This window comes from Bubalus kerabau, chromosome 14, assembly GCF_029407905.1.
Source record: "Bubalus kerabau isolate K-KA32 ecotype Philippines breed swamp buffalo chromosome 14, PCC_UOA_SB_1v2, whole genome shotgun sequence".
NCBI lineage: Eukaryota > Metazoa > Chordata > Mammalia > Artiodactyla > Bovidae > Bubalus > Bubalus kerabau.
In genome coordinates this window covers 71859682-71970997 of record NC_073637.1, presented here as the reverse complement: position 1 = coordinate 71970997, position 111316 = coordinate 71859682, and the positions used below count along the sequence as shown (strand labels likewise).

The 111316-nt window shown below is 41.1% G+C and overlaps 1 protein-coding gene and 1 long non-coding RNA gene across 6 annotated transcripts; one reads left to right on the top strand and one right to left on the bottom strand.

Moving 5' to 3' along the window:
• Positions 1–32835: 32835 nt before the first annotated feature.
• On the bottom strand, positions 32836–38781 carry LOC129627061 (uncharacterized). The gene is made up of 3 exons (XR_008702403.1): positions 38680–38781; positions 36549–36693; positions 32836–34179 (listed from the first exon to the last, which is right to left on the bottom strand). It is a non-coding gene; the product is annotated as an uncharacterized LOC129627061 (long non-coding RNA).
• Positions 38782–39227: 446 nt separating this feature from the next.
• ESRP1 (epithelial splicing regulatory protein 1) lies at positions 39228–97447 on the top strand. 5 transcript variants are annotated; one of them, XM_055546640.1, is made up of 16 exons: positions 39228–39441; positions 39981–40109; positions 41737–41850; positions 44665–44779; positions 58157–58255; positions 58417–58471; positions 59722–59832; positions 59957–60089; positions 60198–60240; positions 62268–62569; positions 65847–66065; positions 68484–68670; positions 71757–71925; positions 83404–83554; positions 86688–86797; positions 95939–97447. In XM_055546640.1, the coding sequence occupies exons 1-15, from the start codon at positions 39310–39312 to the stop codon at positions 86760–86762; spliced, it is 2034 nt and encodes a 677-aa protein (XP_055402615.1). In that variant the 5' UTR covers positions 39228–39309; the 3' UTR covers positions 86763–86797; positions 95939–97447. The 5 variants fall into 5 exon arrangements, with proteins under 5 accessions (XP_055402615.1, XP_055402620.1, XP_055402619.1 ...); XM_055546645.1 differs by having other exon boundaries at positions 68484–68682; XM_055546642.1 differs by lacking the exon at positions 83404–83554 and having other exon boundaries at positions 39230–39441; positions 68484–68682.
• Positions 97448–111316: the final 13869 nt, after the last annotated feature.

Sequence of the window (111316 nt, the reverse complement as noted above, 5' to 3'; positions counted from 1 at the left end):
ACAAGGAGAGCTGAGGGTGAGGTAGGACGGTCTAAGATAAAGGATAAATCACTGGGTAACTGGTAACAACAAGTTACCAGTAAGATAAAGTGCACAGGGGAGGAGCAGGGGCAGAGGTGATGAGGTACCTTCGCCAGGCTAAGTCGGCATGTCAGGTCTAGAGTTCAGGATGCATGAATGTGGGAATCATCACAAACCAGTAATTAAAGATATGGAAATAGACGAAACTGCCTGGGAGAGCACATGGAGTGAGAAGGGCAGAGGAGCACCCCCAACAGAAGTCTGATGTAGAGTAAGTCTCCAAAGATGGCTGCAGTGAGCGATGCCTCCCATCATCCCTGCCCTTGTATAGTCCCTGCTCTCAGCGAGTCTGCATTGGCAACGTTCTGTACCTTGACTGTTGCCATAGCTACACAGCTACACACATCTGTCAAAACACATCAGACTGTACACCTAAAATGGATGAATCTTACTATTTGCTGTTGTTCAGTCGCTCAGTCGTGTCCAACTCTGTGCGACCTCATAGACTGCAGCACACCAGGCTTCCCTGTCCTTCACCATCTCCCGGAGCTCGCTCAAACTCATGTCCGTTGAGTGGGTGATGCCATCCAACCGTCTTATCCTCTGCCATCCCCTTCTCCTTTTGCATCCAATCTTTCCCAGCATGAGTCTTTCCTAGTAAGTTGGCTTTTCTCATCAAGTGGCCAAAGTATTGGAGTTTCAGCTTCAGCATCAGTCCTTCCAATGAATATTCAGGACTGATTTCCTTTAGGAATGACTGGTTGGATCTCCTTGCAGTCCAAGAGACTCTCAAGAGTCTTCTCCAATGCCATAGTTCAAAAGGATCAATTCTATACCACAAGGTAGCCAAATTACTGATAAAGAATTGCTCCTTACAGAAGCATTTCAAAGGTACATGTGGAATGGATACTCAAATCGGGATGTCATCATTTTGCAACCCATGATGAACTGAGCTGCAGTGGCTGCTAGTAACACAAAAAGAGCCACCTGGACACCAAGTGCTTCTTGAGGAAGAAGACAACATCATTGGCAAAGCAGTCTCCCCACCGTCAACCAGTCAAACCTGAATCTGATAAAGCCTCTAGATTCAACCATCAATTTGCAGGAAGTACAGAGGACAGGGCATAATGATAAACTATGTTATAAGGTTGCAGTCAACAAAATTGTGACTCTGGGAAACCTATATGACAAATGATCCAGTTTCTTCAACAAATAAGTTGCAAGGAGGGAAAAGATAAAAAGGGAATCAGTCGAGACTTAAAAGACAAACATTTTACAAAAAAAAAAACCTACCATACACACTACAGTGTTTAGGCACACAGAGTTGGATAATAAAGCTGCAAATAAGAGAAAGTAACAGTGAACATGAAAGTCAGAAGGCGGTGGTCATTCCTTGTGGAGCCGGGGGGATTTGTGTGCGGTTTGCGCGTAGGAATGGCTTCTGGAGTGACTGGCCAGGTGTCTTCTCTGATGGAGGGTGTTTACAGGGCATTTGCCTCACAACAATTTATTAAAATACATATACTTTTTTGCTTTTTAAAATGTTCACTATAACTAGATTTTAAAGATTTTAGGTTTTAGATGGTGCAGTAAAGATGTTCCATTTGCTTCTCCTAAAATAATAATAATAATAACGGAAAGATACCCATATGCCCTGAATTTTCCAAGCAGTGATTTGTAAGGAGCACAAAACACATTTATTCACTAGTGTAAATCTGCAATACTATCAGTTAACTTGGTTTTTCCACATGAATCCTTACAGAACTGATAACAGATAAACAGTACTTTTTAAGAGAACCAAAAAGTCAAGCCTTGTTAGAACTGACGAATCTTTTGGTTTTTTTTTTTTTTTTTTCAATTTACTTGACTAATCTTGGGTGGTTAATCTTTTGACCTGAATGCATGATTTGTTTGATGCAACTGAAAGAGGAGCCTCCAGTCCCAAGACGTTCCAGAGGACAGTCTCCTGGAGTCTAGCAGTCACAACTGACAAAATTCTTATACTGAACAAAGCACATTGTAGGGATAGTCACTGAGAACAAGTCATTTTATTATCTAAAGTTTAAATGGTTTCATATAACTCCCAAAATGTTAACATGACACAACTACTTTGGAAAACTGGCAGTTTCTAATAAACTTACATATATGCCCTGCTGCTGCTGCTGCTGCTAAGTCGCTTCAGTCGTGTCCGACTCTGTGCGACCCCATAGACGGCAGCCCACCAGGCTCCCCCGTCCCTGGGATTCTCCAGGCAAGAACACTGGAGTGGGTTGCCATTTCCTTCTCCAATGCATGAAAGTGAAAAGTGAAAGTGAAGTTGCTCAGTCATGTCCGACTCTTCGCGACCCCATGGACTGCAGCCCACCAGGCTCCTCCACCCATGGGATTTTCCAGGCAAGAGTACTGGAGTGGGGTGCCATTGCCTTCCGCGCATATATGCCCTATGACCCAGCAATTCTGCTTCTTAGTAACATCCCAGAAGAAATTAAAACATACTTCCATGAAGAGCTGTATACAAATGTTTAGAGTAGCTTCCTTCATAATAGCCTGAAGAGATCTGGAAACAGTCTAAATGTCCATCAATAGGGAATGGAGGAATTCCCTGGTGGTCCAGTGGTTAGAACTCCATGCTTCCATCCCTGTGAGGGAACTGAGATCCTGTTAGCCATGTCGCGTGGCCAAAAAAAAGAGCGGGGTTGCGGGGAGATAAACAAATGTGGTATATCCATACAATGAAATACCATTCAACAATAAAGAGAACTACTTCATGCTACAGCATGGATAAATCTCAAAAACATGCTGCGTGAAAGAAGCCAGACCCTCCCCCCTCCCCAAAATAAAGCACACATTGTCTGATTCCATTTATAATGAAGTTCAACAACAGTCAAATCTAATGTATGATAATAGAAGTCAGAAGAGTGGTGATATCAGAAGGGCAAAGAACTCTTCTTCCCCGGAAATTTGGAAAATTATGCATATTATAAATTCTTGAGTTTGAGTCATTCTTATTAATAGAAAACTAGTTTCTCTCCACCCTCGTTAAATAAAGGTTGAACATTTGCAAAATATATGTTATCTGAAAGCATACCAAATTCTCAGCCCAGCTCTGGGGTAACTGCCCTCTGTATCATGAATAAGGAACATGGAGGGGAAAAAGGCCACGTGCCCACAAAGCAGTGAGGGGAGAGTGGAACTGAACAAAGAAACACCTTGGCTTCACCACCCCATAGAGAAAGCCAGGTCCCCTGAACCCGGCTCCAGGGAGAGTCTCCAGGGCGTGGGTCTCTCTGGGTGAAGCCGAAGAGGAAGGGAGATTTCCAGTGTTGTCGCTGCCATCAGAGATACGTGTTTGCAAGTTTCAGCTACTAGGGGGCAGAGTCACAGCAGCAGCAATGGCAGAACGTTTCCAGAAATGGAGAGGCTGGAGGACGAACTAGGCATCTAGCCAGCTTAAAAGTGAGAGAAATGAGAGGCCAGAAAAGACCCAGGAAACATGGGTTCAGCAGAGCTGGTAGGTGGATACGAGGGTGTGGACGGACCGGGAGCATAATGCTGAGGTGGCAGCGGGCTGCTGAGCACTGCTGAGAAGCAGGGTGAGAAGGGCCCAACCCACCTCCAGAGCCTGGCAGTGCCTCTGATAAGGGGACCCAAGGTGTAGCTGCTGCAAACGAGAATCCCTAAGCCTGGATACTTAAACATATATTAAGTGGGGTTGGGGGCGGCGGGTCCAACTAGAGAGGAACAGTCTTCAGAGGGAACCTCCCAGGACAGTTGGAAAGAATCCAGAAACAAGTACAGACAGAAAAAGGGTGGCCTCTGTGAAAATCGAGGGAGGATTTTTTTAGGACAGCAGTGAAGAAATTCTCCTCTGTCAGTAAACTGATGACTGAAATCTCACTAGCTTGCTTCTCTTTGATCTTAAGCTTCTATCCCAGTTAAAATTCAATGCCCTGTGCCGCTCCCCCCCACCCAAAAAAATGGAATACTAAGTTAGTGAGTAATTTATTAAGCAAATGTTAATTGAGCATCTGCTTTGTGGAAAGAAGAGCTTGCATTCTAGTAGGGCTGTAGCAGTAATAAACAAGTAAATATGTAAATAAAAATTTCACACCATAAAAGGGTGAAGGAGAAAATGAATCAGATATGGAGAAAGAGGACAACTAGGTAATCTTCAGCTAAGATGCTCAGAAAAGTCTCAAGGGTGGTGTCCGAGTCAAGACCTAGGTGCTCAGCTCAGTTCAGTTCAGTTCAGTCGCTCAGTCATGTCTGACTCTTTGTGACCCCATGAACCACAGCACTCCAGGCCTCCCTGTCCATCACCAACTCCCGGAGTCCACCCAAACCCATGTCCATTGAGTCAGTGATGCCATCCAACCATCTCATCCTCTGTTGTCCCCTTCTCCTGCCCTCAATCTTTCCCAGCATCAGGGTCTTTTCAAATGAGTCAGCTCTTCGCATCAGATGGCCAAAGTATTGGAGTTTTAGCTTCAGCATCAGTCCTTCCAATGAACACCCAGGACTGATCTCCTTTAGGATGGACTGGCTGGATCTCCTTGCAGTCCAAGGGACTCAAGAGTCTTCTCCACCACCACAGTTCAAAAGCATCAATTCTTCTGCGCTCAGCTTTCTTTATAGTCCAACTCTCACATCCATACATGACCACTGGAAAAACCATAGCCTTGACTAGACAGACCTTTGTTGACAAAGTAATGTTTCTGCTTTAATATGCTGTCTAGGTTGGTCATATCTTTCCTTCCAAGGAGTAAGCGTCTTTTAATTTCATGGCTGCAATCACCATCTGGGGTTCGCAATGCAAAGATCTGTGGGAAGAACCTTCTAGGCAAGAAGGGGCAGCAGTTCAAGTGATCAGACTTTTGTTAGCTCCAAAATAAGGGGTTGGATTTTATTCTACTTGCAATGAAGTTATTGGAGAGTTATAAACGGAAGAGTGGTCGGATCTCATTTACATTTTTAATAGCGCTCAGTGAGGCCTCAACTCTAAGGAGGCCAGAACGGAGGCAGAGAGACCAATCAGGGACCAAGTGCAGTAGTTTCAACAAGAGATGATGGTGGCCGGACTAGAAACGAAGCGGAGGGCTGGAAAGGGCTGGAGGGGTTTTGACTGTTTTGTAAGTGGATGAGGGAAGCCAGAAGAAGCACAGAAGACAGCTAGATATTTAGCTTGAACAAGTGCATGGGTGATGGTGTTGTTAAATGAAAGGAGGAAGGTGGCAGAACCAGTTGGTGGTGTTGGCTGGGGCGATCAAGGGTTCTATTCTGGACACATTGGGTTTGAGATGCTTAACAGATATCTAATGGAGGTGTCAAGTAGGGACCTCTGGAGGAAGGTCAGGGGTCAGAACAGTAAATGTCATTAGCATATGGATAGTAGAGGTGCTAGTATTTGGATAGCATTTAAAGCCATCTGCTTAAGTGGGATCACCTAGCAACAGAGTGCAGACCAGTCAGAAAAGGGAACGCAGCCAGAGCTCCAGGAAGGGACCCTGGAGTGAGGACAGGGAGGTGGAGCCTGAAAAGGAGCTGAGAAGGAAGAACCTGAGAGTCGGACAGCCCACGTGTGGTAATCAAGAGTTGGACATATTTCAAGTCAAAGGGTGTGCCAGGTAGCACCTGGCCAATGCTGCCGAGCTGTTGAGCAGGATTAGAAAAAAGTGATGATGACCTTGGCAAGGGTAGTTACAGGGAGGGAAGAGATTGAAAACCCACTGGAAACCAGGTTGTGATTAAAAAAAAAAAAAGAAAAATTTTGAGGACAGAGGAATACCCAGAACTGTCAGGAAAAAAATTTATTGAGGGAGCTGAAGGCAAATCCCAAATAGAAGAGATTCCAATCCTGGCTAAATGTCAGAATCATCCAAGGAGCTTAAGAATATATACGTTTCCTGGTCCCCTCCAAGATCTACTGAATTAGGAGGGGTGGAAATTGGAATTTATACATTATTATTTTTATCATCATTAGTTTTGAACTTGGTTTTTCCTGGGGCTGGTTCAGTCGCTAAGTCGTGCCTGACTCTTTGTGACCCCATGGACTGTAGCCAGCAAGGCTCCTCTGTCCATGGGATTTTCCAGGCAAGAAAACTGAAGTGGGTTGCCATTTCCTTCTCCAGGGGATCTTCCTGACCCAGGGATGGAACCTGGGTCTCCTGCATGGCAGGCGGATTCTTTACCAACTGAATTACCAGGGAAGCCATTGGTTTTTCCTAATTGAATCTAGATTGGCTTTTTAAAAATCTGTTTATTTCTTTTTGCTTGCCCTGGGTCTTTGTTGCTGCGTGGGGGCTTTTTCCAGTTGCAGCGCACTGGCTTCTGGTGCAGTCTTCTCACTGAGGTGACTTTTCTTTTGCAGAGCACGGGCTCTAGGTGCATGGGCTTCAGTAGTTGCAGCACGCAGGTTCAGTAGTTGTGGCGCTCAGGTTCAGTTGCTCCACAGCATGTGGAATCATCCTGTGCCAGGGATCGAACCCGTGTCCCCTGCATTGGCAGGGAGTCTCCACTTAGACTCGAATCCAAACTGTTTTAAAAGCTCCTTGGGTAATTCTGGTAGAGCCGATTAGAGCAGAAGGTGAGCAAGGCAGGAATGTTTCTCTTGGTTTGAAAAAAAAAAGTAAAAAAAAAAAGTTTATTAACCTATACACTTTTTGGTAGAACTTTCAAATTGTATCTCCCCTAAATTTTTCTTTTACCTTCAGAGCTTGCTGTCACGTGTCTTTTGATGAACTTTGTCAGAACACAAAATGAATATTCACAGAAAAACTCAGAAGCAGGTAACCCTGCTTGGGCATCCTGCTCTTTTTCATGGATATGTCTTCTCCTGATTTTATACTGCATACAATTGTATTTTTTTCTGCCATTGAAATTGTTTTTTGTACTTAATAGTGGCGGGCTTTTTTTAGCAGTTTTGACAGCGTTATGCAAATTGCCATCAGAAGGGGTTTGAGAATTGTTAAAAAGAGGCCTGAAATCTTTCTCTCTCTCCTGTTTCCTCTCTCTCCCCCTTTCTCTCTCCTCTCTCCTCCACTTTTTTTTTTTCTCTCTCTCTGCTCAGGTAATCAATTTCCTCAAGGGAGGAAGTCCTGAAAGTTAAATTCCTGTCCCCCTTGAATTCAGTTGACTGGAAGAAAATCCCCAAACAGGAGTAATTTGATATGTCTGGAAGAAGCAGGAAAAACAACGTTTAAACTAGGAGCTTCCCTCAAAGAAGCCTTTATTAACGTCCATGTGCATCCCCTCACAGCTCTCAGTGCGCCCCCATGTCTGTTACTTCGTTTGATGTGATATCAATCCTGGGAGAAACAATGCTCTTATCAACTTCCCCCCATTAAAAAAAAAAAAGCAGATGAATAAATGGAGGCGTAAAAGGGCCCTGGTAGCTCAGAGGGTAAAGCGTCTGCCTCTAATGCAGGAGACCTGGGTTCGATCCCTGGGTCGGGAAGATCCCCTGTAGAAGGAAATGGCAACTCACTCCAGTATTCTTGCTTGGAAAATTCCATGGACGGAGGAGCCTGTAAGCTACAGTCCACGGGGTCGCAAAGAGTCGGACACGACTGAGCGACTTCACTTTCACTTTCTTAAAAGGGTTAATACAGTTCCCAGGGTCCTTCAGATAGAAAAGTAGAAACTTCCAAGTGACTTGTTCAGAATCACAGAGTGCAAAAGTGAGTGAACGTAGCAAAGAGAGGGAGCAAACTATTGATACATCCAACAGTTTGGGTGACTCTCCAGGGAAAGACTGAGTGAAAAAAGCCAACCCCAGAAGGTTGCGAACTCTGTGATTCCATTTACAAAAAATGTTTGAAATGATGGAAGTTTAGCAACACACTAGTGGTTGCCAGGGTTTGGGTATGGTCTAAGGAGGCGGGGCAGGAGGAAAAGGGTGTGGTTGTAACAAAGCAACACAAGGGATCTTTGTGGGGATGGAACTGTTCAGTATCTAAACTGAGATGGTGGATACCTGAACCTACACGTGTGATACAAGTGCATAGGTCCAAATTCACACACACACACACACACACCTGAGTACAAGCAAAACTGGAGAAATCTGAATAATAGATTACTTCAATGTCAACCTCCTGGTTATGATACTGTACTTTGGTTTTGCAAAATATTACCACTGGGAGAAACTAGTTAAAGGGCACACTAGATCCCTACTTAATTTCTTACAACCACATATGAATCTCTAATTATCTCAATAAAAACTTCAATTAAGAAACAACGAAATGAGTCAGGGTGTCTCCCTGGCTGCTGGCTCTCTAGCCTGCATGTTCTTTACCTTCCCCAAGTGTAGTGAAGGGAGATATGGCCTTACTTTTGGAATCCCCAGCCGTTTGAATCAATGCCCTTTGAGCGGCTGAGTTAGAGATGGGGTATATCCAACTGGAAACTATTGTTAAATCAAGCAAGGGAATGGTTTCCCTAAATAGTTAAACTTAGTAACAAGGATTTACTGTATAGCATGGGGAACTATATTCAGGAGTTTGTAATAAACTATAATGGAAAAGGATTTTTTAAACAATATAGCTATATACATACATACACATGTGTAGCAAAATCTGCTGTACACTTGAAACAAGCACAAAGTTGTAAATCAACCGTGCTTCAATTAAAAATAACAATTTAATAGAAAAAAAATTAACTCCCAAGGTGTTTCCTACACGGAAAACCAGGAGTTAGATTTTATACTCAGCATTACGACATTTAAATTTTCCTGAGTTAGCTATTCCAACACATGCACCCTGAGTTCTCCCTGACTTTGGGGGCCCAGCTACATATAGTTGACAGAGTTAAGCGTAGAAAGGGGAGAACAGGATGGAGCCCTAGCTCTTGGGGGGGTGGGTGGGGTGGGGACAACTGGTGGGAACAGTGACGCTCTCTAACTGATTATTTGTGTGACAAGCAGAAGCGGAGGGTTGGTCTCTGGCCAAAAGGGCTGAAACAGGTTGATCACCGTTTCCATGTGTCAGACTTTACTTGCCCTTTTCCTTCTCTCATTACATGAATTTAACTTCTTTTCTCTCTCCTCTCCCCACCCCACCTTCTTGCCTCTTTCTCTTGATTTTTGATTTTCTTTCTTTTTTTTTTTTGCTACATTTTTCTACTATGGTCACATTTTAATTAACACACAATTTAAAAATATTAACCCTCCCCCCCCCCCCCCAAAAAAAAGTCACAGGAGAGTCGCTGAAGCCTAGTACCGTTCTTACTCTGAGGTCAGGAATGCAGCTCTAGTCCAGAGTGGTCCCCATGTGAAACAGCTTCCTGACAAAAGTGTGCTTGGTCATGGGGAAGAACACCTGAGTTAGTCTGGGCCACAGCACGGAACTGGCCACTTGCCCTGGAGCAGTTTGTTTTCTCACCTACTAAACAAAAGGCATGCACTCAAAACTTCCTCTCTGAAGTCCCTTTCAGTTTTGTCTGAGTCTGAAGAAACAAGCCTTGCTGACTAGGAGTGGTGGAATGCTGAGAAAAGACAGTCAAACGTAGGTGGAGGATAGGGTGGTAGACGTTCACTTCATGTGGAGTCTTTCCCAGAGGCTGAGTGTTCCTATGGGCCAGGAAGTTATGACCAAACCACGTGCCATCCACCCAGGGCTGAGCAGACCAACGCTGTCATTACACCTAGGCCTTAATGGTGGGGAAGACCGGTAGGCTTTGGACCACTAATGGGCCACTGTAGGCGGGAAAGACCTGGAGGCATTGGACCACTAATCGAGAGAGGAGGAGGGATCTGACCTGTGCAGAATGACTCTCAAGCTAGGAAAGAGAGGTGATTCATTTTATGCATCTAAGCATAAGTTTGGGTGGGGCGGTGCAAACAATGGCAGGGCAATGGAAGAACTGACTCTCCTTAGGGACCGAGGGAAGAACAGAAAACAGAAAGTCAACTAGTGGGAAATGCTGAGTAAGGAGGAACAGCTCTTCCCGAGGCTGATTCCCATGGCAACAGCAACCTCCAAGCCCCGGCCCTCACAGCTTAGGAGCAAAGTGGAGGGGAAACTGGTCGTTGGGGCGGGATACACAAACATTTACTGTGCTGTTCGTCTGTGCCAGGCGCTCTCATGGGTGTTACCTCATTTAATCTTCACAGCAGTTCCACAAAGTCATAGTGTCTCCATTTTACACCGGAAGAAACTAACACTCGGGAAGGTTAGGTCACAAACTAGGACCTTGCGCAGGGCCAGCGCTGACGTTGGGTCTGTCTGAGTCCCAGGTCTGAGTTCTTCCCCAGGGAAGAGCCTACTTCTTTTCAGGTTCTTTTCAGCCCCTCCAGAGCCACCATCTGCTCTGAAGTTGCTCTTCTCACCCTGCCACTGACCATACTTCAGTTCAGTTGCTCAGTTGTGTCCAACTCTCTGCGACCCCATGAACTGCAGCACATCAGGCCTCCCTGTCCATCACCAACTCCTGGAGTTTACTCAAATTCATGTCCATTGAGTCGGTGATGCCATCCAACCATCTCATCCTCTGTCATCCCCTTCTCCTCCCACCTTCAATCTTTTCCAGCATCGGGGTCTTTTCAAATGAGTCAGCTCTTTGCATGAGGTGGCCAAAGTATTGGGGTTTCAGCTTCAACATCAGTCCTTCCAATGAACACCTAGCACTGATCTCCTTTAGGATGGACTGGTTGGATCTCCCTGCAGTCCAAGGGACTCTCAAGAGCCTTCTCCAACACCACAGTTCAAAAGCATCAATTCTTCAGCACTCAGCTTTCTTTATAGTCCAACTCTCACATCCATACATGACTACTGGAAAACTATAGCCTTGACTAGATGGACCTTTGTTGGCAAAATAATGTCTCTGTGTTTTAATATGCGATCTAGGTTGGCCATAACTTTTCTTCCAAAGAGTAAACATCTTTTAATTTCCTGACTGCAATCATCTGCAGTGATTTTGGAGCCCCAAAAAATAAAGTCAGCCACTTAATATCAGAAGATATTAAGAAGAGGTGGCAAGAATACACAGAAGAACTGTAGAAAAAAGATCTTCATGACCCAGTTAATCACCATGATGTGATCACTCACCTAGAACTAGACATCCTGGAATGTGAAGTCAAGTGGGCCTTAGGAAGCATCACTATGAACAAAGCTAGTGGAGGTGATGGAATTCCAGTTGAGATATTTCAAATCCTGAAAGAAGACGCTGTGAAAGTGCTGCACTCAATATGTCGGCAAAGGAAAACTCAGCAGTGGCCACAGGACTGGAAAAGGTCAGTTTTCATTCCAATCCCAAAGAAAGGCAATGCCAAAGAATGCTCAAACTACCACACAATTGCACTCATCTCACACACTAGTAAAGTAATGCTCAAAATTCTCCAAGCCAGGCTTTAGCAATACGTGAACCGTGAAATTCCAGATGTTCAAGCTGGTTTTAGAAAAGGCAGAGGAACCAGAGATCAAATTGCCAACATCCGCTGGATCATCGACAAAGCAAGAGAGTTCCAGAAAAACATCTATTTCTGCTTTATTGACTGTGCCACAGCCTTTGACTGACCATACTTGCTCATACAGTAATGATAGCTCTAAGAACGCCGTGTTATCTGGCAGTGGGCAGGGAGCTGGGGCCCAGATTTTGAGTCAGAAAACCCTGAATTTGAATCCTGACTCTGCTAACTTGGTGCCCTGTGGGCTAAACTTTATTAAGCTTCAACTTTCATTTCTGTAAAGTGGGAATAATGATACTAAAGTCCTAGAGTTGTTTTGAGAATTCTATGTAAATGCAATGAGAAGCTCAATGCTTGGCACCCTGTCAATGCTTAATAAATGATGGCTATTAAATTACATTAGCATGAGCCTAAACTGTGGTTCTCAGGCTTGGCTACACATCAGAATCACCTGGGGAGCTCTGGAAACACGGAGGCCTGGGCTGGCTCCACCCCTAGAGATTCTGGTTTCATAGGTCCAAGATGCAGTCTGGGGTTGGGAGTTTTACAGACTCACCAGATGATTTTCCTGTGGTTCTCAAGACTTCGGAGCATGCTTTAAGATCACCTGGAGGACGTGTTGAACCACAGTTGATTGGGCCCCATCCCCAGCTTCTATGTCTGAAATCTTAAATCTTTTAGACAACCTCCAAGCTTTCCAGCTTCCTTAATGAAAATAACATTTTTATTGACTTGCTATTTTGTGTGGTTTTATTGATTAAGTATTTTGTGCAGACTTTATACAACAGGTAGTGTATCTTATTTAATCCTCACAACAATCCTATAAGTATTTTTCACTTTACAAATGAGGAATGTGAGGGACTTTCCCTGGTGGTCCGGTGGTTAAGACTCTGCGCTTCCACTGTGGAGGCAGGGGTTCCATCCTGGTCAGGGAAATAAGATACCACATGGCACCAAGCAGCCAAGAAAGGCCCACGAAACAGACAAAAGCAAATGAGGAACCGGAGTCTCTGAGTCTTCGAGAGGGTTGGGTGCTTTGTTCAAGACCCCAAGCTGCTAGGTGGACAGAGCAAGTTTGGACTCTCAACAGCATCCTCTTTTTTAAAAAATAATTCTATTTATTTACTCGGCTGCATTATTTTAGTTGCAGCACATGGGATCCTTGTTTCGCCACGTGGGATCTTTCACTGTGGCTGCAGGCTCTCTAGAGTTGTGGTTCATGGGCTTAGTTGTCCTGTGGCATGTGGGATCTTGGTTCCCTGACCAAGGATCAAACTGACACCTCCCTGCATTGCAGGTTCTTTTTTTTTTTTTTTTTTCTTAATATTTTTAAACAATTTATTTATTTTTGGCTGCTCTGGATCTTTGTTACTGTGCATGGACTTTCTCTAGTTGTGGAATCTTCTGAGACCTGGAATCGAGGCTGTGTCCCCTGAAATAGCAGGTGGATTCCTGTCCACTGCACCACCAGAGAAGACCCTCATCTGTGATTTTTTTGATGTTGTTGCTCAGTATATGGGTTTATTTTTCATTACATTTTTACTTGTTTCCACATTATCCAACCCACTATAGCAATCAGGCGGCAGGACAGGGACAAAGAGGATCCTAGAGCTGAACAAAGAAAGGAAGGGTGGCGTTCCCTGGTGGTCTAGTGGCTAGGATTCGCTGCTGTCACTGCTATGGCCTGAGTTCAATCCCTGGTCAGGAAACTGTCCCACAAGCTGTATGGCCAAAATTAAAAAAAAAAAAAAAGAATAAGAAGGGGCTTAGTTGTTAAGTAAGGCTCTGCCCTCTGTCTCTGCCCTTCACAATTGATGGTATCACTAAGGAATATGATCTGGGAGTGGATTCGTCTTGGATGCAAAGGGGAATCAGGCCACACCTGCAAAGACGGCCACACAGTAGCAGGGTGGATTCTTCACCCCCGGACCACCAGGAGGTCCCTGCATCCTCTTAATCAAGACCCCATAGGCCCCCTTTTCCTCCTAATGCAACTCTTCTTCAATCTTACTGAGAACCACAAGCCTTGGCCTCCTGTCTCTCCCAGTCTCTCGGGCATCATCCTTCCATTCTCCAACCAAGGATGGAGCCTCAGGATCTGCATTTCTAACACATTCCCAAGCAGATGGTGACGCTGCTGGTCTGCGGGACCACACGCTGAGAACCACCAGACTAGAAGAAGTGGAGAGGAGACTGAAAGGTGGGAAAGCACTTGTTTTAAAATCCTGCACCCAGGAATCGTGGTCGAGTCTCCACAGATTCACAAACCATTTGCTTCCGAGAGCAGCAACAGGTCCGGTCTGGGGTTCCTCACCTGCTGAAGGAGACTGTTCAGAGTTGTTGGGAGATGTGGTTAAAAGTGCCGAGGCAGGCTCCCCTGGGGGTACAGAGGTGAAGAATCCAGCTACCAAAGCACGGGTTTTGGGTTCGGTCCCGGGTCCAGGAAGATCCCACGTGCAGTGGGGCAGCTATGCCCATGCCCCACGGTCACTGAGCCCATGAACCCAGAGCCTGTGCTCCACAACCAGAGAAGCTGCTGCGATGCAAAGGCCGAGGGCTGCAACTAAGGAGGAGCCCCCACTCATGGCAACTAGAGAAAGCCCGCGCGAAGCATCGAAGATCCAGAGCAGTTGAAAACTAATTAATTTTCAAGTTTTCATTTAAAAAAGTGCCACTGAGTGGCCAGCCAACGTCTAATCTTACACTTAGCAGAAGAGCTACCTTTGCCTTAAGACTTAAGAGAACAGGTAGTCCCATTAGGAAAGGAAACATTCTCACAAATTCTTTACACCTTGCTAGACAAAACTTCCTGCCGTCTGCACAGCTGTTCCTCCATGGCCCCACTCAGGGAGTCAAGTACCACGGCTTTCTCGCTCTCAGACTCTGCACAACAATGCATTATCCCTCTCTGGAATATCTGCAATTTTAAAGAAGCTGATCTGTAGGATAGAACTAATAAAAATGCCTTTCAGTGGGGAGAAAGACCCTGAGTTAGAAGCTATGGAGCTACCACCTTCCAGGTCCTTCTCCCTGTTCAGTTTCCTTATTAATTTAACAGCACTCTACGGTCTAGACTCGAGCTGATCCGGTCTGAGTAGAGTTTTAGCGTGGTCACCGGAGGGGTTGGAGGATGGATTTAAGAGGGCAACCCTGGAGCCAGTGAGACCTGCTCAGAGGGTTTGAACAGGGCAAAAAGAGGCAGCCAGGGAGCAGAGGCGCTGGGCGTGTGACTTTAAGGAACAAGAATCTGCTGGCCTTGTGATACATTGAGTATGGAGGCTGATGGGGAAGAAGTCTAACACGATGCAGGATTCTGACTCCCGGATGGGAGTTTAGAAAGAGGAGTGGGTTTACAGGTAGAGAAAAGAATACTTGGTTTGGGAGACGTGCAATTGTTTTCATGTGTTTGGAACAGCTGAGTTGAAGTATCAAGTAGTTAACAGTTATTGATCAAAACAGATACTGGGGGAACTTCCCTGGCAGTCCAGTGGATAAGAATCTGCCTTGCAATGCAGGGGACATGGGTTCAATCCCTGGTTCGGGAACTAAGATCCCACGTGGCTCAGAGCAGTTAAGCCCATGCACAGTAACTAGAGAGGCTGGGTGCCACAATGAAAGATCTGGCATGAAGCAACTAAGACTGGATGCAGCCAAATAAATTAAATAAATGAGCATTTTAAAAATAGATACTGTAATCAGTGCTTCACAAGCCTTATTTCTCGAGTCTTTCGGAGACAGGCTTCCCTTTCAGAGAGGCAAAGAATTCATTGATAAGTTAAATAGTTTAAGGTGGGTGATAGAATTGAGGATATTAGCACTAGAAGAAGAGGGCTGCCCTGAGGGCCTGGGACTTGGGAATGGAGCAGGAGAGAAAGAGGGTGGGAGATGCGCATTCAGAGACGAGAAATCTGCCAAGGCCACCAAGAAGCCCAGAGAGGTAGGAGGAAGACCGGGAGAGATGGCTGTCTGAAAAGCCACACAAAAGGAAGTGACGCAGCCAGTGAAGGACAAAGTGCCAGATAGGAGAAAAGACAGAGCCGAGGTGGTGGGACTTACCAGCTTCCTGTGGGTGATAGTCACCCAGGTAAGTTTCATCAACCTGTGGGGACCTAAAGCCAGAGGATTATTGCGGCGTTGCAAGGACACAGAAGAAAGGAAGAGGAGAAAGATACTCATTTCTTTTTTGAGGCAGGGTGACTAAAGAGGAAAGAGCAAAGGCTCTATCCAGATGAGAGTCCAAGAAAAGTTTTTGTTAATGAGAGGGCAAACTGTATTATCAAACAGTTTTAAAATATGTATCTTTGTAACCACCTAAACTTTTAAATTATGAAGTCGTTCAAACACACAGAAAAGTGTAATGATATAATGAACCTCCTCGCCCAGACAGATTTTATTTTCTTGGGCTCCAAAATCACTGTGGATGGCGCCTGCAGCCATGAAATTGAAAGTCGCTTGCTCCTTGGAAAAGCTGTGATGAGAACAGTGTGGAGATTCCTTAAAAAACTGGAAATAGAACTGCCTTACAACCCAGCAATCCCACTGCTGGGCAGACACCCTGAGGAAACCAGAATTGAAAGAGACGCATGTATCCCAAAGTTCATCGCAACACTATTTACAATAGTTAAGACATGGCGGTGACCTGATGTCCATTGGCAGATTAATGCGTAAGGAAGTTATGATACATATATACAATGGATTATCACTCGGCTATAAAAAGGAACGCATTTGAGTCAGTTCTAATGAGGTGAATGAACCCAGAGCCTATTATACAGAGTGAAGTAAGTCAGAAAGAGAAAGACAAATACTGTATATTAAAGCATATATATGGAATTTAGAGAGACGATACCGACAATCCTACATGTAGGGCATTAAAGGAGACACAGATGTAAAGAACAGATTTTTGGACTCAGTAGAAGGCGAGGGTGTAATGACTTGAGAGAATAGCATTGAAACATGTACATTACTGCATATAAAACAGATGGCAGTGCAACTTCCATGCATAAAGCAGGGCACCCAAAGCCAGTGCTCTGGGACAACCCAGAGGCATGGGGTGGGGAGGGAGGTGGGAGGGAGGTTCAGGATGGGGGGACACACGTATACCTGTGCCTGATTCACGTTGATGTCTGGCAAAAACCATCACAATATTATAATTATCCCCCAATTAATATAAATTAATTTGAAAAAAGAAAAGCTATGACAAATCTAGACAGCATATTAAAAAGCAGAGACATTATTTTGCCAACAAAGGTCCATCTAGTCAAAGCTATGGTTTTTCCGGTAGTTATGTATGAATGTGAGAGTTTGAGAGTTGGACCATACAGAAAACTGAGAGCCGAAGAATTGATGCTTTTGAACTGTGGTGTTGAAGACTCTTGAGAGTCCCTTGGACTGCAAGGAGATCCAACCAGTCCATCCTAAAGGAGATCAGTCCTGAATATTCATTGGAAGGACTGATGCTGAAGCTGAAACTCAAATACTTTGGCCACTTGATGTGAAGGGCCGACTCGTTAGAAAAGACCCTGATACTTAGAAAGATTGAAGGCAGGAGACAAAGGGGATGACAGATGATGAGATGGTTGAATGGCATCACCGACTCAATGGATGTGAGTTTGAGCAAGGTCCAGGAGCTGGTGATGAACAGGGAGGCCTGGCATGCTGCAGTCCATGGGGTCACAAAGAGTCAGACACGACTGAGCAACTGAACTGAACTGAACTGAATCAGAGGGTACAAATCTTCAGTTATAAAATATGTAAATTCTCGAAACCTAATTTATAGCATGGTGACTATACTGAGCAATTTATACTTGAAATTTACTAAGACAGTAGATCTCAAATTGTCTTACCACCCCACCTCCCTCCATGCACACCCAAGCTCGCGTGATAACCACGTGAAGTGATGGCTATGTTAATTTGCTTGTGGTATCATTTCACAATGTACAGGCATACTTCGCTCATTTTATTGTAATTGGCAGATACTCTATGTTAATATGTTACAGACTGAAAGTTTGTGGAAACTGCACCAAACAAGTCTATTGGCACCATTTTTCCAACAGCATTTCCTCACTTCTTGTCTCTGCGTCACATTCTGTTAATCACCACATTTCAAACTTTTTCTTGTTTATTGCTCCATGGCTGCGCGTGAGTGTCTCACGGTGGTGGCTCCTCTTGTTGCGGAGCACAGGCTCTAGGTGCGTGGGCTCAGGAGTTGTGGTGCGAAGGCTTCATTGCCCTGCAGCATGTGGGGTCTTCCCAGACCGGGGATTGGACAGTGCCCCTGCATTGGCAGGCGGATTCCTAACCACTGCACCACCAGGGAGGTCCCAAACTTTTTCGTCATTATTATTTTTGTTATGGTGATCTTTTATGCTACTACTATGACTTACTGAAGGCTTAGATGATAGCATTTTTAGCAGTAAAGGCTTTTTGTTCTTGTGTTGTTTGCAGGATCATAGTTTCCTGATCAGGGATCAAACCTGGGCCCTTGGCAGTAAAAACACTGAGTCCTAACCACTAGACTGCCAGGGAATTCCCCAGCAATGAAGTATTTTTTAATTAAGGTATGCATCTTGTTTTTTTAGACATAATGCTATTGCATACATAATGAAAACCACAGTAGAATATAAACATAATTTTTACACTGGGAAATGAAAAAAATTCTTATTTATATTGATTATGGTTTTCACATTAATAATTACTTACTTGGAAAATAGTTATTAGGTGCTGGTATTAAAAATGATTGATGACTCATTGGTTTATATGTTGCAATGTCTTCATTTACCATTAATTGTACTGATTTTTACCTCATTTTGGATTACTGTTTAACAGAGATACTGGGTTATCTGTTTGTTTGAATGAGATATTTATGGTTGTGGAAATGTTTGCCCCAATAAAAGTCTCCTGGAATGCTGCAATATTCACTTTATTGTGCTGATCTGGAATTGAACCCACAATGTCTTTGAGGTCTGCCTGGTGCATTTGTATTTCAAGACATCATGTTGTACACCTTAAATACATACAGTTCTATTTATTACTCATACTTCAATAAATCTGGAAAAACAAAAATAACACATTAATTGCATAAAATAGGTAAAATATGCCATCTTTTATTTTTGGCTTGCAGGATCTCAGTTCCCCGACCAGGGATTGAACCCAGGTCATGGCAGTGAACTCCTAGCATCCTAACCACTAGGCCACCAGTGAACTCCCAGCCTCCATCTTTTCTTAAATTATAATGTAATGTAACATATGTAACAGAATATGGAGTTTGTCCAGTTTTTTTTATTATTTAGTTTTTTTGTCTGCGCTGGTTCTCCATTGCTGTGTGGACTTTTCTCCGGTTGCAGCAAGTAGGGGCTACTGTCCAGTTACGGTGTGCTGGCTTCTCACTGCAGCGGTTTCTCTTTGGTGGAATACCGGCGCTAGAGCTCAGGCTCGGTAGCTGTGGTTACATAGGCTTAGTTGCTCTGAGGTATGTGCGATCTTCCAGAATCAGGGATCAAACCAGTGTCCCCTGCATTGGCAGGTGGAGTCTTTAACACTGAGCCAACCGGGAAGCCCTGTACAGTTTTTAAATGCTTAGAAAAGTCTTCTTAGAGTCTTTTGAGTCAAGTGACCATTTTTTCCCCAATCTTCATTGATTTTTACCAATTTTAGTCACTGTAAGTCAAAGTCGTGTCCGACTCTTTGTGACCCATGGACTAGTCCATGGAATTCTCCAGGCCAGAAAACTGGAGTGGGTAGCTATTCCCTTCTCCAGGGGATCTTCCCAACCCAGGGACTGAACCTAGATCTCCCACATTGCCGGTGGATTCTTTACCAGCTGAGCCACCAGGGAAGCCCAAGAATCCTGGAGTGGGTGGCCTATCCCTTCTCCAGCGGGTCTTCCCCACTCAGGAATCTAGCCCAGGTCTCCTGCATTGCAGGCCAATTCTTTACCAGCTGAGCTATGAGGGAAGCATCTGAGGGCTTCCCTGCTGACTCAGATGATAAAGCGTCTGCCTGCGAATGTGGGAGACCTGGGTTCAATCCCTGGGTCAGGAAGATCCCCTGGAGAGGGAAATGGCAACCCACTCCAGTATTCTTGCCTGGAAAATTCCATAGACAGAGGAGCCTGGTGGGCTACACTCCATGGGGTCTCAAAGAGAGACTGAGCGACTTCACTTTTAGTCACTGTAAGAAAAAAATCAATCAGAAATATTTTAAGTAAAAGAGAAATCTTCAAATCTTAGAAATTAGAGATAAACACTATTACTAGTTTCACATACTTTATCCTCCTAATCTTTAGAAAATTTTTAAAATTATATTATACACATATACCTTTTGTAACCTGTCTTCTTTTTCTTTTATCAATAGATTTTGCCTTATGTCAATACATAGAAAATTATCCTATTTCTATAGCATATCAAATTTCTAAAATTTTATTATTAAAACAATCTATGATAATATTGTAAATTAACTATACTTCAATTTTTAAAATCTTTTAAATTATCATTAAAAATATTTGTGATGAACAATCTTTCTCTCCTTGTAACATTCATATTTAAACATTTAGTAAATAAAGTATTATTATTAATCAATTATTATTGATTAAAGAATAATCAAATATTCACCACCCCCCCCAAAAAAACTCAGTATTTCAAAATGTTACTCCAGAAAAGCTCTACTACTTACACTCACAGGAACAGCATGTGGAACGGTGGCTTGTCTGTTTTCTGCGAATCATTTCATAAGTACCTACTGCTTTCTCTGCTGTGTAGATCTGCATGGGTTCTCCTTGGCCACCTTGAGTTTGGTAACCTTACACTATTATAGGCAGTTATCCTCTTCTACTTCTTTTGTAGCTGGTGTTGTTCAGTCGCTAAATCATGTCTCTTTGCAACCCCAAGAACTGCTGCATGCCAAACTTCCCTTTCCTCCACTATCTCCCAGAGTTTGCTCAAATTCATGTCCCCTGAGTCAGTGATGCTATCCAGCCATCTCATCCTCTGTCGTCCCCTTCTCTTCCTGCCCTCAATCTTTCCCAGCATCAGGGTCTTTTCCAATGAGTCAGCTCTTGCCATCAGGTGGCCAATGTATTGGAACTTTAGCTTCTGCATCAGTCCTTCCAATGAATATTCAGGGTTGATTTTCTTTAGGATGGACTGGTTTGATCTCCTTGCAGTCCAAGGGACTCTCAAGAGTCTTTTCCAGCACCACAATTAGAAAGCATCAATTCTTTAGCACATAACCCTATTTATAGTCCAACTCTCACATCCATACATGACCACTGGAAAAACTACTCGTTCTTTAGCACACTTTATAAACTTCTAGCTTAAAATAATATTTCTGCCATTGAAACATATGTTTGAGTTTGAAACATATATCACTTTTTTTTGTCCATGATTTTGTTAATTTGAATTTTCTTTTTATTAACTGAGCTAGTAGTTTCAAAATTTTTTCCAAGGCATACTGTTCGCCATCACTCATACAAAGGCAAAATAATAGAATTGATAGGCAAACCAATATAGTTCTTTAAAAATTAAAATTCACTTTTCAAATCCCTAATTTTATATAAAATATGGCAAAATGTTAAGGTATGGCTGAAATGGAGTGTAAGTGAAACAGATACTTTGTTTTTATCATTTTTAGCAGATTAATTCATCATTAATTTCTTAAACTTTTTTAATGAATGTTTTATTTATTTATTTTTGGCTGCCCTAGGTCTTGATTGCTGCACTCGGGCTTTCTCTCGTTGAGGTAAGCAGGGGCTGCCGTCCTGCTCCGGTGCATGGGTTTCTCACTGTGGTAGCTTCTCTTGTTGTGGAGCACAGGCTTTGAGCTTGGCCTCAGCCATCTTGGTGCACAGGCTTAGTTGCCCCGAAGCATCTGGCATTGGCCAGGAATCAAACTCAAGTCCCCTGCATTGGCAGGTGGACTCTTTAACCGCTGGACAACCAGGGACGCCCCTATGAATATTTTAAGAAATTATTAAAGATCAAAGAGGTTTTCTTCTAAATATTTAGTATCGGATAAGTACCTTATATTTTGTTGTGTTCTTGTTTAGGAAGCTGGTATTTTCATGGCTTTATGACTTGGGTTTTATTTAAGAGACTATATGTCTACATACCCATGCACACACATTACACATACATAAATGAATGTATTTATTTCAAAAGACACTGCACTAAAAACATATTTAAATTTTTGTTTTGTCACCGTCTAGAATATCAAATGGGGCTTCCCCAGTGACTCAGCGGTAACGAATCTGCCTGCAATGCAGGAGCCGTTGGTTCGATGCCTGAGTTGGGACTATTTGCTGGAAGAGGACACGGCAACCCACTACAGTATTCTTGCCTGGAGAATCCCATGGACAGAGGAGCCTGGCGGGCTACAGTCCCTAGGGTCGCACAGAATTGGACACAACTGAAGTGACTTAACACACAAGAATATCATATATAGAAATAAAATCTTGAGATATTAACTGTATCTTTGTTCTGTAATACAAGATCACATTCCATGAATCTCACAACTACACTCACACTACACAACTACACAACTCACTATTCTACCAATAAGATCTTTTCACATGGAAGTCTACCGTGAGTTTTCCAGTTCTGTAATTTCTTTAGCTTTTTCAGTATGAGGAGAGTGACAAGCTAACTTTTCACTTATACTGTCCTATCATGATTCCTTTTTATCTTTCACTCTGCCAGATTTCAAGTGGGCTGGCTGGCCCTGTGATCTGGCCCATCCAGGCAGTGGAAACAAAGTGTGCTAAGGAAAGGAGGTGCCAGCCACACACTGGGGGCAACTAAGCAGTTTGGAGGGGCTAGAGGATAAAGCGTAAAGGAAGGAGGGGAGATGGCCAAGAGAATGAGGAGAAAAAGGAGGCCAAGGCCTCAGGAAGATCAAAGAACAGTTGACTCACGAGGAAAAGAGGCCTTGTGAAGTCTTGATTTAAGAGGATGCGCTTGGGAACCTAAACTGCCTCTATTCACATAGCAGCTGTGGGACCTTGAACAAGTCATCCAACCTCTCTGAGCCTCAGATTCCTCATCTACGCATGCGTGCTAAGTCATTTCAGTCGTGTCCGACTCTTTGCGACACTATGGACTGTAGCCTGCCAGGCTCCTCTGTCCATGGGATTCTCCAGGCAAGGATACTGGAGTGGATTGCCATGCCCTCCTCCAGGGGGATCTTCTCAACTTAGGGACTGAACCGTGTCTCTTATGTCTCCTGCATTGGCAGGTGGGTTCTTTACCACTAGTGCCACCTGGCAAATTCTCACTTGTAAGGTGAAAAACAATCATAGAGTGGTCATGAGGATTAAATGAAATGTACTCCCTATAAAGCAGTTAGCATAATGTCCATAGTAGCTGATCAATAAAAATGTTATTTTCATTAAGGAAGTTGGAAAGCTTGGAGGTTGTCTAAGGTTTAAGATTTCAGATGCAGAATTATTCTTTTTTTTTTTTTTGACCACACTTCGTGGCATGTGGGATCTTCGTTCTCTGACCAGGGATCAAACCCATGCCCTGTGCAGTGGAAGCAAAGAGTCTTAACCACTGGACTGCCAGGGAAGTCCCCAGAATTATTCTTAAGTATAAGTAATTGTTTCCTACACATAAGTGTTTCCTAATTTTATTTCTTAAGGAAATTTCCATATTATTACATCACTTGCCCATTATACATGTTTTCACACTGTATTTTAATTATTTGCTTCCCTAATGTAAACCAGGGACTCTGAAAGCTGGGGTGGGCCTCATTTTGGTTATGTTCTCAGTGCACCAGCCCATAGCATTTGTTGAATTGACTTTGGAAATCATTCCCACAGAGGCAGATGACTGAGGTAAAAGAGAAAGATCTCCAGGAGGGAACTTTGGGTCAGGAACTACACACTTTGCTAGAGACTAGCAGTCTACAGATTGGATTTCTCATTAACTGTGCACTTACAAGTCACACAGAAACATATTTTCACAATGCTGCCATCTGCTATGTTCATTACTTGGCTTCTTGCTGCCTATTTATAAAATTGATAATAAGCACAGTGGTGATTTATTAAAAATTTAAAAAGAGCAAACCTCTGCTGCCTTATTGTTTACACAGGCAGAGATAGCTGCCCCCTATGAAGTCAGACCTTCCTGACTGGGGAAGGGGTAATAGAAAAAGCAACCGATTAGAAGTAACAGCTGGGTTCCCGAGCTGTCTTTGCTGCTTACTACCTGTGTGAATTGAAGAAATCGGTGAACCTACCCAAATCTCACTTGTCTCAACTGCAAAATGAAAATAATACTTGTCCTACCCTTTTTCTTTTTAACAGATTTGGAAAGATTGAGAACAGGAGGAAAAAGGGACAACAGAGGATGAGATGGTTGGATGGCATCACCGACTCAATGGACATGGGTTTGGCTAAACTCTGGGAGTTAATGAAGGACAGGGAAGCCTGGCGTGCTGCAGTCCATGGACAGAGTCACAGAGTTGGACACGACTGAGCAACTGAACAACAAAAAACATGGAGTATTGCATGTGAAATCCTTGAATACTGCGTACGTGCACAGTCAATCAGTCGTGTCTGACTTTGCGACCCCAAGGCCCACCAGGCTCCGCTGTCCATCTGATTTTCCAGGCAAGAATGCTGGAGTGGATTGGCATTTTCTTCTCCAGGGGTTCTTCCCCACGCAGGGATCGGAAGCATCTCTCCTGCAATCTCCTGCCTCTCAGGCAGATTCTTCTACTGCTGAGCCACTGGGAAGCTCCTGAAAACTGCATAGTTCTTTCTCTTTCATTTAAATGCAAGACAGTGTTGTCTCACATTCACTACAGCCTGGTTTTTTAAGCTCTTTCTCAAATGGTGCTACTAATAATGCTGTGAAAATGCTTCAGCTCAACACTGGACGCTGCGACATACATTGAGAGCAGTTTACTAACCGGCTGCCATATCCAGTGCGGCATGATATTCAGCAAAAAGTAAGTGTTTGATAAATACTTACTGAATGAAAGACAGAAAGAGTGAAGCTGGGCAAGTAGGTACGGAGAGTAGGTTTCTGGCTTTAAACTGCATGAAAGCAGGCAGAGTAGCTGTGTGAAGGAAGCAGACCGATCCCCTTAGGGTTTTGTGTTTTTTTTTTTGTTTTTTTTTTTGCTGCATTGCTCTGCTTGGGTGATCTTTGCTCCCCAACCAGGGATTGAACCACACCCTCAGCAAAGAAAGTGCAGAGTCCTAACCACTGGACCACCAGGGAATTCCTACCTTAGGCTTTGTAGGCAGGATTTCCAGAATGAGCTCGTTGTGTTTCCAGAGCTCGTTGTGGCAGACAACAGTGAATCTATTTCCTTTCGCTGTTTTGTTCCCATTGAAGCCATCTCCTCTGTGCCTTTGACTAATCTAAGGAGGTAGGAACAGACATAAAGGAGAGGGGCTGAATCAGCATTTTTTTTTTTCCTGAAAATATTGTTGGTGAAACACCAGCAGTTAACAATATTTAACAACAATTAAGACTGGAACAGCGCCGCCCTTGCCACGCATATCTAGACTGCTACCTCTCTTGTGTCTCCCAGCCTAGGGAAGTCCTACCTGCTCCAACCTTGGGCTCTCCCTTCCTCATATCTCTGCTCTGACACCAATAATCTTTCCTCCCAACTGCCTGCTCGAGTCTTAACACTTCTTTCAAAGATTTCAAAGAATTACTTACTGGATCAACAAGTATTTACTGTGTTCACTGACTATATACAACACGTAAGGATGAAGGGAGTCCATAGTCTAATTCTAGTAGAGGAAGAAATACATATGGACACACTGTTTTAATGCTATATGATAAGAACTTCTTATACAACAGCTTTATTGACATACAAATCACATACCATAAAATTCTTGCTTTCACAGGGTACACTCCAGTGGTTTTCAGTATAGCACAGAGTTGTGAAGTGCACATCACACTCTAAAGTTAGAACATTTCATTACCCTCAAAAGAAACTCCATGTCTATTAGCAGAAATCCCCGATCCCCTCTCCCTCCCAGCTCCTGGCAACCACTAAACCACCACTTTCTGTGTCTATGGATTTGTCTGTTCTGGCCATTTCTTGCAAATGGAAATATATACTATATGGCCTTTTGTGACTGGCTTCTTTTATTTACTGTAATGTTTTCAAGTTTCACCCAGGTTTACAAGCATGTATCAGTACTTCATTCTTTTTTATAGCTGAATAATATTCCATAGCAGAAATATACCATATTTCTTACAGTTAGGTCTATGATCCATTTTGAGTTAGCTTTGGGTACAAAATAATGCAAGAGTCTAACTTCATTCTTTTGCATATGGCCATCCCATTGTCTTAGAACCACTTTTGAAAAGACTATCTTTTCCCTTTTAAGTGGTCTTGACACGCTTGTAGAAGATCAATTAACTGTAAGTTTAAGAGGTTTTTAAAAAGTTTATTGAGGTATAGTTCATTTACAATGTGTTAAATTCTACTGTACAGTTTTTTTCAGCAAAGTGATTTAGTTATACATATTTATACATTCTTTTTCATATTCTTTTCCATTATGGTTTATCACAGGATATTGAATATAGTTGGATCTTATTGTTTATCCATTCTGTATATAACACTTGCATCTGCTAATCCCAAACTCTCAATCCTTTCCTCCCGCACACCCCTCCCCCTCGTCCACCACAAATCTGTTCTCTATGTAAGTCTGTTTCTGTTTTATAAATAAAAAGTTCATTTGTGTCATATTTTAGATTCCACATATAAGTGTTATTATATATCTGTCTTTTTCTGTCTGGCTTATTTCACTTAGTATGATAATCTCTAGGTCATTTGCTATTGCAAATGGCATTATATCATTCTTTTTTGTGGCTGAGTAGTATTCCATTGTGTACATGCACCATGTCTTCTTTATCCATTCATCTGTAGATGGACATCTAGGTTGTTTCCATGTCTTGGCTATTGTAAACAATGCTGCCATAAACATAGGGGTGCATGAATCTTTTCAAATTATCATTTTCTCCAGCTATCTGCCCAAGTAGTGGGATTGCAGAATCATATGGCACCTAAGAGTTTCTTTTTTGATTCTCAATTGTATTCTATTGATCTATATGTCTATCCATTTACTACATTGTCTTGGTTACTATAGCTTAGTAGTAAGTTTTGAAATTAGGAAGTGAGAGTATCAAACTATTTTCTTCTTTTTCAAAATTCTTTTAACTATTCTAGTTCCTTCGGCCTTTAATATAAATTATAGGATCAGCCTGTGATTTTCTGCAAAAAAAAAGGCCACTGGGATTTTGATTGGGATTTAATCCATATATCAATTTGAGAAGTTCTATCATCTTAACAACATTAAGTCTTCCAGTCTATAAACATGGGATGACTTACCGTTTAGGTCTTCTTTAGTTTCTTCCAACAATGCTTTGTAGTTTCCAGTGTACTCATCTTATGCTTTTGTTAAGATCATTTCTAATGATTTTATTCCTTGTGATGAGACTGAATAAAATTGCTTCTTAATATCATTTTTGGGCCATTCATAGCTACTGTGTAAAAACACAATCGATTATTTTAGTATATGTGCTGCTGAAGTGGTTACTACAATTGATTTTTGTATATTAATCTTATATCCTGTAACCTTGACAGTTTTTTAATTCAATATTTTTGCATATGGATTACTTTTGATTTTCTATTACAATATCATGCCATCTGTGAATTGTTTTATTTCTTCTTTTCCTATCTGGATGCCTTTTCCTTTTCTAATTACTTGGACTAGAACTTTCCAGTATAATGTTGAATAGAAATGGCAAGAGCAGACATTCCAGTTTTGTTCCTAATCTTAGGGAGAAAGCATCCTGTTTTTCACCATTAAGTGTGAGGTTAGCTGTGGCTTTTTCATAGACGCTCTTTAAGAAGTTGAGGAAGTTTCCTTCTGTTCTTAGTTTGTTGAGTGTTTTTATCATAAAAGGAGCTTCCCTGGTGGCTCAGACAGTAAAGAATCTGCCTGTGATGTGTGAGACCCAGGTTTGATCCCTGAGTCAGGAAGATCCCTTTAAGAAGGAAATGGCTACCCACTCCAGTATTCTTGCCTGGAGAATTCCACGGACAGAGGAGCCTGGTGGTCATAAAAGGGTGTTGGTGGTGATTTAGTTGCTAAGTCGTGTCCGACTCTTGCGACCCTATGGAGTAGCCTGCCAGGCTCCTCTGTCCATGGGATTCTTCAGGCAAGAATACTGGAGTGGGTTGCCATTTCCTTCTCCAGGGGATCTTCCTGACCTAGGAATCAAACCTAGGTCTCCTGCATTGCAGACAGATTCTTTACCAACTGAGCTATGAGGGAAACCCTAGTAAAGTGAGTCACTCCGTTGTGTCTGATTCTTTGCGACCCCATGGACTATACAGTCTATGGAATTCTCCAGGCCAGAATACTGGAGTGGGTAGCCTTTTCTTTCTCCAAGGGGTTTCCCTGGAAGCTCAGCTGGTAAAGAACTGGCCTGCAATGCAGGAGACCTGGGTTTGATCCCTGGGTTGGGAAGACCCCCTGGAGAAGGGAAAAGGGTGTTGGATTCTTTCAAATGCTTTTCCTGTGTTAATTGTGATGATCATATGGTTCTCACCCTTTATTCTATTAATATGGTAACTTACACTGACTTTTATATATTGAGGCAAACTTACATTCCTGGAGTAAATTCCACTTGATCATAGCGTATAGTTGCTTAACATGTTGCTGGATTCAGTTTGCTTTATTTTCTATATTCATAAGAGATACTGGTCTGTAGCTTTGTTTTCTTGTGATATCTTTGTCTGATTTTGGTATTAGGGTAATACTGCTATTACCAGTCAGAAAGTATTCCCTTTTTTCCATCTTTGGGAGAGTTTGTGAAGGATTAGTGTCTTCTTTAAATGTTTGGTAGAACCACCTGTGAACCATCTGGCTGGATAAGTTCTTAAATACTATATGATAGGAAGTTTGGAGAGTTTCGGGGGGCTGGAGGAGCAAGTGACCAACTCTGACTAGAAGAATGGAAGCTGGAAAAAGAGGGAATAATAAGAGTTTTATTTATATAGCTGATATGTTAGGGGTAAGGAGAATGAGAGGAAAGGGGCTGGAAAGACAAGCTGGAGATCAGGAAGCAGGACATGAACGTGTGCGTGATCCAGACCCTGACCAGATGTAATCTACTACTTCTATCTGGTTGATGTTGCCATTGTTTTGAGGGCAGGGGATGTAGGGAGGTTAGCTGAGGGCTTTTTATCAAAGAATAGAGCCACTGAGCAAACGATGGTGGAAATTTAGCAAGCAGACTCTCTGTCGGTAAAGATCACACTTCAAGGGGAAGAAAGAAGTTGAAGGCTGAGTGCTCAGTAAGCTCAGTAAGTGCTGTAAGTAAGGAAGTGCTCAGTAAGGAAGATGGAGAGCAGATAGAACAGGGACCCCAAGTTGGAGGATGGAGCAAGGTGAGGATAGAAAACAGGTGAGCCACGCCAGTGACCGAGGGGTTCAGAGGAGCGTTCCTGTTCACAACATCTGCCCCAACATCCTAGGGCTTTCTCTGGGTCAGGGCCATGTTCTCATGGAGTCCACACCTCACCAAGCTCTTTGAACTTTGCCTCTTTTATCAGATTTCAATCTCCTTAATAGCAGAGATCATGTCCTATGTATCCATCATCTACACAGAGATTCATGAAACTCAGAAGAATGCACCCAGCAACTTCCCTGGCAGTCCAGTGGTTAAGACTCCACACTTCCAATGCAAGGAGCACAGATTCGACCCTGTTCGGGGAACTAAGATTCCATGTGTTGTATAGTACGGTTAAAAAAAGAATTCATCCATTAAAATTTCTTTGGATACATTTTTTTTTTTTAAGGCTCACCAAAGGTCCATCTCCTATTCTTACTCATTTCTCTTCAAAATGAACCTTTTCAAGTCCACCTCCCACCTTCTGCCCCACCACCAAAAGTGAAAGTGAAGTCGCTCAGTCGTCTCCGACTCTTTGCGACCCCATGGACTGTAGCCCACCAGGTTCCTCCATCCACGGAATTTTTCCAGGCAAGAATACTGGAGTGGGTTGCCATTTCCTTCTCCAGGAAATCTTCCTGACCCAGGGATTGAACCCAGGTCTCCCACATTGTAGGCAGATGCTTTACCAGCTGAGACACCAGGGAAGTCCCACCACCAAAACCCTTCTAAATTCCCAGTGTGTGAGGCACTAGTTCCCGACTCAGGCTCCAGGGAAGTAAGAAGCCGTGTGTCAGCCTCAGAGGTGGACTCCCAAGTGATGGTTCCAATCCCTAAGCTGCAGTGAAGAGCTCTCCACCAAAAATGTCTTTTCCCTACCAAAAGGGATAACCTTAACCCAAACCAGCTACACAGACATCTCCAAGTCCCATCTAGAAGCCCTATCATAGTCTCAGAGGGAGCTCGCTGTCTGTGTAGTCATGGACACAACAGGGAAAGAGCACTGGGTTGGGAGCCAGGAGACCTGAGCTCCGACTACAGTCCCTGCGGCTAATTAGCTGTGTCACCCAGGTTGGGCAGGACACTTAACTTCTTGGCTGCTTGTGAAGCAAGGAAGTTGGAATATAATTTACAAAAGTCTCTTTCAAGTATGAAAGCAGTAAGCTTTGATTACACACTTGGTATTTTCACTATCATGCTACTGATAACTGTTCTAGAATGTTACTTCTAATAATTCTCAAGTATAATTTATAATCCATGGTTCTCTTGTAAACAAGCAGAGGTATCAAATGCAGATTATTTTGTAAAATTTAAGGTGTGATACTGGGCTTCCCTGGTGGCTCAGCTGGTAAAGAATCCGCTTACCATGCAGAAGACCCCCTGGAGAAGGGAAAGGCTACCTACTCCAGTATTCTGGCCTGGAGAATTCCATGGACTCTACAGTCCATGGGGCCACAGAGCTGGACACAACCGAGCGGCTTTCACAAGGTGTGATATTACCAAACTGTTAAGTCAATTTACTGTAGCTTTGCTTTGGGGGCTTGTTACTGGTCGTGTACGTGGTGAACCAGCTCTTGTAGGGAGATAGGTTTGCCTTTGTGATGGTTTGCCTTTTATTTTTGAGAAAAGATTTCTATAGTACAAAAGTGGCTTGTGTTCAGTATAGTACAGCGGCTAAACACACAGTTTCTGGAGTCAGAATCCTCAGGTATAATTTCCAACTCCGTCAGTACCACCTGTCATTTTCATCAAGTTATTCTTTACCTCTGTTGTAAAGTAGGGGTAAAAGTAGGGGTTTCCTCAGTTGTAAAGTAGGGGTAAAAAAAACCAAAACAGTAGTTTTAACTACCTGTGAGAAAAAATGAGATTATGCTCCTAATGGTAATTGGTACATAACGTTGATTCAATAAATAAAAGCTATTTTATTGTTGTTATTTATATATGTAGGAAAAAGATCTTTCTGCTCTCTCCATCAACTTACAGGGAGTAGATCCAATGATTTTTTCTGTTGCCTTCCAGAATGATGAGCTGATTAATATGCTGTTTGCAGAAATGAATTCCAATTAAAATCAGATATTTTCCCTCCAGCTAAAGCAGGGACACCAGTCTGGACAATAAAGGGAGGTCCTCTTATTGGCAGCAGTTCTATTTCAGAAGCATTTATTCTTCCCTCTCAGGCCAGCAAAACTGATAGGTACCCTCACCAGATTTCTTTCCCAAGTTTTAAGCATGAACAAGTTCTACTGGTTGTTATATGCATACAAAGAGAATTTAACTATGGGAATGAAACCAGCCCTGAGGAAGTGATCAATAATTGAGTCTAGAATTTAAATAAAAGAAAGCTGTTGTCTACTTAAAGTAGATGATACAGGACAGCATTTTAAGTGTACAGTCTATCGTAGTAACCACTAAGAGCTGTATCTGAGAAGCAGAAGCATCATAGATGGATTTGAGACTTTATATTAAGAGTATATACTTTATTTCATAGCTCCAGTTCAATTTGAGAAGGGGAGCAATACAAAGTTGGCTTTTAGACTTTAAAAAATTATGTTTAGAATTACATATTTACAAATGAGATGGTAACTACAAAAACAGAAAAAGGTTGAAAGTGGACAGTAGCTGCGTCTTGGAAGCAGTAATCAGAGTTCAGGGGTATTATGTTCTTTATTACAAGCCATGTACAACTACTAGATTTACAAAGTGATATATATTACTTTGATTTAAATAAATAAATGTTAATGTTTAAAACAAGTGAGTTTTAGGAAAATCAATTTGTTGGTAATTTTCAGAAGGGGTCAAGGTAGTGGCTCCAAAACCGTAGCATGTGATTTTTTTCCAATGTGAAGTTGAATGAGACAGAAAAGGACAATGTGATAAATTTTTCACAAAGCTGATTCATACAACTAATATGAAGATGGTCCTTTATTCTGAGATTAGTCTTTATTTTTGGTGTTAAAATAGCCTTTCTTTTATGAAATAAAGGAGACAGTAAATGATAATTGGTTTCGTTTTAAAATACCCTTCTTGGGAATTCCCTGGAGATCCATTTGTGCTTTAACTGCTGTGGGCCAGGTTCAATCGGGAACTAAGATCTCACAAATCCTTAGCAAAATTAAAAACTGAAATGTTTTCTATGGCAGTCATTCTTCCCTCCGTTTTGACTTAATCGGTCTGCAAAATTCAGTATTTCTGGAAACCACTGAATGTGTGGGAAAGGTTAGCGCACACAGTGGACAAGTTGCAGCCGTTAGAAAGATTCCAGTTTGGACCCAGAAAGGTCACCTGAGTAATGCAGAGGGCGTGACCAAGCAGACTTCAAGGGACTTGATGAAAATGTGGACGGGGCTGGGGCGTGGCCGGGAGGGTGATGCCCAGTCTTGCCTTCTGCTCCAGCACCTTCAGTCTTCATTTCCATTGCCAGTACCTCCCATCACAGGCTCTGCACACCATGCTGCTGAGACATCTTGTTCCCTCTTCCTTATCCACCCCTACCTCTGCCAATTTCACTTCTCTTTCTGGATTTTAATTCAGGCTGCTCACTGGCCTCTTTCTGGTCTCCCTGATAGTATTTATGTCCTCTTGTGCAATCCGAGAGCACTGCGTACCTTTAGGATTGCAAATCCCTGCTGCAGTGGTGCTTTTGCTTTTGTGACTATTTGCATCCCACACTTCATAGGGTAAGGACCTTATTTGCATTTGTTTCCTATATATTGTATGTTTTCAGTGCCTAATACCTGTCTTGCCTGGTACACAGTCTGCTGTCAGTACATACTTTTTAAATAAATGACTGAACATGTCCACCAGGACTGACACTTTGTATAGACTGTTACACTCATTTAGGAATCTCTAAGTGAGAATGCACTGACATGCAAATGAAAAGATATAGTCCTGTCGTAAAACTATCACCATTGTCTCCATGGCAGTGTCCAGCAAATAAACTATCTCAACACCACTTTGAATAATTCAAAAAGACACAAAACAGGGCAATAATGATTTTGGGGTCTTTGGGTTATATTTTATTAGAGTAACAAGACTGGCTTTTTATCAACCAAATAGATGAGTAGGGGAAGTACCAGGAAAGCAGAGGAACTTAGGAAATAAGAGTAACAAAACTTTTTTCCCTTCCCAAAAATCTTTAAACACGCACTCCCATCAACCGACCATGACTTAAAACATAAGGTCTGCTGCTGTTCTTTCCTCTCGGAGTGGCCTTTTGGGAGATGCAGGGTTGTACAGTCATCCCTTGGGGTCTGTGGGTAACTGGTTCCACCCCCCACTCCACATACCCAAATCTGAAGGTGCTCAAGTCCCTTATATAAAATGATGATAGTATTTGTATATAATCTACAGCACATCCTCCCATTTAAACCATCTTTGTTGTTTTAGTCACTAAGTCAGAAATTATAGAATGCGTTAAGTAGGGCAGAAATCAGTCTGTTCCTTGTTGGTTGTTGTTCAGTCACTAAGTTGTGTCCAATTCTTTTTGACCCCAGGGACTCCAGCATGCTAGGTTCCCCTGTCCTTCACTATCTCCTGGAGTTTGCTCCAATTCATGTCCACTGAGTCAGTGATGCTTTCTAACCATCTTATCCTCTGATGCCCCTTTCTCCTCCTGCCCTCAGTCTTTCCCAGCATCAGGGTCTTTTCCAGCAAGCTGGCTCTTCACACCAGGTGGCCAAAGTACTGAAGCTTCAGCATCAGTCCTTCTAATGAACATTCAGGGTTGATTTCCTTTAGAATTGACTGGTTTGATCTCCTTGCTGTCCAAAGGAATCAAGTCTTCTCCAGCACCACAGTTTGAAACCATCTTTAGACTACTTATAATACTTAATATAAGGTAAATGATATGTAAATTGTTGTACTTTTTGAATTTTTTCCCCTAAAATTTTCAGTCCTCAGTTGATTGAATCTGCCTGCAGGTGCAGAATCACAGATATGGAGGTCTGACTGTACTCCTGAGCAAAGGACATTGAGGCCTGGAGGGAGGAATTTCCTAACTGGCATCTTCTCCCTGGATGCCCAGTTTAAATGGATCAGTTCTGTGGTCCCCAGTGAGTGATAGCTGCTCAGTCGTGTCCAACTCTTTTCGACCCCATGGACTGTAGCCTGCCAGGCTTCTCTGTCCATGGAATTCTCCAGGCAAGATTACTGGAGTGGGTTGCCATTCCTTGGTCCCCAAAGAGAAGTCATATCTTGCCCAGATTCATGACACATTTCCCCAGGTAAAGTTTTTCTGTACGTTTTCCTTCCACAGATAGTAAAATCTTATTTAACGTTTCACCCTGCCTTGATGGTGTCTTTAATCTAATCTATGGTGCGAGCCTTTGTGGTTGTTGCCTAGAGAAAAAAGTAAAAGTGTCAGTCACTCAGTTGTGTCCGACTCTTGCAACCCCATGAACCGCAGCCCACCGGGCTCCTCTGTCCATGGAATTCTCCAGGCAAGAATACCAGAGTGGGTAGCCATTCCCTTCTCCAGGGGATCTTCCCAATGCAGGGTCTGAACCTGGGTCTCCTGAGTTGCAGGCAGATTCTTTACTGTCTGAGCCACCAGGAAAGCCCCCTCCCCAAGGGAAGGTTCCAATTTTGTAGTAAACTTCTTGGTTCTCAAGTTTTTCTTCTTTAAAGAAGACACTTCTTTACGTATTTCCTCTCCCCTGAAGATCTATGAAATACACATTATCATCATGCCCAATTATATAGGTGAGAAACTGAGTCCTGGTAAGGTTAAGGAACACACCCACAGCCATGAAGGTAACACAAGACAGGGCCAATTATTAAACCCATACTTTTTACACACAGATCATCTGTAATAATTGCCATAATAAAGGTTCAGACCAGTAATTTGTTTAAATGTGCAATGCACAGAGTAATTCATAGAAAATTATAATGTATTTCGTTATCCTGACCATCCTGACTATCCCCCTACCTTTTCACTTCAGAGAGATTGGATTTGTCCAGGGAGTATAAAATGTGATATCTTTTACAACTTTATCTGGTACAGATAAAGAAATATCAGTGGTTTGTGGTAGCCTCAGAACACAAGGTTTTTATAATATTTTTGATTTGCTCTTTTAAAAATGGAAATATAATTCATATACCATAATATAAACTTTTTAAACTGTACAATTCAGTAGTTTTTAGTCTATTTACATGTTTGTGCAATTATCACCACTATCTAATTCGAGAACACTTTGATTTCACTTTTAAAGGCTCTTTTCTTACAGGTACAAGCGAACCACTGAATATGTGCAAGCGAAAACGCCAAGAAAGATCTGGAGACCTCAGAGCAAGACTGGAGCCTGCAAATGCAATGCTACTATGTAGTCTTAAAAGGGAAGCTGCACTGTAAGTAATAAGAAGATGAATCCTGGGTTAGGATTCTGAGCTTTCACTGTCAGGCCTGGGTTCAATTCCTGGTCAGGGAACTGAGATCCCACAGCCGCAGGGAAAAAAAAAAGACTATGACGTCTAGGTACTACTGTGTCAGTGGTCAGGCCACAGAGGACACATTTGTTTTCTGTCTAGTCCAAGAGCTGCTCTCTAAAAGTGGTAAGAGGAGAAGGGTCCAAGGAGTGTGATGAAGATAAAGAGCAGGCAAGTAGGATTCATGATGAAACCTTTAAAGAGCTTGTAGTAATTTAGCCTAGTAACGTTATTTAAGAAAACTTTAAAAGATATGAAAGGATTTTTATACAGAAAATGTGACCTTTTCTTCCTCTTTTCACTAGGGAAAAGACAAAATGGATTCATTCTATAGTATGGAGGATTAGGTTAACACAGCAGTCAGGAGACAGACCCTTGTTAAACACCAAATGACGGTGGCAGCAAACACTCCTCTGACACTAAAAAACAATGTTTTTATTTATTTAAAAAAACCTTTTTTCAGGTTGCAAAGAATAGTATAATTTGTTCACTCAGATTCTACATTAACATTTTACACTTTTTCTGTATCATTCTCTTTCTCTTCATATATGTGTATATACACATGTGTGTATATATGTATTTTTTGGTCAGAATCCTTTGAGAATAAATTATAGACAACGACTTCCCTTTATCACTAATTACTGGGTAGTTCCTAAAGCAAAGGCCATTTTCCTGTTGAATCACTGTAAGATTACAAAAGTTTGTAAATTAACAGTGATACAACACTACTATCTAATTTTCAGACCTTATTCAAATTTTTCCTTTTGTCCCAATAATGTCCTTTAGAGGGAAAAAAAAGTTTTTTTCTGGTGCAGGATCCATATTCCATTGAGTTGTCATATCTTCTTAATTCTGGAACAGTTCTTCAGAAAATAATTTTAAGGTCTTTAAAAATTTTAAGAATACAGGCCAGTTACTTTGCTGCCTGTCCCTCAGCTTGGGTCTCTGCTGCTTTTAACAAAGGTTCTCTTCTGTTTGGGGAGTTTTAGGCATGTCCTTAATTTAAAACTATAGGTAGAGGGTTCATCTCTCACAAGGACTATTCCTATTATATATTCGAACCATTTGTAAATGGTGGGATGGACAATAAAACGTCTTTGTATTCAGAACTCATCGTTTTTGTATTACACAGTTTGCTCAGCATTCCTGCTTTCACGAGTTTAATATTTTTTATTTACAATATCTTGATTTCAACAGATTTGTTTGTGAATAATTAGCACCTACTCTTTTAAAAAACCCTTGAGACGTGAATTACCTATAAACTCCCCTTTTCATAATCTCACCGTTGCAGTCGTGGACTGTGTCGAGGCTCAGGAGACAAACAGCTGCAAAAACGGGTGGGTGTTGTTACTCGCTAACATCTTTCAAAAAATATTTGTGGAGTACTTCGTGGATGTCAAGCTCTGCTCCAAGCCCCGGGAATCAATTCTAGAACAAAGCAAGACAAAAAAACTCCTATCTGTGTAGTTGGACGAATTAAAATTCAGATTAAAGAGTCGGACACTAAGAAATCGACTTCCTTCAAGAGGAAGCAGGCAAGGCTCTGAGAAAAGGGGTTAGTTCTGAGGTTCGATCCTCATGCGCCCAACGCCGCCGATCCCCGGCGAACGCGCAGGTAATCAAGTTCTGCGTTTACTCAAAACGCACTCCTCAGATCCCGACACCAAAGGCCTGAAAGGGCGGGCGGGGCAGGACTGCCAGAGCAGTTGTAACACTTTTTCAGCAACAGTCTCCCGCCCGGTGTGTGTGGGGGGGGGTGGGGAGGAAGACTGGTTGTTCCCCCAGCACCAGCCGCCGCCGCGTCCGTTCCGGGCCGCCGCGCGGGGGTCCCGCGCCCCGCAGGGCCGAGCGCCTGGGAACCGCGCGCGGAGAACGCCCCGCGGGCAGGCGGCTCGGCGGAACCGGCTCCTCCAGCGGCCTCGCCCACTGCAATGCAATCTGGGTGGTTTTACCAGGTCCCTCCCTGCCGCCTTCCGCGCCCAGTCCCTGCCCCCGCGGCGCCTGCGGGCCTGGGAGAGCGCGCGGGGACGCGCGGCCCGGGCGGGGCGAGGCTGATGCCGCGGACCCCGCGGAGGGGGCTGTAGGCGCCCTTCCGGATCCCGCACCTGAAAGCGCGGGACGCTGGGGCTCTGGCTGCCGACAAGGCTGGTACTCAGCCCCCTCGGAGGCCCCCAGAGAGCCCAGCATTCATTCTCCCGCTGTCCCGGGGCGCGCTCTGCGGTTACCTGCGCGGCGACTCTCCACGCGGCCTCGGGCTCCTGAAACCCTCCCGCCACCTGCCCTCTCGGCCCGCGCTTCCTCCCGGGCGGCAAAGCCCTACCTCCAGCGTCCCCGGAGCATCCTGAAAGGGGCTCAGATTTGAACCTGGCGCGGGTTACTGTAGTGATTGGGGTACGGTTACCGGTTCTCCCATTATGAATCAAGGGCTGGATACTTGAAGCCGAATGAGTAATACTTCAGACGGCGTTGTGTTCCCAATAAGAGATCGATTTCAAACATAAAACCCAACTTCATCCCCAGCTCTTTATCTGGAAAACGGCACAGAACCCATCACACGGCCCTCCGACGACGGGGCAGGGCGATGGAGCGGGGGCGCCGCTAAGGTGGGCGCTCAAGCTCCTGGCAGGTTTAGCTGAACGAGGGTAGGGAGATCGGTCGGGGAACTTGGCCAAATCGACACAGAAGTACAAAGGCAATGATACGAGGTGGAGGGCGGGAGATCTGAGCCACGAACTGTGCAAAGAGCTCTGCTTTGGCTTGATTTAACAAAACATCAGGTACGGTATTCGATACATTTTATTTAGGGCCCAGGGCAAAGCAAAGGAAGTGGGCCCCTGGACCGGAGGAGGCTGCAGTCTCCAGCGAGCAGCCAGCACCGAACAAGAAGGAGCAGTTAAAGGGAACAGTTGAGAGGAAAGGGCGTGGGGGTCCACGGTGCCCGAAAGTTTGTTTGGTGGCCGAGAGTCCAGACCCCGAGACCCGCGCAACCGCGCGCGGAGGTTTCACTCCCCAAGGTGGGCAGTGAGTGACTCGGCAACGGAGGAGCGTGCGCCCCGAGAGGGGGAGGGCCGGAAAGCTTTCGCTGGCTGTTTGCACTTCAAGGTGTGTTGCGCTCGGGAGCGGCTTTTCCGGGGCTTGGCCAGCGCGCCCGCCACCTCCCGGCCGCCGTTGGCCGGTCCCTCCCTCCGCGGTTCGCCCTCTCGGGGCGCCGCGCCTCGGGCAGCTCCGCACCTGGGCCTCACCTCTGTCCTGCTTTCGCCTCCCCACGCCAGGCCTTTGAGCTTGACCCTTTAGAACCTGCGGCTTCGTTCCCCACAGCCGGCATTTCTCCAAGCACACCCCCCTCGCCCCCCCACCCCCACCCCGGGTCCTTCCACACGGGCGACCCGTCCCTCCGCGCCCTCGACGCCTCACCCTTTCCCGGTCCGGCCTCGTTCCCCCTCTGGGTGGCCGCCGCCTCTTCTCCGCCTCTAGCGTCTCCCCCTCCCCTCAGCAATCAGCCAGCCATTGTCTCCCGCCCCCTCCTCCCCTTCCACCCCACCCCACCCCCCGGCCCCGGGCGGCCTCCTCCCCCACCTCCTCTGCCACGTCGTGGTTTGAAGGAGCCAATGGGCCGGCCCCGCCAGGTGTCTCTTACCTGCACCACGTGGGGGAGGGGGAAGGGGCGGGCAGGTAGGGCCACATCCCAAAACAGAAAAGCTTTTCAGCCATTGCGCGCCTCCCGGGGGTGCAGCCTCAGCTCCCAGCTTTTTGCATAGACGCACGGGGCCATTGAATACAAAAAGGGCAGGCCTCCTTCGCCCTGCTTCCCACCCCCCTTCCTGCCCAGGGCGTGGAGCTCGGGCCAGGTGAGGGCTGGGGTGGTTGGTTACCGCCTTTTGCACCGGCGGCGGCGAGGAGGAGGAGGAGGGGGGGGGTGGGTGGGCGCTCTTTCTTTTTTTTTTTTCCTTCGGAGAGGTTTTAGCACAGGTTTTCCCCTCGTTCTCACGGCCGCCCCACCTCGCCGCCTCCCGACCCCCCTTCTCCCCCTCCCTACCCATCGTCATGACGGCGTCTCCGGATTACTTGGTGGTGCTCTTCGGAATCACGGCTGGGGCCACCGGGGCCAAGCTGGGCTCGGACGAGAAGGAGCTGATCCTGCTCTTATGGAAAGTCGTGGATCTGGCCAACAAGAAGGTATTTCTGCACGGTTTCTGTCCAGGGGATAGGCGTGGAGGCAGAAGCTGGTCCGAGTTGAGAGGGAAGTGGGTAAACAACTGCTCTCGTTTGCCCACTTGTGAGGCTGGACCCGAATTCTGGAGAATCCAAGGAGAAAACCAGACTTCTCTTCCAGCCGCTTTTGAACCAACCCTTTCAGCTCTCCAAAATCTGGCCCAGGTGGGGAGGCCGGGCGCCGCCAAGCTCTGTTCTCCTCCCGTCGGGGGCCGCCCGGCGGAGGCGGGGTGGGGTCCCTGCGGGGCCCGAGTGCGGACTTCTAGGACTTTTTCGGACCTGATCCGGGTGGGGGGTGGGGCTGGGGGCAGGGCTGCACCGGCCTCTCGGCTACCCGAGCCGCAGACGACGCGCGAGCCTGGATTCTGAAGCCGGACCCGCCGAGAGGAGTGGGCCTTCCCCGCAGGGGAAAGGAGGGAGGAGGGTGAGGATGGAGGTCCCCGCGTTCAGGGAGAGGAAACTGACCCCCTGCTTCTTGTTTGTTTTCTTTCTTTTTCCCGGAGGTGGGACAGTTGCACGAAGTACTAGTGAGACCGGATCACTTGGAGCTGACGGAGGACTGCAAAGAAGAAACGAAGCTCGACGCCGAGAGCCTGTCCTCGGCGCCGCAGCTGGACCAAGCGCTCCGACAGGTGACAGCGCGGGGTCGCGCCGTCCACCCCATCCGCGGCGTCCGGGCGGCGCGCGCTGGTCCCCGGGGCGGGGTGTCGAGACCCGGGCTGGGAGTCCTCGGTGGACTCTGGGCGGCGAAGTCGCTGTTCCTTGAAGCCTCCCAGCCCCCAGGGTGGTGGTGGTGGTAGTCTAGTTGCTCAGTCGTGTCCGACTCTTGCGACCCCATGGACAGTAGCCTGGCAAAGTTCCTCCGTGCATGGGATTCTCCAGGCAAGAATACTGGAATGGGTAGCCATTCCCTTCTCCAGGAGATCTACCCGGCCCAGGCATCGAACCTGAGTCTCCTGCATTGCAGGCGGATTCTTTACCTTCTTAGACTGGGAAGCCCAGCCCCCGGGGTCTTTGGGCCAAAACTTGTTAGTTTTTTTTTTTCGGCTGTTCCCTGAATCGCATCCGCCGGGTTATTCACCAGTCGTGTGTCTAGCGGAGCTGGAATCCGAGCGCCCCCAACCCCAAGCCGAGACCCCGCTGTGGTCTGCGGCTCTGCCCCCGGGGCAAGGGGCGCTGCGGTGCCGGCGGGCGGGCGGGCCTCGCGCCGAGAGCTAGAGGGGGGCCCCTGCTGGGTGGGAACCGCGGGGGTCGGGGGTTGCTGCTTGGGTTTCAGGCTCCTGAATTCCCCTAAGGGCCCGGTTCCGGTTCCGTTTACCTCTTCAGTGACCTTGGGCCCAGCGCCGGGAGGGTTTGTGGGCCTGACCAGGTGGGGCTGCCCCTTGGGTGGCCGCGAAAGTAGTGGAATCCCCTTAGCTGGGGTTGAGGTGACCTGAAAACCAGGATGCTGACGGGTACTGGACCGCGGCTAGGGCGGGGCGCTGAACACCTGTGCGCAGGTGAGTGTCCGGCTTGCTCCCGGCTTCTGCCCTAGAACAAGAGTTGCTAATTACAGGGGAAAGTTGCCATTGCTGGGGTGTGTTACAGGAAACGTGATACTACGTTTAACAGAGTTCTGTGTACCCATTGTTGTTGTCTGGTCTCTAAGTCGTGTCCGACTCTTTTGCGACCCCATGGACTGTAGCCCACCAGGCTCCTTTGTCCATGGGATTTCCCGGGCAAGACTACTGGAGAGGGTTGTCATTTCCTTCCTGACCCAGGAATCCAATCTGCGTCGCCTGTATTAGCAGGCGAAATCTTTACCACCGAGACACCAGGGAAGCCTTCTATATACCTATTAGCCACATTTACTTCAGAAACTGGCATCTTTCTTTAAGTCTAGAGCATCTTAACAGGGAAAAAAAAAAAAAAAAAAGTAACACCAGAGAATGATGTAATCAGAAGGCAATTTGCTGATGAAATGAGACCTCTGAGTTAAAAGTCTTGAATGGATTTATTACAAAAATGCAAGGAGGAGGGATGTTGAAGGATGCATTTACTAAATTCTTCTGTGGGTTAACTGAGGATTGATTGGAAAACTCACCTGTCTAAAGGAGGCTGGACTGTTTGGAGGGACTGGGTCCTTCTAATGTTGCCTCAAGTAGTGGTGTTCTTTGCAGCTGTTAGCCGGGTTTTTTCTGGTTTTAAACAAGAGGGGTCACTTTTCAGAGTTTGAATCCTGCATCCTTTGCATCCCTGGGTGTGTTTTGTTCTTTTCAGTTTAACCAGTCAGTGAGCAATGAACTGAATATTGGGGTAGGAACCTCCTTCTGTCTCTGTACGGACGGGCAGCTTCATGTCAGGCAAATTCTGCATCCTGAGGCTTCTAAGAAGGTAAGAGTGCCCGTTTCCAGAAAAAGATGATTAGACCTTAGGGGTGACTGGAGGCTTAAACAACAGTTTATCCAGGTTTCTCTATTTAAAAAATATGCATATGAGGAGTTAGTATGTCATGGGTACACAATTTCAGTTTGAGATGATGACAAGGGAGTGGTGGTGATGGTTCCACATAATGTGGGTGTATTTAATGCCTCTAAATTATACACTTGAAATCGTCAAAATGGTAAATATTGTATTATGTATATTTTACCACAATAAAAAATTTGCAGCACTTTTATAGAAATATTTGAGGTAATAGTAATTTTATAGATACCCTTTGGTGACTTAAAAGTTTGTTTTTGTGTATGTTAAGTTTTAGAGAGGCTTTAAACGCTCTCTTTTCCAAAGCATATTAGCTGAATTTTTGACATTTGAAATGGGTAAAACTGTAGTTAATACGTCATGATAGTCCCATCTGTGTAATAAATGCCTTATCCTAGAAAGGAGGGAGCAAAGAAAAATCTTTCAAATTAGAGTCACCCCTTAGGTCTAATCATCTTTTTCTGGAAAAAGATGATTCTAATGATTTCATTAAAAAGCTTTGTACTCTTAACTAGTTAAATGTTAATTATAGCATACTGCATTTTGTCTGACTTTAAATAAATGTGGAACTGATTGAATTTTGTATCAAAGTGATGGGGTCAGCCTCATCTTTTACCTTTACTCATCTTTCTGGTATGGAAAAAAATATGCAATGAGAAAGATAACTATCTTCCGTAGATGTGATTTCCCTTCTGGGGAAGAATACTGAGGGATTGAGAAAAAATGGTACCCATAGACAGCAGACCCAGTGTGACCAATTATTGTTAATGTAGTTGATCTTATCAATTTAATTAGTTAGAGCTGTAACTTTTTATTGTGATGGGCAGATACTGAACTTAAAAAGATGGAAGTAAAATATTTTCATGAGGAAAGGTATGTGAGGTAAAGCTTGCAATAAAAAGTGTAGACTGGCAATTGATGTCCCAAGTGAGCAGTCAGTGCAGACTTCTTTTTACTCCAGCAGGGAAAGGAAAGAAATGAATTAAATGTATAACGACAACTTTAAAAGTTTAAGGGAGAAACTCAAGTTCCTGTATCATGAGAGTTGGATAAAAACTCCTCTTTTTACAGCAAACTTAGTAATTGATGAAAAGAGGAGGGTTGTTTGTTCGTTAACTGCTAAACAAATTGCTATACCCTCAATCCAGAAAAGATACATATATGGAATTTTTTTTCCCTTCAAACTCATATGAAGGATAAAATTTAATCTTTCTCTATTGGGCTGGAGTAAAGCAGCAGTTTTTGTTATTTTAGACACACTGCTTTGGATGTGAGACAACCTCCAGAGAAAAATTTTCCTGAGTAACTTCTGTTAAGATTTTGATAAAACTAAAACAATTAATTTAGCATCATAATGAAAATAATTCTATGCATTATAGAAAAATAAAGAAATGGCAAAACAAAATAATCCTTCTACTCAGAAAACAAAGTGGTTTTTTGAATGTGAACATAATTGAATGTGTTCTTTCAGATTTTTGAAAAAAAGCCTTACTTTTACAAGGAGCATTCATACTACATAAATCTTTTAGCCTATTTTAAGTTTAATATAACATCAGTATTTTGTGTAAGCAGTAAAAAAAAAAATTCACTGTCTTAAATGGATATACCTATTTAAACCAAACTTTAATTGTTGGACTTTTGAGTTATTGTCATTGTAAACAGCTTTTAAATAAGCATTTTTGTAGGTAATCTTAAAAGATTCACAATTCAAGATTGCCTATTTTGAAAATGTCACCATGATATACTGATACCTATTTCAAATACAGCATAAGCAAACCACATCTAATAGAATCCAATAAGGAAATTTAGAGACATTATTGCATAAACATTACAGGTCACAAACATTAAAAAGTTTTTATATCCTTGACTTTATAATGTACAAGTTCCCAGTAAGTGAACACAGACTGTCTTGAAGTTTTAAGACAAATCTAAAGTCACTGTAACAAAACTAAACTTTGAAAATTATTCAGTGAGGATGTTTTTTCTTTTAGAAAAGTGACACAATAGTGTGATATTTGCTCTGACAGCTGAGCTTTGTTTAATTACAAGAGTGATGCTAGTCAATAGGAACCATGTCTTCTTGGCCACTGAGATTTGCGAGATATTCTTTTAAGTCTAATTTGAGTTCTCAGGGTTTAGCCAGAATAATAATGGCCTGGAAAACTAATGTGGGACTGTAATTTGGCAGAAAAATAATCCTCTTCAGGTAATCAGGAATTTGCTATCTTATTGTAATTTTAGTGTGTGGAGTATGCTTTATCAGAACCCAGTATTTTAAGCTATGTTTTAATAGAAAACTAAATTTTGATAAAGACTTACGGTCCTAGGTCTAGACATATGTTGTAAACATATGCATCTGAGAGGACTAATATCGTTTCCTAAAAGTACAGATGGTCTAACATAATTGTGGTTAGACAAAGAACACTGTATTATCATACAGGAAATATAAAATATAGTAGCCTAAATGTTTTATAGCTTCAGAACTGTTTTAGAGGAATACATAGTGGAGCACAAATGTATAATCCATTGCCTTAAAATGAATTATTTTTTCATGACACTTTTATGTAGGATGTAATGCTTTAACAGAAAATGAAGATACTGTTTAATTAAAAAAAAATTTTAAATTGTAGTAAAATATAATTACATTCAGTTCTTAGGTTCCTAATTGTTAGGGAATTATTGAACTAAATGTGTCTAGTTAACAGTATCTACCTTGTCCTTCCTCAGAATGTATTATTGCCTGAATGCTTCTATTCCTTTTTTGATCTTCGAAAAGAATTCAAGAAGTGTTGCCCTGGTTCACCTGATATTGATAAACTGGATGTTGCAGCAATGACAGAGTGTATCCTTTAAGTGATGACTCAGGAATCATTTGAGAAGACAGCTCTAGGAAAACATGACAGTTCAAGAAACTTTAAAACAGTGTATGAAAATTCACTTGTCCAATATTTGTCTATTGTGCTAGGGGAAAACAGTACAATCAAAATAGTTATAATTGACTGAATTTGAATGGTGATCTACCTGGCTTTAGACGTTGATTTTTGTGAGGTGAACACATAAAATAGAATTCAGTTTTGAATTATGGGAATGGCTTGGTTTTGTTTATTTTGTTTTTTTTCAGTTGATGAATTGTTGAATGTGAAGACCAGAATTTTTTTGCCAATTCTAAGGCCACTTATTCTTGATTATCTTGGTTTTGGTGTTTATTTCTGCTTCTTTTGAATGGATAAGAGTGTTTTGGTTTTTTAATTGTGGATGTGTACTCTTTACAAACAGCTGTTCATCATTGGCACCCCTTTTAATCTTCTCTGTTTTTCAAATACATGTGGATTGTGGTGATTACTATAACTTATCTGTTGAGATGATAAAATGAGGTTGAGATTTTACCCCAAATTATTTCATTACCAAGCTAATATATCTGATGCATCATGTACTGTAAAAGTAAATTTTATAATCACAAATCTTGTCATGAATGACCCATCATCTTTCATACAGTAAGTCTTTAAAGTGCTAACTAATAAGCAATTATATGCTAACTATCAGATGTAACACTGAGTAATAGAGGTGCTGAGGACCCACCCAAAGCCACTATGAGAATCATCATGAAGTCAGATTCAAGTTATTTTCAGGAACTTGTAAGTTACAGATGTTTATTCTTAAACTTCATCATTCTTTTTCAGGAGCTAAAGCCTGATTTTTATTTCAAAATTTCTTGATGAAAAAGATGGTTTGGATATTTTTCCTAACCATTTGTAAGGAGATCAAACTCATTTATTTGCTTTCTTGGAAGTAGATAGTTAGAATTTTGGTGTAACTGATTTAGCTGCTCAGATGATAAAGAATCTGCCTACCATGCAGGAGACCTGGGTTCAATCCCTGGGTTGGGAAGATCCCCTGGAGAAGGGAACAGCTACCCACTCCAGAATTCTTGGCCTGGAGAATTCTATGGACAGAGGAGCCTGGCGGGCTACAGTCCATGGGGTCACAAAGAGTCAGACACAACTGAACGATTTTCACTAAGTTACTGGTTTAGCTCCCAACAGTTGGGAGAAGGGTAGAATATGCTCATTTGAAGGAATTCTTCACAAGAGTTTTCATTAGAAGGTTGGGACAGTAGAATAACATTTGTTATGTGTTTTGTTGGTTAGAATGCTGCATTAGTTAGCTCAGGCTGCCATAACAAATACCCTAGACTGGTGGCTTATTAGCAACAGAAATTTATTTTCTCATAGTTCTGGAGTGTGGAAAGTCCCAGATTAGGGTGCCATCATGGCTCACCTCTGGTGAGGGCTTTTTCAGCTTTCAGATAGCTGCCTCCTCCTTGAGTCTCACAATGGGGTGGTGGGGGGTGGGGGTGGGGGGGCGCCTGGCACAGCCAGGAATGAGGTGGTTCTTTCCTCTTTTTATAAGGCCACAGGCCTAACAGATTAGGGCCCTTTCCTTGTGGCCTCATTTAACCTTAATTATCTCCTAAATACGGAGAAGTCAATGGCACCCCACTCCAGTACTCTTGCCTGGAAAATCCCATGGATGGAGGAGCCTGGTAGGCTGTAGTCCATGGGGTCTATAAGAGTTGGACATGACTGAGCGACTTCCCTTTCACTTTTCACTTTCATGCATTGGAGAAGGAAATGGCAACCCACTCCAGTGTTCTTGCCTGGAAAATCCCAGGGATGGCCGAGCCTGGTGGGCTGCCGTCTATGGGGTCGCATAGAGTTGGACATGACTGAAGAGACTTAGAGAGAGAGAGATCTCCTAAATAATCTATTCCCAGATAGTCATATTTAGCAGCTAGGGTTTCAACATATGAAGTTTGGGGAGGGACACAGTTCCATTGATAGCAAATGCTAAACCATTTAATGTGCTGGTACAAAATAAAGAATCAAAAACTTATGCAAAGTATTAATAGATAGTGGAGGGAAAGTCTAATAGAAAAAGATAATTTGAATAGGAAAGGCAATATTCAGGTTTATCCCTGATCACCCAGTTTTCTCTTTTAGCAAAGAAAATCTTTCTCTAGTAATGATAAGTCAGATATTAGTAAAAATTTCCATAGCTACAAACAAGAGGTTCTTACATTTAGGTATTCTGTTTTTTTTCCATGTATTTTCAGTTCAGAGATAACTTGTTAAAAGCTTACCCATGTTTTCTCCTTGGTTTCTTAAGAGCTTAACATATATAAGATTTGGGGTATTAGTGAACATCTTCAGTATGGTAACCTGGGCTTTTTACTTGCTCTATGCTGTATTATCTGGGCTTCCCTAGTGGCTCAGATGGTAAAGAATCTGCCTGCAATTCAGAAAACCTGGGCTCAGTCCTTGGATCGGGACGATCCCCTGGAGAAGGGAATGGCCACCCACTCCAGTATTCTTACCTGGAGAGTTCCAGGGACAGAGGAGCCTGGTGAGCTACAATTCATTGGTTGCAAAGCGTCAGACACAACTGAGCAATTAACACTTTTCACTTTTCACTTCATGCTGTATTACCTACACATTATGCTCCATACTCTTTAAAATTTCTATATACCTTTATATAATTTTTGCATTATCTGACCTTTAGGTGAATGGTTAATATGCTATGCTGACTATTTTTTTCTGTCATTCCTTTTCATTCTAGCTCCATAACTATTTGTTGGCAATTTTGTGGGTTTTTTTTTTTTTTCCCTCAAATACCATAGGACTGAAAATCAGAAATATTTGACTACAATAAACAGGTGAATTATGAATAAAGCTAAGTTAGGCTCCATTTCAGGCACATGTGTGTGCTCAGTTGTGTCAGACTCTTTTGCGACCCCATAGACTGTGGCCTAACAGGCTCCTCTGTCCATGGAATTTTCCAGGCAAACATACTGGAGCAGGTGACCATTTCCTACTCCAGGGGATCTCCCTGACCTATGGATCAAACCTCAGTCTCCTGCATTGGCAGGTGGATTCTTTTGCATTGAGCGACCTGGGAAGTCCTTCTCTAGTTCCTCAGCCACCGATCAAACCTAGGAGTGTGGAGTCTTAGCCACTGGGCCACCAGGGAAGGTCCCTCAAGCCTCACTTTTATTTATGGTATTTGCCAGTGAAAGCTTTGTGAACCCTGGATGTAAATGAAGCAGTATGACCGCTTTGATAAAAGGTTTAGGCATTTCTTGTATGCAATACTGGTTCTTACATTAGCACTTATTTTCCTCTTTTGTCTTTGTGTTGGTTCTAAAACCACTGCTAGAGTTAATGTTAGAGCCTCTCTGAGTTTTTCCAGCTGCAATTTTGTTACCTGCTTTTTTGAGTTACGCGGTCCTAAGTAAGAGAGAAGACCTCACTTAGCAGGTGAACTATGGCTGGCATTTTGTAATCAGGTGAAGTGGTAAGGGTGTGATGATAGGAATTGGGGCCCATGTAATTTTTTTTAAAGGAAGAAATTTATCATAGATCCCTTGGGAGAAATTAATTCTACTTGTCCCCTGCTGAAAGTCCATTTTGATTATGAGGCTGTTTGTATGACTTACCTGTTTTTTTTTTGTTTTTTGTTTTTTAAGAACAAACCTATTTCCCCCACAATCTTGAGTGAAATTACTTCCTCCTGGTTTCTTAACGTATTTGTTAGTTTTGTTATTCATGAGCTGATTTATTCTCGTTAATCGAGGCCTTTACCACTGTTTATTTCATTTTACCAAGCCTTTACTGAGAACTCATTTTAAATGAAGTATGGCCTTATCCAGAGAGCAGGTGAAAGTAGAGAACTGTCTATTGGAGTTTATTGTTTACCCCAGTAATAGCCTCCCAAGAGCCCAGTGGAGGAAGTATTGCCCGCTTTTTATAGCTAGGGAAACTGACACTTCGAGGTTTTGTCTTAAGTTAGAAATGGCAGCATTTGAACCTGAGTCTGATTGCAAACATCCTGCTTGTTAACTAGGGGATAAAATTCTAGAATTTGTAAAGATGATTTGAGCATGGGTTTGCCTATTTAAATAGGTTATCTCCCTTATAAATTTATATTCTGTTTACCGAGACTATAATAATCAGGGGGAAAGAGAAGTTAATTTTGTAAAATTTCAATCCAGTTGTAGGGTATTACATCCATATATGCTGTTTGACATTATTAGGAAATGCCATTTCACTAATGCAGCTTTACAACATCAGGGCAAAAAAAAAATCACTAAACCACTCTTGTCTGTCCATCTAAGTGTTAGCAGGAGTGTGTCTTTCTGTGTGTGTGTTTCACCACTTTGTGATGGGAGTGAACCATACATGTTTGTGTGGGCGTGCTACTAACACGGTAACAGTGGCCTATTTTTCCCATATATTAAAGATGGACGTAATAGCCTTACTGGCAGAGTGGTAAGAACACGAGCTCTGGGGTCCGATTTCCTGGGGGTGAATTTACTGGACCTGCAGCCTCAGTTTCCCCATCTTGAAATGGGCGTAACTATTGTAAGGAATAGTGCTGTGGTTCATGCAGCCACTCAGCCACTGTCGGCCCAACCGTGCACTCTCCAGTGTAGGCTGGGTTGTTGAGAGTCATGGAAAAGAAAGCCAGCTGCCGATGACTAAAAGGACTTCCTTATTGATTTAGGACCATATCTAAACTATTTTACACCGAAATATTTTTTTCTAACCTTGTGTGAGACTGGGTATAGGCCTTTTAACATGTCAGCTATAAGTTAGTACAGGTAAACTTAAGGGTTAATTTAGCTCCTCCATTGTAAAATAGTGTGTGTGAATGTGGTTCATTCTGCGCTTATGTGCTTGTTTTTATAATATTTAATTGATTGTTTTGCAATATTGATTTCTGTCATACATCAACATGAATAGCCATAGGTGTACTGATGTCGTCTCCCTCTTGAGTCTCCTCCCGCCCATTCCCACCCCTCCAGCTTACCACAGAGCCCCAGTCTGAGTTCCCTGAGTCAAATTCCCATTGGCTCTTTATTTACTTATGTTAATTATGTGCAACCATGCTCCCCACTCCATCTCTCTCTCTCTCCTCCCCCACCCTTTGTCCATAAGTCTGTTGTCTATGTCTGCATCTCCATCGCTGCTCTTTGAACAGGTTCGTCAGTGCCTTTTAGATTCCATATATATGCATTCATATATGATATTTGATTTTTTGACTTCACTCTGTATAATAGGCTCTAGGTTCATCCACCTCATTAGAACTGACTCAAGTGCATTCCTTTTTTTGGCTGAGTAATATCCCCTTGTATATATGTACCACAACTTTATCCATTCATCTGGCGATGGACATCTAGGTTGCTTCCATGTTCCAGCTATTGTAAATAGTGCTGCAATGAACATTGAAATACACATGTCTTTTTCAGTTTTGGTTTCTTCAGAGTATATGCCCTAGAAGTGGTATTGCTGGGTAATATGGTGGCTTATTTGGTTTTTCATTTTAAAAAATGTTGTTTTGGTTTCGCTGGGTCTTTGTTGCTGCGAGAAGTCTTTCTCTAGTTGCAGTGTCTGGACTTCTCATTGTGGTCACTTCTCTTGTTACAGAGCGTGGCCTCTGGAGCACAGGCTTGGTAGAGGCTTGGGGGCTTAGTTACTCTGATTCATGTGGCATCTTCTAGAGCAGAACCTGTGTCCCCTGCATAAGCAGGCAGATTCTTAATCACTGGACTACCAGGGAAGTCCACTTGTTTGTTATGATTAGTTGAACTGGATCTTTGTGGTCGCACACACCTTCATACACCTTCGTTGCCCTTCTTAAAAAAATAGAGGCAAATGCTGAATCCTCCCTGGTATCTTTTTGCATATGAAAGGGATTTAAAATATCACCTAGGTAAGCTGGGTTACTAGTTGACCTTGTTAGCTGAAGTGGGGAAGAAATGATCTTTGGCACCACACGGCCATGATGTGAGCCAAATCAGCCAGTAGTCTGGTTTGTGGTGTGTAATAAGTTAAAGTGACTGGAAATGCTGTATATTCTTGGCCAGCACTCAGAGTTGTTATGTTAATTTTATGTGGTTTATTTTGATTACAAAATTGTTTACTTTTAAAATGTGAGTTTGGGAATTTTAGGATAGTTGTTTTGTTGTAGAAGGCTTTGGAAAACATTATCATGGAGTCTCTCTTTCCTAATTTGTTTATCCCATATAAACGTCTTTTTCCAAGGTAGAAATTTTTCTTGTATTTTGCTTTGGCCCCTACTTCCGGCTTATTTCTTCAGAGGTATAATTGACTTGTCAGTTCTGTGCTTTTGTTAACAATAATACCTCCTGAAGTAATAGTTGTTAGGACGAATCTCATTTTTCTCTCCCTCTTAGAAAGTGTAGGCTTCTGCGGAAGAGTTAAAACTACAGATATATGTTCCCCAGCATTTATTATAAAAAAAGTCTTTGTTGCTTTTAATCTTACATTATTTTATAGTGGCATTCTTATTTGCTTCTTTCAAAGCTTACTTTAAAATATAGCAGATTATTTATACAACCTGTTTTGTTTTTTTATTTTATTTTATTTTGGCCACTCAGTGTGGCTTGAGGGATCTTAGTTCCCTGACCAGGGATTGAACTGTGCCCCCTTCAGTGGAAACACAGAGTCCTGTCCACTGGACTGCCAGGGAATTCCCTAGAACCCGTTTTTTTTAAATTATGCAACTCATATAAGGGTAATTTATCACTTTCCCATTTTTCCTTCACATAATTGTAGGAAATTCAGTTCTTATTTGGAGCACTGTTTCAACTTTTTTGTGGTCTATTCCTTTGTTCCTTTAGCACAGGAATTTTATTGAAAAATGTCTGGCAATATAGGCAGCTGTGTTAGACTATAAAAAAGTAAACAGAAGGGGAAGAAGCAAACTTTGTCTTTGGCGGGAGGTGGGGGGCTACTGTTTAATGGCAATGAAAAATGGCTTTGAGTTGGAATTTTGAATTGTGATGAAATTTTAACATGGTTTAAATTTAGTTGCTCCACAATGCCTTTGTTTTATATGTGTGCTTTCTCTTTGAAACTAAAAACTTGTTTTAAACTATTTTTAAAAAGATGCTATTTACCAGGGAAAATTGAGTGTTCTGAAATGAAATGTGTCGCCTTTCAGGCCATCAGAAAAGGGAACTTCTTTTGAATGGATCAATTGATACTGATGTGCTCTGTAAAATTTCTCTCTGAGTTCTGCCTTCAGATAGCATCCTGAAATCTGTTTCATCGACGTGGCACCCTCTGTTCAACTACCAACGAGGTCTCCGAACGTCTCCGAGTTCTGTGTAAATGCAGCCCTAGCTCAGTTGTAGCCTGAAACGCTCGTTTTGTTCCCACATGTCTGGCTTTACCCTTCCGCGTTTCCTCACAGCGTGTCTCATTTGTAGAGCTGGCCAAGCCTGTTGGTGCTGTTGTGGCCGCCTCGAGGGCAGAATGACTAAGTTGCATGACGAACCATAAATCAGGAGGCACAGACTCATCTTTCCTTCCCTCAAGATCAGACGCGTAGCAGGTCATTCAGTATATAATTATAAATTGATAGGAGAAAGAATCGGTACTAAACGTGTTTTTCTCATTCTCCTGTATGTGTTGTTCATGTTACATTCTGGTAAGAATTACTCAAAACTGAATGAATCTTCCGAAGACAGTGGTGTGGGTGAGTGGGTGGTTTGGGCATGCAGGAGGTTGGGTGACTTTTAAAAGTTGCTAGGAGCTCAGAGCTGCTGATCTTCCTGGTGTGTGATGACTTGAAGGGAAACACGTTGGGACCTGTTATGCGGAACCAGTTAGCCAAATGTCTACAACACATTCTTAATTCAAAAAGTTGCGTTCGGTAAAATAATTCTTCAGGTGCAGATCTATTCTACACAAACAGGGTACTTCACATTGTTACTTCTGATCTTTTTCACTTGGCTTTCATATATGTATTTGTTAATTATTATTTTATTACATGTATTATTCCAAAAGTAGTTTCCATAGGTTGGTTTTAGACTTAAACTAGATAAAATGCCTTCTCAGCTTTAGTACAACTGAGAGGATGTCTGCTTACATGTAATCCGAGTATTCTCAGGTTCAGACTGTAGTTCAGACGGGATCATGACCCCTGCTAGAGAATTTAGTCAGTACTCTTTTCTGTTTGTTGGTTTTCCTACTTTAAACTTTTAATTTCGTATTGGAGCATAGCCTATCAGCAGTGTTGTGGTAGTTTCAGGTTAACAGTGAAGGGACTCAGCCATACATATACATGTCATATATGCATTTAGAAAGCTTCTCACAAACTGTTGCTCAAAACAAATTAAACAGAGCTGCTTATCTCAGGGCGGCGAATTGCATACACATAGTCAAGTCAGAACTGTATGATAATTCCAGCTCCATCACCTGCCAGCTGGAAAACTTGAGTGAGTTACAGAACTGCTCTCCATCCTACTTTCATCATCTGTTTGGTTTCACTGTTATCCACCTGGCAGGGGTACTGCAAACGTATAGGAGGAAATAGTGTTTGGCACAAAATGGTGTGTAATAAATATCACCATTTATGTCAGTAGAATCTTAGAAGTTAATAGGTGCTGTGGTAGATGGAAAGAGATCAGAGGAAAGGGAACCTGTGCTCAGGAAATGCAAAGTAGAGTTGACGAGAGTCAATATTGTATAGAAATAGTATCTAATCAACTCAGATTGATGGTTGTGACCTCCAGCAGTTAAAGGAGGCTTTGGGGCTGAGTGGGAGTGACCCGTGGTCTAATTTGGTTAAGGGATTATGAAGATAAGAGGATTTTATAGGGGAGTTACCTGAGCAAAGGTGAAAAGGCTTATGCCTCTTGTCATTTACAGAAGAGAAAAAACTGGTTTGAGTGGAGCATACTCTCCCCATCCAATTCCTTCAAAGTTTAATTTCCCCCCAAAATTCTGTTTTGGGATAGAAAGTTACAATGTGGCAAATATTTCTGCAGCATTCTCTATTTTTGGCAATTTTATTTTTCCAAATCAGAAGTTAGCAATCCTATTCACTCGAGGGCTAGAGAGGCCATGTTTTAGATTTTGGAGGCCACATACAATCTCTTCTCATTGTTTCTTTACAATCCCTTTAAAAACAGGAAAGCCATACTTTTCTCGGGGCTGCCCCAAAATTGAGTGAGGGTCAAGGGCTGCCCTTTGCTGTGTTTCCATCCATGTTCTTTAAGGTATAGGGTGTGTGTGTGTGTCTCTGCTGATCGGAGTTTTGCCACAGCATCTAACTGCCTTATGCAGTGTTTCCTTGGTCACATATCTTCAAACTTTCTGTCCAGTAATGATCTCCTACATATAAAACTTTTCTCTGGATCAGTAGTAAGGGGTTAAGTTGCCACTCTTTGGAGCTGTTAGCTTTTAATGATGTTTTTCAACCGGGGCTAGATTTTGCCCACCTGGGGACACTTGGCAAAAATCTGGAGACTTCTGGGCAGGGGGAGACATTTTTAATTGTTAAAACTGGGAGTAGGTAGAGGTTGGCATGGTACTAAAAATCCTATAGTACCCAAGACACCATTCCCACCCCCAACAAAGATTTATCTGCCCTATATACCACTGATGCTGAGGTTGAGAAACCCTGCCTTTATGGTGGATGGCATTGGTCTGTTTCTTGGATATGCTTCTCTTTACTTCATTGTAGGCCCTTACAAGAGGGAAAGTGTTATAAGAATTGCAGGGTTCCAGACAATTGGTGGCATAGTTTACATGATACATTATGGCTAGTCACAGCTCTTATTTCTTAGTTCTGTAAAGGCTCTTAAAGTCCCTCCCGTCTCCCCAGAAAACTTAGGGCAGTTGTCTTCCTAAAGCATCTTCATCCTTTGGCTCCAGTTTTTCTGTCCTGTCATTACATTCTTTGAAAATGACCCAGAATTAATACATACAGTACAGTCTGCCAATGATGATCATTTTTTAAAAGCTTATTTTGCATTGGGGCGTAGACAAACAATGTTGTGATAGTCCCGGGTAGCAGGGAAGGGACTCGGCCATACACATACATGGATCCATTCTCCCCCAAACTGCCCTCCCATCCAGACTTCCACGTAACATGGAGCAGAGTTCCCTATGCTATAAAGTAGGCCCTTGTTGGTTATCCATTTTAAATATAGCAGTGTGTCCAGGCAACTGTAAGTTCATTCTCTCAGTGTGTGAGTCTTTCTGTTTTATAAGTTCATTTGTATCATTTCTTTTTAGATTCTGTATATAAGGGATGTCATATAGTAGTTCTCCTTCTCTTACTTCATTCAGTATGACAGTCTCTAGGCCCATCCATGTTGCTGCAAATGGCATTAGTTAATTCTTTTAGTGGTTGAGTGATATTCCACTGTATAAATGTGCCACATCCTCTTTGTCCATTCCTCTGTTAAGGAGCATTTAGGCTGCTTCCAGGCTATCAGGTTGCTATTGTCAGCAGTGCTCCAGTGAACGTTGGGGTGCATGTATCCTTTCAGATCATGTTTTTCTTCAAATATACGTGCTCAGCACTTCAACTGAGCACACGCAAGCACGTTCTGTTTGGGGGCTTCCCAGGTGGCGCTAGTGGTAAAGAACCCGCCTGCCAATGCAGGAGACGGACTCGGGTTTGATCCCTGGGTCAGGGAGCTCCCCTGGAGAAGAGAATGGCAACCCACTCCAGTATTCTCGCCTGGAGAATCCCATGGACAGAGGAGCCTGGTAGGCTACAGTCCATAGGGTCACACAGAGTCAGACGCAACTGAAGCGACTCAGGACACACAAGCACGAACATGGGCCCAAGAGTGGGATTGCAGGGTCATGTGGTAGCACTGTTTCTTAGTTTTTTTTTTGAGGAATCTCCCTACTGTTCTCCCTAGTGGCTGTATCAATTTACATTCCCACCAACAGTGTAGGAGGGTCCTTCTCTCCACACCCTCTCCAGCATTTATTGTTTCTGGATTTTTTGATGATACCCATTCTGGCTGGTGTGAGGTGATATCTCATTGTGGTTTTGTAGTTTTGATTCACATTTCTGTAATCATTAGTGATGCTGAACATCTTTTCGTGTGTCTCGGCCATCTGTATGTCTCCTTTGGCGAAATGTCTACTTAGGTCTTCTGCCCATTTGTTGATTGACTTGTTTGTTTTGATGTTGTTAAGCATCATGAGCTGTTTGTAAATTTTGGAAACCAGTCTGTTGACAGTCGTATCATTTGCAAATATTCTCTCCCAGTCTGTGGGTTGCCTTTTTGTTTTGTTGTTTCCTTTGCTGTGCAGAAGCTTTTGAGTTGAAGTAGGTCCCGTTTCTTTACTTTTGTTTTTATTTCCATTATTCTGGTAGATGGGTCGAAAAACGATACTGCTGAAGTTTATGTCAGAAAGTGTTCTGCCAATGTTTTCCTCTTAAGAGTTTTATTGTGTCTGGCCTTGTATTTAGGTTGTTAATCCATTTGGGGCTTCTTTTTGTGTATGGTGTTAAAGAATAATCTAATTTCATTTTTTTACAAGTAGTTGTCCAGTTTTCCCAGCACCATCTGTTGAAGAGACTGTTTCCAACATCGTGTAGTCTCGCCTCCTTTGTCATAGATTGACCAAGGACAATCATTTTAATGACCCGGGTCAGAGGTCATTACTCGGTTGCTTGAACATCTCCTGGGGATTGATTTTCTAATCCTTCAGTGGGCAGCACATTTATTTCATCACTCGGTGATTAATGTAAAGGGTGAGGCTACAGGGGGAATGCAGAAATTATCTACCATTTTAGCTTGATTATCCTATGAGTATACAAATAGGCATCTGGTGAGCTCAGATGTTTTTTTAGTCATAAATGTGACCCTCTTAAAGTGTCTTTATCGTGGGTTATGAAACTTGGTCACCTAAAATTGGGGAGCTTCAAGTATTAAATGCCTGCTTTGTGTCCTCAGCTTGTTTTATCTCATTTAATCTTCACAAAAGTCCAGGAAGGTAAAGGTGATCACAGCTTTGGCTTTACAAATAGCATGAAGTTTAGTGGGGTTAAGTAATTTGCCAAGGAACATATGGTTGCCTTTCTACATGTAGTATTTTTTTTTAACTACAGAGAAATGTAATTGGTTGAGAGACAACAGAAAAATGAATTTGCCTAGTGTGGGGAAAAGCAATGCAATGTCTCTTTATTGGAGAAGGGAAAGAGGAAGCTGATGGGAATGAAATAGAAAAGGATTTTGAATTGAGAATAGAAAAGAATATTACCCATTCAGAAGACTGACTATAATTCTTGGTGGGAAAGAGATCTCTGAGTTGTTTTTACGTTGTATCCTCTTTGTTCACAGTTAAATGGTACCTACTTTTTATTAATATTTGTCTTCATTTTTTACCCATATTACAAAATACCAGTCAGAAAACATTTTTATAAAACATTTTAACCACCACCACGCAGATGGCTGTTTTCATTTTAAACTCGAGAAAAGGTAGTCCTATAGTTATTTGTCGTGTGCATTGTACTACACTATAAAGCTTATAACAGTGAATTCATGACAAAGTAACTATAGCACTGAAACTTGAAAATAAAAGAAACGAACCATTTTAATGACTGTTGGCTTCCTAAGGCAACTATTTTGACAAAGTCACATGCTTTAGACTGCAAATTCATAAAACCTGGCAGAAACTTCTTTTGGTTGCATCTTCGACACAACTTGAGCCATGCATTTCCTAAAAGCCGTGTTTCCTGGCTTATCCAGACAGTGTACTCACTTGATCAGAAGTCACATTGGTCACTGTTGGCCCTGAGTACTTGAGTTGTTTCTATACATCTACTCTGAAAAGACAAGCATTTGTTGCCATCCAAGATAGCTGTGTTATGGGACTACAAAAATCTTGTAAAAAGGAGTTCAGGATAAAAATAGTATCAGAGATAACAATGTTGTCAGTAATCTGAAAAGTTTTTGAACATTAGGCTTGAAGCCATTTAATGCCTTTTGATTTTGGTAGATGTAACCGTATCTTTAGGTCAGCATGGTTTTGCCTGTGTGTGCTGTAAAGGTAAGGTAGGGATTCTGTTAATTTCACTGTATACTTCATGGTTTGACAGTAAAGTGCTCATTATTCATGCATTCGCTACCCCTCAATAAACATTTTATTCCTGGTATTATTCCTCAGGACAGAATTGATTTGGCCATCTTAGTCCAAAGGGGCAATTGGATACTTCAGGAACTGTGGGTGAAGTCCAGACTGATGGGAAGCAACTATTCTGAGATTTCACAGAATTTTCAATCCAGATGCATTTTACTTCTTGGTTCCATGACAGTTTAATTTGGGGTTAAAAGCAAGCTCATTTTACCTCCCCAAAAGATTTCCTTAACTGAATTTCCCAGGTTTAAATTTTGAGAAGAATAGTTCAGCCTCCCGGTATGGAGCATCTCAAGTTGAAGATATGGGAAATATAATCTTAGCAATGATTTCAGACCCTTATAGTAAGTATTGGTGTTAAAACAATGGGGACCTAGAATCTGATCCCATCCACTTTCTGTCACCTATGCTTCTGAGTCCTGTTCTGCCCCACCCACACACACACACCCACACACTCACAGCTTTCTCTCCAGCTAAACGGATGACTTGTATGTTCTCATTTTAGATCACAGGTTTTCAGATCCAGAGAGAGTAAATTACAAATTTGAAAGTGGCACTTGGTAAGTACTTGCTTACTACTCCATTGGAGTCTTTCAATGTGTTTGTATTCATATTGTGGTATTTAACTCCCCTTATATTTTAGTGACTTTACTGACCCTTTTGGCTATCCATTTTCTACTATTACATCATTCATTAAAGGAGATTGTGATTTAAAGTGAGCTTACATGTTGGGATTAACATTTAATGAAATATTTGTATCCTTAGTCACTATGACCTTAGGGACATCTTGTGTTCCTATCTGTGATTTTGATTTTAGCCTCTCTGAACTGTCCATCCTCACTGGAAAATTTCCAAGGGGGAAAAATCACAGGGCTTAAAAGAGTTCACAAGGTTTTTACTGAGGTAATTCTAAGTCTGTTCTATCAGCTCCTACTTTAAAGCACAGGAAATAATTGGGGAGAAGTATGAAATGGTGGCATCTCTGTTTGTGATCACAGGTAGACTTATTTGTTCATCACTGCACTGGCTTGCATGAGATTACTTGGTGCCTGAAGTGAACAGAAACTTCTGACATCTTTGCCCATTAGAGAGACACTGAGGCCTATTTAGTTGTGGGAAAAGTGACTCATTAAGAAAACATCCTCAGAGTACTGAAAATAAAAATATGGGAGGAATAGAACATCAAAAGATGTCAAAATATAGAATAGGTGATTTACAAATGACTCATTAAGGTATGGGAACTCCCAAGCATTTTCATAAACACTCTGTGATGCCTCCTTGTTTGATAGGGGAGATATTTTAATGGCAGGCTTCTGACCACGTGCACGCATTACTGATGTGGGTTAATTACCAGCTTTATGGGAATCTTAAGTTTTTGCGGTCAAGCTGGATCTAAACCCTACTGGTGTACTGGCCAGATGAGAGAATGAGTTTAAACCTATGCTTCTCAGCTCTAGGAAGTTACAGGCCATCAGGGTGTTGGGAGGATTGTTCTTCCTCTGAATTGATCTCGGGTTCTTGTGAGAACAAGGAAGCAGCAACTTAGCTGATAGGTGGTTTGCTGGGTGAGCAGGCTGTGCTGAACTTGCATAGGCAGTTGCCTTTGTGAAGTTACCCACGTAAAGAATACTTTGAACTATATACCCAGAGAATTTCTGAAGTTATGAAGTACAGTGGGCAGTGTGACAAGTCTGTCTGAACTCCAAATGAAGAATAGCTCAAGTGCAGATAGGCCAGTTGTCTTAGGAGGGGTAGTAGGTCAGACTGCCTAGCATTAATCACGTGAGCTGAAGTTCTGCTTGATCCACAGCAGCAAGATGGAACTTATTGATGACAACACAGTAGTCAGGGCGCGAGGTTTACCATGGCAGTCTTCGGATCAAGATATTGCAAGATTCTTCAAAGGACTCAATATTGCCAAGTTGGTTTTCCTTAATCTCTATTTGACTTAACAGTCCCAAGGGGATAAACAGATGTTGTGTCATTTCCCTCCTCACTGTTATTTTTTCTCCCCCCATTGTTTTCTGTTCGGTTATTTTTCAAAGGGGCGGTGCAGCACTTTGTCTGAATGCCCAGGGTCGGAGGAACGGAGAAGCCCTGGTTAGGTTTGTGAGCGAGGAGCACAGAGACCTAGCTCTGCAGAGACACAAGCACCACATGGGGAGCCGGTACATCGAGGTACGTCCTCAGCCTGACAGGTGATGCCTGACAAGCCTGGCGTCTTGAACGAGTGTGCACATCAGAAGGCTCAGAAACTGCATTTCATTTCCCTTTATCTTTCCTTAGGTTTACAAAGCAACAGGTGAAGATTTTCTTAAAATTGCTGGCGGTGAGTACCTTTTCATACAATGTGGCTTTATTGAGAAGGATCTAAAATTTTGCTTATATACCAAAGGCAGATAAATATAATCGTGAATGTTTTTTTACTCCCAATGAAACATAGGAGTTGACTTTTATTCTTTTGATAGGAGGAAGAAATATCCAGTGGTATCAGGTAGTGTACTGTGTAACACTTGTCCTAAGGCTTAAGTCAACCAAATGTAGTTAAATAGCAATTAAACATACTTATACAAAGGCCAAAGGGTACATGTAAAGTCATGTACAAAGGGAAAGAGTAGTTCATGAAAGAAATTAAAGAGTCTGAAAACTTTCAAACAGCCATAACGGCTGTACCCAAATACCTGGAATTGTTGCATATCTGCTTCTAATTTTTCTCTCAATTTCATAACTCATCAGTGGCCAGGAACATGGTAGCTTTCTGGCTTCTAGTATTTTAGAATATGTGATGTTTGAAGTAACATGGTCAAAAAGAAGTAGGAATAGGAAGTCTTTATCTAATTCTGGAGTGATTTGTAACTGTAAAACCTAAAAATAATAGATACATAAAAAATGTCAACTGTGGTTTGTCCAACAGATGTTTTTCTTTGCTCATTGCTTTAATCTCCTTTCTCCTTTTAGTATATTATGAATATCTTAAATATCTCAATGTTCCTCAGTGCTCATTGCTGGGCTTCCCAGGTGGGGCTAGTGATAAAGAATCCACCTGCCAATAAGGACAGGCACAAGATAAGGGGTTGATCCCTGGGTCAGGAAGATCCCCTGGAGAAGGGAATGGCAACCGACTGCAGTATTCTTGCCCAGAAAATCTCATGGACAGAGGAGCCTGGTGGGCTACAGTCCATGGGGTCACAAAGAGTTGGACATGACTTAGCACGCACATGCAATTATATTTACCATAATTTTTTATGAAAACAATCATATTGGAAACAAGCTCCAATTGCCCAACTTTTCACTCTATAAGTATGTTGCAATGAATATTTTTGTATCTCTGTATGTGCCACTCATTAGGATAAATTCCTAAAAATGGGATAACTAGATAAAAGAATATGGACATCTTAAGGGGTTTTTGACACATAGTACCAAAATATGCTAAGGTGGCTTTCATTTAAATACAGAGAACTTTTATACCCCTTCATTATTATTTTATTATTTATCCCTGATAAAAATATTTACAACTGTAAAACTTGTAGTAACAACATTCTGTTAATACAATTTGCTGATATATTTCTTGCACTTATTTCTTGAAATAAACCAAGGCTTCCAAATTAAAAACTTCAAGTTTAATAGGGTTTCCAGTGTTTGATATTCATTGGGGATAAAGTATATTTGGAAGTGCTATGGTCCTGAGGTTCCATATTAGGTAACATTGTGCATCGCAGGTGGCAAAGTTGACTGAGTGTTTGAGTATTTGCTACAAGGCAGCATTGTACAAAATGCCATGTTCAGCAGAGTATTGATAAATGTTGAAACTAGCTGCCATGTGTGTTCATTATCCTCTCTACTTGAGTATGTTTGGACCTTTCCTAATAAGTAATTAGGAAAACAATAACAAAAATCACTAAGTGCTTTGTATGTAATCACTTATTCTCATAATTTATGAGGTAGGTAATTTTACTCCCATTTTACAGATGAGCAAACTGAGGCACAGATATTAGACTTGACTGAGGTCACAGCCTGGAATATGATAAAGCCACAGTTGCACCCAGGCATTCTAGCTTCAGGGTCTGTGCCCTTAACCACCATGACTAGTTACTTCTTCAAGAATATGATTGTTGGTCCATGATTTAACTGCTACTTTCCTAAATTAAGAGAGGTATTTTTTGAAAAGGGTAGAGGGGAAAGTTTCAAATTAATGGGAAGCTAGTTCTGATTCCTGGAATGTTACTATGAATTCTTTGGGTAGTACAGGTCTTAATTATAAATTCAGGACATTGCCAAAGATTTCACCATTTTAATTTTGGTGAAGTTGATGTCTTAACCATTTCTCCCTGTGCTTCCTGCTGTTTGTGTTCCCAGGTACATCCAATGAGGTGGCCCAGTTTCTCTCCAAGGAAAACCAAGTCATTGTCCGCATGCGGGGGCTCCCCTTCACGGCCACGGCTGATGAAGTGGTGGCCTTCTTTGGACAGCATTGCCCCATCACCGGGGGGAAGGAAGGCATCCTCTTTGTTACCTACCCGGATGGTAGGCCCACAGGGGATGCTTTTGTCCTCTTTGCTTGCGAGGAATATGCACAGAATGCACTGAGGAAGCATAAAGACTTGTTGGGTAAAAGATATATCGAACTCTTCAGGAGCACAGCAGCTGAAGTTCAACAGGTTGGTGGCTTTGCCTTATTTCTATCCTCTTTTTGTTTAATTTATTTTTTAATTGAAATATAGTTCATTTGCAATGTTTTAGGTATATAGCAAAGCAATTCAGTTATATATATTCTTTTTCAGATTTTTTCCATTATAAGGTATTACAAGACATTGAGTATAGTTTCTATTCATTATTTTGGATCCTACATTATTCGGTGTGCTAAAATAAAACTTGGAAATAAAATTTGGAAATTACAGAAAGTATAAGCACATGAAAAAAATCTTATTCTGTAACTAAATGAGAGCCACTATTATCTTAATATACACACAAAAAAATTGAGTCTTTAATTCTGTCTAACAGCAGCATATAATTCATTTAGAAAGTCTATTGTGCCAGGTTTTTTTTTTCCTATCATTAGAAATTTCTAGGTAAACATGCTAATAAAACGGTCAGTTTCTGATTGATTTCTTTAGAACTGGATATAGGGAAATAAGGTTTTAATGTCTTGCCAAATTTATTTCCCAAAAGGCTTGATCAGTTTCTTGCTGCTGGGAGAGTGCAAAGTGTCCTTTTGTCCTGCTGCTGTTCATCCCTTTCAGAATTGAGCACTCCTTTTGAGACACGGACGGAGCAGTCAATTCCTGAAAACATGCCAAGATCTGAGCATAAAACCGTCTCTAGGGTCTCAAGCCTTTCAGCTGTTCTTCTTGACTTACAAGCTGATCATTTCACTTCAGGGGTCAGTTAGCTTTGCACCTGAGATCATGTAGACTGTTTCATATGGCTCTTCAACTTATTCTACTTGATTCGATAGTAGGATATAGTCATTTCAGTGATTTTCTTTGGTCTTTTTTGCAAGCAGTTCAGACACTGACTCTACCGTTATTTCAGTGAGTTCCTAAAATGATTTTGTCTAGCTTCTGCAAAGCCCATTGTAATGATTTAAAATAATTCTCCAAAGTTAAATAGAATCATCATCTGCCAGAATATCAGACTTATTTTTGTGCTCAAATAAATGTAAGCGAAATGCTACATTTACTCTGTGTTCTATTGTACTGGTGCTCTTGAATCTTAAATTTTGAGCATACTTGTAGTATAATCAATTGTACTTATTGAAAGTGAGTATCATAAATTCTGAATCTCTAAAATATGCTGAGCATGCTCAAGGCTTAAAACATCCTGCCCAAACTAGAGGGTGGGGAATGAAATTTTTATTTTAGATCTTTAATTAAAAAGAACTGTTTCATGGAAATCATCCCCTAGAATGTATTACCCCAGAGCCTTGTCTGCTGCTGCTGCTACTGCTGCTAAGTCACTTCAGTCGTGTCCGACTGTGTGACCCCATAGATGGCAGCCCAGTAGGCTCCCCCGTCCCTGGGATTCTCCAGGCAAGAACACTGGAGTGGATTACCATTTCCTTCTCCAGTGCATGAAAGTGAAAAGTCAAAGTGAAGTCGCTCAGTTGTGTCTGACCATCAATGACCCCATGAATTGCAGCCCACCAGGCTCCTCCGTCCATGGGATTTTCCAGGCAAGAGTACTGGAGTTGGGTGCCATTGTCTTCTCCAGCTACTGTTTGTTTGTTGGCTTGGATGGAGAGTGTACTATCTCTATGACTCTGCCATAGGTGGTTTTGAGTGTAGGGGGGAGTTTTCTCTTTCCTGCCTCCCATCTCTAATAATTTATTTTAATATGTACTGAAGTAGTCTTAGACTTTCTGCTTTCTTTGTTACTAATAATCACTTAGGAACTTTTTACTCACCTTCTATTTGGCAGGTACTATAGGTGCTAGACCATTTCCTGTCCCAAGTTTGTTTATAACCACATTTGTTTTCTATTCATGTTCTTCCCCCTAATGTTTGTACTGTGTCTGGATTGTTTGTGTATTTTCTTAAAGTCTTGCTTTCTCTTTGGCTGTGTTATGTTTACTTTTTATTATTGTCACCTCTTATTCACCTAGCAATTGGATAGGCTGTAAGTGAGGAAGTTAGGGCAGTCTGGGGGTAGTTCATGGATTGTCTTATATTTTTAGTTATGAGCTGGTAAATAGTTGGGCTTCTCTCATAGCTCAGTCAGTAAAGAATCTGCCTGCAATGCAGGAGACCTGGGTTCGATTCCTGGGTTGGGAAGATCCCCTGGAGAAGGAAATGGCAACCTACTCCAGTATTCTTGCCTGGAGAATCCTATGGGCAGAAGAGCCTGGTGGGCTACAGTCCATGGGGTCCCAAGAGTCAGACACGACTTAGCAAATAGACCACCACCACATGAGCTGATAAAGGCTACAGTGGTAAGTGGCTCAGAAATCTTGGGGATTCCACACATGGCATTTAGGCATACTCTAAACTACAACAAAAGTAGACAACAACCTTGTAACACGAGTTTTGCCTGGGAGCAATTCTTTCTCCATTCCAAAATGTACCTGACCTCTCATCCATTCTCAAGAGAGTTGAATTCCATGAATTTAAAAGATAGGATCCTCTCTTTTGCCACTGTCTCAAATTCATATGGAAATTGAATTTTTATTTTCACTAATGGATTTTTTTTTCAGGTTTATGTTATCCAGGCATTCTGCTTTACATATCATTATAAATGTGACATATTTTAATGTAATTGAGTCACTATTTGACCTGTGGTTCCTTTACTGGGTCGTTTTCTTTATAGTCTTGGGTTTGGAGGTGGAATATGAAGATAATATTGAGAGTACTATTTAATGAAATGAAATCTAATAGGTTGTCCATAAGTCCACATTTTAACAATATGTCCTGAAAAGCAGCAGACTTTAAGAGTACTTTCTCAAAGCAGATAGTGATGCATTTGTCTGTGGGAGAGGGTGAGGGTGGGATGATTTGGGAGAATGGCATTGAAGCATGTATATTATCATATGTGAAACGAATTGCCAGTCCAGGTTCGATGCATGATACACAGGGTGCTCGGGGCTGGTGCACTGGGATGACCCAGAGGGTTGGTATGGGGAGGGAGGGGGGGGGGGGGAAAGTCCTTAATCTAAGTTCATTGTGTTATGTGTTGCATATACCTCAGAATGCCTCTAACAAAAGTGGGCTCACGATCTCCCAGCTGAAAAGCATGAACGACTTTCTCTATGAGTGCTTCTCAAACTTTACAATGCTGGTTGATCACCCGGGGATCTTGTTAAACTGCAGAGCCATGCGGACTGGGTTGGGGTGGAGCTGAGAGGATGCACGTCTAGCCGTTCCCCAGGGACGCCAGCCCTGGTCTGCGGGCAGCATCGCAGTAGCAAAGCTCTAAATGACTTCTGTTTTGCTTTGAGCACAGGTGCTGAATCGATTCTCCTCGGCTCCTCTCATTCCACTTCCAACCCCTCCCATTATTCCTGTACTACCTCAGCAGTTTGTGCCCCCTACAAACATTAGAGACTGTATACGCCTTCGAGGTCTTCCCTATGCGGCCACAATTGAGGATATCCTCGACTTCCTGGGGGAGTTTTCCACCGATATCCGAACTCATGGGGTCCACATGGTATTGAACCACCAGGTAAGAAAATCACTGACTGGAAAACTGATTTGCTGCTTCTTATTAAAGACACTCTTCAGTAAACAAGTAACAATTGTTCATCTGTTTGTATAGTAAGTTTTGCAGGAAAAATTTAACTATAAATGCAAGAGATCTTTTAAGATGAGCTCCAGAAAGAATGCTGGAGTTGGTACAGTAATTCAGATTCAGCTCTGATTTCATTATCACATACATCCACCAAGTCATCAATAGCATCAGGTCGGAGAAAAAGACGTTATCAGCATTTTACTACTGCAACTACTGAATTCTGCTGGAGTGAGAAAGCAATCATAGACAACATTTAAAAGCAGTGAACATGTCTGTGCTCCCAAGTATTTTGTATTCATAGATGATTTAGAAATGGCTTATTTCATGTAGCTATCAAATCACATTTAGTAGAGTGTAAACTCAGAAAGAACTTGTGTCTATACCACTTGGAACAGTATGTGATCATAAAAGACATTCAAATGTATTAGTGTATTTGCGTGCGTGCTAAGTCATTTCAGTCGTGTCCAACTCTTTGCAACCCACCCAACTTCAGCCCACCAAGCTCCTATGTCCATGGGATTCTCCAGTCAAGAACACTGGAGCAAGTTGCCATGCCCTCCTTCAGGCGATCTTCCCGAGCCAGGGGTCAAACCTGCATCTCTTACGTCTCCTGCTTTGGCATGCGGGTCTTTACCATTAGCGCCATAGTTGTTGAGAATCCTCTGTGGAAAATCTAACCAGATTCGTATAGTATGCAATATATATTCTAAGCGTATTAAAAATAGGTCTCGGCTTGGTGTCTCTTGCTCTTTAAATAAAATTAATTATATTAGTTGCTGGGCCCTTTGCCAGTATGTTGTGTTATCATACAGAACACTAAATACCCATATAGCATGTAATTCTAATGAACGTTTTGAAACTGTTTATTAAAAAGCCAAGTTGTATTAATTTTTGAAAAGATGTTTTCTGTACATTATAGCCTGAATATAGGTTTGTATTAGAAATACCCACTTTTTCTAAACTGCTAGTTTCCCACTTTCTGTTTTCTTGTGAAGATGGGTCACATTCATAGCCATAGTCCTGTCTGACTGGAAAGTGCATGCCGCTGGGTATAGGGACCAGAAGATACTGAGTCCTGGTTGATGCGCCACGCTAACTCATGCTCACTCTCACGTCACTTTTGAGCTATGTAACTTTTATCCAACTAGGACTCCTTTCGGCATGTTTCACTGATGGGAGGCCTTTTGAATCAAATTCCCCACAATTCAGCATCACCAGAGAATTGTTTGGGTTCTGAGTCACCATTTCTAGTAATCTAGGGGCTATTGTTACTCTTTGATTAACAACCGTGGACAGATTTGCCTCTCATTGACCCTGGTGACCTTCTGTGATTGCACCTGGGAGAAGTGCTGCTTTGATGATGGACAAGCTCTTAGCTGCCTCGAAGATGTTAGTTTTCCATCTTGGACTGGGTTTCCCTGGTGTCCTTAATTTCCCTGGTATGGTAACTCTGATGGTAACTTGCATGGTAATCATTTGCCATAACTAGTCCCTTAGAGACTTTAAAGAAACCCATAAAATAAAAAAAGGAGTCTTATAAGCCAGTGGTATCTTTCTTTCTCTGCCATAAAATGTCTATGCTAAATAAGACTAAGTTATTCTGGTCCTGTGTTGCAGAGATCCACCAGCTTTGTTTTAAATAGGATTTTTAGCAAGCTGTTAGTAACAGAGGAAATGTCTGTAAATACCTGTTGGCCAAGGTTTAAAATGGAGATGCAAAGGAAGAGGTGAGAGAAGGGCTCCCACCGCAGTGCTGGTGCTCCAACTCTGGCCACCCTTCGCCGTGCTCTGCAACCCCAGCTCCTCCCCTCCTTCCCTGTCTACAGGCCACACCCCAATCTAGGCAGGCTTCAGGGAGGAGGAAAAGGGATGTTACAGGTCAGTGAGGGACAGACTGGAGAGCCCATAGAGAACACTGATTTGTTCATTTTCACGTAGGAGGATGGGTAAGGCTCTAATACTGGTTCTGTTACTAGCTTTTCTCAGTTGAGTGAGATTTAATCAGATTTTTCAGAAAGGGAAAAACCCAGTGTACAATCCTATAGTTTGAAACCGCAGTCACAAGGACACCCTTTCAAAAACCCTTAAATCTAATTCTAGTTGATAAAAACCCAAAAAGGATCACTTTCAGCTATGAGCTCTCAAAACTTATTTCTTCAAGGTTTTGTGGGCAATTCTGTTGATTAGGTGATGAAACATAAGTCAGGTTTCAGTAGATCTTACTGTCACCCAGATTTTGTGGCTAAAATGTCTGTACCATGGGTGATTGTCACTGTGCATGTTTTGTAAGCAACCACTTCCTTGTTGAAGGAGACAGTCTCCTTTTGTTTTTATTCTTCCTTACGCGCTCAGGGCCGCCCGTCAGGAGATGCCTTTATCCAGATGAAGTCTGCGGACAGAGCATTTATGGCTGCACAGAAGTGTCATAAAAAAACCATGAAGGACAGATATGTTGAAGTCTTTCAGTGTTCAGCTGAGGAGATGAACTTTGTGTTAATGGGGGGCACTTTAAATCGAAATGGCTTATCCCCACCGCCATGTAAGTTACCATGTAAGTTTTTCTTGGGTCTTGGCGCTATTCTACGCTATATGCTGGTAGGTGCTTAAGCTGCTTTCATAACTTTCTGTGCCCCTGGTTCTTTCTAAGGCAGGTGAGGTGGTTACATAAGGCTTTCCCATCTGGAATCGGTAGTATCTGGTAATCATTTAAGACCTTGGTTGTGGACACCCATAATTAGAGATGCTACATATACCTCCTTTCAAATTATATTCTTGCTTTTCCAGTGATAAGCACTTGATTTCTGAAGCTTAGTGTGCTCAAGATAAGCACTGACTCTGGGAGGCAACCTGGCTATGTAGATATTTTAATACGCATTTAAAGGTAAAATAAATATAACAGATCCTTTTTGTTTTTTTCCTGCAACATATTGTGGGTTGTTTTTTTTTTTTAAAGCAAAGGGTGATTTGATGCCCATTTTGCATTTTTAATTTTTTGAGCATTAAGTATTTTGGGGGAAGGATAACCTGAGGAGCATCTCTCTTGCTCTCCAGGATATCTGGAATGAGCAGGTTAGTAAAAACTAAAATGCGTAAATAAATTAGCCAAAGTTACCATTGGATCACAGGATCAGTGCTTAAATCAAGCCGTGCTGTTGCTCATTGGCACCTGGGTGCAAGCCATCTGGAATCCTGTTTGAGAGGAATAAGCCCTTTAGCATGGAGACCAACTTCTGGTTCACGACTAAGGAACATTTGGGGATCTGATGTTCAAAACTTGAATTTCCTGACAAAGTTTTCAGTTTTGAATAAGACTTTTTCTTCGGAAGTATGTTGGGTATGTTTAAAGAATGTAGCACTCAAAGTATAGTCCAAAGATAACTAAGAAAGTGAACTGGATGGTGTGCTTGATTCCAGTAAAATGTGGAGTGTTAAGACATCACTTTCTAGTAAAGAGGAATCCATACCAATAAACCTATTTGATAAACTATTTTTCATAGAACATTTGGTAGGGCTTAATCCTTATTGCCCTTGGAATTCCTAAATGCTAATATTCCATTTATCTGCTGCTTGCTGTTGGTGAATATCTAAGAATTGATCACTAATGACTATAAAGTTTAAAACATTCTTATTGGGCTGAAGTGGATATCTTAATGCAATCTGTTGTGTGTTTCCTGTCCATAAACCACTGATAATATCAGTAACTTTTACAGTTTCCTTTATTGATAATCTATCAAGCACTGTAAGATAAGGGAATTTCTCCATCATGTATAACCCCAGTTCTTTTACTGTGATACATTTTTACTTCTCTCTTCCTAGTGGAAAAAATGGTCATTACAGGCTTCATAAGACTTGCATTTCTCTTTCCCCCATCACAAACCCTAAAATAATAATTTTTCAAAATTTAAATGCATTTTTACATAAAAACTTAACTTCCATATTTTTACTACCTTCTAAAGATTTTAATTAAAATTCAGCTGTTTGTCATTTTAGTGGGAGAGTTTGCTAATTTAAAAAAATTAGAACCAATTTGTGCATGCTATTATGCTTGTTCTGGTAGTTTAGTTGCTTAGTCATGTCCGACTCTTGCTACCCCTTGGACTGTAGCCTGCTAGGCTCCTGTGTCCGTGGAAATTCTCCAGGCAAGAATACTGGAGTGGGTTGCCATTTCTCTCTCCAGGGATGCTTGTTCTACTGCACTTATTTTTTTCTGCCAACTCACTTTAGATGACCCTCTCTTTATGACTTAGGCATCTCAGGTCTGTTTGCCCTTTCTCTGGACTTTTCAGGCCAGGGATCATAATTTTAAAATTATCTACACACTTGGTATCTAACATGTAACAGTTTTTGATGGATATGAAGGAGGCACCCCAAAATTGAATATGAGATCAATATGTTAGTCTTGGGTTTTTGGTTTGTTTGGAGGGGTTGGGGTTTTTTGGTTTTGTTTGTTTGTTTTTGGCTGAACTGCTTGGCTTGCGGGATCTCAGTTCCCCAGCCAGGGACTGACCCAGGCCACAGTAGTGAAAGCCAGAATACTAACCACTAGGCCCCCAGGGCACTCTCAGGTCTCGGATTTGTGTACCCTTATTCAGCTAACTTACTCATCTCCATAGACATACAGAAACCTCTAAGAAGAGCCAAAGACAGTAGAGGTTTTCATGTGAAAAGTTATCCATTAGGCCTCAACTGTTTGCAAAATATATTAGGTGATCCTAGGTTTGCAAAGTGAAGTCAGGGACCCCACATTCAGGCCACTGCTCGGTCATCTCTCCTGTTGGGTGCAGATGTCCTGGAGAGTGGTGCTCATCCCACACATTAAAGCTAGGGACCAGCAAGTGGTCTGACTTAAGTGAGTTGCTGTCTTCAAAGACTTTGCAGAGCCAGAAGACAAAAAATCCAGTCCTTTCTAATCTAATCTGAATCCACTTTTCATCAGCTGACTCTCAGGAAGACTTACACATATTATTTCTTCAGGGTTCTTTTTCAAGGAATCTGACTTTTTTTCTTTTTTTTTGCACTGATCTGAAGATGTCGATTAGTTTTGAAAACCATCTTCTGGGTGCCTTGAAGTGTGCACAATACAGAGATGATCTGCTTGTTTTAGGTCACTTTGCTCTGTCACAGTCTATGCTTCGGCAGAGCACACGGTCCTGATGAATAGTATTTTACCCTGACTGTCCTCATGCTGTGCTGTAGAGTCGAATTCTCTCCATACTGGCAGTATAGCTCTCAAAAGGGAAAAAAAAGAAAGCTTTTAGTTTGAAGCTACACGAGATGTCAGTCTGTCCCATGTTTCTTTCCTTAGTGGTTTCTTGCACTTAGGAGCAGGGTTTAAAAAAAAAAAAATGTGTCATGAAATTTTGAGAAGACTTAAAAGTCCACTTGGAACCGTTTTTTCCCCCCAAATTTCAAACTAAGAACCATTCTTTAGGTAGATGGAGTGTGTGAGATTTAAGATTGCTCCTATGTATTATCTGTGTAATCAAAAGGCAGTTGCTTGGGACGGTATGCAGAACTGGTCTCTTTCTTTCAAATGTGTGTATGGAAGGGTAACCTCATGGCCTCAGTGCTTCCATGTGTCAATATCACTAATATATCTCAAGGTCTCTCTCTCTGTTTGTTTAGGCCTGTCCCCTCCCTCCTACACATTTCCAGCTCCCGCAGCAGTTATTCCTACTGAAGCTGCCATTTACCAGCCCTCAGTGCTCCTGAACCCTCGAGCGCTGCAGCCCTCCACAGCGTACTACCCTGCGGGCACCCAGCTCTTCATGAACTACACGGCGTACTACCCCAGGTAAGGCTCACAGGAACAAAGGACTCCTTTGACAGCCGCCGCCTGAGTCCACAAAAGAATGTTGCCCGCCACGTGGAAGGTTAGCATGGCAGGCTGCAGTTTCTGGTCATACATATCTCTGTCCAAGAAGGTTGTTTCAAGACAACCAGAATGTTTATTTTTTTATCCATGTCTTATTGACAGCATAGTCTTTTAGATTACTTATGTATACAACTTTCCCTTTTCCTTTTGTTTTAGGGCTGTTCGTGAGTTAGCCCAGTAATCATTATAAAAGAGTGACAGTATCAAGTGAATGAATTACAAAACGAGAAAATCTGTGGTGAGGGCTGTTCATTTTTAAGAATTCATGTCAGCCCAAAATAGATGAAAGCTGTTTTAAATTTTGTAGGGCTTGTATTCTTTCCCCTCTAAGTCTTTACTAACAAGTCCAGAATGAGATTTTTCAGTACTTTCTTGGACTCAACATATTTTAAATCTGATTGCTTTTAGTTGTTCTCAATTTCTTGGAGGCAACAGGATATAATGGAGAGAAGTCGTCAGTCTCATCTCTTCTACCCGCAGCAGTTCACTTAACCTTTCTGGTTCTTAACAGTGATGGGATCAGCCATGTTTCTGGAGTCCCTGAGTCCCTCCCAGGTCTGACTGCCTGTGATTCTAACTTGGATATAGAATGTCCTCTCATTCTCAATCTTCTTTTCAAAAAAAATTTTTTTTTAAGTCTTGTGTTTAGTTACTAACCAGTTCACTTTATTAAAATAAAAATTTTACTTTGGCACAAGCAATATTGCTCAAATTTTTTTTTAAGGTACGTAAGGGCCTTGTTTTTGCCTTCTCAAGCTATTTAAAATAGATGCGTTGAATACATCCACCAATGTACCTATGAGGTTTTGGCCTGGAACTTACCTGTCTGATCTCTAGAGTTATGTCACACTGTGGCTTTTTATTTTTGTTGCTTGTTTGTTTGGCTGGGGAATTTCGTTGGCCTTGCGGCATGGCTTTCGGGATCTTAGTTTCCCGACTAGGGATCAAACCTGAGTCCCCTGCAGTGGGGTGTGGCGTCCTAGCCTCTGGGCCACCAGGGGATTCCCTGTCCCGCTGTATTTCCATACCCTCTCCATCTACGGTTTCCTCAGAAGGAGCAAGAACATTGAGATCTTGGTAGCATTGAAGCTTGCAGCCAATAAATGTACTTTTTTAGGAATTTTAAAAACTCATTCTTGTTTTTAAAGGGAAAATATTGAAAATTTTCTTTATTGGGGAAGAACAGTGAGAAAGCCATGATAATCATCAGCTGACCATCTTTGGAAAATTTGAAAAGGCCCAGAAGCATGAGTAATTGTTCTTGGTTGAGTACTGTGTCAGGCACCCACTCCAGTCCCAATCTGTCAGCTTCTCTGGAGCCTGTGACAGGCACTTGCTGGTAGCGGCTCTGGTTATAAGAAAGATCTTGGTCTTCCTTTCTTGCGCCATCAGAATGCCAGGAGTGGGATGCTCTGTGCCCCTGGGTGTTGGGGGCACTTTCTTGTGCCTGTAACACACTTGGAGAACATCCAATTCCATCATTGCCTTGCTCTCTGGACACTGTTAAAAGAAGGAATCTCTTAGAAATAGTTTCCCATCATAGTGAGTTGGGAGCTTAAGTCTGGAACTGAAGCCCCAAAGGCAAGAGAAACTGATTTATGGCTTAATAGTTCCTTTAATTTTTTTTCTACTAGTAGTTTTGAAGTTTGTAATGTCCTCCTTAGTAAGTCTAAGAGGATAGAAGTAGTGAGTAAAAGTAGATTCAGATTTTACATGACTCTAAGTCCAAAAGTAACCTCAGTTATCAATTTGAGAACATACACATCTGTGTACTTGTAAATAATGTGACATACTAACATATGTTTGGTTGGTTTTTTCAACTTGCCAGTATGTCACTGACTTCTTGCCTAAGGACTATCTGCAAATTTACCTCACTCTTGTAACTTCCCATGATAACAAGTTACTTCCCATTCGTGTAACTTTCTAAGAATGAAAATATGTCATAATTTTAAAATTCCTGTATTTTTATAGACATCTAATTGTATCTTTCTCTAAACCTCATACTGATCGTTAAATATGTCTATGGAACAATTTCACAAAAGTGGGATTTTTAAATCATGCTTGTGTGTTGTATTTAAATTAATATTTCCAAATAACTCCTAGTATGTTTCATTATTTGAATTTTCATGTCCCTCATTCTAGGAAATTATACACACAAACAAAGTGTTCAAACATTGGAATGTTCTGTTAACCAGACTTAAAGTCTGATATAATCTAAAAAAATTATTCCAAAAGCCATCAAATATTTCATAGTTTTGGGAGAACACCACTAATTTCTAACCTCAGATGACTGTAAAGCATTTGAGACTCTGTAATGTAAATGTTGAAAGTATGTTTTTGCTTATTTACTGATGTGTAGGAAAATGGGAGATAGCATACTTCAGGCTAAAACAGGATATTAAATCAGAAGCTCTGGAGTTTGTCTCTTTTCAAATTAGAAATAAATTTAAATTCCCTCCACTAAAAAAAAAAATACTTTATTGAAGTATAGTTGATTTACAGTGTTGTTTATTTCTGCTGTACAACAAAGTGATTAGTTATACACATTTTCTTTTTCTTGTTCTGGATGTTGTCCCTCTACTTTTTAAATGAAAGCTGTCTGTCTGACTTCAAATTAATGCCATATGTTCATTACTTTAAAGATGCTAACATATTTTGCAAACTTTTAAAAGCAGGCCCCTCAGAAAATGATACTGATTTTTACCTGTTTTTAATTAATTTATCTGGGCAAGCTGTTATTCAGTACCTCTGTGTGCAACACATTTGGAATATTAGGATTAATAAAATATGAACCCTATCTGCCATAGGGTAGCTGACAGAATTCATCCGTGTGCAAAGTCAGTGACTTCAAAGGGCTCCTTCCGCTAGAGGGCATTTGTTCTTATTTTACGTCCTCCTACTTGGTGTATCTTCCAGTGGGTATTGCTCTGAGGATATACTGATAGCATCTCTCACTGTAAGGATTTGGATTACTTGAAGAACATGTAAGGAAAAAAACAATGAACCAGTTAATTGCCTTTTGTTTAACTAGATGAGTTTTTAGCAGTCTAAATGTGTGGCTGTGACCGCAGCATCTTGAAGAGCTAGTGAAATTAAAACAAGTGGTTCTGTTTGCTGCTTAAGAACATTGGTTTTTTCTTTCTCCACTTGAAAGAAGGTTTCAGGTACCCGGTATGCCAGAGCTTAGCCTAGGATACAAAAGAAGTGTTGATGCCCACCCTGCTTATCAGTCAAAACTTCTCTCCCATTACACCTTTTCTCTCCTATTACATAAAGTCCTACCTTTTGTTCTGACCTCTCATTTTTCTTAGAAAAGAATATTCTTTTTTGCATCAGAGCTATAAGCACAGGTAAGAAACATGCTAGATCTTCAGCTAAATGTCATATAATTTAAAGAAAGATGGATTAACATAAATGTCTTGTGTATATCCATTGCCTCACCTTTTGTAGGACATATAACTAATAACATATTCACTTTGAACCAAAGTAGAGGGCAAGGGGGTGGTTGACATTTTTAATGAGGGATGCTTTATTTGCATGCCCACAAGAAAGGGTGGGGTTGGATGGGGGATCCTTTTATTTTGGGGGATAACCCATTATGTGAAATCAGCTCCTTTCTAGCCAAGCATTAAATACTAATAGTGAAACATTCTACAGTGCTTGGTTTGTCATGTCATTTTTGTATTCTCTTCTGAAATTCTTTGTACTTGAACCGAAAAAATACCAACTCTCCGAGAGAGGCCTGCATTTGCTGTTTTGAAAAACTTAGCTTTCTTGTTCCAGTCTCCTTTGTTTTATTGAGATAAATGTAGGTTCACACACCATGTAACAAACAGTACAGAGGCCTTCCATATACACCTGAACTTGTTTAGTCACTAAGTTGTGTCCGACTCTTCATGACCCCCATGGACTGTAGCCCACCAGGCTCCTCTGTCCATGGGATTTCTCAGGAAAGAACACTGGAATGGGTTGCCATTTCCTTCTCCAGGGGATCTTCCTGACCCAGGGACTGAGCCATGTCTCCTGCTTGGCAGCAAGATTCTTCTCCACTGAGCCACTGGGGAAGCCAGATTTACTTGCTGAAAGCTTTCTGATAGGATCAAGAAAAAGAAAGAATTCTTGTTTTAAAAATTTCTTTTTATTTTATAACAAATACTTAGTGTCACAAATGCAAGCTGGAACTCAGCATGCAATAAAATGACACTAGAATGTTGGAAAATGTGATATTAATGTAATATCAGGCAATGAAATAATGAAGAAGCACCAGATAATTTGCTGGTGGAAACAGCTTTTTTTTCTTTCCCAATTTGAATGTCATTTCTAAATGACATAAGCAAGAACTGTTGTGGGCCATAGACTATACTCTCAGTGCCTGAGAATTCAGTGTAGTTTCATGGAAGAAATAGTTGTTTACTAAAGACCTTATATAATGAGTAACTCAGGGAATTTAAAATATACTTAAAATTCTTAACTTCAAGGAAAAAACTTTACTCAAAACACTTAATTGATTTCAATATATAAAGTTTTTTTCCCCGATTCTTTTTCTTAAAAATGTTATTTTCAAGCATAGCTTTTAAAAAATCTATGACAGAAATTTTCAAACAAGTAATTTGGGAATATATCTATTATTCAATATTTTGCCAATCTGGTGTCATCATATTGAGGACATTTTAAAGCACAGAAACCCAGACATCATTTCTTTCACGTGTCGCTGTTTATGTGCCCCGTGTATCTCTAAGCGCCTTATTCTTAAGTGTTAATGCTGTTGTTGCGCTCGTGCTCAGCCGTGTTCAACTCTTCTCAACCCGTGGACTACAGCCCGTCAGGCTCCTCTGTCCATGAGATTCTCGAGGCAAGAATCCTGGAGTAGGTTGCATTTCCTACTCCAGGGGATCTTCCTGACTCAGGGATCGAACCCATATCTCGTGTCTCCTGCATTGGCAGGCAGATTCTTCATTACTGTGCCACCTGAGAAGCCCTTAAGTATTGATAACTTTAGTTAAAGCAGATAAACTTAACTAGAACACATATGCCTATCTTGATAAACAAAATAAGCCTCTTTTGCCTCCCCTGCCCTATGTAAGCATTTCCTTGGTATATATTTATTGCACTGAAGTAGGTTTAAAGGAAAAACTGACATTTGTCTATGAATTTATTTAATAATAAAGTATTGATTTTTTTAATTTATTTAAGTTCAAAATAAACCATTATAACCACAAAACGAGAATGGGATTGCTTCTAGACAGGGTGTGATTTGGGGGGAAAGAAGGTGATGGAGTCATCCTGCTTGCCTTTTACTTGTGCCTTTCAATGTTGTCCTCAGTTCCTATTCAAAAATAAAACAAAAGTGCATTTAAAAAACAAAAACCCAAAAGTAGTTTCCAAAATAATAGCTTTTGTAAATGTGCCTCTCTGGAAATTGTTGTAACATAGCATGGATCACAGTGTGTTTCGCTTGCTTCTTCAGCTACAGCTTTTCCTCAGAATACTACTTTTTAAACTGTCATTGTTCTCAAAATATGTAAGATCAGTTATCATTCTATGCTTTAAATCAAGCAAAAAGATTACTTTTAAAATAATTTCTGGTGCTGGATCTAGTTTTCAAATGTAAAATGAAGCTTTGTGGGGACAGTTCTTGTTTTGAGTAAGAAGTCTGTAACTTTACTATGTGTTTGGAACATATTATGATAAATGTAGTAGGGGGTTTAAATTTTTGTAATCTTTAATGTAATTGGAGTAAATTTAAGTTTAGCTACCAAACAATTTGACAGTACCTAAATTTGCTTACTATTTTAGTGAAATAGATTCTCAAAAGATTTCTTTATTCCTTCCAAAGTGTTTTTATATTTGTTGGTTACTTAAACTTTCTCCAGGAGGTAGATGCACTTGGAAAGAGAGACTTGTAGCCTTTAAGAAGAGCTAACAGAAATGGAGGATCCATGTGTACTGCCCAGTCCATCTACATGAGTATTAAGCTCAAAAGAATGTTGCAAAGTCAGCCTTCTTGAGACTGTTCACTTAGGATGAACAAGTTAGTTCAGAAATTTCCAAATGAAAATTGATTCCAGCCTTTACATTTGTTAGGATTAAAATGTTGTTTCTCCAGTCACTTTTCAAATATAGGGTCTTTATGTCACTAGGGGTGTTCATAACTGTTAAACAAGACTCGGTGTGGTAATTTTGCAAGGAAGTAGAAACCAGATTTCTTTTTTAAGACTTCTCAGGATGTTTTCTGTGTTAATGTGTTGATGTATTGTGACTCATTCAGAGGAGAGTATATTCTCTCCACTAATTTTCTTTTCCCTTAACCTCTTTCTCTAATAAGGTAGGTAATGCTTTTGATCTCTGTCCTCTAGAGAAATATGACGAGTCATCACATTGTTTTGTCATGCTATAACTGCTTCTACTTTGGAATGCTATCCATGTTGCCAATGTTTAGTAATTTGTAATTGTTAAATGAAAGAGTATTGTGTTATGAGAACTGTTTTCAAAAGAGTATATAGTTTTCTTGGTTGTTAGACACCTTGGCCTTCACTGTTTTCATATATCTTTCCCTGTGCTGAAAAAGAATTTGCAGTGATGTATTAGGATACAGAGTATTTGAAAAAAAATTGTGATATAAATTAAGACTTGATTAAAAATATAAGATAGGAAATGTTTGATAGTCTGGCAATTAAATTAATCTTAGGCGATTAATATTGGCATAACAATCATGGGCTTTGGGCAGGAGGAAACTTGAATTGCACACTCATAATTTCAAAAAAAGTCATAAATTTCTCAGGGAAATCCAGATTTTCTCCGCATTGAGTTTGAGAGTTATTACTCAAATCCATAGAACGTGGAGTGCTCCCATGGAGGAGATCTTCCACTTTATAACTCACGTGTTTGACTCCAGCCACAAGTATACATATATCCCCTCCCTCTGAGCCTCACTCCAGAAGGTTCTTAACACGATCTCAGGGTCACCTGCTGACTGAGTCTCAGCAGCAGTGTCTGCATAACTGTGATGCTCTAGCAGTCTTTTGAAAATAAACCTTCGAGGAGAACCCCCCACCATGCTGTTTTTTTTTTCTCTTCATTTCTTCTCACCTCCCCTCAGGTCTTTGCTGGTTCAGGCAGCCCCAGCAGGGCTTCTTAGCAGTTCAAGGTCAGTCTCCTTGTTAGTTTATACAGTCTCTGCATGCCCTGTAGGAACTTGGTGTTCAGTGTTAGGTTGACTGATTCATTTGGACCCTAACCCTTGGGTTCTTTTGTGGTTCTATCAGTTTTTTAATCTTTGCAGCTTTTGAGTACTGGTTACATTATTGGTACTATGTCCATCTGAGACTTTTTTTTTTTTGCAGAGTGTTGGGATCTTAAGTTTCCCAACCAAGGGATTGATCCCATACCCCCCTGCAATGGAAACACAGTCTTAACCACTGAACCACTAGGGAAGTGCTTCTAACAATTTAATTTCAGAGTAACCGCTAGAAGAACCATGGTGTTCATTAGTAACAACTCCAGTTCACTTCCCTTCTACCCACTTTACTTGCCCCTTCTACATCCCTAAATAACTATTAATCTAATTTTTGTTTCTATGAATTTGCCTGTTCAGATGTTTCATATAAACAGAATAACGCCATTTGTGGTCTTTCATGACTAGTTTCTTTGATTTAGCCTGTTTTTGAGGTTCATTCACATTGTAATATGGATCAACAGTTTTCATTCCTTTTTATGGTTAAACAGTATTCCATTGTGGGAGTATACAACATTTAGTTTATCATCAGCTGTCAGACACTTGGAGTTTTATTCTATTAATAATGCTGTATACATCTGCATTCAGGTTTTTGTGTGGACCTAGATTTTCAGCTTTCTTTAGTTAGGTATGTACATAGGAGTAGAATTGCTGGGTCATATGGTAACTTTACGTTTAACTTTGCAGAAACAGCCAAACTATTTTCCAAAGGGGCTTTACCATCTTAACATTCCCATTAACAATGTTTTGGCATTTTTCCTTTCTTTACATCCTTTTCAGCTCTTTTAACTATTTTCATGGGTGTGGATTTGCTGTCTCATTATGGTTTTGATTTACATTTATTTAACTATTGATTTTGAGCAACTTTATACGTGCTTACTAGCCCTTCACATGTTTTCTTTGGAGAAAAGTTTATTGAAGTCCTTTACACATTTTTTAATTGAGCAATTTTTCTTACTGTTTTTAGTTGTAAAGTTTCTGTATATATTCTAAGTAGGATATCTTATATGACTTACAAATATTTTCTTCCAGTCTGTGGGTTGTCTTTTCATTTTCTTCATGATGTCCTTTAAAGCACAAAAATTTTTAAGTTTTGGTGGGTTTTGTTTCTGGCCATGCCACATACTAAAAGCATGGATTCCTAACCATTGGATCACCAGAAGAAAAAAGTCAAAGTAGAAAGTGTTAGTTGCTCAGTCATGTCTGACTGTGACCCCTTGGTATGTCCATGGAATTCTCCAGGCCAGAATACTGGAGTAGGTAACCTTTCCCTTCTCCAGGGGATCTTCCCAACCCAGGGATTGAACCGAGGTCTCCTGCATTGCAGGCAGATTCTTTATCATCTGAACTACCAGGGACTAATTCCCCAAAAGTTTTAAATTTTGATGCAGTTCAACTTATCTATTTCTTCTTTTCTCACTTATACTTTTGTCATATAGAATGCAAGATCATGAAAATGTATTACTACATATTCTTATAAGAGTTTTGTTGTGTTGGCTCTTGTACTTAGGTGTATTATCCATCTTGAATTAGTTTTTTATACAGAGTAAGGTAGAAGTCTAAATTCATCCTTTTGCATGTGAACATTTCACTGTTCAGCACCATTTACTGAAAAGAGTTATTTTCTCATCAAATTGTCTTAGAACTCTTGTCAAAAATCAGTTGACCAGGGACTTCCATTGAGTCCTATGGTTGACTCCATGCTTTCATTGCTGAGGGCCTTGGGTTCCATCCCTGATCTGGGAATTGGGATCCCATGGGCAAACAAACAAGTAAATAAATTGACCATAAATGTAAGAGTTTATTTCTGGCCTCTCGAATTCTATTCCATTGATCTTTGCCTACCGTTATGGAGGTACCACACCAAAATTACTGTAGTTTTATAGTAAAGTTTTTAGGAAATTCAAAATACTTTTCTCTTTTTCAAGAAAGTTTGGCTGTTCTTGGTCATTTGTAATTCCATATATGTTTTAGCTTCAGTTTTGTTGATGTCTGGGGGAAAAAAAAAGAATATGATAGCTATTGCATCAAATCTATATGATTTAGAGTATTCCCGTTTTAACAAAATTAAATTGTCTGTTTATGAACATGGACTGTCTTTCCATTTATTTAGATGACTTCTATTTTTTAACATTGTTTCATAGTTTTTAGTGTGTAAGTCTTGCTGTTCCTTTGTCACTTTTTTTGTAATATTTTGTTCTTTTAATGCTGTTGTGAATGATTGCTTTCCTTATTTCATTTTTAGGTTGTTCATTGTAGTGTATGTATATATGTGAAAGTCGATCAGTCGTGTCCGACTCTTTGCAACCCCATAGACTGTATATATAGTCCACGGAATTTTCCAGGCCAGAATACTGGAGTGGGTAGACTTTCCCTTCTCTAGGACAACCCAGGGATTGAACCCAGGTCTCCCATATTGCAGGTGGATTCTTTACCAGCTGAGCCACAAGGGAAGCCCTATTGTAGTATACAGAAATGTAATTGATTTATTTTGTGCATTGATCTTATATTTCTAACCTTGCTGCTTTGAATGAATGCTGCCTGTATGGGGGGAAGCATTGAGCTAGGAGTTAAGAAGTCTGGGTAGTTCTTTGGTTTTGTGAAGAGCTAACTGGTTGTGTGACCTTCGGGAAATTATTTAACTCTTAGTTTCCGTTTCTACCTCTGTGAAAACAAGAAGGTGTGGCTGAATGATGGCTAAAGTCCCTCTCAGCCCTAAAGATCAGCATTCCCTCTCTGCTCTCACAGTTATACATGGATTGACTTTTGGTCTCTAAACAGACTCTCCTTGGAGAGAGTTGTAAAAAATCTCTCCAAGTAACTCAAATATGCAGATGAGTTGAGAATTACTGTTTTAGAGACTTAGATTATGGGCAGCTTGATGTCACGTAATATTTTCAGGCTTCCATATTTTAGATATGATGAAATGGAAGAATGGGGATGGAAATAGCAAGAGTGAGAATAATAACAGAACAACAAATTACTGCATTTTATGGTTTGTGGAGTATTTCGATACGTTAAGTCATTGATGCTGAAGGACAATTCTGTGAAACTAGGAAATGTTTTCATTCCCATTTAAGAAACGATAAAATTAAGTGACTTGTTCAGGGTTACTGTGCTAATAAAATGGAGGCTAGGATTGGATTCACCATCTGGTATCACTCCTGTTAACTCATCAGTTAGGATTATGCAGGCTAGATAATCTCAAAAATTTTTAGTCCCTTTCATTATGTTTACTTGTCTTTGAAGTGGATAATTACCTACTTAGAATGATTTGTGTTAATAATCTAAAGCTGTGGATCTTTAGTGCTCTTTTAAGCTAATGACTTATTAAAAAATCCCTATGCATATATGAGTATCGAGCAACTAATTGTGAAAAACAGATTGGTATGGGACATGATGAAACTAATTTCATAATATGGTAATCACTTGAGTTACTACATAAAGAATGATTAGTTATTCATGTGGCTTGTGTTTCTTGGCGGTAATTATTGCAGATACACTAAAAGGACCCACCATCAGTTTCCCCTCATGTTAATGGTGGTTAATGTAATTTGTTATGCATCCCTTCCAGTTTACCAATACACACTTTTTTTTTTTTTCCAGTTCAGTTGGAAGAAATAACTCATGGGTGCTATAGCACTTTGCTCTCACATTGTTCTGTACTTAACTGTGTTGTGCATTTGCTGTATACAGGGATAGAACTGTGTGTTCTTTGGAGCAATCATTTTGTATACCTTTTGGTCTCTGGCTATGGTTTCTGTTATTCCTTTGTGTTCATGACTTTCCTTGCCTTAGTATTCCTGGTAACTAGCCAGTTAATCATCAATGAGCTGGGCTTTGGAAGTGGTGCTTTGTGGTTGAGTGGCTGCAGAAGTTTCCTTCTCTCCTTCCTTCTCTAAGAATCTCGGACAGAATCGGATCTTTGGGGACACCCTGCATTTAACTCCGCATTAACTCTTCTGTCTTTCTTTCCAACTTTGGGCTTTTGTAGAAACGGGGGACAGAATAGCTGTGGTGTACTTACCTGCCTTGGGAGAGAGAACTGAGAATTCTAAGAAAGGTCACCTTGAAAAAGTGTTTCTATAAGTAACTATTGTGTTTAGAGTAAATATTAGACATTGTCTGTTTCTATTGGTTCATTGTGCTTTCTCTCCCTTTAGCCCCCCAGGTTCGCCCAATAGTCTTGGCTACTTCCCTACAGCTGCTAATCTTAGCGGTGTCCCTCCACAGCCTGGCACGGTGGTCAGAATGCAGGGCCTGGCCTACAATACTGGAGTTAAGGAAATTCTTAACTTCTTCCAAGGTTACCAGGTCAGTACCTTGAAGAAGAAAAATACTCAGTGCCCTTATTACTTAAGCTGATGTGCCTAAAGAATGCAGCTAGGATATTCTCTGAAACTCATGTATACAAACGCTTTTAAATAGATTTGCTTTATGAAGAACCAGAGTCGGGGGATTCGTTATCTGAGTGCTTACTTCAAACTCATCCCTTTGGAAGGATTAGGGCTCTTCCATGCTATTTTAATTACTTCCACTTAATCTTAGGTGCTTTTCTTTTTCTCTCTTTCAGTTGGGCTACTTTGAGAAAGCTGTTTATGCACACAGTGGTGTGGGTCTTTCCATCTAGAATAAGATTGGCTAAGAAGGAATTTTCTTCAAAGTTAAATTGTTGACTAATGAAAAAATAGAGAGTTTGAGTATTTAAAAAGTAGTCTGAGTCCTTTCTGCCTGGTATGGAAGAAACAAGGGTGACTCAATGAATCTTTAGATGGTAACTCTTTTGAAAAGAGCTGTAGGAAGTGTTTCTTTTATGATAACTAATGAAACTGATTTTTACTCTTTTCCATTTTTCTAACGCTACCTGTGTCCATCAGTTGTTCTTTGATTTTTGATAAGAGCTCGTTAAAAGCAAGCAAAGTCGTCTCATTCTCATCTCACCTGAGAGGATACTTTTCCTTCTTAAATCACATGGTTAGACCCAAACTCCTTCTTGCCTACAATGTCTAAAAATCAGTATCTTGCAGTCTTTACTTGCACTAAAAGCAAAAATGGTCTTTCCTCTTGGAGCTGAGCCTTGCTTGAGTCGTTAGTTGAGAAGCACTTGTAGGCCTAATCATCAAGTCCTGAAGCGTTAACCGTACAACACGGTAAGGGTGTTGTCCGCAGGCACAGTTATACTCGCACTCCTAGAATAGGTTTACAAGGTTGGTATCCATGAACCATGGAGTCGCAAAGAGTTGGACATGACTTGGCAACTGAACAACAACAACAAATCCATAAATTGTGGAGGATTGTGGAGCTCAGCTAAAGCAATGTCAGTGGGGATGTCCCAAACCTACCAAGTTACCATCATGGGATATTTTTTGACAATTGAAGAAAATCTATGTCTGATAGTGAAAGACTGAATGAAATTGGACAAAAGTTATGTTTTGTTCCTGCTTGGCTTAGCACATTCTTTGAAGACATAAGCTATTTTTCAGAGATCAGCAGATACTTTGCTTCTTCCCTACCTGTTGGAATCCTTTGGAATGGTAAATAATTACTTCCCAAACTTCGTATCTGATTCACTAGATTACGAAGAGAGAATTTTACCAATGGCTATTGAAAAGATAAAATCACATGGAAAATACATTTGAGTTTTGTGTTTTCTCCCATGATTTTCCAGTTGTTTTGACTAATTTTTATTACATTCAAACTGAATAGCATTAAGTGGTCATACATATAAACTGTATGAAAGTAAACGAAACTGCTCTTCTTACGGGTATTTATTAAACCACAAACACATAATGGTAGTTATTTCTAGATTTATGGCTAAAAGATTTACAGGCTTCAAAATTAAGATAAACTACTACAGATTGAAGTTTTTATCTTCTAGTAGCCTCTAGGGAATTATTCAGTGTTGGAGCAGACCTAGTATAATCAGAAGCAAAAAGATTCTGCAAAGCTATTTTGTCTCAAGGCATTTGCCTTCATTTCTGAAGTGCTTGGAATTTATGAACTGGATAGATAAATTAGGATTACATAGGAACCTCAGTTATCTAATTCAGCATATCAAATTATTCTTGAATAGTTTTAAGGTAGTTAAAATGCATACATTCAAAATCTTTTGTATATAATCTAATTTCATGTCACTCTTACATAAAAGTTTGTATTTTCTGCTGTCTTTAAGAGTCCTTGCCTTCTTATTCTTTTTGCCTGTTCTCAGTTATTTTAGTAATGGCCACTCAAAAAAGCTCTAGTTCTTTTAGATATGTCTTTATCACAAAATAAAAAAATCAATGGATGACTTTTAAAAAAAAATTGTTCTGAAGTGTAATCTTTATGTCTGTCTTTATATATGGGGCCTTTATTGCTGTTGCTTATTTATTGGGAGGTTTTCATTTGATTTCTGGTTACTTGAAATTTATCCTACATAATTACATAATTTATTTATGTAGGTAATAATACCAAATCCTTGGTAATAATTGTTTGAATGAATGAATGAAATCTCTTTATGGTTTCTGATTCTGTCTTTTAAAACATACATATATATATAATAATGGCATATGTCATTTTTATAAATGTTACTTTTAATTTTTAGATGTATGGTTCCCCTTTCCTCAGCAAAATTCTTTCTATAAAACTACTCCCACTTAATTTTTCCTTATTTGATTTGGGATTGAAGGGGCTGGAAAGGGCTGATTTACAAAGAGAAGAATTGTGATACTAAAGCAAGATACAGGATATAGGTTCTGCTATCAAATCTGCATTTTTGTAAATTAACCTGAGTGAGGCCCATTTTGATAAATGAAATTAATAGAATGAGAATTTATGAAGGTAAACTACTATAAAAATATTAGTGATGAGGATATCATTCTGTTCGTGGAAATAAATCTTTGTCTTTACTTTAGTTGATGGACCTCTTATTCTGAAATGGGCTCTTAGGTATCGTTATATTAGTCCTTTAACTTTTTCATTTGCCCTTTGCATTAACCTTTCCTGTCAGTGGCTTTGCATTTTCAATAGTGCAAATTTTTTTTTTCTCCTCCAAGTACTGACTTTAATCATTATCTCTTTGGGCCACTTACTGCTTTTAACTTGCTGCACTGCTGAGAGAACTAGATTGATATTACAAATATAACTAATGCTTGTGGTGTCATGGAAACTGTATTGTTAACAAGATCTGAATTGTTTGGTAATGTTGTGGTACTCCGTTCTTTTTCTGTCTGCATGTTCATCTAACTCTCCGCTTAGAAGAGATTTTTATGATATTTAGACATGTTAAGTAAGAAACAATTTGAGATTCACAGTTACGTAGATGGCTTGTATCAGCGTTAACTTGTTTCCTATGGTTTTAATGTCCTGTATATAATTCAGTTGGTAGAACTATTCAGTTGAAATACTAACTGTCTGTAGTGATAGTTTGTCCATCTTTTGATCCTGTTTGTTTTAACTTGCATTTTAGTATGCAACCGAGGATGGACTTGTACACACAAGTGACCAGGCCAGGACTCTATCCAAAGAATGGGTTTGTATTTAAGGGCCCCAGCAGTTAGATCATCCTCAGAAAAGAAGGTAAGGCTCCATGCTATGGAAGTTAAATTATAAAGGGCCTAACAGAGAGATCAAGAATCTTGATGTTTTTTAAGTCAGGTGGGACTTCTCTTCCCTTTATGTGATATAAGAAATGACAGAAATCTTGGAAGGAATGGAGACTGAAGTTAAGATTGTCGTCTAAGTGTAGTATCTAAGCAATATATATGGAAACGGTTGTATGTTATTTTGGCATAGGGAAAACTTTTCCATTTGGAAATTATTTTAAAGTATACAGTTAAATGATATTTAGTGTATTTGCAATATTGTGCGACCACTATTTCTGTCTAGTTCCAAAACATTTTTATCAACTCTGAAAGAAAATCCCATACCCATTAAGCAATAGCTCCCAGTTTTCCCTCGCAATAGACCCAGGCAACCAATCTACTTCATTTCACATGTTTTTGAGGTTTATCCATGTTATAGTATGTATCAGTACTTCATTCCTATTTTTGTGACTGATTAATATTCCATTGTATCAAGTCAGAATTAATATTCTGGCTCGATGGACATGAGTTTCAGCAAGCTCCAAGAGTTGGTGATGGACAGGGAAGCCTGGCATGCTGCAGTCCATGAGGTCACAAAAAGTCAGACACTACTGAGTGAACTGAATATTCCATTGTATGGCTATATGAGATTTTTTTTTTCCCCCCATATATCTATTGATGGGCTTATGGGCTGATTCCACCTTCTGGGTATTGTAAATAGTGCTGATATGAATAATTATGTACAAATATTTGAATATTTTAAATTATTTTGGGTGTATATTTAGGAATAGAAACATTGAGTCATATGATAACTCTATTAAGTTGGTTATACTTTTTTTCCTAGTTTCTCTTTTCTAAAGTTGTGGTAAAATAATATATAACATAATATGATTTTAATCATTTTTAAGTGTACAGTTCATGGCATTAAGTACATCCACATTGTTTGCAACATCTAGCTCCTGAACTTTTTACCTTCTCATGCTGAACTCTAAATAACATTAAACATAATCTCCTATTCCTCTTTCCCTAGCTCCCTGGAAACCATTATTCTCTTTTATGTTTCTGTGCATTTAACTATTGTAGTTACCTTATAAATGGAATAACACAGTATTTGTTCTTTCATGGCTGACTTATTTCACTTAGCCTAATGTTTTTTAAAGTTCATCTGGGTATACTTTTAAATATGCCTCATTCCAAAATGATTGCAAGGTTTTTGTTGCGTCTTCCTCCTCTTCTAAAACTAAACCTAGAGGAAAAGGATTCTGATAGCTTTTTGAATAATTTTTTCTCCCTACTAATTCAGTTCAGTTCAGTCGCTCAGTCGTGTCCCATTCTTTGCAACCCCATGAATCCCAGCACGCCAGGACTCCCTATCACCAACTCCCAGAGTTCACTCAAACTCATGTGCATCGAGTCGGTGATGTCATCCAGCCTTCTCATCCTCTGTCATCCCCTTCTCCTCCTGCCCCCAATCCCTCCCAGCATCAGAGTCTTTTCTAATGAGTCAACTCTTCACATGAGGTGGCCAAAGTATTGGAGTTTCAGCTTCAGCATCAGTTCTTCCAATGAACACCCAGGACTGATCTCCTTTAGGATGGACTGGTTGGATCTCCTTGCAGTCCAAGGGACTCTCAAGAGTCTTCTCCAACACCACAGTTCAAAAGCATCAATTCTTCAGTGCTCAGCTTTCTTCACAGTCCAACTCTCACATCCATACGTGACCACTGGAAAAACCATAGCCTTGACTAGATGGACCTTTGTTGGCAAAGTAATGTCTCTGCTTTTGGATACTTTATCTAGGTTGGACATAACTTTCCTTCCAAGGAGTAAGCATCTTTTAACTTCATGGCTGCAGTCACCATCTGCAGTGATTTTGGAGCCCCCCCAAAAAAATAAAGTCTGACACTGTTTCCACTGTTTCCCCATCTATTTGCCATGAAGTGATGGGACCAGATGCCATGATCTTCGTTTTCTGAATGTTGAGTTTTAAGCCAACTTATTCACTCTCCTCTTTCACTTTCATCAAGAGGCTTTTGAGTTCCTCTTCACTTTCTGCCATAAGGGTGGTGTCATCTGCATATCTGAGGTTATTGATATTTCTCCCAGCAATCTTGATTCCAGCTTGTGCTTCTTCCAGCCCAGCGTTTCTCATGATGTATTCTGCATATAAGTTAAATTAACCTTCCCTTAAAAAATATTAACATTGTGTGTGAATCTCCTTAAAAGAGCTAGTTATAAGGAAGGACATGGTCAGGAATTGGTGCGGCTTCTTTCTTTTTTTTTTTTTGTTTTTTTTAATTGGGTTACTGAAATTGGTTTGTTGGCATGTCATTTTCAAATTTTTTGGTAACCATTTTCATGGCCAAGGACTATGTGGACTTCAATCACATGGATTCTAAATTAGAAAAAAATGTTGTCATTGCAGTGTTGTGTTTGAGAAAATGACAGTTGGGGGTCTTAGTCTATCGCTCTGAAGTTGTAGAAGCCCCAGTTCTGGATTGGAAGTGTTGATTCTCTGCCATTTTCAGTGAGGTTTCAAGATGCTATCAAAGGGCCCACATCCATGGTAATGTGAATGAATTTTCTGGTCCACAGCCCAGCCCACTGTGCGTTTTCTAGCACATGGTGATGAGAGCACTTCAGGTGTTCTTTGTTCATCTCCCTGATGCTGCCTGTGAACTTGACAAGCATACTGTGCACAAAATACGTTTTTGAATAAGGAATGACTAGAATTGGGGAATTCTCTGGTTGTCTAATGGTTAGGGCTTGGCACTTTCACTGCCAGAACCCAAATTCGATCCCTGATCAGAGAGCTAGATCCCAGAAGCCTCACGACCAGAGAAAAACTGACTAGAAGTGTGACGTTTTGAAATATCCTAAATTGACTATGACCATTACTCAGCACCTCTAATTCTATCCTGCTACTGCTAAGTCACTTCAGTTGTTTCCGACCCCATAGACGGCAGCCCACCAGGCTCCCTTGCCCCCGGGATTCTCCAGGCAAGAACACTGGAGTGGGTTGCCATTTCCTTCTCCAAATTCTATCCTAACGTTTGTATATTTGGGGTCATGGTAGGATAACAAATCAGGTCCTTTGTTAAAATCCAGGCTTTTGCATTTAACATCAGATTAATCTGCCTTTATATTGAGGATTTTTAAAAACTCACATGGAGTACTGTATGAAATACTTGGCATAAATTATCTCATTTAATTATATCAACAACCTTGAGAAGTAAGGATTATAAAAGTATTTGTGCTCCTTGTAAAGAATTTGAAACATATAGACAGTTACAAGGAAATCAGTAATCATCCCACCGTCTAGAAATAGCTACAGTGAATGATTCTTTTCAAGTTCTTTTTTTATATGCCCTCTAGGAATTTTGAACCTGTTTCTTTCCCCTTAACCTTTTACTGTGACTGTATATTTGTATATTTTTCTCCTCATCCACATGCATATTAAATTCATTATCATTAGTCATCTTTGACACCAATAGAGTGGCTTGTGCTCTGAGAGCACTTTTATATCTGCAGTCTCATTGGAGTTTCAACACAGCCCTGTGAGGGCTCAGGACATGTACCTTGGCCCCATTTGTCAGAGGAGATGAAATCCAGAGGGATTAGACAATTTTCACAAGTCATACAACTAGTGACCAAGCTGATCAAAGACCCACAGCTTCCAGCTTCACTCTTGGTGCTCTTTGGGCAAATGAGAGCACAGCAGTAAGTGTTTGCATTGAACTGAACAGTGATGCAGAATGTCTACATCCTGATTCCTGGAACCCATGTCTTTTGCCTTACCTACCAAAAGATATAAATTAAGGATCTCGAGAGGAGGAGTTTATTTTGGATTACCTGGGTGGACCCTAAGTGCGATTATAAGAAAGAAACAGACAGAGATCAGGTAGACACATGAGAGAGGAGGTGGAGGTGTAACTACGAGAGATTACAATCAGGTGGATGCAAGGCACGGAACACCTGTAGCCAGCAAAACTTGGAAGAGGCCAAAAGTAGATTTTTTCCTGCACCCTACCCTCTGGAGGGTGTGTGGCCTGGCTGACACCTTCATTTCTGACCTCTGGCCTCCAGAATTGTTAAGAATAAATTTCCCCTTGTTTTAAGTAACCAGTTTGTGGTAATTTGTTACAGTAGCCACAGGAAACTAGTATGTTGCTGTAAAAATTCACTGAAAGAACAATGTCACTGCTGGTTATAGAATCAGATAAAGGTAACCAAAGCCCATGGTGAGGTCTGGTAAAGAAGTCACACTGTCTGTCTTTTCGTGTAGCCTTGTCATCTCAAAGGAGCCTATATTTGCAGACTGCCCCCCAAAAGATAATGCCTGCTTTTTTGGTCCTAGGAAACCCCTAAGGACAGCTCACAGGCTATTAAAGATGCGCAAGGGGCACTTCAGAGAAGGAGGTTGTGATGACTGGCTGGGAAAATGCCTCCTCACATGGCCAGAGTTCTTGTCACCCCAACTTTCACTGTGAGCTCCAAGTCTCAGACTCAGGATCTCAAAGGGCAGGGTCAGCTCATAAATTTAAATTTGTCAACAAGTGCTCCCTAACTATATTTACAACTACATTTTGCATACATAAGGAGATGATAATTCTTTAGAGGAGACAGTTCCCTTCTCTGTAAAAATTGGGGAAAAAAGAACCTCATATTACATATGTAACATTTTTGGGTGTTAAGAATCAGGTGGATTAATGAGTATAAAGTTAAACAAACTAAGGTTCTTTCTGTATACAAGTACCTATTTTGTTGCTATGATCACAATAATCATTACAGGGGCAGACTACTGTCTACATTGCAGACTTATTCAGGTTTTACCAGTGTTTTCGTTAATGTCCTTTTTCTACTCCAGGATCCAGTCTAAGATTTCACATTTAGATGGTTGTCTCTTTGGTGTCCTCTGGCCTGTGTTAGTGTTTCAGTCTTAGGTTGTTTTCTTGACCTTGACAGTTCTGCTTTATACTGCTCTTGAAGTCTTGTGGGCTGTCCTTTAGTTGGATTTAATTTTTTTCTTGTGGTTAGACTGGGGTAGTAGGTTTTAAGAAAGAGTATATGGAAGTGAAGATCCCCTCTCATGAAGTTTTGTGGTGACCTCCCTGGTGGTATCAATTTTGATCTCTTGGTAAATGGCTTCATCCATTCAGGCTGTCTTAACACAGTTCTGTGGACTTGGCTGGCTTATAAACAGCAAACACTTAGTCTCTTACAGGGTTCTGAAAGCTGAAAAGTCCAAGATTAAGTGCTTCTAGTTTCCTTGTGTGTGTGTGTGTGTGTGTGTGTGAAAAGTTTTGTCTGTATACAAGGTATTTTTGGAAGCTCTTGTAATATATTAAGCCTGGTTATTATCACAGCACCTAAGTTTTATGGAAAACAAAACAAATCTCAATGTAGCCCTCATTTGAATAGGTGTGTATTTTCTCTTGTTTTGGCTACACTGGGTCTTTGTTGCTGTACTCGGGCTTTCTCTGGTTGCAGTGATTAGAGGCTACTTTCCAGACTTCACATTTCGGTGGCTTCCCTTGTGCTGAGCGCAGGCTGCGTGCGCTCAGGCCTCAGCAGTTGCGGTGGTAAAGCCAGCAGGAGGCGCTGGCGGGCGGTGGCTGCGGCACATGGGCTCAGTCGCCCTGCAGCGTGTGGGATCTTCTGCAGCAGGGATCGAACCTGCGTCTCCTGCTTCACCTGGTGAATTCTTAACCATGGGGCCTCCAGGAAGTCCTGAAGGGTATTTTTTTTTTATTCTCGGTCTCTTAAATGTATAGTTTGGATTACTTTGTGGATTGAAAAAAAAAGTTGTTTTTTTCTTTTGGATCAACATAGTGGCTAATGTGTTAGTTTCTGGCCCCCAAATTCAAGATATCTTTTGAATAAAAAGAGCATCTTTGAAAATTGGACAAAACTTCTCTCTTCCTCCTCCAACTAGGATTATAAAAATGGGCCAGAATGACAAATATTGATTCTTTTGACTCAACTGACAAACAGCCTTTCTTTGATTAAAGAATTTGAGTTATGGGTTTTATTTTATCTTAAAGGAAGAAGAAACTGTTCTTCTGTCCTAATAAAAGATCCCAACTATGAATTATACTTTTCAGAAGAGAGATGTCAAAATTACTGGGAGGAAATGAAATATTACAACTACACACAGACCCCTACATACGAACAAGTTCTGTTCCGAGAGTACTTTTTTTTAAATCCAGTTTGTTAGTAAGTCCAACAAAGTTAGCCTAGATACCCAACTAACACAATTAGCTATATAGTACGGTACTGTAATAGGCTTATAATGCTTTTCACACAAATAATACATAAAAAACAAACATGAGAAATAAAACATTTTCCATCTTACCACACAGTGCCTTGGAAAGTACAGCAGTACAGTAGGGCAGCTGGCACACGGGCTGGCGTGGAGTGAGCAGGCAAGGGCAGCTCCTGACCAGAGGAGGGACGGGAGGTGGGGCAGCTGAAAGGCCGGCGGCAATAGGAGACGCAGGGCAAGCTGCAGCTTCCCTCGTACACCTGATGCTGATGGCACAGGATCTGGTTCTTTGCTGGATTAACTTCTGTCTACCCTGTTGAAAAAAACGATCCAGCGACGTCTGGGTAGTAGCTGTTTTTTCTTGTCATAGATGACACAGTGGCACTGGATCGCATTCTGAATGGCTGCTGCAAACTCCCCTGCTGTGCCTCAAAGACTAACGGTGCCTCCTCAAATAAACAAAATCCCCTGGCCACCTCCTGCGTCATGAATCTCTTCAGTTCTCTGTTTACCTCTTCCCTCTTTTCTCTCTTTGTCCTTTCTCTGGGCTTCCAGTGCCATCAGGTCTCTAACACACGTTTGCATCTTTGAAAGTTTGCAACTTGAAGGTTCGTATGTGGGGGACTCACTGTAATCAGAGTTACAGGCATTTTTTTCTTTTTAAGGGGTGTAGGTTCATTCCATAGGACATGACACCAGTTGGTGAAACCAGATATCTTAAAAGAATTCTTTGTAAATGTACATAGAACTTTTAATGACAACTTAGTGCAAAATACAGCATTATATGTTTTGACGCAGATCTTACTAGAAAGGAAAGACAAATACGCAGTTGTACCTTAAAAATTGTCTTTGCATACGAGTGTTTGCTTTTATGCAGCTATAGGGGAATATGAAACATTTTCTCCTTATCTGTCTGAGATTTTCTTTGTTGTTGTTGTTGACAGCTAGGAATCTACAGTTGCATTGCTAAATTCTAAAATTCCGTTGGATACCATGGGGATTAAAAGGCAGGTCTGAGAAAGTTAAGCTTTTAATTTTTTCAGAACTTGTCCACATTTTCACAAAACATGAAGGTATAACTTTCAGCATCTACAGTAATTTCCTACTGGAATACTAGTAGTCTGGGCTGAGAATGAGGGAGGTGGAATTCATTGACTCTGATAACAGACAGGTCCATAGTTGACCAACTTGGCTGCATCCAAGGCCTCACTCTCAGCCCAACTCTCTTTGTGCCATACTTGCAGCAAATCATGGCTGGCCACCATTCCATTGCCAAGTCCAGAGGAAGCCAGGGCTTAAGTGTCACTGGCCTCACCTTAAGTCCCTCTCTGAAACCATTGTGGCCAAGGACACACAGGACTCTAATGGGCTATATCTGGGTCACTTGTTGGGCTCAGTGGTAAAGTTGCCTCTTTATGGCCTTGAGATTGGGGGCGGGGCAGTCGTTTAAGGAAAATCAGGTGCTATGGCCAAAAGATAGACAAAATAGATATTGGACAACAGTAATAATGTCGGGTCATTGATAGAGATTTTCTTATCCAAATTTAGTATCCAAAGAGCAGGTTTCAATGCATAGTATTTTAAAGCTAAGTGCTAAGTTATGGTCCCTTTCAAAACCACATTTAAAAATGAATTCTAACAAAGAAACAAAAGTTTCTCTATTCTTAAGAGTACCTGAATCTAAATCTGTATTCCAGTTTTGAAATCTTTTTTTTTTTTTGGTCTATATGCTGAGTCTTAGTTGTGGCACACAGGATTTTGATTTTCATTGCAGTGTGCAAACTCCTAATTGTGGCATGTGGGACCTGGTTCCCTGACCAGGGATCGAACCCTGGGGCCCTCTGCATTGGGAGCACAGTCTTAGCCACTGGACTACCACGGAAGTCCCAGAATCTGCTTTTAAAACAAATCTAGGATTAACCACAATTACAAATTGGTCATATGAATAGAACTAAAGTCTGAAGAACTGTATTTCTATCTTTATTTCTGTTTCTCATTTACATGTGAAAGTATATACATGCCTAGTTATTTTTCATTTTAAAGATTGTGTGTGGGATATAAGTAAATAGCACAGAAGAACCAATTTGCATTCATATTCTAGATCTTCCAATTATTGGCTTAATTGCTCTGTGCCTCAGGTTTCCCATCTGTAAAATGGGGGTGACATGGCAATATAATAGGGTGGTTGTAAGGATGAAATAGTCCACATAAAGGTAGTTTTTATAGATTGGTCACTGACATATAGAACTTTTTTGCTCCAGTGTCATTATTTAGTGCTTTTTTTTTCTTTTTTTGGCCACACCACATGGCATGTGAGGTTAATTCTCCCACCAGCTATGAAACTGTGCCCCCTGCTTTGAAAGCATGGAGTCTTAACCACTGGACCACCAGGGAAGTCCCCTCTCAGTGCTTCTTACTGATACAAATATTCTTGTTTGAATTTTTTTGGAAATTTCTTATATTAGAATTTAATATCAAATTTTTGTCTTAATGGCTTGATTTATTTAGAAAATGGTATTGAACCTCCACTATCACTAAAATGCTCAGATAACCTGGGGACCCAGAATAAGGAATGAAGAGAATAGTCTCCTCACAAAAGATTTAAGTGGGGAGGTAAAAACACACATTATCCCATGCATGATAATATGGCTAGGGTATTGTAGAAATGTCAGTTATCACATAAACTTCACTTGTCAGCAGTGTATTCCCTGAGAATTTGCTGTGTAAATACCAATTATGTCTGTGTAAAATAAAAATTTGGAATCCTTTTAAGACTTTTAGACCTTTTAGAATTCAGAATCTTTTTCACGGCGACTAAGAATTGTAAAATTGAGAGACTATAATTTTTTCTTTTGTTCTTTTTTTTTTCAGTGTTTGAAAGATGTATGGAGATCCTGAAACCTTCAGACATAAGACAACTTCCAGCAACTTCAGGAGAAGTTTGTCTACACTCAGGCTGCAGTATTTTCAGCAAACATCATTGGACGGTGGGCGAATGCCCTATCTTTTGGTGGAATGAAAAATTTGAGCCAGTGAAGCCAAATTCTCATTGCAAGCAGCATGCTTGGCTCCTTGCTCACTGCAAACAGGCATTTAAAATGTGAATTTGAAATCGGGTGTCTCCACTACTACCAGCTAATATGGCATCATAGGTGTTTCCTAAGTTTTAAGTCTTGGGGGAAAAAAATACTCCACTGACATCTGCCATCTCCACCAGGAACTCTTTTATGGAAGCTCCATTTTTGTGTGTTCCCATTCTTCTCCCCATCTTCTGCACAATCATGTGCTCTTCTGAAGTAAGAATAAGGTCTTGGAGTACGTAAGTCCCAGACTTACAGAAAGAAATAAAGCTATTATTTTCCCAGGCTCTTGGCCATCACAATGTCTTACAGTTAAAAGCCACCAAAAACTATTTTTTAAACACCTTGGAATAAGTGAGAAGAAATGGCACACCCATCACAAAACATACATAGTTTAAAAGTTTCCTTTTTTTTCTCAGTGGGTATCAGTTGTAAATAAAAATGAACTAGGGGCCAAAATATAAAACCAAAAATGAAGCAGCTATGTGTAGTTATTAATTTCTAGTTTGAACTGTAACTGAATACTGTGGCTTTGTATGTATTATTTTATACTGTACTTTTCCCATTATTGATGGTCCGGACTTTAATAAGAAATTCCATAGTTTTTAATATCACAAATGAGAATATTTGAACAATGTATTCTAGAAAGCAATATACTAACTAAAGTGAATGCTTGTATATAATAAGATAGCCTTGATCCTTTTTCTCTAATGCCTTAACTGTCAAATTAAAACTTTTAAAAAGCCTAGGGTTATAGTCAGCATTCTAGACTGAGAGGTGAACACTGATGTGATGAGAACAGGTGCTGATGCTGTCGGCCTGTAGCCCTGTGTGTTTAGCTGTGTTTATGCTCCAGAAGTGCAATATTAGACACTAGCTAGATAGTACTGCTGCCTCGTGTAACTCCAAAGAGAACAACAGAATTTGATTAACCAAGTGCACATGTTCCTTTAAGTTCCTCTTAATGTCCTTAGCTTGAATGCAATGCCATACAGATTTATGTGGCTGCTATTTTTATTTACTTTGCATTATTTTGATTAATACCTTAAATGGAAAGCCAAACAGTCCCTCTTCACTGACCAGTAATGTCCATTTAACTGCAGTAGGAAAAATAAGAAAAACCATGTTGTGTGAAAATTGGTGATAACTGGCACTTAAGATCATAAAGATAGTTCTTTATACTTGGCTGCCTTAAGATGCTGTTTGCCCAGAGCTCTGAAAGACTTTAAGATAGGCAGTAATACTACAATACTACTGAATTTTTGTAGAATTGTTACATTTGATAATAAAACTTGCCTGTTTAATCTCAATGTTTGCATTCTGTTTTGTAATTAGAACAGTTAAGGGTAACAGATGAAGGGTGTGGTGGGTAAAGCCATCTTTTCCTGAGGTGGTAGGATATTTCCTTAAGTTACTGTGAGTGTTTGTTAGGTGTGCTCTGTCGTGTCTGATTCTTTGTGACCCCATGAACTGTAGCCCGCCAGGCTCCTCTGTCATGGAATTTTCCAGGGAAGAATACTGGATTGGGTCACTATTTTCTTTTCCAGGGGATCCTCTTGACCCAGGGAATTGAACCTGCATATCCCGTACTTCCTGCATTACAGGCAGATTCTTTATTGCTAAAACACACGGGAAGCTATCAATGATTAATGCACTCCAGATACAGATTAAACAACCAGCCTTAGAGTATAAATCATTGAGACTTTGATCCCAAAATTCTTAAAACAGTAGTCATAGTTATTAATATGTGGTCCTTGTATCTTATTATTAGAACTCTGTTTGCTTGATAATTTGAAAACTTATTGGAGCCACATAAGACATTTCTTAAAAGCCATATAATAAAAGCTACAACTCTAGTGTTTCTGAATCCCACAAACTTCTTTATTCCATTTCTCTCTCTGCTAATTCTGAGTTCTCCAATATTCTCTCTAATCCAAATTTTATCCATTTTTTAGGAACCAGGTTAAGACTTGCCTGACTTCCACCATTTTAGAGTTACATATATTGACCATATCATTATTTGATGTATATACTCTCTATGGAGTTCAATTCCAGATCTAGTACATTTTTACACACATGATCTTGTTAAGTACTCATCAAGTGAAGTTTAGTTCAACTGGGACACTTCTGCAATCTCGGTCCTTGCCAACATCATTTATAAAAATGAAGCAATTGCTTTCAGGTTTGTGCTTCAGCTTTGGGTCTGTGAAGAGGGAGCAGAGCCCTCTGGGCAATCTAAGGTTCTGCTCCAGCTTCCTGTACCTTTATGTCTCTGGTAGGCATTTAATGTCCAGGCTATTCCTTGCCTTAAAGAAAAACAGGTTGCCTGGGCTAAGGAGATAGCTATTTACCTCCTTGAAATAGGACCTCATATAATTGCTCCTAATGGCACCCCACTCCAGTACTCTTGCCTGGCAAATCCCATGGATGGAGGAGCCTGGTGGGCTGCAGTCCATGGGGTCGCTAAGAGTCTGACGCGACTGAGTGACTTCACTTTCACTTTTCACTTTGATGCATTGGAGAAGGAAATGGCAACCCACTCCAGTGTTCTTGCCTGGAGAATCCCAGGGATGGGGGAACCTGGTGGGCTGCCGTCTCTGGGGTCACACAGAGTTGGACACAACTGAAGCGACTTAGCAGCAGCAGCAGCAAGGCAGAAAAAGAACATAGGTGATGGTATGAGATTAAGAAAGGCCAGTGGGAAAGAATTGAGAATAGAGAGTATATAAAAAAAAAATCTTAAAGTCTGTCTCTTAGGTTTATAGTTGGTTACATAATTTCTCTTCCTCTCCCTGCTTCCCCCAGCTCTTTGGGGAAAATGTTTTTAACATATACAAAAATAGAATGATGGCCACCAAGCCTCTATCCAGCTTCAACAATTACAAACTCAAAGCCAATCTTGCCTATAGATGGATTATATTATCCATTGTAATATCTATTACATATAGGATTATATGTAGTTATATTGTTCAGTCACTACGTCTTGTCTGACTGCGATCCCATGAACTGCAGCATGCCAGGCTTCTCTGACCTTCATTATCTCCCCGAGTTTGCTCAGACTCATGTCTATTGAGTCAGTGAGGCCATTCAACCATCTCATCCTCTGTGGCTTCCTTCTCTCCCTCAATCTTTCCCAGTGTCAGGGTTTTTTCTAATGTGTCAGCTCTTCGCATCAGGTGGCCAAAGTATTGGAGCTTCAGCATCCATCCTTCCAATGAATATTCAGAGTTGATCTCCTTTAGGATTGACTGATTTGATCTTGCTGTCCAAGGGACTCTCAAGAGTCTTCTCCAGCACCACAGATTGAAAGCATCAGTTCTTTGGCACACAGCCTTCTTTATGGTCCAACTCTCACATCCATACATGACTATTGAAAAAACCATAGCTTTGACTATTCAGACCTTTGTCAGCAAAGTGATACCTGCTTTTTAATACTGTCTAGGTTTGTCATAGCTATTCTTCCAAGGAGCAAGTGTCTTTTAATTGTATGGCTGCAGTCACCATCCACATTGACTTTGGAGCCCAAAATGAAATCGGACAGTTTCCACATTTTCCCCATCTATTTGCCATGAAGTGATGGGATTGGATGCCATGATCTTAGTTTTTTGAATGCCAAATTTTAAGCCAGCTTTTTCACTCTCCTCTTTCACCTTCATCAAGAGGCTCTTTAGTTCCTCTTCACCTTCTGCCATTAAAATTACATCATCTGGATATCTGAGGTTGTTGATATTTCTCCTAGCAATCTTGATTCCAGCTTGTGATTCATCCAGCCCAGCATTTTTCATTATGTTCTCTGCATATAAGTTAAATAAGCAGGGTGACAATATACATCCTTGAAGTATCCTTTCCCAGTTTAGAACCAGTCTGTTGTTCCATGTCCAGTTCTAACTTGCTTCTCATCCCGTATACAGGTTTCTCAGGAAGCAGGTAATGTGGTCTGGTATTCCCATCTCATTAAGAATATTCCACAGTTTGTTCTGATCTGCACAGCCAAAGGCTTTAGCATAGTCCATAAAGCAGAAATAGATGATTTTTTGGAATTCCTTTCCTTTTCCATGACCCACTGTATGTTGGCAATTTGATCTCTGGTTCCTCTGCCTTTTCTAAATCCAGCTTGTACATCTGGAAGTTCTCAGTTTACATGCTGCTGAAGCCTATCTTGAAGGAATTTGAGCATAATCTTGCTGGCATGTGAAATGATTGCAACTGTTCAGCAATTTGAATATTCTTTGGCATTGCCTTTCTTTGGAATTGGAATGAAAACTCACCTTTTCCAGATTATATAGATTATCCATATATCTTTCCACTTTTCCCACTGTTGTATTATTTTGAAGCAAATTCTTTGGGCCAAGATTAAAATGGAACTCCAAGTATAAAACTGGGCCATGGTAGGAAGTGTTGTAATGAGAAGTGTGTGTGCTCAGTCATGTCTGATTCTTTGTGACCCCATGGATGGTAGCTCACAGGCTCCTCTGTCCAGGGAATTTTCCAGGCAAGAATACTGGAGTGGGTTGCCATTTCCGCCCCAGGGATAGAACCCAAGTCTTGCATCTCCTGCATTGGCAGGCAGATTCTTTACCACTGCACTACCTGGGAAGCTTCTTAGTGACAAGAGGCAAAGGCTAAATAGGACTGAACCAGTAGAAATAATTCAGTTTCTGAATTTCTGCAACTGTGCTTTGTAATCCATTCCCTATCCCATGTGCCAGTATGAGACACAGACTAGACAGGATATGGTGTAAACTGAGGACTGGAAGGCCACCAGGATGGAATTTAGGAATGAGAGCCCTGAATGAGTACCATAGGGAGAAATTGTTTTTCTACATTTTTGCTGCCTTCTTTAAGTGAGTTTTGAGGCCAAGATCCTAAGGGATCAAAGGTTCAAAAACAAATGACTAGCTCCTAACTTAGAAAAATTAAAGGGAAATGTCCATATTTCAGTGTACTTCCCCTCAGTTACTTTACGTGGAAAGTGGAGGGATATTTCAAGCCAAAACCAAGCTGATAATCATTACCTTGGAAGAGTATACAACCAAACACTGAGAATATGTATAAATTATATTTTATATATATATATATAGCACAATTAAAACCACTGTGTAGGTTAAATGAATCTTCACAATAACCCATTAGGTGGTGCTGGTGGTAGAGAACCACCTGCTGATGCAGGAGACATAAGAGGCTCAGGTTTTATCCCTCCGTCAGGAAGATCCCCTGCAGGAGGGCACAGCAACCCACTCCAGTATTCCTGCCTGACGTATCCCATGGACAGAGGAGTCTGGCAGGTGGTAGTCCATGGGGTGGCAAAGAACCGGACACTATAGAAGCCACTTAGCATTTATTAACAATAGCGACACTTATTATTTTTACTGACCAGGAAATTAAGTGTAGGTTAAGTAGTATCTGTCTTGGCTGCCCAGAAAGTACAGGAAAGGATCTAGAAGATAAAGATTTGGACTCTAGTTGATGTGATTAGTGCTCTCATAACTGCTTCTTAGTAGTTCTGGCTCTTTTCCTAGCATTGCACAAATATAATCCATCATTACAGAGTCATAGAGTTGGGCTTCAAAATGTTCCTTTGGTCTGCCTTTTCACGTTATTACCACTGTGCCATCAGTTCAGCTGCTGAATTATTCAGCAGCTACATACTGTTGCTGTGCTAAAAGGCAATGTTGATAAATGAGTAACAAAGCTGCTGATTACACACTCAAATTTGAGCCAGTGTTTTTTAACCCATATGAAACCAATATGATAGTGGTGTTAAACACTAGAAACATATTTTAAAAAATCAACGTGGAATTTTCATCTTGTTCTGGATGGTTCTCAGCTTGTGTATGTGTGTACGTGTGTGACAGAGACAGAGAGAGAAAGAGATTCATCCTTCCTTCCCTGATGGTGTTTCTTATGGTTTCTTCCTTAGCCACCTTCTCTCTTTTCTGGGAAAATTCAATAACTTACTTTTGCATTCTTGTTTGGAGCTACCAGCTTAAAAACCCAACAAGTCAATGGACATTTATTTCCATTTAAATATCTCTCTGGGCATTTCAAATGCAACATGCTAAAAACAAACATACCTTCCTATGTTAGCAGGTCTGAAAACATGCTTCTTATGTTTTCTCTACTTCAGGAACCAGCACCACAGAGTACCAGGTATTAACGTTAAGAAAGCCACATGTGACTTCCTCACCTCACCATCCTCATCATCAGCATCTCTCACCAGTGCTTTGCCCCAGTATTGAATCCGTGCTTCAAATTCTGCTTTCCTCTATTGCCAGAATGCTTTTCTATAAGAATAATATTTCAAATTATTACATTTTAAAATAAAAATTTTTATTTATTTGGCTGCACTGGTCTTTAGTTGCAGCATGCTGAATCCTTAGCTTCAGCATATGAACTCATAGTATCTAGTTCCCTAACCAGGGAACAAACCTGGGCCCTGGGTATTGGGAGTCCAGAGTCTTAGCCACTGGACCACCAGGGAAGTCCTTGATTACATGTTTTGAAACCACTTTATTGAAGTATTATTGAGATATAAAGACTGTACAACTTGGTGTGTGCAACTTGGTGAGTTGGATCATAGAAAAAGCAAGAAAGTTCCAGAAAAACATCTACTTCTGCTTCATTGACTACCCCAAAGCCTTTGACTATGTGGATCACTACAAACTGTGGAAAATTCTTAAAGAGATGGGAATACCAGAGTACCTTACCTGCCTCCTGAGAAACCTGTATGCAGGTCAAGAAGCAACAGTTATAACCAGACATGGAAGAACGGACTGGTTCAAAGGAGTGACTTGGGAAAGGAGTGTGTCAAAGCTGAATATTGTTACCCTGCTTATTTAACTTAAATGCAGAGTACATCATGAGAAATGCCGGACTGGATGAAGCACAAGCTGAAATCAAGATTGCCGTGAGAAATATCAATAACTTCAGATATGCAGATGACACCACCCTTATGGCAGAAAGCGAAGAGGAACTAAAGAGCGTCTTGATGAAAGTGAAAGAGGAGAGTGAAGAAGTTGGCTTAACACTCAACATTCAAAAAACTAAGATCATGGCATCTGGTCCCATCACTTCATGGCAAAGAGATGGGGAAACAATGGAAACTGTGACAGACTTTATTTTGGGGGGCTCCAAAATCACTGCAGATGGTGACTGCAGCCATGAAATTAATTGCTCCTTGGAAGAAAAGTTTTCACAAACCTGCTGCTGCTGCTGCTGCTGCTAAGTTGCTTCATTCGTGTCCGACTCTGTGCAACCCCATTGACGGCAGCCCACCAGGCTCCCCCGTCCCTGGGATTCTCCAGGCAAGAACACTGGAGTGGGTTGCCATTTCCTTCTCCAATGCATGAAAGTGAAAAGTGAAAAGTGAAGTCACTCAGTCGTGTCTGACTCTTCGCTACTCCATGGACTGCAGCCTACCAGGCTCCTCCGTCCATGGGATTTTCTAGGCAAGAATACTAGAGTGGGGTGCCATCGCCTTCTCCGTGACAAACCTAGACAGTGTATTTAAAAGCAGAAATGTCACTTTGCTGACAAAGGTCTGTATAGTCAGAGCTATGGTTTTTCCAGTTGTCATATATGGATGTGAGAGTTGGACCATGAAGAAGGCTGAGTGCCAAAGAATTGATGCTTTTGAACTGTGGTGTTGGAGAAGACTCTTGAGAGTCCCGTGGACTGCAAGGAGATCAAACCAGTCAGTCCTAAAGGAAATCAACCCTGAACATTCATTGAAAGGATTGATGCTGAAGCTGAAACTCCAATACTTTGGCCATCTGATGCGAAGAGCCATCTCATTGGAAAAGATCCTGATGCTGGGAAAGATTGAGGGCAAGAGGAGAAGGGGGCAACAGAGGAGAAGATCGTTGGATGGCATCCCCGACTCAATGGACATGAGTTTGAGCAAGCTCCAAGAGATGGTGAAGAACAGGGAAGCCAGGCGTGCTGCAGTCCATGGGGTCGCAGAGTCACTCAAGACTAAGTGACTTAACAGCATACTAGGTAAGCATATTAGTGAAACCATCACCACAATCAATGCCACAAATATCACCTCCAAAAATTTCCTCCCATCCTCTTTAACTTTTGTGTGGGTATGTGATAAGAGCACAACAAAGTGATTATGTGTTCTTCACATCTTTTCTACTAAAGGTTTCCATTTGCCGTTTAAAATACCCAAACGTATTACTGCATGCTATTGGGTGAGCTGACGTCTGCCTACCTCTTGAGTTTTATTCAAGGCACCCGTACCCTCATGCTCTATACTTTGTTGTCTTTTTTCTGGGTTGTTGCATGAGTGATGCATTGTTTTTTTCTGTTATCTTTCTCTTCACTGACTAACTGCTATGCAGAATTCTTACCTTTCTAAGGAAGGCCTTTCCTGACTCACTAGGCTCTGTAAATCTCCCTATAATCTGCTCCCCAGATTGTAACTTCAGTCAAGGTAAAGTGTATTTTCTTCCCCACTGAATCCTTAGTGACTAGGCAGCACGTGGGATATATACAATAAGTATCTGTTGAATGAATAAGTGTATGTTCGTTCCTGCAGGTGAAAAGGAATGTGCTTTATGCAGTTTTCCTTTAAAGTTGTCTATAAATTTAAATCTTAAAAGTAAAAAATTGTTTTTCTTTAGCACCAGTTAAAATGTTAGTATTATCTAGTTATTAACAGTATGCTTTTTACACTAAAATGTAAAGTCAGAGTCACCTTTCACATTGATGTACACATCCAAAGAGAAAGTTTGGTATGGAATTCACCCAGACATGATTTTGGATGCCTCTGCCATCTCCAGGACTCACAGTGACTTTTCAGGGTCCTATTCTCAACCAGAGTGCTTATGTGGAACTGTAACAAAATTTTAAAAATTTATCTATATTTAAATCATGTCATAATTGGTGAACAGATTTTTTCTTTTTTTTTTTTACTGTATTAAGAAAAAAATACCATGGCAATTACCCTGTTACACTTAAATCGTTGTGGTGATACATCGTAATTTTGCTGGGAAAACTCCCCCCCCACAATCACTGCATGCTTTTGGTTTTAAGATGTGTCTGTACTTTGGAGTGCAACTAGTCCTCCACACAGCTGGTCTAGATACACCCGCTCAGTCACCTGCATTGACGGCTGGCTGGGGAGTAGCTCGATGGTAGCTCTGGGGGCACCAGGCCATCCACGTTCTAGCCGGAACCACCTTCAGGGTGGGAAGACAGCATCAGCGGTTTCAGGTATCAGTGCTTGAGGAATGGCAGATTCTTTTCTGAATTAATAATTGATGTACTCAGAATCCACCTGCTATGCCTTCCCTCTATCATGAGAAAGAATTTAATCCGTTATTTACATGGGTCCAGAATGCAGGAGAGTAATCAACGCTAGGGAGCTCCTCACGGGGCAATCTCAATCCATAAATAGGGTCGACAAAGGAACGAAAAGCCAAACCAAACCAAAAGCAGCATACTTAATTAAATGGAAATTTCAAATAAATAACAAGTAATTTTTAGCTTACGCTGGCCCAAATATTGCATGGAGCATATTATACTAAAGTGTCCTATATTACCTGGCAATTCTAATATTCAATTCAACTAAATTTCACAAATATTTACTTACTTAGTTACCTGAGGGCTTACTTACCTGAAAGAAGAGAGGATGAAATCTTGGTCTACTAAAATAGAAGCTTTGCCTGGGAAATCTTAATAATAAGCCATTTAGTACCACTAATTTTTTTATTAATAAATGAAAGAATATGTTTAATGAATTAATGATTTCTTATGACTAATCTGGTTAAAAAAAAAAAGTCTCTTCCTGGAGGAGTTTTAACTGTAGGAAAAAACTATATTTTAGAAGATGTCCTAGAGTTCAATTGTCTGTGTTCACATGTCCTATGTTCAATTTAAAAATATTTAAATAGATACACATTGTTTAATATTTTCCCACTGGGGAGGCTTATACAGTTTTCCAGTTTGACTATTGCTTTGTATGATTGTAATACTTCCAGTTAGTGGAAGAGGAAGACAGCCAATCCTTGTGAGTGATAACAGAGCAAATATATTCAGGAGGCACCGAAGTACAGCTTCAAACAATGAGGAAAAAGTGAGGCCTGCTTGAGAAACAACTGCAGGAGCAACTGACAATATAGCCCTTTATTTCCTCTTTTACAGAAAAAGCTTAGAAAAAAATTAATTCATAATCACAAGAAGAACTAATGACAAGTTAAGACAAAACAGCATCTAATCATAGTTTTAATGGTTAGTGTGAAACATACAACTTATCTAAGACATCCACAGCTCATACTATTATCAGCAACTTTTAAATTAATTACCAACATAGTCTACAACATGTTTCAAAGAGTTGAAAGAACAGGATAAAACATGACCAAAGTACAAGTCAGAATATAACGCTGATAAGAGTGTTATGTGTTTTCAAGGACTAATTGATCATACCTGGTTCAGACTTCACAAAGGAAATGGTATTGAGGCTAACTTAAATATGTTACTTAATGGATAATTACAAATTTATGGCATAATAAAGGTGAGAAAGAGTTCCATATCTTTAATAGAAGAAAAGCTGAACTAATGCAAAGATTTCACACTAATTATTCTATACGCTAAGATGGAGAATTAGATAGAAGAGTATCCTTTAAAACAGTCTTTACTTGTATTTATTTTGGTTCCAAGTAGGTGAGTTTTCAGGGGCTTTTGTTTTGTATTTGTCTCATGTTCTGGTAACAAACAGTACTTGGCACACAGAAGGCACAAGATCAATTTTAAGATAGAAACCTTAAGAGTCATTCTCAGCTCATCATTTATCACATCCAGTTGGTCACTAGGCCCTGTAGATTTTACCTCCAGCATTTTTTGAATCCGTTCTCTTTGAACACTTTTATTTCCATTGTCTTATTTCAAGCCTTTATTTTTTAACCCAGTTACTACAATACCCTTCTAATCTACATTTTCTTAAAAGACTTAACTTCTTAAACAAAGCTTTTCACATCAAGCCCTAAAAATATCCATTGCACACAAAAGGGGTCCTTAAGCTTCTAGGTGGTGGTTTAGCCTCTAAATCGTGTCCAACTCTTGCAGCCCCAGGGACTGTATCCCACCAAGCTCCTCTGTCCATGGGATTTCCCAGGCAAGAATACTGGAGTGGGTTGCTGTTTCCTTCTCCAGGGGATCTTCCCAACCCAGAGATGGAACCAGGGTCTCTTGCACTGCAGGCGGATTCTTTACCAATTGAGCCACCGGGGAAGCCAAACTTCTAGAAGAGGCAGCAAATCATACTGTTCTTTGAGTGTAGACTGTAAATGAAAGACCATTTGAGAAAATCTGAAGTGTTTAGGATTGGTCAAGATGAGGCAAAGGTTAATGAAACAACCTTTCAGATTCTGGATGGGAAACTAGCAGCCCATGGTTTGCAGTCATAAAATGGTCCATGAAGTCAGGATCAGAAGCTATCATTCTGATTAGCACACATATTAGGATCACGTGTGCGCCTGGTTGTGTATATTACCATCTGGAATCACCTGGTCTTATTGAGTTATGGAGTGACCTAATGAAAGCTCAGCTATGCTGCTGCTGCTGCTAAGTCGCTTCAGTCGTGTCTGACTCTGTGCAACCCCAGACACAGCAGCCCACCAGGCTCCCCCGTCCCTGGGATTCTCCAGGCAAGAACACTGGAGTGGGTTGCCATTTCCTTCTCCAATGCATCAAAGTGAAAAGTGAAAGTGAAGTTGTTCAGTTGTGTCCGACCCTCAGCGACCCCATGGACTGCAGCCTTCCAGGCTCCTCCATCCATGGGATTTTCCAGGCAAGAGTACTGGAGTGGGTGGGGTGCCATTGCCTTCTCCGAAGCTCAGCTATACTGCCAGGTAATGGCGACATCTTGAGCAGTCAGGGGTACATCTTTTTGAATGAAGTTGATATTTGGAACAAAAAAATCTTATTTTTCTCATAGAGAAATTACACTGGTTCAGGGATAAAATGATTCATTCTCAGTCTTATGGGAAGGTTTAGGTCAAGGGAAGAATGTTCCTATTAGGGAACACAATCAGAATTCCACCGATTTGTATCTAAAGATTGAATAAGTATCTCTCCTTTCATATTCCTATTTAATTTCGAGAATCACTATTTTTTCTCTTTTTCTACTTCTGTGTAGCGCATATACGGCCTGAGGAATGGTCATCACCTCAAGACCCTTGACATGGAAAACAGTGGCCCTCATGAAGTGGAGCTCTGCTTGCTTCTCATCTGATAAGCTGGGCACTGAAATCTGCTGCTTGTGTACATGGGTTCTTGTGGTTTTCAGTGACCCACAGTTTTATTCTCTCGTAGTTTTCACTCAGGCCTTTTTGGTGCAACTAGTGTCTTCCCATAGAAACCCATGTTTCTAACTCCTTGTCCAATGTTACTTGTCAGGCAAGAAATATTTACAGGTGACCAAAGGCATAAAAGGAGTTCCTGGAACTGTTTTTGCATAGCACTGAAAGCTGATAGCTTCTCCCCAAACACCCTGACTTAATACAGGTGCTATTAGGAACGAGACTCTTGCTGTCTGCTAAAAATGGGACAGCCATCATTATCCCATGACTTCAGTGAGTTCCTGTGCTTTTTTCCTCATTCTATAATGGGCATTTTATCAGTTCTTAAATTTACTTCTTCCTACTGTTGAAACACATGAATGCGAAGTGCTATGACCCAGATAACCACGATAGTGTGGTCACTCACCTAGAACCAGACATCCTGGAGTGCGAAGTCAAGAAGGCCTTAGGAAGCCTTACTACAAAGCTACTGGAGGCCATGGAATTCCAGCTGAGCTATTTAAAATTCTAAAGGATGATGCTGTTAAAGTGCTGCTCTCAATATGTCAGGAAATTTGGAAAACTCAGCAGTGGCCACAGGATTGGAAAATGTCAGCTTTCATTTCAATCCCCAAGAAGGGCAAAGCCAAAGTATGTTCAAATTACCATACAATTGCGCTCATTTCACATGCTAGCAATGTGATGCTCAAAATCCTTCAAGCTAGGTGGCACTAGTGGTAAAGAAACCGCCTGCCAACGCTGGAGTTGTAAGAGATGCAAGTTTGACCCCTGGGTGAGGGAAGATCCCCTGGAGAAGGAAATGACAACCCACTCCAGTTTTCTTGCCTGGGAAATCCCATGGACAGAGGAGCTCAACGGGTCTCAGTTCATGGGGTGGCAAAAATTCAGAGACCACTGAAGCGACTTAGCACAGCACACAGGCTTAAGTAGTATGTGAACTGAGAACTTCCAGATGTACAAACTGAGTTTTCAAGAGGCAGAGGAACTAGAGATCAAATTGCCTACATTTGTCGGATCATAGAGAAAGAAAGGGAGCTCCAGAAAAATATCTGTTTTATTGACTATGCTAAAGCCTTTGACTGTGTGGATCACAATAAACTGTGGAAAATTCTTAAAGAGATGGGAGTACCAGGTTACCCTACTTGTCTGCTGAGAAATCTGTAGGTAGGTCAAGAAGCAAAAGTTAGAATTGGACATAGAACAACTGACTGGTTCAAAATTGGGAAAGCAGTATGACAATGCTGTATATTGTCATCCTGCTTATTTAGCTTATATGCAGAGTATTTCATGCGAAATGCCAGCCTGGGTGAGTCACAAGCTGAAATCAAGATTGCTGGGAGAAATTTCAACAACCTTAGATATACAGATAATACCACTCTAACGGCAGAAAGTGAAGGGGAACTAAAGAGCCTCTTTGATGAGGGTGAAAAGCTGACTTAAAACGCAGCATTCAAAAACCTAAGATCATGGCATCCAGTCCCATCAGTTCATGGCAAATAGAAGGGGAAAAAGTGGAAGCAGTGACAGATTTTATTTTCTTGGGTTCCAAAATCACTCCAGACAATGACTGCAGCCATGCAATTAAAAGATGCTTGCTCCTTGGAAGGAAAGCTATGACAAACCCAGCCAGTGTATTCAAAAGCAGAGGCATCTTTTTAATATGTGACAAAGTCAAAGCTATGGTTTTTTTAGTAGTCATGTACGGATGTGACAGGTGGACTGGAAAGAAGGCTGAGCGCCAAAGAATTGATGGTTTTGAACTGCCGTCCCAGAGAAGACTCTTGAGAATCCCTTGGAGAGCAAGGAGCTTAAACCTAAACCTAAAGGAAATCAACCCAAAATATTCACTTGAAGGACTGTTGCTAAAGTTGAAGCTCCAATAGTTCCGCCGCCTGATGTGAAGAGCTGACTCACCGGGAAAGACTCTGACTCTGGGAAAGACTGAAGGTTAAAGGAGAAGGGCTGCATCAGAGGATAAGATGGTTAGAAAGTATCACTGACTCAATGGTCATGAATCTGAGTAAACTCCGGAAGGTAGTGAAGGACAGGAGAGCCTGTCATGCTGTAGTCCATGGGGACACAAATACAAGACTTAACGACTGAACAACAACACTGTTGAGGGGGAAAGATCCAGGTATAATAAAAGTGAAGACAAACAGTATGACAAGTTAAAACTACGTTCCATTGCTGTGGAATATCTAAACTGCACCCTCTCCTCTGCACTGGCCGTAGTATTACTGTTTGTAAAATAATAGTATGAAATGCAGATACATTTGTTTAACTACTTTGGGCGGTTAAGACACTTAAGTTGTAAGTACAAGCTTTTTTCTTGTAAATGTCTGCTGCTGCTGCTGCTGCTAAGTCGCTTCAGTCGTGTCCGACTCTGTGCAACCCCATAGACGGCAGCCCACCAGGCTCCCCCGTCCCTGGGATTCTCCAAGCAAGAACACTGGAGTGGGTTGTCATTTCCTTCTCCAATGCATGAAAGTGAAAAGTGAAAGTGAAGTCGCTCAGTCGTGTCCGACTCTTAGTGACCCCATGGACTGCAGCCTACCAGGCTCCTCTGCCCATGGGATTTTCCAGGCAAGAGTACTGGAGTGGGTTGCCGTTGCCTGCTCCGTCTTGTAAATGTCTAGCGGGCTACTAAACCAATGTGCCAACAACCCAAAGGGGTTTTGCCGCGCTCTGAAGGCACTCTGAGGATTCAGGAGCCCTGGCTCAGACTAGCTTGGTGACTTAGACTCGCTGGACCTCCTTTTCCTCTCTGTAAAATGGGGCAGGTACGGGGGCTGGATCTGGATATTCTCTGGACTGTGCCGTGCTTAGTCACTCAGTCGTGTCTGACTCTTTGCGACCCCATGGAC

Coding starts and splice junctions, on each gene's coding strand:
- ESRP1 (XM_055546645.1), top strand. CDS start 39,310: ATGACGGCGTCTCCGGATTACTTGGTGGTGCTCTTCGGAATCACGGCT. Junction 39,442..39,980: donor TGGATCTGGCCAACAAGAAG/GTATTTCTGCAC, acceptor TTTTTCCCGGAG/GTGGGACAGTTGCACGAAGT. Junction 60,090..60,197: donor TGGGGAGCCGGTACATCGAG/GTACGTCCTCAG, acceptor ATCTTTCCTTAG/GTTTACAAAGCAACAGGTGA.